At 43.4% G+C, this 144,179-nt stretch overlaps 2 protein-coding genes across 2 annotated transcripts; one reads left to right on the plus strand and one right to left on the minus strand.

Moving 5' to 3' along the window:
• The first annotated feature begins 15,876 nt into the window (after nucleotides 1-15,876).
• On the plus strand, nucleotides 15,877-45,186 carry TMEM179 (transmembrane protein 179). The gene is made up of 4 exons (XM_065404539.1): nucleotides 15,877-16,178; nucleotides 26,303-26,440; nucleotides 28,206-28,284; nucleotides 45,007-45,186. The coding sequence occupies exons 1-4, from the start codon at nucleotides 15,877-15,879 to the stop codon at nucleotides 45,184-45,186; spliced, it is 699 nt and encodes a 232-aa protein (XP_065260611.1).
• Nucleotides 45,187-60,129: 14,943 nt separating this feature from the next.
• Nucleotides 60,130-73,293, minus strand: C4H14orf180 (chromosome 4 C14orf180 homolog). The gene is made up of 4 exons (XM_065402943.1): nucleotides 73,276-73,293; nucleotides 69,268-69,391; nucleotides 67,168-67,194; nucleotides 60,130-60,332 (listed from the first exon to the last, which is right to left on the minus strand). The coding sequence occupies exons 1-4, from the start codon at nucleotides 73,291-73,293 to the stop codon at nucleotides 60,130-60,132; spliced, it is 372 nt and encodes a 123-aa protein (XP_065259015.1).
• Nucleotides 73,294-144,179: the final 70,886 nt, after the last annotated feature.

Here is a 144,179-nt window from a genome sequence, read left to right on the forward strand (position 1 = left end):
ATCGTCCAAAGAATGAGCTCCTGCTGTTCTTTTTTTTTTATCTTTGCCCCTTCGCAAGATGACATCTGCATTGTGGTGCTCAGTACTGTACAGTCTGTGACATTCAAATCCATTCGGTCTCATTATTATGATTGTTGTTGGCAGGAGCGCCGCCAGCTTTTTTGCCGCCCTAGGCGGCGGAAGTTCCCGCCCCCAAAATACTGCCCCTGACAGAGGCGGCGGAAGGTCCCGCCCCCGACATACTGCCGACGACCGGGGCGGCTGAACATCCGGCCGCCGCGGTCGCCGCCTCCCAAATGTTAGTGCCCTACGCAACCGCCTAGGTTGCCTAATGGGTTGCGCTGGCCCTGGTTGTTGGAACTTTACTTTGCACACCAAAGATCTAGAACTCATCTCTAAGCCAAATAAAGTCAAATTTTTAAAGTTTTTGCTTTGATCAGTGCAAAATGGATGTGCCCTTGTCATAAGGCAAACCACCACATGGGAACACACACACTAGTTAATTTTAAGTTCAGGTATGAATGACTGATTTACTGGTGTACTATTATTATTATTTTATTCATCATATGCAACATTTTTTTAAAAAGTCCCCACAAAACTTCTAAGCCTCCTGACACTAGTTAGACTAACAATAACAACAGTCTCTTACAGTAGTTGAGTATCAGGCTTATCTAATTAGGTTGTGCATGTAGCCTAGTCTGTAACTGGTATTGTGTCTGTTTGGTCTCCCAAGGTTAAATATATTTTAGCATGCTGGGGCCTGTCAGGGTTCAGCCCCCAGAGCAGCTACAGTAGAGAAGGTGTCAGTCAAAGTTTTAAGTTTTAAGAACACTTTCACTACAGATTTGACAAAACACAAAGAAGGTACCAATGTGAGATTTCTAAAAATAGCGACAGCACTCAACCCAAGGTTTAAGAATCTGAAGTGCCTTCCAAAATCTGAGAGGGACGAGGTGTGGAGCATGCTTTCAGAAGTCTTAAAAGAGCAACACTCCGATGCAGAAACTACAGAACCCGAAGCATCAAAAAAGAAAATCAACCATCTGCTGGTGGCATCTGACTCAGATGATGAAAATGAATATGTATTGGTCTGCTCTGGATTGTTATCGAGCAGAACCCATCATCAGCATGTCCTCTGGAATGGTGGTTGAAGCATATAGGGACATATGAATCTTTAGCACATCTGGCATGTAAATATCTTATATAATATATGGAGATATACCTATCTCATAGATCTGGAAGGGACCCTGAAAGGTCATAGAGTCCAGCCCCCTGCCTTCACTAGCAGGACCAAGTACTGATTTTGCCCCAGATCCCTAAATGGCCCCCTCAAGGATTGAACTCACAACCCTGGGTTTAGGAGGCCAATGCCCAAACCACTGAGCTATCCCTCCCCTCCTCAATGCTAGCTACAACAGTGCCATGAGAATGCCTGTTCTCACTTTCAGGTGACGCTGTAAATAAGAAGCGGGTAGCATTATCTCCTGCAAATAGTAACCAAATTTGTTTGTCTGAGTGATTGGCTGAACAAGTAGGACTGAGTGGACTTGCAGGCTCTAAAATTTTACATTGTTTTATTTTTAATGCAGTTTTTTGTACATAATTCTACATTTGTAAGTTCAACTTTCATGATAAAGAGATTGCACTACAGTACTTGTATTAGGTGAATTGAAAAATGCAATTTCTTTTGTTTTTTTTTAAAGTGCAAATACTTGTAAATCAAAAATAAATATGAAGTGAGCACGGTACACTTTGTATTCTGTGTTGTAATTGAAATAAATATATTTGAAAATGTAGAAAACATCCAAAAATATTTAAATAAATGGTATTCTATTAACTGTGCGATTAATCACACGATTAATTGCAATTAATCTTTTAATCACGTGATTCATTTTTTAATCTCTTGACAGCCCTAAAAAATACACAAACTCCAGCCTTGCAAAGGAGAGAGAAGTCATACAGAACATCCAGCATTTGCATTACTCACACCACCCTCTGTGGGGATACCTGAGTGCTGATATGTGGTTGTCTTCCAAGTGTGTCCCCCAGCACTTATGTCAGGTAACATCTTTTATAATGTGTTACAGTAACGCCCACCTTATCTTATGTATAATCATAATGGTTTCAACCCGCTTTTCCTTGTCTGCAGTTCCACACTTCACTTCTTTTAGGGTCCCCACTTCTTATAGGTTAATTATCCATTTACTTCATACGCATTAGCAATTACATCAATTATTGCTATAGCATTGTTGCAGTCAATATTTGTGAGTTTTGGTGTTCCTTAAAATACCCTAAAATATCAATAACTAGCATTTGCAGTTTCTTACTTCATACCAGTCAACTGACTTACTGCATTTGTTCATACTTCATCTTGTGACATAAGACCCACTTGTTTGTCATTTGCTTATGTCAGTCTCCAACCTAGGACTTGATTAGTCATGCTAAGCTACTACTTTACAGGCCTTTGGCCTGCTGGTCTTCTACTTGCATTACAGCAATAATCAATATTACCTTACCTATGTGTGTTACCTTACATTGTACAGAGCTTTAAATATGTCATCATTGATATAATATATTAATTGACCTTCCCTACATTGCAAATTAATAATTCTCAGACAAGATGGGGAATACATTGTGAAACACTTCTTTTTCAGAAATGCAATGAGATAGCATTTTGCAAACACCCCGCAACACTGCAAGCGAGGCTAATGATAAGAAAACAATAATGACATGAGACATTTGGGAGTTATCTGACCTTCAGAAAGCCCATGGGCTTATTGATTTCAAAGCCAAATAGGTCTAGGCAATTTTCTGTTGATTACCAATAACTGAATTCAGTGACAGTGGCTGATGCATATCCAATGCCCATAGCTGATGAGCTATTGGATAATTTGGGGCCAGCTAACATGTGTCAGCTATCAAACTCACCAAAGAATACTCGTAGGTACATTTAGCAAAGGATGCAGAAATCAGGCTTTATAATGCAGATGGCTTTATAATTTGCTGGTCTTTGCCATTGGGATGAAAATTGTATCAGCCACATTTCAAAGGATGGTCAGTAAACTATAATCAGGGTTCTTTTTTTTCTTTTATAATGACCTAAAGAGATGATATATCAGGCCAGGTCCTTGGCTGATTTAAATCAGCTTAGCTCCATTGACTTCAGCTGAGGATTTGGCTACATCTTCTGTATTGTTCCACAGCTTGCATACAGCAATGTGACCGATCTGCCAGCAAGGCACGTTGGAAGCCCTGTGATAGGAAATGGGATGCTGAACATTTAGGGGTAGATTGTGGCGTAGCCCTGAATGGGTGTGGAAGGAATGGGGGAGGACACAGAAGTCTTCTCTCTGTTGAGCCCCAACACACAGGCCAGTCAGTCCTAGCCCTTGCGCTCCTTGAGTGCAAGGCCATGAGGGTCAAGTGGGATGGTGCTGTGGCCTGTTCACATGGTGCCCCGGCAAGCTGAGCTGGGCCAGCAGAGGGGGAAGTGCACCCTGCACCCTGTTATAGGTTGTATACATGGTTGTTTCTGCTGTGTCTTCCACAACAGGCCCCAGAGACATCCTGTTTGCTTCAGGTCCAATGGAAGCTTCCACGGGGGTCATTCATCTCTATAATCCCCCACTGTGGTCTGTTGATGGACTGTCCCAGTAAAGCCCATCTTATGGGCTCTCTCTGTGAAATCAGAAGATGTCAGTGCAGGAGGCTGCATCTGGAATATTGATCCCACAATCCTCTAGATGTGCACTTTTAACCCCTCCTGGGCTAGTACCAGAATTTCTCACAGCTCTTATGTGCTCCCCTCCTCACTCTTTTCTCACTCTCCACATTAAGGGCAAAATCCTCTTCCCCTTCCTATTGTAGCTGCAACCTATCCCCAATACACAGGAAAAGACTGAGCTGGGTCTGGTGTTGCTGTTATGGGTTCCTTCTTGCCTACATCCACTCCATAGGCCAGATCCTCAGCTGGGGTAAATTAGCATAATGGAGCAACTCCACTCTACAGGAGCTGAGGATCCTTTCCCGCATCCTGATTTATGCACTTTTAAGTCAGAGTTTAATTTTGCAAACTAGCTCTCTTCTTGTTCTTTGCCTTTATTTTTGGCAGGAAATGTCGCCTACGGCATGAGCAATGAAGACTAGCTCAGTGTTAATAATTGTCAGGGAAAATGAAGAGGCTATTTCTCACATCAGACTTTCACCCTTCATGACAAATGCTATTTTGAGCAGATTAAAAATCAATGCACGGTACAATATGTCACATATAGAGCAAGTACATGGCACAGTAATTGGCACACTATCCTTTAGCTACTGTTAGTGAATGTGCCTCTATAAGTGGAACAGAAACTACTAAAGACAGGCAGGTCAGATCCCCAGGTGGTGTAAATGAGCAAAGCTCCACTGAAGTACATGAAAATATGCTGATTTACACCAGCAGAGGATCTGGCCCAGGATTTTGATGCAAATTTGTTTAAAATATCATTCAGGCTCCATATAATTATAATGAACAGAGCAGGCATCTTTTGATATCCCCCTCCCCCTTGCAGCCTCAAACGTATTTAATAGTGATGATAAATATTTCAGCACTCATTTGAAAATATTACACAGTTTACTTAAGAGAGATTGTCTTTGCTGTTTTTCAGCTCACTTGGTGATGGGCCTTTGATTACTGACCTTGAGAATCTCCTGGGGAAATGATTTGACCTTAAGATACAAATTAGGCAGTGGTTGTGCATGAAGTGGATTAAAGGAGAAAGCCAAAGGGAGTAAAGGCTGAAATTTTTTTTCAAAGTCATATTAGGACTAGAAAGCATCCTACTAATCTTCTGAAAAACACTGGCCCGATTGTTCAAGCCAGCCAATGAGTGTTGTGATTGCTCAACACCTCTGAAAAATCAGGCCTGTGGGCCAGATCCTCAGCTGCTGTAAATCACTCCATTTAAGTCAATGGAGCCATGCAAATTTTACACCGGCTGTAATGCTGGTCCCATATGCCTACAATTAACACATTTCAACATGTTAAAAGTGCAGTATTTTTACCAAGGGTAAATTGCAAATCTGGCTCTTTTGGGATTATTCTTCCATATGGTGAAAACATCTTGTAGCTATAGAAAAGCTCCCATCCCAAAGTGCTTGATAACATTTGTGTGTCACAGGCAACATCCACCATGGAAATGAAGCTACCTGCAAGGTTTGCCATTGACCTGAATAGGGTCAGAATTTCAACCACAATATTTATTGAGACACAACAACACTGTGCTACATTGTCTAGACACTACTACTGTAACTTTACTTTTGCGGGAATTCTGCGCCACTGCACATGTGCAGAATTCATGTCCCCCCCCCCCGATTTCTTTGCTTCCCTGCAGAAAAATAGTTTCTGATGGGGAAGCAAAGGGAAGCCACAAGAATGGTCATGTGCCCCTCCCCAGCAGTATGGGTGTGTCATTTCAGGTGCCTGGAGCAGCTGGCAGAGAGGTAAATCACCATGGGGGTGGGAGGCGGGGCTAGGGACACCTAGCCAGTTGCTCCTACCCTGCACCAGACTCAGCTGCTAGTCTCAGCTGGGCTGGGGGTGGAGGAACATGGGAATTTCTATTCCCCTGCAAGGAGTGGCCGGGGCTGGGGCCAGGTCAGACCCACCCCTCCAGAAATCTCTCTGTGATGGGGTGGACTAGGCCCAAATGCCCCCTGCTGGAGGCCTCAGGATTTTGCCACGCCCATCCCAAGGAAGGAGCAGTGGAGAGGTCCTCCAAGCAGGCTAAAGTGCCTGCCGGGGAAGCAGCCAATCATAGCCCAGGAGGGCCATATAAAAGGAGCTGCAGAGCAAGCTACTAGTCAGTTGCTGCTTGGAGCAGGAGAAGAAAGGACGGTAGGCCTGGCTGCCTGGAAGAGCAGCAGGGCCACAGATGGTTTGCTAGCAGGGACCAGGGAGTATTGAGGGAGCTCCTGACTGGTTGCTAGGACTGAGTAGGGACTGAGCCTGGGGAGGGCTGCAGGAAGATAGTGTCTACAGGGAGGAAGCCCTGGGGATACAGCCCCGTACCGGGGCTGGACTACTTAAAGACCAATGCGAGGGCTAGAAAGAGACACCACCAGCAGGGTATATACCAGAAGGGGTTTGTGCTGGTTAACAGGCAGACAGGGTGACTCGGCTGGAGCACTGTGTCACTGACAAACCCACCTGAGAAACACGGAAAGGGGTCACCAGAACTAAAGAACGCAGACATGCCCAACCAGAAGGGGGCACTCGTGAGAGGCGGGTGCCAACCCAGTTACACTCCCCCAGCTCCAGGAAGCTCCACACACACACCCTTTGCTTCGTGCCCCCAGGGGTCACTGTATGGGTAGCTGCTCTCTCATCTGCCCAATTCCTGTGCATCTAATCTCCATCCATACCCAGACTCCCCTGCCAAGCCTCACCACCCTGCATACAGAACCCCCCGCCACTGAGATCCCTGCACCCAGAACCCCCACCCTGCTGAGCCTCACCCCCCCTGTATCCAGAGCCCCCTGCACCCAGATCCCACTGACGAGCCTTATCCCCTGCACCCATACCCCCCACCAAGTCCCACCACCTGCACTGGGAACCCCCCAAGAACCCCCTGTGCATCCAGATCCCCTTCACCCAGAGCTCCCCAAGAGACACCCACACCCAGATTGCCCACACAGAACCCTCTCATCCCATACTTGGATACTCACACACTAAACCCCTCCACACTTGGATCCTTCTGGGGTGAGCCTGTCTCCCCCACAACTGGGTTGGGTGCCAGGGCTGGGTGTGTGCGCAAAACTCTCCCTCTCACTTGGTGTGCCTGGTGCAGAGGGGCAGGGACCCAGGGTGTTTCTGGGGCAGGCCCAGCCCTTGTGTTGTATGTGTCATGTCGGGGTTGGGTGCAGCCTCACTGCCATGTCTTGGCGGGGGGTGGGGCAGGCTGCAGGGTGATCTCCCACCTCCATGCGGCCGGTGGCCTGCATTCCCCACTGCTGTGCTGGAGCTTCCACATTTATTTATTGACAAATAAAATATGCAGAATTTTGCAGAATTTTAAAATTTGCACAGAATTTTTAATTTTTTTGCACAGAAATCCCTCAGGAGTATAATAATACAAATTGTTTTCAAGAGGGACATGGCAAATAGTTTATCTAATTGAAAGTGCCGGGGAAATTTAGGTAGCCAGAAAATAATTACTTACCTAAGACTTGGAATTTGACTGGAAGGCTGACACTTATGCAAAGGGCCATTAGATGTTTAATGACCATAAGGAGCTAAGACCTTGCATTTAAGTCTCATCTGACAGCACCTTCAGCTGCACAGTAGCCTTTACAGAAATGTTGGAGCATTGATTAGTTCACAGTCAGAACAAAACCTAGGGAATCATCACTAATTTTTGCAGCATCTGTGTTTGCCTTGTCTATCTCCCACACAAGTACTGACCAGATCTAGTGTTGTATTGTTTATGGAATTGAATGAGATTTCATTGGCTGCCTGACCTCAGCCTATCATGCTTTAGTTTGAGCAGCAATAAGTTAAGCTCCAGGTGCAAGAATGGTTGGATAATGTTCCGTTTCCGTCCACAATGGCTTCTTTAATCAAAAGAGATGCAGAATTATGACATCACTCTAGCTCTGGTTTTGCTCAGTTGGACTCAATGATTTCCCATTCTACTGCTCTCTCTTCAATTCTCCTCTCCTTTATGTTATCCCAGTCTTCCACATTACTTTCAGATTGTCTTCAACTCTGTGATGCTGACCTAGCATCTTACCTGATGCCAGGACAACCTCTGGGGTGCATTAAGTACAGTGCCTGGATTTTAGTTCTGTCCACACAACCATTGGAAGAATTTGGCATTGGATACTCAAAAGTGTATTGACCATCCTTGCCACTGGCCCAGTCTCCCTTGAGGCCACATTACAGCAGCATCAACTATGCCATTTTGGCCATGCATGTCATAGGTTCACCATCATTCCCTCCCCTGTTGTTTTTAGGGTACTAAAAATGTTGTTTTCCTTTGTTGCAACCAGACGCTTCAGTTTCATCCTAAGCCTAGTGTGTGCTGTTTGAAGTCTGTCAGTCACTCATAGCTTCTGTTTATGCTGTTTTGAAAAGCAAAAGAAACGACAGCGTTTTTTAAAAGGGTGTTTTCTCTCAGCTGAGTCTTGACTTCAATTCAACTGTGAGTGGAATAGAAAATGTTTGTTTTCTTGGGATATCAAAACACAATGGTCAATGCGTTTGGACATGTTAATGACATTCAGTTGTCTTGTGATAACTGCTCCATTAACATCAATCACCACTGCACCTTCTTGGCTGTAATCTCCTAGAAGACAGGACAGATTTGGTTCCAGAATGGAGGCACTTAAAATGTTTTTTTTCCCTACAAAAAGTGCAAAATGTCAAGATACTCCTAGATGAGATGTGCTGAGAGATTCATCCTGCTGCAGCTAGGTGCAAAGAAAGGCATATCTGACAGGCTGCTGACAGTTAGGGTATTTTGTCTATAGAACCTCTGAACTAGTGGCTGTCACCTTCTTAAATATAGTGATTATCGTAAGAACCCTTTTCCAAAATGTGGTACTTATGGTAATTATGCCAGTGTCAGTACTGAATGCTTGATGCTGGGACACTTGTCATAGTTATCAGAGGACAGCCTTCCTGGGGCAATGCTTGTCAAATTATTATTATTTATTCTTTTAATAATAATTTAATAATATAATATAAAAACAGAATAGAATCTTTATCTGGTTTGTAGCATCTAATAGGAAGATTGAGAATTTGTGAAGTATGCTTGTGAAATCTGTAGCCCTTGTGGCTGCAGATGTTATGAGCTGTTGTGACAGCAGCAATTCTAACTTTTTCTATTTGTCTGGAATGTGGCAATGTTGATCCCATGGCAGACCCTTTCCAGACGTGTCTCTGTGTCTGATTCAAAATATAAACAAAACATTTCTGACACTGAGGTGGTGCTCATCTTTTAAATGTACAGTAATTAGTTTTTTTGGACAACAGCAACCATGTATGGAAGATAAAAAAAATGCTCACAAAAATGTTTTTACCTGATTAATTAATTCATCAGCAACTTTTACTGTAATAAAACATGTCTTAATGAGCTATCTGGAGGAGAGGAAATTAATCACTTATCTTACAAATACCAACTTGAGAGCACTGCTTATGTCAGATAGAATAATTAATGACTTTAGAGGGAGCATGGAGGTGCACAGTCAAAAATGCACTCACCCATCAGTCACACTGTCAATCCGGTTCGTACTCAGTTACTTGCCCCCTAGGGATTTAGACAGGAGAGATATGGGGGAAAGGGGAATACATCCAGATCTGGCATATCTGATCTTGATTTATCCTTGTTGTTTTCTGCTTATCAAAAAGGCTGCAGCAGCAAGGGAGCTCACAGCATCTTTTGTTCATGTGAATTTTCTTTAGGGTAAATAAAAGGGAATTTACAAGCTTTGGACTTATTTCTGCATGATGCTGAACACACCCTCTCCATTCCGCAGCTAAAGTTCCTCTGGAGTTTATTCTCTTCTATAGGCAAAGTTCACGTCATTTTCCTAAAGCCTAAGTATTTTTTCTTGATGTGGTTATAGTACAGAGGAGCTGGCAAGGGACAGCTGGGTTTGGCTACACAGCCGCTGGGAGGTGTAATTCCCAGTATGGGTGCATGTACGCATTCTAGCTCTTCTTGAGCTGGTGCACAAAAATAGCACTGTGGCTGTGGTAGCATGGGTGGTGGTTTGGGCTAGCCACCTGAGTACAATCCTGTCCAGCTCCCTGGCTATGTCCTTGGGCAGCTAGCCTGAGCCACTGCCCATGCCATGATGGCCACACCACTATTTTCAGGTGCTAACTTGAGCTGAGCTACCATGTGTATGTGTAAACAACTGCTGTGTAGAAAAAAGCCTCTGAGCTCAGGGCTGGAGTGCTGAATCCCAGTGGCTACTACTCAGTGCATGGGCTGCAAAAGAAGCCACAACCTCCCTGGGCTACTTGTATGGGCTGTTTCCGCCACTGGAGCTGGACAAACATGCATTCAATGCCCACTTCTCAGGCTGGTTCCCATTGCTTCCCTCTATGTTGACAATGTATGTGAGCTATTGCAGGGTCTTCCCCCATAGTGCACAGGCAGAGTGGAGGCATATTGCATACCTGCTTCAATGGTAGCTCCCTCATGGAGCCCCAGCTTCCTGTTAAAGTATCACAAGGCTCTTGCTAACCCAGGTAAGGGAGCAGTGCAGAGGGAAGCTCGGGCAGAAGTGGTCCATCAACCCACCAAAGCTGGAATATGGAGCACAAGAAAAATACTAGTTTACGAGATTTACAATGGTGTAGGTGACTTTATTCCAATGAAACAGCATTTTTTTATTATCTCATCTTCATGTGGCAAAGTTTCAGACAGACTCTGCTCTTTCCTAGAAGGAAATAATTTACATTAATGAAATTTAGATGTTCATTAAGAATTACATGGGAGAGGTGTATAGGAAAATTCGGACATCCTGCCGAATGAGTGACAACTGAAAATCATGTTTTGTTTTTCTGCACTATATTATGTATGCCTTCCATTGGACCAGGTTCTGTGCCTAAATGTGTGATATGCTCCTGGATCTAGCTGTGTTATTCTTCATTTATGAACACCTTAACATTTCCTCTGCAACTTATAGATATATGTTAGCAAGACCTAGTTCATTAGCAAATGTAATTTTGGATGCAAACTCTAATAGTGATTATCACTTTCTACCTCTTCATTCGCTTTCTTATGAAATGTGCAATTGGTTGGGGTTGGTTGGTATGATCCAGACATTCTACCTGCATGAGGCATAATACCCCCAGAAGCTACTGCAGGGACATACACCTGAAACTAACCCCTATCCTGGGTGCCACTGTAAGCAACAATTGAGCTTGAAGTTGGCATTGATAGCCAAGTTAATTTCAGAAAATGCCATACGGATGTGCAATATCAGGTTTCAAAAAAGGAATTTGCCAGCTCTGTCCATGTTGATAAATTGGAGGGGGTTCAGACAGAGCCATGAAAATGGTTTAAAAGATTGGAAAACACGTCTTATAGTGATAGATTCAAGGAGTTCAAGCTATTTAGCCGATTGAAGAGAAGGTTAAGGGATGACTTGATCACAGTCTATAAGTACCTACATGGAGAACAGAAACATGGGGCTCTTCAGTCTAGCAGACAAAGATCCAGTGGCTGAAGCTAAACAAATGCCGTCTGGAAAGAAAGTGCACATTTTTAACAGTGAGGATAATTAACCATTGGAACATCTTACCAAGGGTTGTGGTGGATTCTCCATCACTGGCAATTTTTAAATCAAGATCACATGTTTTTCTAAAAGATATACTCTAATTTGAATAGAAAATTAATTCAGAGAACTCATATGACCTGTGTTATACAGGAGGTCAGATTAGATGACCACAGTGGTCCCTTCTGGCCTTAGAATCTATGAATCCAGGTCTTATTTCCTTCCAGACAGAGTGAGGAGAAAACTCTGTGAACCTAGCTCTGCTTGAAATAGAGGTTAGCAGCAATAAACTTTCTGGCTCATCCCTACACAGAAATATCAACCAATTCTTGTCTACTAAGAGACCACTTTGGCGACTTCTCTGTTCCCAAATGGCCAGGCCAGGGCTCCATAATTCATCATACAAAATTGAAATAATATATTTGAGGGTCAGAGATCGTTAATAGTCAGAAAAAATGGCCTAACACCTCTCATCAAATAGAGACTTTTTGAACAAAGTTTCTATTCTACAACAAGGGTATTTGCAGCTGTCAAGGCTGATTCCCCACTCTGGCACTTAGAGTGCAGAAGGTGGGGGCCCACAAGGATTTTAAAAATGAATACTTGCCACTCCAGGCTTGTATTAAAATCCCAAGGTTACAGCTTTTTTCTGACCTTGGCTTGGTAAATGCTGCCACCACCCAAATGCAAAACCCCTTTTTTGGAACCCAGGAAGGCGCACTTGGGAATTCCTTCCTGTGGGGTACTCTCAAGCCCTTTCACCCCCCTCCAGGAAAGAGCTGAGAAAGAAAACAAAGGAAATTAGCTGTTGCCATCAGCTAATTAAACAACATGCACAAACCTCTTAGGACACCAAAAACCCAATTCTGTTCTTAAAAAGGTAAATTTTATTAAAACAAAAAGAAAGAAAATACATCTGGAACTTTGGCTTTTGCTAGATTTAAAAAACATCAAGAATACCCTTCTTGAGGTCCAGCTTAAAGGTTACAGCAAAACAAAAGCATTTGGGGTTAGCACAGAGGAGTCCACAAGCCTTACAAAATAAAAGAAATAAACCTAATTGTGTCTTTCTAGACATTCCTCATCTACTTACACATCTGGGGTTTCAGATAAGTAGGTCCGAGGTATGAATTGATGCTTTTTCATACCTGGTTTTAAAGCTGCTTACAGCATTGCTGCTCTGTGTCTCTGCTCTCCGGAAAACAACAACAGACACAAAGGGAAAGTTTTTTCCCAATTTTAAAAAGTTCTAGCCTTCCTATTGGCTCTTTTGGTCAGGTTGCCCACTCCTTTCCTTTTACCTGTGGGCTTGTTAACCTTTTACAGGTAAAGCAAGTAGAGAACAGCTACTAAGAGGAATTTTATAGCTAACTGGCTGGCTGGGTGTCCATAAAAGGGAGCTACCATCCCCCCCTTCATTTTTCACAGGGGCCTATACAAGAAATATTCTTTCCCTACTAGTGCAGAGAAAGACTTTAAGGTAATACTGCATGGATATGATTTACAATATGAATGAATTCATTTATTCAATGGAAACCCAATCAGCATGCACCTCTACCTAAAGCTGATACGGTTATACACACTTGAGTAAGTAGCAGCTATATTTGCTAACAAATTCACCAGTGCTGCTTGAGACAGCGGCTCACATAAGAGTAGAGAAATAACTGTATTTTAGCAAAATGGCTGCTGCATACCTAAATTTGAGGTCCCAGATCCTTCATCTAGTGTAACGAGGCCCACTCTCAGTCTCTTCCTCCACCAAACACAAGTGACATGATGCATGCTTGGTGTTGAGATGTGGGATGAGATGGGAAGGGATTAGAGATGATGTGTGTTGTAGGGATAAACTGGGATTGGTGTGATCTGTGATTTGGGAGGAGATGAGTTTAGGGGTGATCTATGTTGTGGGGATGCGTGGAGATTAGGAGGTGAGTTGAAATGGGGAATGAGTTAGGATTAGGAGTGACGTGATTTAGGATGAGCTGGGCTTGGAGTGATCTGTGTTCTGGGAAGTAGGAATGGGGGATGAGTTGGTGTGAGAAGGGGAGTAGCGTGTGTGCACAGGACAGCAATTTGCTGAAGAAGATGAATGAAATCTTGCTACCTGTGGTGTCTCCTTGCAGCCCTGCTGTGCTGTGCACTGCCCTTACCCTCCCCCTTATGCTGGCACAGACTTGTGCAGATCAGGTTCTCATCTGAAGTCAATGAGAATCCTTCCAAATGGGTTTTGGATGATCCCTATGGGCTCACTGGTGATTAATGGTTGCATGACCACACAAAGGCATAAGGAGGTGTAAGGGAGCCCCTACCTCCTGCATGTGATTTGCTACATTGCCATAGTCTGCAAAGGGGGACTAGGGGAAGGAGGGAGAGCAGCTGCTGCTAGGTTACTACTTTCCTCCTGTGCTGGTGACCGGGGGAGTGGAGGGTCAGTGGAGTTTATGTTTCACCCAGCACAGCGGAGCTGTCCCACAGGGGGCAGTATGCTGTGTAAGGAAAAGGGCTCATGCAGATAGCAAGAGGGAAACAAGGACCAGTCAGAGTCCAGCCCTGCTCCTAAGGCAGCATAGATGTACACTGGGGCTATGCACGGATCCTCCTCAGATGGCATTGCCAGGTTACGATCCAGCTCCACGTGAGCCCCTTCAGATGTTTAAGGTCAGACTGAAGACACTTTCCTCTAATCTTAATTAATCTGTTTTTTAATTTTCCCTTGCCTGTGGTAGGTGATGAGTAGCGTGTACTCAAATCCTGGGTAAGCACCTTTGATCCAACAGAAATTTATTTGGAAATCAATAAGTAATAATGCACACAATATAGTGGGAGTGCAGTTGAAATGCACAGAGCTAGATCCTGTTCTCTCTCACACCAGTGTTGATCTGGCATAACTCCACTAGTGTTGATGAAGCTAGGCCAGTGCAGAATGGATGTAATGAGACCAGCTTCATCCCTACAGGGCCAGATCCTGTACCCTTTTACAGTGTCATTCCGCAGTAACTCCACCAAAGTGATTTTGAGCTGACACATGCAGTATAAGGAATTGCAGAATCAGGCCTGTGATACAGGCCTGTGGCCTCCTCTTTAATCTCTCCCTGTGAGGGGCTCTTTGGGGTTTATCCGGGCACGAAGCTGGCTCTTGTCTGTATGTGAGGCCCACGTGTTCTTCAGTGGCTTGTATGCGGAGCAGCAGAGCTGTCCCTGGTGCTGATGTGAGCTTGTCCTATAGCCGATGCAGTTTTTATCTTTTTCCCCTAGGGCAGCTCCTCCGGCACCAAAACACTTCAGACCCCAGCCCTTCCTGGCAGAACGGCTGGGTCCAGCAGCTGGATCCTGCCAATTTTTGGTCCTAATCTCCCCAATTCCGCTGCCTAGCCAGAAAACAAGTGTAGCTGCTCCTTCTGGGCTAAAATATCTGGACCCTGATGCATCCTGGTGATACTACTGCAACTTCAGTGTGGTACCTGGCTCCTGCTTGGTCCAGTACGTTTTTCTAGCTCACACCCCCAAATTCTACCAGTTAAATAGAGAAAAGCGGCAGCTGCTCCCCATTGCATGTCCCCTTATAAAACAACAAAAGTGGGTTGGAGTTTGTTGGAGTTTTCAAGTGCTTATGTGCCAGGATGTATCAGGGACTGGGTTTTATAGTGGACTAGGAGTGTGTATTTATGCAGTAAAATGTAGTGGTTTATGGCCAAAATATCTGCTCCATCCATCATGGCCCAGGTGTCAGCTCGAGGTATTTGCATTGCTGTTGCTCTTGCAGTGGGATGTGTTGGAGTGCGGATTGTTTCTCGTCCAGGACAAGTGGCAACAGGTGTTGCCTGTTTTGGTGATAGGGTCTGGTTACTAAAGGCCTGAACCTGGTAACCCCCAGCAGGCGGTAGGTGCTGAACATGCGCTCCGGACTGTTACTGAATAGGGAGCTGGATTTTTGCTGTGGAAGTGGAGCAGATGCAATTTCCCTCTATTTAATGGCCAGACCCGTGGGGTTAGGGATTGAAAATAGAGCAGGTCAGCTGCTGGCACCCAAGTCTTCGTGCCGGGGGGCAGGCCTGGTAGGCACGCAAGGAGCGGCTAGACCTGTTCTCCACGTACAGGATTTGGGTGGGTCGGGGCAGCGGTCAGGGCCAACCTTTGGTAGGCGGCAGGTGCTGGGTGTAGGTGGCTCAGCTGGGCTGGGACCAGCAGGGGCTGGGTGTTGGAGGCGCACAAGGCTGGGGCTAGACACCGGCTCCTTTCAGCCAGAGGGATCTGCAGGGCTCAGCGCCCTACGCTGGCTGGGTGCAGACCGGGGGTTGCAGCCCCGTTGCACCGGGCGGAGGCCGGCTCCGGCTGCCAGCGGCGCCAGGGGAGCGGCTACACCTGCTCTGCAGGCCTGGAGTCTCGGGGGTGGGGAGCAGACACGGGCCGGAGGGGCGGCTGCGCCGGAGCCGGGGGGCCTAGGAGAAGAGGCTGGGCTCGCTGCGGAGCTGGGTGGCGCAGCCTGGCCGCGGCTCCCGGCCTCCTGCGCTCAGCCCGGAGGAGGGGTCCCCAGCGCGCATCCTCCCCCCTGCTCCCCGCCTCCCGGCCGGCTGCGGCAGGCTCCCGCCCCAGTGCCCGGCTGCCGCCATGGCGCTGAGCAACCTGCTCTTCGCCCAGTGCGTCGGCTACTTCCTGGCCTTCCTCTGCAGCTTCGTGGTGGTGGTGCCGCTGTCCGAGAACAGCAACGACTGCCACGGCCGCTGCCTGCTCTTCACCGAGGGCATGTGGCTCAGCGCCAACCTGACGGCGGAGCGGCAGCGCTTCACCGTGCAGGAGTGGGGGCCCCCGGCCGCCTGCCGCTTCAGCGTCTTCGCCGGGCTGCTCTCGCTGCTGCTGGCCGCCGCGCAGGCCTGGCGGACGCTCTTCTTCCTCTGCAAGGGCCACGAGGAGTAAGTAAGGGGGTGGGTTGGGGGACCCCCAGAACCTGCCCCCATCCTGCCCCCCGCCAGGACCTGAGCCCCCCAAAACTGCCCTCCCGCCAGAACCTGAGCCCCCCCAAAGCTGCCCCCCAACTAGCCCCCTCAGAACCAACCCCCCCCAAAGCTGCCCCCTGCCAGAACCTGCGCCCCCCAAACCTGCCCGCTGCCAGAACCTGCACCCCCCAACTTGTCCTCTCAGAACGAGCCCCCCAAACCTGCCCCCTGCCAGAACCTTAGCCCCCCCAAACCTGACCCCCACGCCTGAGCCGGCCCCCCCATCTGCCAGCACCCATCCCCAGTCGGCTGAGGCAGCCCTGCAGCTGCAGGGCCAAGGCAGGGAAAGGGGCATAGGGAGAGGGCGGCTATGCTCTGCCTCAGTGCGGGGACAGCCAGCGCCCAGCAGTGCCCCCCACATACCTACATTGTCCTGCCAGGGGTGGTGGTGAACAGGGGGCACCAGGAAACAAGGTGTTAGCTGGGATCTGACACTTCCCCCTGGAGACTTCCATCTGAGCTTTTGCCTTCCCATTAAGGGCGTGGGTGTAAGGTGGGACTCCTTTATTTATGGCATCGACAACTTAACTGGAGCAGGGTCAATCCTTCAAGAAGTTTCGCTTTATACTTGATGCTGCTAGGCAAGGCTGAGAGCTTCCTAGGGATGCTCTAGCCTGCCATCCTTTGACCCCTTTAGGGTCGGTTGGCAAGGGGGTGGGACTAATTCAGGGAGAACAGGGGTTTAAGAAGCTGGCTAAGCCCCCAGAGGAGCAGCAAACAGAATTTGGTGGGGGAGTTTGAAGGGTCCGTGAGAGCCAGGTACACCTGATAAACATTCTCTAAATTTAGGCCAATAATGCTCCCCCCCCCCCAAGAACAAACAAAACCCTGCAAAAGTAAAAAGAATGCAGGCAGAAGTCCAGCAGCAGAGTGGGGCCTACCCAATTTATTGCGCTGAATGCAACATGAACGATTATCTGTCTTGTGGGCAGGTGGTATACGTGTGCATTTGGCTCAAAGAGCTCATGGCCCTCAGAGACCCAATATGGGCTCTTGAAACCAGAGTGACTGAACTAGTGGAGCTAAGGGAGATAGAGAGGTACATAGATGAGACTTCCAGGGACACAGCACAGCGATCCCACCCCCAGTTTGACAGGCTCTGTGCTGCTGAGGAGGATAAACGTCTTGGGGAAGGAGAACATCAAGCTGGAGCAGAGGGAAATGATCCCAGAGCTGGGACCTTCCTTCCAGATGATGTCATGGTATCCTCTCACACTGAGGATATCTCTCCAGGGGAGGGGACCACGGTTATTAGGAAGAGACAGGTAATATTAATGTGGGATTTGATTATTAGAAATATAGATAGTTGGGTTTGTGATGCCCGGGAGAACTGCATGGTGAATTTTCTGCCGGATGCGAAGGTTGCAGACCTCTCGAGACATCTAGACAGACTTGCGTGCAGTGCTGGGGAGGAGCCGGTGGCCGTGATACATGTAGGTATCAGTGACATAGGGAAAGGTAGAAAAGAGGTACTGGAAGCCAAATTTGGACTGCAAGGTAAGAGATTAAGTCCAGCCATGGCAGCATTCTCTGAAATGTGTCCAGTACCATGCGCAGGACCAGTTAGACAGGCAGAACAACAGGGTCTCAATACGAGGATGAGAGAATGAATGGTGTTTGGAAGAAAGATTTAGGTTTATTAGGAATTGGGGGACCTTTTGGGAAAGGAGGAGCCTATACAGAAAGGATGGGCTCCACCTAAACCAAAATGGAACCAGATTGCTGGCATGTAAAATTAAAAAGATCGTAGAGGACTTTTTAAACTGAGGGTAGGGATAAAGCTGACAGATGCAGAGAAGTAAACAGCTGGGATAGACACATCCTGTAGGGGAGGATCTATTAAAGGGATACTCTATATCCCAGTAAAGAGGAGAGGATAGAAGTTGATAAAGTACAGGTAGGAACTGAAGAGAAACAGTCAAACAAAAAAGAGTCCCATTCAATTACATCACATGAAGGCAGACAACTAAATATTGACAAATGTTATAAGTTCTTGTATACAAATGCAAGAAGTCTATATACTAAGATGGGTAAACTTGAGTACCTGGTGTTAAATAAGGATATTGATAAATAGGCATATCAGAAACTTGGTGGAAGAATGATAATCAATGGGACATTGTAATGTCAGGGTACAAAATATATACGATTACAGAGCAGATTGCATTGGTGGGCGAGTGGCACTATATGTGAAAGAAAGCGTGGAATCAAATATAGTAAAAATCTTAAATGAATCAAACTATACCATACAATCTCTATGGATAGAAATTCCATGCTTGAATAAGAATATAGCACTAGGAATATACTATTAACCACCTGACCAGGATGGTGATGGTTATTGTGAAATGCTCAGGGAGATTAGAGAGGCTACAAAAACAGAAAATCTAGTAATAATTATTAATTAATAATTAATAATGGGGGATTTCAACTATCCCCGTATTGACTGGGAACATGTCATCTCATGACGGGATGCAGAGATAAAATTTCTAGATATCAATAATGACTGCTTCTTGGAGCAACTAGTCTAGGAACCCACAAGGGGAGAGTCAATTCTTGATTTATCAAAAGTGATGCACAGAATCTGTTCCAAGAGGTGAATATAGCTGAACCACTTGGTAACAGTGACCATAATGTAATTAAATTTAACATACTTGTAGGGGGGGAAATGCCAAAGAAACCCACCACATTAACATTTAACTTCAAAAAGGGGAACTACACAAAATTAAGGAGACTAGTTAAACAGAAATTAAAAGGAATAGACACAAGAGTGAAATGTCTGCACGTTGCATGGAAACTTTTTAAAAACACCATAATCGAGGCTCAAACTATAAGTATAACCAAATTAAAAAACAAACAACAGTCAGAGGGTCAAAAAAAAAAAGTGAGGGAGATTCCCACATATGAACCATTCTTTTTAGGTGACAAATCTGCGGGAACTATCCCAGATTGAGCTGTCAAGAGAGGAGGTTTGGGAACAAATTGATACATTAAACAGTAACACCAGGACAAGATGGTATTCACCCTAGAGTTCTGAGGGAACTCAAATATGAAATTGCAGAACTACTATTTGTGGTATCTGATCTATTGCTTAAATCAGCCTCTTTACCAGATGACTGGCAGATAGCGAATGGAATGCTGACTTTTTAAAAAAAAAAAGGCTCCGGAGGTGAACTTAGCAATTACAGGCTGGTAAGCCTAATATCAGTACCAGGAAAATTGGTTGAAACTATAGTAAAGAACAGAATTCTCAGACCCGTAGATGATCACGGTATGTTAGGGAAGCGTCAACGTGGCTTTTGTAAAGGGAAATTATGCCTCATCAATCTATTAGAATTCTTTGAGGGGGGTCAACAAACATGTGGACAAGTGTACTTGGACTTTCAGAAAGCCTTTGACAAAGTTCCTCACTAAAGGCTTTTAAGCAAAGAAAAGTGTCATGGGATAACAGGGAAGATCCTCTCATGGATCATGTAAAGTAATGCGTATTGGAAAAAATAACCTCAACTATACATACAATATGATGGGGGCTAATTTAGCTACAACGAATCATGAAAAAGATCTTGGAGTCATCGTGGATAGTTCTCTGAAGACGTCCACGCAGTGTGCAGAGGCGGTCAAAAAAGCAAACAGGATGTTAGGAATCATTAAAAAGGGGATAGAGAATAAGACAGAGAATATATTATTGTGCTTATATAAATCGATGGTATGCCCACATCTTGAATACTGCGTACAGATGTGGTCTCCTCATCTCAAAAAAGATATACTGGCATTAGAAAAGGTTCAGAGAAGGGCAACTAAAATGATTAGGGGTTTGGAACGGGTCCCATATGAGAAGAGAGTAAAGAGGCTAGGACTTTTCAGCTTGGAAAAGAGGAGACTAAGGGGGGATATGATAGAGGTATATAAAATCATGAGTGATAAGGAGAAAGTAGATAAGGAAAAGTTATTTACTTATTCCCATAATATAAGAACTAGGGGCCACCAAATGAAATTAATGGGCAGCAGGTTTAAAACAAATAAAAGGAAGTTCTTCTTCACACAGCGCACAGTCAATTTGTGGAACTCCTTGCCTGAGGAGGTTGTGAAGGCTAGGACTATAACAGTGTTTAAAAGAGAACTGGATACATTCATGGAGGTTAAGTCCATTAATGGCTATTAGCCAGGATGGGTAAGGAATGGTGTCCCTAGCTTCTGTTTGTCAGAGGGTGGAGATGGATGGCAGGAGAGAGATCACTTGATCATTACCTGTTCTGTTCACTCCCTCTGGGGCACCTGGCATTGGCCACTGTCGGTAGACAGAATACTGGGCTAGATGGACCTTTGGTCTGACCCAGTATGGCCATTCTTATGTTCTTATGATCAGTAACTGGTTAAAAGATAGGAAACAAAGGGTAGGAATAAAGGGTCAGTTTTCATAATGGAGGAAGATAAATAGCAGGGTCCAGGAGCGACGGAAGCTCTGTAAAAGTGAGGGGGCCACAGGCACCCAAACCATGGCCCCACCCCCTCCCCGAGAGGCTAAGCCCCTGTGTTGCCCCTTCTCCCCAAGCCACTGTCCTCGCGCTGCCCTTTCTCCCTAAGCCCCTGCCCCTTTGCCGCTTCTTCCCCCGAAGTCCCGCTCCTGCATCACCTCTTCCCCCCCAACACCCCACTCATTCCTCTGCCCCCCGTCACTTGCCCTTATGGCTGGTAAAAAGTGGGAGGGCAGAGCCTTCCCACTTTTAAAAGTAACGGGGCCAGGGCCCCTTGGGATCCGTACTGGAACCAGTCCTGTTCAACATATTCGTAAATGATCTGGAAAAAGGGTAAACAGTGAAGTGGCAAAGTTTGCAGATGATCAAAAATTACTCAAAATAGTTAAATCCAAAGCAGACTGCAGAAAGATACAGAGGGATCTCACAAAACTGGATGACAGGGCCACAAAATGGCAGGTGAAAATCCAATGTTGATAAATGCAAATTAATGCAGATTGGAAAACCTAATCCCAACTATACATACAAAATGATGGGGTCTAAACTAGCTGTTACCACTCAAGAAAGAGATCTTGGAGTCATCCCGGATAGTTCTCTGAAAACATCTGCTCAATAGATAAAAATAGAAATAAATGCTTAAAACCCATAGTCTTGCACAACTGTGAATATTTAAATAGATAACTGAAAAAACACTTAAAAATAAACATCAATATTATCTATCAATCTATAAAGAAATAAAAATCAAATTCTGCCAAGCCTCTTTATACTGTACTTGTGAATCCTTGCAGGCATTTATAAGCATTGCTCTAGATTTACTGGTACACTCCTGCTGCCTTGTGTCACTCTGAAACCAGCCAGTTGAAACGGGTATAAGGATGCTTTGTGCCATCAGGGCAGTGAAAAGCAGCTGGGACATTCCAGTGAATGTGACCATTTGTGTGTTACCACCAAGAATTCCAGGCACTAGAAGAACTCAGTTTAGGTACACACCCCCTCCTCCTCATTCCCTCATCACTAAATAAAATACATTGTGTGGTCAGTACAGCTGGTCAAAAAATTCAGTATTTTGAAACTTTTTGTTGGGGGAACAAAAAGGAATTGATTAAACTGATGAAAAATTTTACCATTTTTTCCCCATTTTTTTGACACGGTACTAGTGGTTACAGTGGTAGTTATTTATGAAAATTGTTATCTCACTATCATTTCAGTCCAAAGCTTAGCATTACCTGCAACAACAAAGTGATCGAGTTGGCACCTGATTATGTGGAATAAGAAATACAGAAAGGGTACTGGAAGCAATATTTAGTTATGGAGTAAACTAAGATGTACGGAGTGAGTGGGAGGCTGTCTGTTCTAGTGGCTAGGGCACTGGATTGGGAGTCAGGAGAGTGGGGTACTGTTCCCAGCTTGCTGGCGACCTGTTGTGTGACCTTGGATAAATAATTTTTTGTGCTTCTATTTTCCCTTCCACCCTTTGTCTTGTCTTTACTTATATTGTAAACTCTCTGGGGCAGGGACTGTCTTGCTATATATTTGTTCAGTGCCTACCACAACGAAGCCCTAATCTTGGAACAGTTTACCAAGGGGCATGGTGGATTCTCCATCACTGACAATTTTTAAATCACAATTGGATATTTTTCTAAAAGATCTGCTCTAGGAAATATTTGGGAGGAGTTCTATGGCCTGTGTTATACAGGTGGGTCAGATTGGATGGTCACAATGGTCCTTGGAATCTATGAATCTTGGTTGAGACCTCAAGGTGATACTGTGATGCAAATAATAATAGGGTTGGATATTATTCTCTGATATTCTGTGGCCACCCTTAGACTATCCAATATTAAAATATGCTCTAACAGATTTACAATAAAACAATAGCTAGCTTTCTCGGGATTGAAGCTTATCCTAAAAGATCTAAATGTAAGAGGAGACTTTTTAATACTCTTCGAAAAAATGTATTTTTAAACAAATATCATAAACCTCAATTAGCTATACATGTTTGGTTGAATCCAGATGCATTTTATTTCCTATAGTTTAAAAACAGCTTATTTGGAAGAAACAGAACGAATAAGATTTTTAATGGTGTATTTTGGACAAGACTTTCATGATTTTTGATCTATTTCCAATTTTGGGAATTTATTTTATTTTGTTGTGCAATTCTTTTGTTGAGATTTGTTCTTTATGAGTAGCTTTTGAAATTCTTCCATTTCAGCTGAGCATTATCCTTTGGGTAACACTATTCATAGTTAATAAAATGCTGATCTGGGTAAGAAAGGATTTGGAAGGCTGCTGGGTGTTTGAAAGCCAAGATTAGGTGTATTGTTATAATAAAATATGCAAGTCTAGTACCACATAAGGTCAAAATATGGATTAAAACAGGACACCATGTAGCCCAGGGGTCGGCAACGTTCGGCACGCGGCTCGCCAGGGTAAGCACCCTGGCGGGCCGGGCCAGTTTTATTTACCTGCTGACGCGGCAGGTTCGGCCGATCGCGGCCCCCACTGGCCGCGGTTCGCCGTCCCGGGCCAATGGGGGCGGCAAGAAACCGCGGCCAGCACATCGCTCGCCCGCGCCGCTTCTCGCCGCCCCCATTGGCCCGGGACGGCGAACCGCGGCCAGTGGGGGCCGCGATCGGCCGAACCTGCCGCGTCAGCAGGTAAATAAAACTGGCCCGGCCCGCCAGGGTGCTTACCCTGGCGAGCCGCGTGCCGAACGTTGCCGACCCCTGATGTAGCCTGTCTAATAAAACACGGGGAAAGGGAAGTTCCACCCCACACCCAGATTTGTCATTGCAAATCTGAAAAGCAAATGTAGCATCCTAAGTGAGTTATGCTGTGTTAACACTGAGCAAAGGTCCATTAACATTTCAAACATGCATGAGTGACTGACCCTGAAAATGGCCCTTTATTTCTGGAGAGACAGAGGAATTTGTGCTCTTTGGGCATCATAAATAATGCACATCTTTACTGTACTGATTGGAGGTTGTTCAGGAGGAAGTTCTGCAGCAACGCTGCTGCACATGCTTGCACTTACTGAGGTTGATGAGAGCATTGCCATTGACGTCACTTGAAGGATGATTGGGCCCATGATGAATAAGAAGTGACTCCTCGTTAAAATATGTGAGGGTATTCACCTTATTAAATAGTTTACAGAGCATCCATTGATTGTCAGTCAGATGCATGGCATATAGCTACAAACTACTATAAACAGAAAACTAGCTGAAAATTAAGAAGAAAGACAACAGAACAGCAATGTAGATTAATGAAAGTGTTGCCTGGAAAGATGAGCCTTGCATCACACTGTTATCATTGTTTATTTGTCAAGTGCAAACGATGTGCTTGATGGCGCGTTTGTAAGATGTGAAGCTTACAGAGTTGAGCTCTGGTAGACCAACCGGAAGGAGCAAATTTTAGAGTTGGGCCGCTCCACTGAGAACACCTTGAGTCCTAACCCCAAGGTTGCACATTTAAAGACTATCAGCATCTTGAATGACACCAGAAAGTAGATGGAAAGTCAGTGCTGAACACCCAGTACGGATGTTCCGTGCTCATGCTAACTGTCTCCACTAAGTGGGTGAGCCACTGCTTTCTGCAGCAGGGGCTTGATCTAAATCAGAGTCCACTGAACTGACTGGAAAGACTCCCATTGGTCTTTGATCAGCCCCCAGCTGAAGCTTGCAGTGTATATTTGATAAGTCAATCATTTAATTTGATAGTTGACAAATAGATTTGTATATTGCCATTTCCTCTCTCCATGCAATATCACTGTAAGAACTGGTAATGTTTAATTTGAGTAAGGGGCATGATTTAGTGATCTAAGCGCAGGCCAGAGAGCAGGGACACCTTACTTCTAAACCTAGCTTTGTCATAGGCTCCTTTTGTGGCTTGGTCAAGTCACTTAAATTCTTTCCCTTATCCCGCTCCTCCCCCCTCCCCGCAGTTTCCCTATCTGTAAGATGGGAATAAATTTGTTTATGTGCTTAACAGGAATGTCCTGGGGATTAATTGACTTGCCCTTTAAATGCTAAGTATTAATCATTTATATTTCATTTTCTCATTATCATGAGTTAAAGCATTTAACATTTACATGTCCAGTGACAGCCGGAGCCTCAATAAGAATAGAAACAGGCCATAAGTGTGAATGCTCCAAGTGACAGATCTTGTGTTTCTGGAAGACTTGCCACACTGTAGTCCTTCTCCTGAAAGACCTAAAACAGCTAGAAAATGTGCTGGGCCTACACTGTCCTTGATCCTCATGGACACCTCGCACTGAAAGCAATAGGAATTGCCTTTGATCTCATTGGGTGAAAATTGTCATTGGGGGCAGGATTTTATCCCTGGTATTATAAAGGGCCCAGAATTTCCCATACTGATTGTTAAGGTTCATCTTCTGTAACAGCAGCAAATAGCTCATAAGGATGAAGAATCCATCATCATTTTTCTCAAGTGTTCCATTAAACTAAACACTGAAATGCTTTTCGAGTCAGTGTTCAAATCCTAACAGGCTGGATAGGTTCTGGCAAGGACAGTCCTAGTTTCTGCAAACACAGTGGGAAATAAGACACGCATGGCCTGAGGCAGACATATGTAAAGCCATGAGAGAGGGAAAGACTGACATTTGGGCATGTCAAGGGTGTTTGGACACAAGTGATTGGGGGTGCGGGTAGATTTTATTACTGAGTGAGGGGAGGGTTAGAAAGTTTTCATCAGCTAGATTCCATCAACTAGTAGGGAGGGATGAACAACTCAAAGGATTCCCCATGGTTCATTTTTAAGAATGATGGGGAGGTCCCAGCACCCATCAGCTTGGAAGGTCCTGGATGCTTACTTGGAGGAAATGTTGATGTACTGGCATCCCCAAAAGTGTAGGATCCTATACAGAGCATATGCCTTGAGCTGGCTGTGGATTCTAAACTGCATGTCATAGCTGGTCGTATTCTAAGCTGCAATGCTAGCCCAGATCCTCAACTGGTGTAAATTGACATAGGTCCATTGAAGTCAACAGAGCTATGCTAGTTTACACTATATGAGGATCTGACCTGCTATGCACACTGCACACACATGCAGAACTGAGTCCTGTCCCATGCTGCTAGCAGTGTAAGTTTAGCTGATTAAAATAATTATAGTTATCAGTAGTATTTTGTTTTATTTTTAGTTTTCTTTTGGTAGGCAATTTTTGTCCCAATTATCACTATAGTCATGAAATAATTTTAGCTCCAGTTACTATATAATTTAAGTCAATGACATTTATTTTAACAATGGTGATTTTCATCATTAGAGCTAATGAAAGCCATGCTGCGTGTGAGCAGTCACACAACTTACTATTTATGATTCAGAGTGGGCCTCCTACATTTAAAAAAAGAAAAATGTGAAAGAGCTTAAGTGATGAGCATAATAAGGACCAACATCATAATCCTTAGTCTGTCAATAGTATTAGGCGTTCTTAATTAAAGCAGATGTGTTTCAAATGGAGACTGGTATCTTTCATATGTGCCCAGTGCATGCTGCTTACAAGACTGCTGATGCTGTGTTTCAGTTGTTTATGTGTTACATTTTTCTTCCCTTTTATTGCAGCTCTTTCCTTTATGCCTTCCTGAATCTGCTGATCAGCGTCTTTGTGGTTTTTGTCATCTTTATTGCTAGCACTATAGTGAGCGTAGGATTTAACATGTGGTGTGATGCTGTTACCGAAAAAGGAAGCATGCCAAATAGGTTAGTATTGAAGGAAAAATTTCCGGTTTCACATATGCACAAATAAATGGAGGTATTACCAAATATAGTTATTAAATGCATGGAAAGAAGACAAGGAAAGGTATTTAAAACCTGAAAGTCTTTTTATAAAGATATGATTTTTAGATTGGGATCAAAACAACGAATAAACCTTTGGCTGCTAGTCCACATGAAACAAAAGCATTGTATAATTATTTCATTGATGTTTCATTGCCTATTAGAGAGTCATAGTTATATGGAAAAGCACAAGAAGGATAGAAAGAAATTAACATAAAACCTTTATAGACTGCTGTGAAAAGAAAACCTAGTTGTGATAACTCTCTAGTGAGGGAGGGAATGTGATTTAGTGATCAGAGCAGGAAACTGGGAGTCAGGGCTCCTGAGTTCCAAATCCTAGTTCGGACACTGACTCACTATAAGAACTTAAGCGAGTTATTTAGCCTCTATGTGCCTCAGTCTGCTATCTACAAAATCGGTATAAAATATTGGCCTCATAGTGATGTTGTTTACACCAAGATTCTCAGATGAAAAGCACTGTATAAGTGCAAAGTACTGATGACCAACATTATCTTAAGAGTTATAGAATATATAGTTAATAAAATAATATTTGGGTTCAGTGTAGGAGGTAGATAATAGCTTGAGATGAATTTTTCATATCAAATAAATATCAATGAAGAGATAGGAAAAAGTGACATTTTATGTCATATGATATTGAGTAACACTATTACTAGAGCATACATTTATGTTTCACATTGTCATATGTTGCAAAATGCCATAGTAAATGTTCTGTTTAGGGCTGCAACGATTAATCGAATTATTCGAATATTCGGTTAAAAATTCTATCTCAATTATCAAAAAAAAGAGCCTAATCGAATATTCGGATAAGAATCCAAGATGGCTGACACCACTGAAAAGGACAGAGAAGAGCCTTCAGAAATCAACCAAGAGATAGAAAGACATCCTCAAAATCCTGGGATTTTTTTCACACCACCAATAAAAGTCCGAGTTATTTGTAAAATCGGTAGGCAGCCTCTCCTTTACCATCACTATATCTTCTCCTTGCTGGTGCTTCCGAAACAAAAACACCCACACAATCCCTTCTCCTGAAGCCTTCCGTGATGATGTCAAAAGGTAATGGAGGCTCGTACACTTTGTTGCATTTAGGGGTGAAACAAACATCTGGGGTGATCCAAATGTCTGTACTTGTGCAGGAGGTCTTGGGGTGGGCGGTAGAAAAGGAGGGTTTTAAGCATATTATTTGCATAATGAAGGTTGTGTTACACATTTCAGAAAATCAATGTTGTTCATTTACATAATTAAATATAGATTTAAAAAATAATGAAATCTCTCTTTTACCTTAATGTGAGAGGAAATTGGCAAGCAGCCCAGTTATGGCAATAATTGAAAGCTTATTTGATAGAATATTCAACTGCTTACTCTTTGAAGCCTTTATTCTGGTATTACTGTTTAGGATAATGGAAACTGATTAGGTCTATTGAACAGTTTGTTCTGGGAGTGGACATAACAAAAGAAGCCTATACTTATTTCAAGGGGAGCAGAATAATCTTTCTGATGGCGACATTGTTATACCTATATTGTTTATAGCTATGATCTTTTGTTTTTATTTAGAAAATCATTCTAGCAAGGGCAGTTCTTAAGTGGCTACTTCATCTTATGCTTGGTCTGTTTATTTGGAATCTCTGAAATAATTTTCTTTTTTACCCCCCCAAATGCTGCCTTCTTGTAGCTGTGAAGAACTACAGGATATAGATCTTGAACTGAATTTAGAAACCTCTGCCTTCTATGATCAGTTTGCTATTGCACAGGTAGGTCAGAACAAGATACAAGAATGTTTCAGTTCATTAGCCATTTGGACATGGACATGATGCCACTGGTACTGAGCCAGCATCCACTGAAATCAATGGACGTGTTTCCATTGACTTCAGTAGGTGCTGGGTTGGATCCATAGTGATGGGCATGTTTTTTTTGTAAAAATTAAAAATAGATAGCTTCAGATGTGGGCTTGTACTTATGCTTTTACTGCTCATTACTGTAATGTAACTGTCTCAGCAAGGCTCAATCCTGCAAAATGCTGAACACTTTGGCCCCTATCCAGCAAAATATTTAGTCTGGGATTTTTCCAAGGAGCCGATGGGAATTAAGTACCCAACTCCCACAGACTTGTGTTGGGATTTGGATGCTTACCTCCTTTATCCCTCCTTCCCCCCTTAAATATATCAGCCTTAAGCAGTGCTTAATTTGAAGAATGTGAACAGTCCCATTGACTTGAGTGGGACTTCTTTAGTACTTAAAGTTAAGCATGTGCTCAAGTGTTGTGGTGGATTGGACCAGAGGACTCGGCACCTTGCAAAGTCAAACCCTCAATAAGTTTTTCATAAGAGCATATAAATGGCCATACTGTGTGTCACACTAATGGTCCATCTAGCCCAGTGTCCTATCTCTGACAGTGGCCGGTGCCAGATGCTTCAGAGGGAATGAACAGCATTGGGCAATTTCAAGTGATCCACCCACTGTCGTCCAGTCCCAGCTTCTGGGACACCCGGAGCATGAAATTGCATCCCTGACCATCTTGACTAATAACCGCTGATGGACCTATCCTCTATGAACTTATCTAATTCTTTTTTCAACCCAGTTATACTTTTCGCCTTCACAACATCTATGGGCAACAACTGGCATAGGTTGACTGTGAATTGTGTGAAGAAGTACTTTTTTTTGTTAGTTTTAAACCTGCTGCCTGTTAATTGAATCAGGTGACCACTAGTTGTTGTGTTATGTGAAGGGGTAAATAATACTTCCCTATTCACTTTCTCCACGCCATTCATGATTTTATAGACTTATATCAAATCCCCCTTCGTCATCTCTTTTCTAAGTTTAGCAGTCCCAGTCTTTTTAATTTATCTTTGTATGAAAGTTGTTCCATACCCCTAATTATTTTTGTTGCCCTTCTCTGTACTTTTTCCAATTCGAATATATCTTTTATGAGATGGGGTGACCAGAACTCTCACAGTATTTAAGGTGTGGACTTACCATAGATTTATACAGTGACATTATGATATTTTCTGTCTTCTTATCTATCCTTTTCCTAATGGTTATGGACAATCCGTTAGCTTTTGACACTGCACATAGGGTGAATGTTTTCAGGGAACTATTCATGATGGACTTCAAGATTTCATTCTTGAGTCGTAACAGCTAATTTAGACCCCATAATTTATATGTATAGGTGGGATTATGTTTTCCAATATCCATTACTTTTCACTTTTCAACACTGAATTTTAAAACAATGTAATTGAAAGATCCCATCACATCTTAATTTCAAGGGAGTCCCTTGGGTATTCCTACTCGAGAGAAAATTTGGATGAACTCCTTTGCTATCATCTTGGACATCATGTTTCTCGGGGGTATGGCTTCTGGGTGATGAGTAGTGTAGTCTAGAATCATGAACATGCATTGATGTCCCTGGGCCAACTTCTCCAGTGGGCTATAAGGTCCATCACTATCCTCTCAAATGGGACTTTAATAATCTGTAGGGGTACTGAGGTTGTGGACCTTGCAATTGGCATTCAGGGCAGGAGGTGCAATAGCGTCAGACCTCCATGTGGACTCTTGACCAAGAGAACCTTCATAGGATTCTGTCTAGGGTTTTACCCACTCCTAAATGTCCCTCAAACAAATGATTCTGGGATAGGTCTAATACTGCCCTTTGGTATCCTCAAGGTACTAGCAGTTGCTCCAGTTCTTGCTCGTATAGTCAGATTATTCTATATAGTAAGTCCTTTTCATCACAAAACATGGCCCTGGGCCTTTGGCTTTCCCTATACTGGGACCCCACTCACTTTGACGACTTCCTTTCTAATATTGTGGTACAGAGCATCATTGACTTGGTCCTGTCCAAAATTCTTGTATGAGGGACTGATATGTCCAAACTAAACTATTTCTGTTTCACTCCCAGTATTGGTCTCAGTTGAATTGGCCCCAGCCTCAAGTTCATTAACTATCTGAGTTGCCTCCCTGCCTGCTGGATGAGACCGCTTACCTACGAACACCACCTTTTGATTCTGGGCCAAGATTTTGGTCCCCATTCTTTTGTCTGCCCTCCTTTCCTGTTTAATCTTCTGGGATTTCCCAGTTGCTGAAAATAAGTGCCGGGATAAAGGGCTAAATAATAGAAAATGAGAAGTGGGCTATTTTATGGGGCCATGATATCAGCTCCACGATTATTGCTTTCCTCCAACCCTTCCATTGGGAGTAGATGTCTGGGAAGCCTTGTCCTCTGAGTGCAGTATATAGAAGATTAGGGATTACTCCTGCTGTCACTTTTGTTGTGTTTCCCTGAACCTCTATTTGTATGGGAATAGCTGGGTAGTAATTAACTGCCCCATGTATGCAGGTTATTCCCATGCATTTGGCTGGAGACAGCTGGTTCCACCCCACCAGTTTCCCAGAGACAAGTGTAACTGCACTTCCTAAGTCTACTAACGCAGTGGACTCTGTACCATTCATTCCAACTGGCCACGTAAATAGTGTATGGTGTATACGTGTATAGTGACTCCTTTTCACTGTCACCCAGACTACACTGCATGGGCCTCTCAATGTTAGGACATTGAGCTGCTATATGCCCTAGTTCCCCACAAGCATAACATCAATACACAGCCTGGGATATCCTCCTATTCTTTGGGCCATTAGGTCTTATCCCGTGGCCTTCTCTTGCCAGTTCCCCAAGTCCCTTCGTGCCCTCAGGCCACTCTTTGGCATCCCTCCTCCCCAACATAATTGTATTTGAACTTCCGGAAGTCTGGGCCTTCGAGACTGGGATTGACCTCTTGGTCCAGCACAGATCTTATCCAGTAGTCCAAGAAAGCTCTCTGGCCATTGAATGCCTCGCTATGAGGGCGACCAAATCATCATAAGAGGAAGGATCATTTTGGCCAACCCACCCTCATAGGTTTTGGTGGTAGTCGTCTCATGAATCTGTCCAAAATCAAGAGTACTTTTCTATACTGTGGGTCTCGTGATACAGCCACTTCTGCATTAGGTGGATCAGGTTGAACAGTTGTGATCTTGATGCTTTGCTCTCCCAGTACCTCCACTCATTGAATCTCTGGGCTCTTACGGCTGTAGTCACTCAGGATCTTGCAAGTATTTTAGTTTTCAACTGGGAGTAGTCTTTAGCAGCTTCCACTGCAGTTTCATAGTAGGCCTTCTGGGCCTTTCCACACAGGAAAGGAGCGAGGATACTGGCTCACTGGTACCGGGGCCAGGCCTCACTTAGGGCTGTTCTTTCAAACATGAGGAGATATGCCTCAATATCCTCTGTCATAATCTTTTGTAGATAACTGCTGGCCTTTAGGGATCGTGTTCCATCATGGCCACCTCCCAGAGTGGCCAGGGCTTTCAGTTGTCTTACTACCTCTTGTAGGGTTGCTCGGTCCTGTGCCTCCTGAATCATCAGTAATTGATTTGTCTCTTGTATTTATACAGATTCCTGCTGAGTGGCCATCTGGACTCTGGTAGCCATTGGTTTTACCACAGTGGCCTGCACCAGTACCCTCATCATGTCATCCATTCTTGGGAATTATCTGTCTTGCCCTGGGGTTAGTCCACTGCATCAAATCCCACTCCTGACACCATGTGTGGCAAGACACCTCCCTTGCCGTGTCAGCCTCAGAGTTTCTCCCTCTGGTGATGGGGGCCTGGAGTATATCAGTCCTGCTCTGGAGGTTATTAATTCTTCACTTTGGTTTATTTTTTCAGTATTTACAAGGTGGGCATTAGGGTAGGCCTCTTAAGCAAAAAACAAACAACACAAAAGAAATACATTTCCTTGCCCCCTCCCTGGGGTGTTGCCTTATTACGCAGACTTCTAGTTGCTACCCCTTCCCCAAGCAGAAGTTAACTTGGTTGTTTCCCGTGTAGGGATGAGAACAGCCTTCCACCTAGGAGAAGCCTTTTCTCCATGCTGCCCTTAACCCTGCTGCAGCTTGTTTTTCATCCCTCCTGCCTCTCACCAGAAGAGGGGGTTTTAAAGGTCACCGGCAGACTCAGGTGTCTCTCATTAACCTGAGATAATCTCTTTTTAGTTCATAGGGAAAGGGGCCTTCACCATTTTAGGGTTGACATACCTGCCTTCCACCACTCTCTTACAGCTGTCAGGTCTGACTTTGGCAGAGACCATAACCTATTTAAGAAAAGTGGTTAAGGAACCTTAATGACATTTTGCCAGCTATTGGCCTGATTCACCATTGCATTACTCCAACATAGGCATTGCCAGACTGAAGCCAACTCAAGATCCATCTTGCCCAGGATCCTGTCTCTGACAGTGGCCAATACCAGATGCTTCAGAGAAAGATGTAAGAACTCCACAGTTACCATAGTGGGGTAAACTGACCCCCACATAAATCTCCTCCTGGTCTCTAATAGAGATTGACTTAAGCCCTGAAGTGCAAGGTTTAATATTTCTTCCAAAATGTCCATTAACATTAACTATGGTAACTCTGGATATTCTTTATCGCCATATAAATGGCCATTCCTTTTTTGAATCTTGTCACGGTTTTGGCCTCGATGGCTTTCTGTGACAATGGTTCCAGTTTAATCATAGAATCGAGAGGTCATCTAGTCCAGTCCCCTGCACTCATGGCAGAACTAAGTATTATCTAGACCATCCTTGACAGGTGTTTGTCTAACCTGCTCTTAAAAACCTCCAATGATGGAGATTCCACAACCTCCCTAGGCAATTTGTTCCAGCGCTTAGCCACCCTGATGGTTAGAAAGATTTTCCTAATGTCCAACCTAAACCTCCCTTGCTGCAATATAAATTGAAGAACATTGCTTCTTGTCTTATCCTCAAGAACAATTTTTCTCCCGCCTTCTTGTAGCAACCTTTTAGAAGCATTTGAAAACTAATATCATGTCCCCTCTCAGTCTACTCTTCCCCAGACTAAACAAATCCATTTTTTTCAGTCTTCCCTCATAGGTCATGTTTTCTAGACCTTTAATCATTTTTGTTGCTCTCCTCTGGGCTTTCTCCAATTTGTCCAAATCTTTCCTGAAATGTGATGCCCAGAACTGGACACAGTACTCCAGTTGAGACCTAATCAGCGCAGAGTAGAGCAGAAAAATTACTTGTCATGTCTTTCTTACAACGCTCCTGCTAATACATCCCAGAATGATGTTCGCTTTTTTTGCTACAGTGTTACACTGTGGACTCATATTTAGCTTGTGATCCACTATGACCCCCAGATCCCTTTCCGCAGTACTCCTTCCTAGGCATTCATTTCCCATTTTGTATGTGTTCAGCTGATTGTTCCTTCCTAAATGGAGTACTTTGCATTTGCCCTTATTGAATTTCATCCTATTTACTTCAGATCATTTCTCCAGTTTGTTCAGATCATGTGTTGTGTGAGAAACTATTTCCTTTTATTGGTTTTGAATTTCCCACCTTTTAATTTCACTGACTGTTCCCTTGTTACTGTGTCACGAGCCAGAGAAACAGAAGTTCCTGATCTACCTTCTGTAGACTATTCATTATTTATCATATCCTCGCTGTCTGGCTCTTTTGTAAGGTAACAATCACAATCTTTTCAATCTCATTCAATGAGTTTTTTCATACCCTTGACCATTCTCATCTCCAGTTTTATGTGGTGTAACCCTGTTGAAATCAATGGAGTTACATGGGCTTAAAACAGGAATAATACAATGGTGAATCAGGCCTTACATTTTTATAATTTTCTTTTCATTGTAATAGCCTCTTGGAAGCTTGTAAAATATTTTCTCCCCCTACCAACTTTATCGTTCCTCTTTGGCAAATATTTTGTTTTGCCAGGGTTCCAGTGCAGGAAAAACAAGTGCGAACTAGCTGCTATTGCAGGGGTCGGCGACGTTTGGCACGCGGCTCGCCAGGGTAAGCATCCTGGCGGGCCGGGCCGGGCCAGTTTATTTACCTGCTGACGCAGCAGGTTCGGCCGATCGTGGCCCCCACTGGCTGTGGTTCACCGTCCCGGGCCAATGGGGGTGGCGGGAAGCCGTGGCCAGCACATCCCTCGCCCGCGCCGCTTCCCCACCCCTGTGCTGTTGTGTCACATCTATTTATCTATTCTGTGCTCATCGCCATAGTATATGACTGGCCACTCGGACAAAAAGTCATAAATCCTGTCTTAGGAAAGTCAGTGGGGGCTCTGACATTCACTTTAAGGTGAGCACAACTCTGGGAACAGTGTTTGTTATTAATTTTTCAGTCAGAGATTAAAAATCATCTGGGTGGTTTATTCCTCTTGGACTACTATGTTAATATAGTACAAATTCTGGTCCTATAAATATAAATTCTGCTGCGTCCGCATTTTCCTTACGTAGGTGTAATTTCATTGTGTTTCCTTTGCTATATATTATTGTCTTCACCAGGGGTCATGTCCAGCCATAATTGTGTGTGTGATGTTCCCTTCACTGTCAGTGGAAGGGTAGTATAGAAGTATATGGTAGGATATGACTGAGTAAACTGGAATTATATATCCAGCTGCTGACACCGGGGGCATTATGGACAAATTATGTGCAGGAGGAAACCTTCTTTTGACTATAATAGGGAACGGTGCAAAAAAAAAATTCTGCCAACATATACAGAGCTCATGTGGGAGGAAAGTTTACTTTGTAGTAGTACATAGGAGAACTAGCCCCAAACAATCTGTTTCTAATTCCCACTGCTGACTTACCAGGGGCAGCCTATGCTGCGTTAACTACTGCACATGCATGAATGAGGAATGAAGGTGCATCTGCCAGATTCTTTTATGCTGACGAAAGAAAACACAGTTTCAGGGCACAGAACTGATAGTTTGTAAGGAAACCCTGAAGTAGATCATGTGAAAAAAGATCCCAGTGGGGAACAAATCCCCGCAGTGCTATCTGTTAGTATCGTAAGGTACATTAAGCAGAGCTTCAGCCAGGGCCAGCTCCAGGTTTTCTGCCGCCCCTCCTTCACTCCCTCTCTTCCTCTTCGGCGGCACTTCGGCGGCAGCTCAAAGAGGAAGAGAGGGACTGAAGGACCCGCTGCCGAATTCCCACCGGAGACCCGGACAGGCCGCCCCTTTGTATTGGCCGCCCCAAGCACCTGCTTCCTTAGCTGGTGCCTGGAGCCGGTCCTGGCTTCAGCAGAGCCAGCTGGTGGGTTTTCCTTTGGCCACCGTGATAATGGTTCTTCAAGGCAAGTAGAGCAAGAATGGCCATCCTTAATGGTCCAGGAAAACAGGTCCTTGTATAGCACACTGATGGCTCAATACAGCTGTCCATACCCAAGCACCACTCTCAGGGAATACATTGGGAATGTTTCCTGAATAAAAATTACAGAGTTGGGCACTGGGTAAACTTTGCAAGGAGAAACTAACCAGTCTGATGACAAAGTTGGATCGCTAGCATTTAAATACCATTCAGCTGGTTCTAGCTTGTCCAGAACTTTTCTTTGATCTTCACTCATTAACTGAATTATGCTCATAGACTCATAGACTTTAAGGTCAGAAGGGACCATTATGATCATCTAGTCTGACCTCCCGCATGATGCAGGCCACAAAAGCTGACCCACCCACTCCTGGAATAATTCTCTCCCTTGACTCAGCAGTTGAAGTCCCCAAATCATGATTTGAAGACTTCAAGTCGCAGAGAATCCTCCAGCAAGCGACCCCTGCCCCATGCTGCGGAGGAAGGCGAAAAACCTCCAGGGCCTCTGCCAATCTACCCTGGAGGAAAATTCCTTCCCGACCCCAAATATGGCGATCAGCAGAACCCCGAGCATGCGGGCAAGATTCTCCAGCCAGACCCACATTGACCATTGATACTAATTACCAGCGATGGCACGTTATTGACCTATTGACTAAAATCACGTTATCCCATCAAACCATCCCTTCCATAAACTTATCAAGCTTAATCTTAAAGCCAGAGAGGTCTTTCGCCTCCACTGTTTCCCTCGGAAGGCTGTTCCAGAACTTCACCCCTCTGACGGTTAGAAACCGTCGTCTAATTTCAAGCCTAAACTTCCCGACGGCCAGTTTATATCCATTTGTTCTCGTGTCCACATTAGTACTGAGCTGAAATAATTCCTCTCCCTCCCTGGTATTTATCCCTCTGATATATTTAAAGAGAGCAATCATATCCCCCCTCAGCCTCCTTTTGGTTAGGGTAAACAAACCGAGCTCCTCGAGTCTCCTTTCATACGACAGGTTTTCCATTCCTCGGATCATCCTAGTGGCCCTTCTCTGTACCCGTTCCAGTTTGAGTTCATCCTTTTTAAACATGGGAGACCAGAACTGCACACAGTACTCCAAATGAGGTCTCACCAGTGCCTTGTATAGTGGAAGCAGCACCTCCTTATCCCTACTAGAAATACCTCGCCTAATGCATCCCAAGACTGCATTAGCTTTTTTCACGGCCACGTCACATTGCCGACTCATAGTCATCCTGCGATCAACCAGGACACCGAGGTCCTTCTCCTCCTCCGTTACTTCCAACCGATGCGTCCCCAGCATATAACTAAAATTCTTGTTAGTTATCCCTAAATGCATCACCTTACACTTCTCACTATTAAATTTCATCCTATTACTATTACTCCAGTTTACAAGGTCATCCAAGTCTCCCTGCAGGATATCCCGATCCTTCTCCGAATTGGCAATACCTCCCAACTTTGTGTCATCCGCAAACTTTATGAGCCCACTTCTACATTCGGTTCCGAGGTCAGTAATAAATAGATTAAATAAAATCGGACCCAAAACCGAACCTTGAGGAACTCCACTGGTAACCTCCCTCCAACCTGACAGTTCTCCTTTCAATACGACCCGCTGCAGTCTCCCCTTTAACCAGTTCTTTATCCACCTCTGGATTTTCATATCGATCCCCATCTTTTCCAATTTAACCAATAATTCCTCATGTGGTACCGTATCAAACGCTTTACTGAAATCGAGGTATATTAGATCCACCGCATTTCCTTTATCTAAAAAATCTGTTACTTTCTCAAAGAAGGAGATCAGGTTGGTTTGGCACGATCTGCCTTTCGTAAAACCATGTTGTAATTTGTCCCAATTGCCATTGACCTCAAGGTCCTTAACTACTTTCTCCTTCAAAATTTTTTCCAAGACCTTGCATATTACAGATGTTAAACTAACAGGCCTGTAGTTACCTGGGTCACTTTTTTCCCCCTTCTTGAAAATAGGAACCACATTAGCTATTCTCCAGTCCAACGGTACCACCCCCGAGTTTACAGATTCATTAAAAATTACCGCTAACGGGCTTGCCATTTCTCGCGCCAGTTCCTTTAATATTCTAGGTTGAAGATCATCCGGTCCGCCCGATTTAGTCCCGTTAAGCTGTTCGAGTTTGGCTTCTACCTCGGATACGGTAATGTCAACCCCCCCTCCTTTATTCCCCTCTGTCACGCTGCCTCTATTCCTAATCCCTTCATTAGCCTTATTAAAGACTGATGCAAAATATTCGTTTAGACATTGTGCCATGCCTAGATTATCCTTAATCCTCCACTCCTTCTACAGTCTTCAGCGGTCCCACTTCTTCTTTCTTTGTTTTCTTCCTATTTATATGGCTATAAAACCTCTTACTATTGGTTTTAATTCCCCTCGCAAGGTCCAACTCTACACGGCTTTTGGCCTTTCTCACTCCATCTCTACATGCTCTGACCTCGATAAGGTAGGTTTCTTTGCTGATCCCTCCCCTCTTCCACTCTTTGTACGCTTTCTGTTTTTTCTTAATCACCCCTCTGAGACGCTCGTTCATCCAGCTCGGTCTAAATCTCCTGCCTACAGACCGTTTTCCCTTTCTCGGGATACAGGCCTCCGACAGCTCCTGCAACTTCAACTTGAAATAATCCCAGGCGCCTTCCGCCTTTAGATCCATAAATATGTTAGTCCAATCCACTTCCCTAATTAGTCGCCTTAATTTATTAAAGTTAGCCCTTTTGAAATCGTAAACCCTAGTCTCTGATTTAATTCTGTTAATCCTTCCATTTAGTTTAAACTGAATTAGCTCATGATCACTCGAGCCAAGGTTGTCTCCTACAACCATTTCCTCAACGAGGTCCTCACTACTCACCAAAACCAAATCTAAAATGGCATCCCCCCTCGTCGGTTCAGCAACTACTTGATGAAGGAATTCATCAGCTATCACGTCTAGGAAAATCTGAGCCCTATTATTGTTACTAGCATTTGTTCCCCAATCTATATCCGGGAAGTTAAAGTCTCCCATGATTACACAGTTCCTATTAGTATTTACTTCCCTAAAAACATTAAAGAGTTCTCTGTCCATATCCAGGGTAGATCCCGGCGGTCTATAGCACACCCCAAGCACTATCCCAGGGGAGGCTCTAGTAGTTTTTTTGCTAGATTTATCTAGAGTCTTTCGTGCTGAGTAAGTCTCAAAAGGCATAGAAAAGCCACTTAATGCAGACTTAAGTCTATGTTGAGACCATTTAAGAGAGTGCTACAATTTTGATGTTGCACTAATGACACGAAAACAGATATGAGATATTACAAATTAGCCCAAATGAGTGAGATTTTAACACCTTCTCATTCCATATCTTTTTATATAACTTATTTCATTGCTATTTTTAAAGACATTTTATATTGGTGGACTGAGATGTAAATGAGGACAAAAACATGTGGGAGATTTTCAAAAGTGTGTTAAGGGTCTAATTATTTGTCAGGGATTAATACAGCATAATACAGAAAGGAAGGTTAATACATTGCCAATGAATCTGGAAGACAGAAGTGCAGCTGGTGAGACTCAAAGATTTTGTGCTTACCCTGCTTGTATTTATATCTGACTCAGAGAAGCTTCACAGTTTTCTCTGTATTACTTTAATCTACCACTCATTTCTTATCTGTCTTCTCTGACACATTTTTTGAAGACACCAAGATGCCAATAATTGACTGTACCTGACTGTACATTTGTAAGTTTTAATGTAGAATACATCTTAAATTCTGATAGGTTTTACACAGCCCCTCCACAAAAACAGGACAGACATTGCAACAGTTTCTTCATTTTGTTTTGATCATAGCGTTCCAAAAGTCAGCAAGACTTTAAAGACATTCTGCACCAGCTATAGCTTGGTACAGAGGGCATGTTAGCTAAGTATCAAGAAAATTGTTTGTCTTGCCCTGTCTCTCTGGAATGTCTCTACCTAACACTGAAATTAGAACACTTCACATCTCCCCTTGATTTAACATAAGTAAAGAGCATTTTGAAAGGAGCTTAACATAAATGCAATTCATACACAAACATATGTGATATATATAGTAATATTGTATATGATATTGGCTAACACTGTAGATCTTACAGACTTTCTCTTATCTGGTTCCATACACACTTTACTAGACACAGAGGGTTGATGGTAGCCAAATACAGCACAAATACCTAAAGGTTTAATGAGTTGAGTGTGTTTCACAAGATATAGTAGTAATCATATTATATAGGCTTATCATTGTTATTGTTATTTTTTTTTACTCTTACTTTTATAGTAAATGTAAAGGGGTTTACCAACCTGAAAAGTCTGAGGGTATGTCTACACTACGAGAGTAGTTCGATTTTACTTAAATCGAATATGTGGAATCGATATTACAAAGTCGAACGTGTGTGTCCACACTAAGGACAGTAATTCGACTTTGTGAGTCCACACTAACGGGGCAAGCGTCGACATTGGAAGCGGTGCACTGTGGAAAGCTATCCCACAGTTCCCGCAGTCCCCGCTGCCCATTGGAATTCTGGGTCGAGCCCCCAATGCCTTCTGGGGAAAAAAATGTGTCGAGGGTGGTTTTGGGTAACTGTCGTCATCCAACCGTCACTCCCGCCCTCCCTCCCTGAAAGCGCCGGCGGGAAATCAGTTCGCGCACTTTTCTGGTCAGTGACAGCGCGGACGCCACAGCACTGCGAGCATGGAGCCCGCTGCGACCATCGCTGCAGTTATGGCCGTTGTCAACACCTCGCAGCTTATCATCCACCTTTCCCAGAGGCAGATGCTGAGAAATCGGGCGAGGAGGCTACGGCAGCGCGGTGAGGACCTGAAGTCTGAGAGTGGCACAGACCTGTCACAAAGCACGGGACCTCGCGCCGAGGACATCATGGTGGCAATGGGTCATGTTGATGTTGTGGAACGGTGATTCTGGGCCCGGGAAACAAGCACGGACTGGTGGGACCGCATAGTGCTGCAGGTCTGGGATGAATCACAGTGGCTGCGAAACTTTCGCATGCGTAAGGGAACTTTCCTTGAACTTTGTGAGTTGCTGTCCCCTGCCCTGAAGCGCAAGGACACCCGGATGCGAGCAGCCCTGACTGTCCAGAAGCGAGTGGCCATAGCCCTCTGGAAGCTTGCAACGCCGGACAGCTACCGGTCAGTCGCGAACCACTTTGGCGTGGGCAAATCTACCATGGGGGTTGTTGTGATGCAAGTAGCCAACGCAATCGTTGAGCTACTGCTCTCAAAGGTAGTGACCCTGGGAAACGTGGAGGTCATCATAGATGGCTTCGCCGCGATGGGATTCCCAAACTGCGGTGGGGCTATAGGTGGAACTCACATCCCTATCCTGGGACTGGACCACCAGGCCAGCCAGTACATTAACCGAAAGGGCTACTTTTCAATGGTGCTGCAAGCACTGGTGGACCATAGGGGACGTTTTACAAACATCAATGTCGGATGGCCGGGCAAGGTTCATGACGCTCGTGTTTTCAGGAACTCTGGTCTGTTTGGATGGCTGCAGGAAGGTATTTACTTCCCGGACCACAAAATAACGCTTGGGGATGTGGAGATGCCTATAGTCATCCTCGGGGACCCAGCCTACCCGCTAATGCCCTGGCTCATGAAGCCCTATACAGGCGCCCTGGACACTGAAAAAGAACTCTTCAACTACTGGCTGAGCAAGTGCAGAATGGTGGTGGAGTGTGCTTTTGGACGTCTCAAGGGGAGATGGAGAACCTTACTGACTCGCTCTGATCTCAGCGAAACCAATATCCCCATTGTTATTGCAGCTTGCTGTGTGCTCCACAATCTGTGTGAGAGCAAGGGGGAGACCTTTATGGCGGGGTGGGAGGTTGAGGCAAATAGCCTGGCTGCTGATTACGCCCAGCCAGACAGCCGGGCGATTAGAAGAGCCCAGCGGGACGCGCTGTGCATCCGGGAGGCTTTGAAAGCTAGGTTCCTGAGTGAGCAGGGTAGCCTGTGACTATTAAGTTTGTTTACAGAGAAGCTGAACCTGCCCCCGTTTCTTTACCCAGTAAATGTTCACTATCCTCTCCAGTTACATACCCCGTTCACCCCGTTCTCCCCCTTCCAACACACGTTTAAAAATAAAATCACTTGAAATTTGTTAATGAACACCGTTTTCTTTATTACTCTTTTCGCGGGAAAGTGTTGAACCTGGGACGCAGACTGTGGTGGGGAGCGGGTGTAGTGTAGTGATGCAAAGGACGCTTCTAAACTCCAGGAATGACAGGCTCCGCACTGGTGGACTGGTTGTTTCAACGGAGCCTACCACCCCTCCTGTTCGGGACTCTGTGTGTGGGGGCTATGTGACTTTGTGGCAGGGGGAGGACGGTTACAGATCCCCTGCTGCGTGGCTCTGTGATCCAGGATAAGGACCGCTGCATAAGATCTCTAACCGCCCTCCCCCGCCACAAAGTCACATAGCCCCCCCCCCCCCCCCAGAACATGAAAACCACCTCCCAGACTGACCAGGGTAACTAGTGACTGCAATGTGTGTGTGCCCTGCTGCTGAACCTGCCCCCGCGTCTGTACCCTGGTAAAGGTGACTGTCCTGTCCAGTTACCAACCCCCTTCCCCCCCTTCAAACAGACTCTCCTCTAAAAGAACATGATGGAAACAGTAATTAACAGAAACGTATTTTTTATTAGCAACTACACATGAAACTGGGGGATGAAACTGGGACGGGGGCTTGGGTGAGGCGGGAAGGAAAGGACTTATCAAATTTTGGGGAATGAGAGCCTTCTGGTACTTGAGCAGTCTGCAGGGGTGGAGTGAGAGTTTTCACGGACTCTGCCGCCCCTCCTTCTTGGGACTTTGGGTGAGGGGGGTATGGGACTTTGTGGCGGGGGAGGGCGGTTACAGATAGACTGCAGCGGGGCTCTGTCCTCCTGCCTCCGGTCCTGCAGAACATCCACAAGGCGCCGGAGCGTGTCCGTTTGCTCCTTCATTAGTCCAAGCAGCGTTTGAGTCGCCTGCTGGTCTTCCTGCCGCCACCTCTCCTCCCGTTCCATGTGTGATCGGTGCATTTGGGACAAGTTCTCCCTCCACTGCGTCTGCTGGGCTGCCTGGGCTCGGGAGCAGCCCATAAGTTCCGAGAACATGTCCTCCCGTGTCCTCTTCTTCCTACGCCTAATCTGCGCTAGCCTCTGGGAGTGTGATGCCAGGGTAGTTCGGGAGACAGTCGCAGCTGTGGGATGGGAAAAAGGGAGTGAATTCCTCAGAAAGATAAATTTTTGGGTGAACAAAGAACATAGTCTTTCTCTGTGAACAAGACCATGCACAGCACCTATCACATGCGCACTCAGGACAAGGTCGAATTTTCGGCCTTCGCATTCAGTGCCTGGGGTCTTGCAGTGCATATCAGACAAGCGGGACAGGACAGCGGAATTTGGGTAACAGGCTGACATGGTAAGCCGTAGACTTGTGGCTGCTTAAAACTTTAATAATAGCACTGGCCTCCTTTCATGTTCAAAGCAATGCCAGTCCCTGCTGCCAGCAATCCGGCAAGCATGAACTCTGCCCCTGTCCCACCCCCTCGCGGCTGTCCCAGGGAAAGATCCCTGTATGCTGCTCCTCTCCCGCCTCCACCGCGTGGCTCTAAACCGCCGGTTACAGTTCTGTAAAGGAACAGGCAAGCAGTCCCAATACTAACATTCCCCTACCTAATTCAAAGCAGGTCACCATGAGCGACATCACTCTGATGAGGATTTCAGAGACGGAGAAAGACCGGATGCTTCGGGAAAGCCTGCAAAGACCAGGGCCGTATGCCGCCATGCTCTGCAAGGCAATGATCCCCGAGTACTTGCTTGTCTCCTGGCGCGGAAACGTTTCCTACCACGGAGGACCCAATAAGGCCGCTCTCCCCAGGAACCTGATGCAAAGGCTTTCCAATTACCTCCAGGAGAGCTTCGTGGAGATGTCCCAGGAGGATTTCTGCTCTATCCCCGGACATATAGACCGGATTTTACTGTAGCTGCACTGGCAGGGACTAAACAGTAGAGCACCTAGGGCAAAACAATCATGCTAAACTGGACATTGTTAGATTTTTTTTCAGTAGTTGCACTGCCAAGGACTGAAACGTTAAGCGCCTAGGGCAAAGTAATCATGAAAAACCCATTGTTAATATTGTTAATATTCCTGTTCTGTTAAAAATAAATGTTTACATGTTTAAAACACTTACTGACTGATCCTTCCCCTGATTCTCTGTCCGGGTTAACGCCTGGGGACGGTTGGTAGGGGATCTCTGTAAGGGTGATGAAGAGATCCTGGCTGTCGGGGAAATCAGCGTTGAAAGCGCTGTCGACTGCCTCGTCCTCCTCATCTCCTTCCTCATCTTCCCCGTCCGCTAACATGTCCGAGGAACCGGCCGTCGACAATATCCCATCCTCAGAGTCCACGGTCAGTGGTGGGGTAGTGGTGGCGGCCGCACCTAGGATGGAATGCAGTGCCTCGTAGAAACGGGATGTCTGGGGCTGGGATCCGGAGCGTCCGTTTGCCTCTTTGGTCTTCTGGTAGCCTTGTCTCAGCTCCTTGATTTTCATGCGGCACTGCATTGCATCCCGGCTGTATCCTCTCTCTGCCATGGCTTTAGAGATCTTCTCGTAGATCTTTGCATTCCGTCTTTTCGATCGCAGTTCGGAAAGCACGGACTCATCGCCCCACACAGCGATCAGATCCAAGACTTCCCGATCAGTCCATGCTGGGGCCCTCTTTCTATTCTGAGATTGCACGGCCATCTCTGCTGGAGAGCTCTGCATCGTTGCCAGTGCTGCTGAGCTCGCCACGATGTCCAAACAGGAAATGAGATTCAAACTGGCCAGACAGGAAAAGGAATTCAAATTTTCCCGGGGCTTTTCCTGTGTGGCTGGTCAGAGCATCTGAGCTCGGACTGCTGTCCAGAGCGTCAACAGAGTGGTGCACTGTGGGATAGCTCCCGGAGCTATTACCGTCGATTTCCATCCACACCTAGCCTAATTCGACATGGCCATGTCGAATTTAGCGCTACTCCCCTCGTTGGGGAGGAGTACAGAAGTCAAATTTAAGAGACCTCTATGTCGAACTAAATAGCTTCGTGGTGTGGACGGGTGCAGAGCTAATTCGATGTAACGTTGCTAAATTCGACAAACTCCTAGTGTAGACCAGGCCTGAGAAACAATGGGCTAGATCATCCGCTGGTGTAAACTGGCACAACTCCATTGAAGTCCATCCAGATGAGGTTCTGGCCTTAAAATGAGGGTTGGCTTTATCTTGACAACACAACATTAATCTCTCTGCCATCTTTTTTCCTGCCTAGTTTGGTCTCTGGGCTGCCTGGCTGACTTGGCTGGGAATTACCATTTTGGCCTTCCTGAAGGTTTATCACAACTACAGGCAGGAAGATCTGCTAGACAGCCTGATCCATGAGAAGGAGCTGCTGCTAGGACGATCCTCTTCACGAACCTTTTTGCAGGATGAGAAAAGTGGCATGATCTAATGTGTAAGCCACTCGACGGTGCAGGTTGTAAATTTTATAATTCATTATCACAAGCTGAAATCAAGAGAATTGGTGAGTGTGTGAAATCATTGCTTTCCTGAACTGAAATTTAATTTAGAATTACAGTCCTTTAATGAGAAATTGTCAGAAGCCATATTTCTGTTAGGATATAGACAATGAACTGTATGATACAGTAGACTTACTTTCCTGTACATACTGGGAGCAGAACTAACTATGCCTGTGTATGAAGATGGCTGTCGCTGTCAGGGTTCTAGCATGCTTTTCCTGATAATTGAGGGAAGGATGTTTTCTGAGAACTGTGGTAGCAAAACCTCGCTAAAGACCACCCCTATAATGTAGTTTGTAGCATGATTTTAACATTGTTCTAGCTAGCACTGTTCTGACCTACATATGAACAGGGCCTTTGCTACCCCAAAATTTGTTGTATACATACAAAATATTGACAACAATTTTATAATCCCTGCTCCCATTGATTTGATCACTTTAGAACATATGGAGCTGTGTACCTGACTATATACTTAATGTTAGATAGAGTGAAATTCATACAATGACAGGTTATTACAGCATCTTAAACGTACTGTATATTTTTGGAGGGATCGTAGAGCCTATTTATGTTTGTTTCATCTTAGACTTTGGCATGGCAAGCATTTATTACTGCTTTGTAAAATGTAGTCTAGCAGGCAGCTTGCATAATCAGAGATTAATCTTAATATATTATATTAATGCTTGCTCATTCATATATGTAATTTGATCCCTAGTACTATATACTATTCAACTTCAAGTATTAGAGTTTACTTGTGCTATTTATCTCAAACAGGATATGTTAAATTATTATAAATAGCTGCATAGTAGATGTGTGAATGTCTCTATCAGTATAGTAAACTGTAAAAACTGCTCAGTAATCATATAGCTGGTTCTTTTATGAACTGGGCTATTTTCCCCCACATTGGCCAGGGGCCTTTAATAGCTGCTCCAATACTCAGTATTGCTACCATGAAAAGGGAAAAGAGCCATTTACTTTATGAAGTCCATTAGGGACTTTGCTATTGCTCTTGATTTTACACAGAAAGTGCTCAGATGCTAGGATAATGGGTGAGATTATAAAACCCTACAATATATCAAACAATTAGGAACATAGATAACTCAAAGGGCAGTGGAATTATTATGCTTAAGAATGAATGCCTTGCTAGTATATAGAGAGACAAGATGGACGAGGTAATATCTTTTATTGGACCAACTTCTGTGGGTGAAGAGACAAGCTTTTGAGTTTACACAGAGCTCTTCTTCAGGTCTGAAAAAGCCTGAAGAAGAGCTCTGTGTAAGCTTGAAAGCTTGTCTCTCTCTCTTACCCACCTTGTCTCTCTATTATCCTGAGACCAGCATGGCTACAATAACACTGCAAACAATAATTGCTAGTATATAGGACTATAGTCATCAGGTACAATAGGAATCTGAGGCCCCAGTTTAGCAAAGTGCTTAAGCAAATGCTTAATTTTAAGCATATGACTAATCCCACTGGCTTCTGAAAACTGCTGAATCAATCTGAAGGCACAAATATCACCCAGTTACAATAGTTCTGTTGCACAGATTTTGCTGTGTTTTTGAGAATCTAAGATTTTATGTATGGACTAACAGCCAAACGGTTCCCATATGTGGGAAAAACCTATGTAGGGGATGTGAAACTCTGTGAATTGTTCAATCAGGGGAGCTGGCTCTTGGAACCTGCACATCATAGAGTTCCAGATGATTTCCAGAGGCCAGATCTGTCTGCAAAGGGTTTCTAGAAACAAGGTCCATCTACATAGAGGCCCTGTTTCCATGCACTGGTTCCTACCCACAAAGGAGCAAAATTCCTGCAAGAGCCATACTGCCATGGCATTCTCCAGCTGTGAATTCACATCAGGGGAGGGTTTTAAGAAGATGGAGATGGAGACCAAGTTAGTTAATGCCAGTTTAAGGTTCAGCATTAAGGCCCCCATCCAGCAAGTTACTTAAGCACATGCCTAATTTTAAGCATGTGATAATATCACTGACTTCCATGGTGCTGTTCACATGCTCAAAGTTAACTTAAATAATTTGCTTCTTGCTGTTGATGTAGAAAGTAGATGTCTGCCCATCACTTCCCATCCTAGGCAACAGAGGCTGTCCTGTTGGAAATGCTTCCACTGGTTCTGGAGAAGAGTATGATGCTGTAAAGATGAGGCTGTCCTTCCCTCCACTTTCACACTGCCTGCCTCCCCGCAGGTTCCTGGCTGTCTTGCTCCAATCCACTGTCCCCCCAAAAAGAAGGGAATATTTGGCCCAAAGTTTCTAGTCTGTTTGGTTTTGCAGATAACTTTTATTCTAGGAATTAAAGCCCTTTCACTATCCTGTTTGTTCTTCAGCTCAATAGACTAAATCTGGGATTTTCAAAAGAGACTAAGGGAGTCAGGAACCCAATAGGAGTTGGGCACCTAACTCCCTTAAATTCCTTTGAAAACCCCAGCCCAAATTAATACAATACAAACAGGTGAGAGAACGTATCTATTCATCTGAAGCATCCTATCTTCAAAACTTAGTTTTTGGTATATAATTTCTCCAGAATCTTATTCTACCCTCAGTTGCCTGTTGACAAGAGTTCATTGAGTGCAATAAAAGACAGAATTTGGCTCCTAAACTTTTAAGCTAGCTTGTTAATGTGAAAAGATTCAGAAGACTACTCTGCAGCCAGCAGGCAAAGGGTTAATTCGCTTCTAATCTACTCTGGTTCCCACACTGGACCAGGTGGAATGAGTTGAGGTAGCTAGTTAGGATGGTTCATTAGGGGCTTAAAAGCAAGGACCTTTTCAAGGAAAGTTCCCTAGTGGTTAGAAGGAAGAGGACAGAGATTAGTAGCTATGAAGCTAGTTTAGGAGAAGGTACTTCTGAGCTAGATTGTCAGAAGTAGGTTAGTTTTAACCTAGCTGGGCCTTTTTGTTTGAGAACAGTTTTGCTCTAGTTTTCAGTCTGTGAGAAAGCTCTCTGCCAGCTCATATTCTAAAGCTGAAACACCCGGGCCAAACTACTTGTGCCAAAGTGAGGGCTAGGGCAGAAAATATGGCCAGGGATGAGAATGTGAACTTGTTCTTTTATATTTTGCAGCATACAGGTTAGACTTTCTAGCTGTAAATTACCAGGCCATTGTTGAGTTAGGCGCTGTTATTTATGCATCACTATTCTTTGACCTTTCAGACTCTTCTTTAATTTGCATCCTCCAAAACCATGCCTAAGACCCTAGTAGTTTAACAAGGTTGTGCATTTAATGTAACAAAACTCATCTTATTTTTTTTTTTTTTTTAAGGATTGTAAGGGGGAAGTGTTTATTTTGTTAATGGGCATATTGATGTTTAAATCAGACTCAGAAGACCACCTTTTTGGCCTACGTAAAATGGCTGATAGTAATGAAGGTAGAGTTTACATGGTGCCTTATTTATTAAAATGCAAATAGATGCTGTTCTGTTGAATTGCTACAACACCAACAAGGTATTGACCCACAAATAACCTGCTATGTGAGATACATTCCAGATGCCCTGGCTTCTACCAGTGCCCTTTTCCTGTTAGCAAAACCACTTGAATTAAGGAGTTATGGCCATTGCTGACAGGACATAGTGTTAGAAAAACCTGATCCAGCTGAGAAACTGTAAAAATCTGGTTTTGTTTTTTAAAACCAAAACTTTTTTTAAGAGAACTCCAGTAAAACAATAGTTTGGAGCAAAGTGTTTTTAAAATGGCAGAAAAGCTTGTAAAGTCCTGTCCCTTAAATATTCAAAGCAACATAGTGTTTCATCCCTGAATCTCCCACAGGCATCACGTTGGCAGTTTTGCTTTGGGAATTTAGGGGATTGTGCTTGTTGATGCTGCTGCTGAGAGAAATGTGTATTATAACAAATGAAAACTCAGATAAGCATGATTTGTTGATGGTGTTCAGTATTAGAGAGGTGTGTGTGTGTGTGTGTGTGTGTGTGTGTGTGTGTATATACACATATATGTACACACACACATATGCCATGTTAACAGGATTGTTAGGATAATCCCCATTATTAAACCATGATTTTGATGTAAAATCCCCTGTAGACAGTCAGAGAATATGTCAGAATAGCTTAAATTTCTACACGGCTTTCCCCCCCCCCCTTTCTTACTTATCTGCATGATGCCACTTAGGATATGGATGCCTCTATGTGTTATCAAACAATTTCACTGTTAGGAAGTAGTAATCAGTCACACTATCCCTCAAGGTTTATCCTCATGTACACAGAGTATTAGGGATTACTGTTTATACTTTGTATAATCTCCTACCTTCATCTAACTATGCTGTCTTTTATTGAAGTGTTACATTTTGTAGACTGAAATACATTGGAATCCTACATGACTGGAGGATGACATTCCCTTTTAACAAAGTTCCTAATGTAACATAAATGTGCATTGACTCTTTGATGCATATTAACTCTTTGATGGAAGTATTACTATTAATTAGGACATAGTAATTAATGCTTATTCAAAATAGGTGACAAATACCTTAAAGTATATTTTCTTAAAAGCCTTAATCCTTCAATTGTCAAAACTGATTCTTCTTCTGCAACAGCCTAGCAAATGATGTAAGACCCAAAACAATTAGCATGTTAAAAACAACAATGATCCACTGATTGGAGAAGAAAAGTAAATGCAAGGAAGGGAAGAAAGATTTATATAAACTGCGATTACACACTGGTAAGACTGTAGAGGGGAAAATTAATTTTAAAACCCATTGGTTTTATTCAATTAGATGAGAGACTCAGAAGCCAGGTCCCCAGCTGGTGTAAATTAGTGTTGCTCCATTGAAGTCAATAGAGCTATGTTGATTTACACCAGCTGAGAATCTGACAACTTATATTTAAAAGCATTTGAACACTTGTTTCCCCCTTCAGAGCCATATATGCAACTATCTGGTTAAATTGACAAGGGCTTTGGTACGAAGTCACTGAAATGGATGAGAAAGCTGGTCAGTCTCTGGTGGCCAATTACATGGTATCTGAGATATCAGGACCTTTCTGACTGTATTTGTTTTTCTTAGAGTACTCATTTAGGGCCTGATCCAAAACAGAAATCCACTGGAGTGTTTTCTACTGCCTTCGTTGGGCTTTGGATCAGAGCCTGATCCTACAGTCTCGATGCACTCAAAACTCTCATTGATAGAGAAAGATAATTGAGTGCACAAGGAGGGCAGGATTGGACTCTGTTACACTGAGCCTCTATTGAATTTCTAGTCACAGAACTTCTTGCTTCTTTATACAGATTTACCATACTCATTTCCCAGTGCTGCTGCTAGGAGTTAGCCTCTACTGATTTTTGAGATGCAAGAAATCAATGACAGACTGACATTGTGTGAAATATTGATTTTCTGCATTGTCTTTAAACACATCAATCCACATAACAGTTTTGTAAAATACAGTTTAAAATGAGAAACCTCCAAACCAGAATGATCTGCAGACTATTTAATACAAATCGCGTGCATTTTGGTGTATATGGTGGTATGCTGTATACAAACACCTTGTTTATAATTCCTCTCCTAGAATGTTTGCATCCCAAACATTCTATGTAAATCACTCACAGCTGCTTGAATGGGTTCTCCTTTATGTATAACAAGAGACAATTTGGCTGATCATACAAATGGGTCAGAATTACATTCTCTTATGAAGATTTAGTTTGGGGTTTGATTAAACTTTTGTCTCTACTTCCAAATCAGAGCCCTGGGAGTGAACACGCTTGAACTCAGAGGAAAGTTTATATTTGGATGAAGATCTGAAATCTGCAGCTAGGGCTGCCCAATCACTAATCTTTGCTGATGGAAATGTTCTATTTTGTCTAATTAGGCTGTTTATTCTACAGGCAAAAACCCTAGAGACTGCAGTGCCCTTTTTAAAGTTTGTCCTAAGAGGAATACCAGTTCATGCACATTCAGTTTCTACTTTGCACACAATGAGAAAAGGCACATGTACCTAACAATGTTGGAAATCTTGTTTTAAAATGATTTTATCTCTGATTTCCTCAAGGCCAAAATGCACTGCATTCCCATTCTTTTCCTCCTTTAGGCCTGGTCTACACTAACCCCCAAATTCGAACTAAGGTACGCAACTTCAGCTACGTGAATAACGTAGCTGAAGTCGACATACCTTAGTTCGAACTTACCGCGGTTCAGACGCGGTCCACACGCGGCAGGCAGGCTCCCCGTCGACTCCGCGGTACTCCTCTCGCCGAGCTGGAGTACCGCAGTCGACGGCGAGCGCTTCCGGGATCGATATATCGCGTCCAGACCAGACGCGATAAATCGAACCTGGAAGTTCGATTGCCAGCTGTCGAACTACCGCGGTAGTGTAGACCTGGCCTTAGAAAGAGTAAACTTCTTCTGCATCATATTTCAGCCTTCACAGACAGACACAGCTCATAAACACTTGTATTTTTTTTAGAGTGACCAAACCCTGATAAATTATTTTGATCCTAATGCTTTATGGAGAAGGACAACCCTCTGATTTATTCCAGGCACAAAAGGATCAAGCAATCATTTCAGTCACTCAAAAATCCTAATCATGGTGTCTGAAATGCATAACCTGCAATGTACATTCACCTAATTTATTGCACAATGTATGTATTGCAATGTAGCCATAAAGCTGGCTGATTGATAATGCCTCTTTATCAGTGTTGCAAGTGGAATCCATTTCTTACTGGTATGGGGGGAGGGGGTACCACAGGGGGCACGTGACCTCCTCACGTGACTCCTCCCTGCCCCGCCCCCAGTCTGGGGCCCCCATCCCCTCCCCATGATCCACCCCCCTTACCACAGGAGAAGCCGATGGTGGGGCCGCCCAGTGGCCCCATGCCCACAGCTCCTCCGGTGCGGCTGTACTGCCCCAGCCCTTCCATGCAGGGTCTCATCCGTCTGTTCAGCAGCCAGCCCTGCTGGAGGACAGGACTGGGGTTGGCGGGGTTGGGGGCAGTACAGCAGCTGCTCCGGAGGAGGTGCTGGCATGGGGCCGCCCTGTGGCCCCACGTTCTGTCCTTTCCCCACTGCGGTTCCCAGGAGAGCCTGGCAATTCAGGGCTCTCCCAGGAACTGCAGCGGGGAAAGGAGCAGAATGACGGCAGCTCATCCGGCGGCTGTACTGCTTCCAGCCTCACCCCCCACAGCCCTGTCCTCCAGCATGGCTGCTACTGGGAGCCGGAGGGGACACAGTTCCACGGAAGGGCAGGGGGCAGAGGTGGGGGCTTTGCTCCTTTCCCCGCTGCGGTTCCCGGGAGAGCCTTGAACCGCAGGGCTCTCCTCGGAACCACAGCAGGGAAAGGAGCAGAATGTGGGGCCACCGGGTGGCCCCACACCAGCAGCTCCTCTGGCGCAGCTGTACCGCCCCCAGGCCCGCCTCCAGCCCTGTCCTCCGGCGGGGCTGCTCTACGGACCGAGGAGACCCTGCGTGGAAGGGCTGGGGGCAGTACAGCTGCACTGGAGGTGCTGCAGGCGTGGGCCACTGCATGTTCTGCTCCTCCTCTGTCCGGTACACTGTACCAGCTATAAATATCTTGCTAGTACAGCGGACCGGACCGGGCCGCCCTACTTGCACTGCTGCTCTTTATTCTAATATTGGGAGAAGTATTTGTACAATAGTGCTTTCTCATGGAATTCTGTTAAATGAAGCTCTTGAGTATCTTATGTTTGGACAAAAGATTGTGTTTAAAGTGATATTGCATTAGTGTGAATGTAAATACCCCAACTCTTAAATATTTCTATCTCTAATAGCTACTATAACTGTTTCAAGCATCATGGCTCCAGTTTTCAAAAAGATCCAACTAAGTCCTATTTTCCAAGATGACTTAAGCACGTAGGAGTTAAATCTCATTGACATCCAGTGAAACTTTGGCTCCTAAGCCAAAGTCACTTTTGAAAATGAGGCTTAGGCTCTTTTGAAAAATTCCCCAGTTCTTTCATAAAAGCCCCAAAGCTGTTCTTATTGAAGTTAACTGTAAAAAGCACATTCATAGATCCATTGGGGCCAAATTCTCTGCTGGCATACCTCCAATGAAGTCAAAGGAGTTAGGCTAGTGGAATAGTTGACCCATCTATTTTGGCTATGTCTACACTATGAGCTAGGGGTCTGATTCCCCTGCTTGTGTACACATACTCACACTAGCCCTCATTGAGCTAGCAAGAGTATTTAGTGTAGCTACAGTAGCATGGGTAGTAGCAGCGGAGGCTGGGTATGTACTCGGCATGGCTAAGTCATGCCTATGCTGCCACTGCTGCTACCTGTACTACCATGGCTACACTGCTCTTAATACGCTCACTAGCTCAATGAGCAGGGGAGCCACACCCCTAGCTTGTAGTGTAAACCTAGCCTTAAAGGTTCATCTAGCATGATCTCCTTCATCATGAAGTCCATAGAATTTCACCCTGTAATTCCAGCAGGAGAAGCAATTATTCTTCCCTACTAAGTACATGAACGCTATCAAGTCCAATAACTTGTCCACGAACAAAAGCGTATCTTTTAGGAAGATATCTGGACTTGATTTAAAGACTCCAAGTGATGATGAATTAGCCACTTCCCTTGGTGAAGTGTTCCAATGGTTTTAACTCTCACTGTTAAACATTGACTTCCCTGGTGCATGATCAAGCCCCTCGGAGCTGAATATACTCTTCTGGTTATACCATGGTCATCAAAATCCTCTTGCAAATGACTTTGAACAGCTCCTGCTGAATAGCATCCCTATGGGGAGAAAAGACCACATTGGAGCTCATAACCACTGCAGAATGATGGTATTGCAAAGGAAACCCATTTCAATAGGGCAGGAAAACAAAAGGGGTTTGGCTGTTGATCCTGAGGATACCTCATGGGTGTTAAGCTGCAAAGAAGATTTGGCTCTACTGCCATCTAATTGATGTTACTCTAATCAGTGAACCAAACTTGTACTCTGTTTCCCAACTGAAACTGTGCAATTTAGAAATCAATAGTGTGATCTACAGCACAGGGCTAAAAGGTTTCTGCAGGTTTATAAAAAAACAACAACACAATACCACTGACCTCTTCTCCCTGGCTCATTTCATCCTCAAGACATCCCTGCAAACTTTAGAGTGCACAACAGACCATAAAGAGTTGTACTAACATTATAGAACCACTCAATCCTTATTCCTTTGTGTCTATTTGAGACAGGGACCGCTCATGGGAACTGGAGAATGCAGCATCCACATAAATCAGAATGCAAGTGGATAGCAAAGAAAGTTGTTAATGTATTTCACATGAGGAATTTAAACATTCATGTTCAAAGCATGAAGGTCCCAGTTCTTCAGTCCCTAAGTAGCCAAAACTAGCAGTCACTTTAGTCTTAGCGTTGCCCATGTGGTCAGTGTTGGTTATAGCTTTACATACTGCAGGTGAAACAAGTCTTTTTGAGAAATGTGCTGGTCTATTCTCAGCTTTTGTAGGGCTTTAACTATATCAGTATGACCCCCTAGTATAGACACAGTTATACTGGTGTAAAAGTGCTTAGGTCGATATAACACCCAATTTTTTTCTGAGTGAGCAAACTGAAATATCTCTCTGATTGATTCTGAAAGCTGTGCCTTTAACTTTGGCATTTCAAAGTATAAGAAATAATGTACGACTGGGCCTTTCCCCTGTGTAGCTGGTGATTTGTGAGGTAAAACAGAGTGAGTGTTCCAAAATCACTGTAAATTTGCCATTATTAAAAGGAGAACATTAACAAGGTCATTGTAGATTTAAAGGGTGTGTCTTTAGTATGTTACTGCCTGCAGAGATTGAAAGTGTACCTTTACTTCTCGTTTAATGCAGAGCCTGAATGCATCTGAACCTCTTCTAAATAGATGTCCTGTGATTTACATATTTGTGAACTACTGTCTCTTCTTTTCTTGTATCCACTTGGAAAAAGCTTTATGAGAGCCTAGATGAACATTATTTTTTCCTGCTAAAGAGGTCTGTGCAATAGATTCTTTAGGACACAATTTTAACAGTTTTCATAATTCTTTTAATCTCTAAAACCAAGAGTGGGCCAGATCCTTAACTAGGGTATGTGGCATAGCTCCATTTACATCATTGGAGCCATGCCTGTTTACACCAACTGAGGATATGGCCCAGTGTATTTTAAATATTAGCACTCATGCGTTATGCTATCTATTGCTGTGTTTATTAACTGCTGATTTGGGGGATAAACTGCATGCAATTTCACAGAACCGCAGAGTCTGAGTAATGTTTATTATTGTTTTTATACAGTAGTGAAAGGGATGCAGTTTACTTACATATGGAAAATCAGTTACTAGCATTTTAATAGAATACTTTATAAACATTTGGCAAAATGGAAAAAATGAGCCTGATCCTTCTGCCAGCGAAACCACTGGCAAAATTTGCACTGGCTTTGAGGGGAGCAGGCTTGGGTTCAGTGTAACTAATGTGCCCCAGTATTATTGATATTGAATGAACGTGTTTTTATATTGAATGCTTTTTTCTGGACAGTGCATTGCGCTTTTATGATTTAGTGCTATACACAAATAAATTATTTGAAAATTCAGTGTTTTCATGCCTGTCTTTTGAACTTCTACTGGAATAATTTTACTGTAGGGCCTTATTCTCAGCTAGTGAGCTCCAAGAGTCAAAAGAGAGATCCTAGTTTATAGTAGCTGAGATTCTGGCCTGCAGTGTTTGCAGCCTATCTGTGTAATCTGCCTGTCTCATAAGGACAAAATGATCCTCGCTAGCAGTACATGTTTTAGATTCCTATTGCTAATATTGTACTCATTCTGTATGTGGCATTTCCACTGTCTGGCTCCCTGTCCTCATTGCGAAGCTTCAATATTATGAACATGCTGGTGACTCCTGTTAGCCTTCCTGACCTATGAGAGTATTTTCATTCCCCCTACAAACTGTTGGAAGCCTTTGCAAACTGCATTACCTGATCTTTCACTGGGACCCATTTCAGCTGAGAAAAACTTGCATCCCAGTCATATAGCTGAGGTAGAAATGCCACGTCCAATGGTGGGGGGGCTATCATTAAAAAACAGCAGCATCCAGGATTCAGTCCACCAACCGTGGGTCCTTTCGGTTCCAATCCAGTCATGGGTGCCTTGTAAGTGTAGCTGATGAGGAAAGGATGCTGTGATTTCTATATACCATGGAGGACCAACCAGTTACCAAGTATCATAGTGGTATCACCTTCCTGCTTGAGGCAGGCCCAGAATCTGAACCATGACAAGTTGATTTTCTCTTTGCTGCATAAATAAAGTAAATAAATGGGTATGCTGCCCTGCATGGTGTGTTCAATGGTTGCTGAGAGCCAGGGCTATTCTGGGATAGTGAATTAGTAAGGAACTAGTCCATTTAAAGAATGCTTGTTATTTACCTCAGAGGTTCCTCAACTGTTATTCACAGAACACTTGATAATTCTTCTGAGAGAGCTGTCCTCTCGCATGGTGCTGGCATCTCTTTCCAAGTGCTAACATGGCATTAAATGACAACTAAAATGACTGTAATGGGCTGCCTGTCCCCCATTAGCTGGGCTGCAAGTGGATGTGGTTTGAAAGAGAAAGCTGAGAGAATAGGATTAAAACTAAATGTTTGTTTGGTGGGTGGGGTTGCCTGTTACCGGCTCTACAGGGGGCAGGCATTGCTGTGTTACGGCTTGTGATGCATCAAAAGTTTGTTGGATTTTTAGACGATGTGGTCTCATCTCATTCCTTTAGATACTCCCGAGGTCACAATCCATAGGTGTTCTCCTAGTATTATGTTTCCAGGTAAGCAACTGCTATAGTTGTGACATAAGGGATATGCACTCATCAAGGGGAGATGAGACAGTTCATACAGTTGCAGACAGAAAGCCTGCTACCCAATCTGTCTACTAACGTGGTCCTAACTGTGAAAAATATTGGGAACCCCTGATTTATCTCGCGAACCATATTGGTCTATTGCTGAGATTGCATGAAGTCAGCAATGTAACCAAGTTCTGAGAAGGAATTAAATTAATATGAAAAGTTTTGACAATTTCTGATAAATCACGTATTTTGTTACAATCCTCAAGAGGAATACAACCCATCATGACCTTTGTCCTGTGACTGCCTGGCACCTTTTTAGCTTTTCTGATTTTATGTCCTATTACTCTTCACCTTTTGACACCAATCCATCTAACATTAACAACGAAGATTCCAGTCCAGTTAACAATGGTGCAAGTACATCTGGTGATGAATAAAGAATAGTAAGAGAATAAACAAGTGAGAGAACGTCTGAGTGAATGGATGGATTGGGCATCAGCTTATGTGTGAGGAGAAAATAGAAGGGATAACAGCAGAGGGGAAGTATGGTCTAGTGGTTAACCAAGAGATTTGGGTGCCCAAGTTAATGACCTGTCTAACTTTCAGAGGTTCAAATATTCCAGGAGATTTGTGGTCAGGAGATTTGGGAGCAAGGAGTTGTGGGATCAGAGATTCCTGGCTCTGTTACTGACTTGCTGTCTTAACTTAGGCTGGTCATTAGATTTATCTGAGACTTCTGCTGTAAAATGAGGATAATACCACTTCCCTCACAGGAAGTGGATTAGATTTAAATAATTTCAAAGGCCTAAAATACATACTGAATACAATTTGTTTGAGACTGAGATAATCTGTTATGTATAACTGACCTCAAACAGTTTTAGACCAGTTTTAAAGGCGGTTTCCTTCTTGTAAATAAATAGCATGCTATTAAATGTGGATTTCATCCCTGCTTCTTGTCCTTTCCAATCCTCATTCTGGAGTTGCCATTTTATCTTCTTAACATTTGTTTAAAGTGTAAAGCATTACATTAGCATATCAGGGTGGTACAAGCTAGCACGTCCCCTCCCAGACCATTGAAGTTGCTGTATGTATTACCTGCAGTACTACGCCATGGCTCTTGCTGAACAAACTGCCCTTTCAAAACAAGCTCCCTGTTTTCAATGTGCCTCTTCCAGAAATTACAATTCAGCTCCAGAAAAGGTGAGCTAAACAGGGATCAGTCACATCTATGTAGACAGAGGGAGGGGTTGAAGGTTAGTGCTCATCTCACTAATATACCATTTCCTAACCTTTCTCAAGAAATGTTTTAATGAGTCACTCACATAAAAGTTATAAATCTCTCACCTTATTACTTAAAAAAAGGAAACAGGGGAGCAAGGCGATGGTACAGCTTACCCCCATTAGACTGAACCACACAATTGGTTTGTGTAAAAAGTCACAGGGATGAATACACCTATGTGAACATCCTTTGACCCCCAAATTGGCAGCTTGTCTGATGCAATTGCCCATGGGCCTGTCACAGCCTATGGTGAGCATCAGATTAGCTGCTGAAGTCCCCTCTTTCTGCTTTTGAGGCTCAATACCGTAGTTGGTTTCATCCATTTTCAATTGAGACAAGGCATACACTCCTTAGGAGAAAAGGTTGCTTCTCCCTGTTCCTATTTAATTCTTTGCCTACTTTAAGTTGCCTGGAAGATGATGTGCTGTTGCCCCTCAATACCATATGGAATATTCTTTATCAGTCAACAATAATATGCACAGTGGTTTGTTGGTTGTCACGACAGGGGACTTTGGGATCTTGCAAGCATTGTCTTCCATCTTCTTCACAGGGTTTTTTCTGCTGTTGCAGATTCTCAGGTAGTCTTTATCTTTCTGAATACAGTAGGGCACTTGTCAAAATATTTTCTTTTAATTTTACTTGAAAAGAAGGCCAGGCAAAAAAGGATGTTGCTATTTATGCCTATGGAGAAAATAAAGTCCAGGAAGCTAGTACTCACAGGCCAGATGAATTTGTTGGCCCTCTCTGAGACACACTTGGATAGACATATTGGGGTCCACTTTGACACATACAAGAGGCATTCAGCATTTATTGCACTATCATTGTTAAAATGATCCCCTTCAGAAATATCTTTACTGTAGGATATTAATGGGGGGGCCTCCCAAAACAATGGAGCTTTATCCTTGCCACCTTCATAAACACTCAATTGTAGCATTATGCAAAGCCTTAAACTATAGTTGAGCATGCATGGAATGAATACATGGCCCCCTGACTGAATACAAGCTATAAGTAAATTGAAAAAGTTTGTTGATGTCACAAACCATGTAAACTTGGCTCATGAGGTTTACGGACTGAATCAAACTCATAGGATTAAACTACTGACTTGATAATTAACCTGGGATTCAATTCTGTTATTTGTGATATTAAGCAAATAACCATAGCCTGTTTAAATGAGTTTCCATGCTCTCTTCCATGCCTGGGAGCCCGGTGAAACATTTCCAAGAGCTATCTTTTGCCCACATAGGAGAAAGCTTGAGGGGAAATGAGAACACCATCTGTCAAGGTTTTACTCACAATCATTTCACATATGTGTAAAGTACAGCATTGCAGAGCCCTCGAACACAAGAAGTAATGCTTGCACACATTGCAGTAGCAAAACCAGAGCGGAATGATGGTCTTGTGATTAAGCTACTGACCTGAGACTTGATTGACCTGGGTTTAGTTCCTGGTATTATCTACCTATGTGACCTTGATTGAATCAATTAATCTCTGTGTTTCTGTCCCTTTGCTTTTTCTTGTTTCTTCAGTTTATAAGCTCTCTGAGGCAGAGACTATCTCTTATCAGATATTTATGTATTGCCTAGGACAATAGAGCTCTGATTTTGGTTGCAACCTCTAGGTGTTAGTGTAATATATACAATAATAATAAAAGAAATGGAAAACAAGTGGCTACAGGAAAAGGTAAATGTACAACAGGATCAGCTCTATTAGTCTTCAAAGGGAAGGCTGGCGCATTCTCTGGTGTTTGGTTTGAGTGGGCTGTGAGCCTTGTGCTGCAATATACATTTAGATGTTATCTGCTAAGATCTTTGTCTTGGGCCATGCACAATTCCACACGTGTGACACTGTTATTGCCTCATAAACCAAGTCCAGCATTTCAAAGCAACGCGTCTTATCTGAAGAAAGAAGATAACGAGCTGGGATTGAAATTCTTCCAAGACTTTGAAATTCTGCTTCACGCTGCTGTAGTACAGACTCACAGCCAGGATCAGCACTAAACAAAGCGAAATCCACAGGAGCAAAGGCAATCCAGCTGATGGCCTGTCATGTGCTGGGAGAGGTTGGGGAGAGAAAAGAAACAAGCATTATTTTAGTGTTGTCTGAAACAGCTCCCAAATTTGACCCCCACTGCTGCCTTTGTCCTGGTTTTCTGGAAACAGCAGGTTAGGCAGTGCTCTGGTTGTGAGTGCTTCTATATGCATCAGTTAAATGGCAGCGAGTCACACCTCCCTACAGAGGCTATTGAATATAAAAGATGTAATCTAATGGAGCATTACAAGGGTTTAATTATATACAATAAGAACAGGATTACCATAGTTAATGCATGTTCTCAAATTTCCTCACAGCAATTATTTTTTATACATTTAAGCAAAACACTAGGTTAAATTCTAGAGAATATTAAGCAACCACGACTAATTATTTAATGCTCACAAATGTTCCATAAAGAGAGAGGAAGTAGATTACTTGCCTTTTCCCTGTAACATTAACTTGTTACAGGTCCTGCTAATTAAACTAAGAAGGAGATGTGGATGTGTCAACTGAGCAGCACATTTACAATGCTTTCACAGGGCCAGTCTGCCTCTCAATGTTAAGGCTTATCACACTGGAATGTCCACTGTGCTTAATCATAAAAAGGAGTATATTGTAAACATTTCTTCTTGCTTGTAAAAATAATCTGAGGAATTTCAGATCACTGTGGTTCAGGCGTACTACGAAATCATTGGGCTACATTTTACAGCTTGGGTGCCATTCTGCTGTCTATTATAGCCGGGCTATGCCATTGCAATGTTCTCAAAGGGTCTGGTCAGGCATAACAGGGGCAAATAGAGATTTAGATATGAGAATGCACCTTTAGTGAATCTTTCTGTTACCCCATCATGATGCGAGAAGTTAGCCAGTTTTCAGGGTCCTGCCGATCGTTTCCACTAAGAGGAGAAATTGATATGGAGCCAGATATTTCTTTGGGGCAATCCAGTTTATTTAAGAATATACAAAGTCCAGTTTCCCTGAACACAGCAGGAGACAATTTCTTTGCTCATAGTTCTAAGCCTCTTTTCTACAGCACTCTGCCCAAAAAGCTCTCTCACCCCTTTTTCAGGGCCACATCCCTAGTGCTTGTTCTGCTGTCCCCTTGGGTTTCTTCTCCTTCTCTATGTCTGGTATGTGGTGTTGTTTCTCTCTTACACAGGCACACAATCCACCAATCACTGCCCCAGCACCTGCATTTGCTATATCAGTCCCCAGGCAAACTCCTTGGGTCACATAGTTAAACTTCTACTGAAGCCTTGCCATGTGCCTGTGTTCTGGGTGATTCTGTTGTTTCTGGTTCCATAAAGGAGCTCATTTGTTTTTTACACTTATCCTGAGTGACAAGCGCCTGGTACACCCACCAGTTTAACCTCACCCATAACTTTTCCATGGTATATCCTATCACTACCATGATGACAGCCCAGGGACTAATGGGGGCATAACCCCCTTATGTCCAACCAGTTGGGGGCCATTGGGCATAATCTCCTTCCTTCCAACCAATTGGGGGCTAATAAGGGAGAGGTGGCATTACAACATCCCTATCCCACTGGAAGATACACTCAGATAGGAGGAATGCTCCACTGGCCAGTTAAGCTGGCACTACAGCAACTTTGCGCCACTAGTCTAAGGGCTAGGATCTGGCATCAAGTGTCTAGGGTTCCCAGACTTCTGAGGACAGGTGCTTCTCATTGCTTAAGAGACCTGTGCAATAGGTTTGTACTGTGCTCCTGTGCCTTATCCCAACTGGAGGAATAGGCTGCCATAAAAAAGATGGAGAAAAGTTGTTTTCTCTTGCCACAGAGGGCAGGACAAGAGGCAATGGGTTCAAACTACAGCATAGCAGATTTAGGTTAAATCTCAGGAAAAACTGCCCAGTTGTAAGAAGAGTAGGACAATGGAACAAACTAGCTAGAGGAGAAGAAGCTTCTTCATTGGAGTCTTTCAAAAGGAGGCTAGATAACCATCTGTCTGGGGTGGTTTAGACACAACGAATCCTGCATTTTGGTATTACGATCCTTGCAAGTCCTTTCTAACCATATGGCTCTATGATTCTAGAGAGCAGCACAACAAAGTGGGAAGGAATTGTACATGCTCCCTGCTGCAGCATGGGTCAGTGCAGTGTATGCAGGTCATGCTGTGTATGGGGGAAGGTTATCAGACGTAAAAGGAAGCTGGGAACACAGACATGGGCAGTGATTAAAGTAGATCAAAACAAGAGGGGGGATCTGGCCAGTTCTGTTGGGTGGTGTCACAGGTGTTGACATTAGGTGCAAGATCCTCAGCTGGTGTAATTTGGTGCAGCTACCTTGAATGCAAGGATTGTTACTATTCTACGTGTCGGCATTTCTGTGGTGGGCATCTGAGTAAACTCTGCCTGCCTGACAAGCTGAGACTTGCAACGCCCCAGTGGATCAGAGAAGGGTCAGCCTCATGATACAGGCAAAGAAACAGGCACACCAGGATTAGAGCTAGACTCTAACTATAGAGTCTCCTTTGAGTAAGGGGCAATGCGTAGGGTACTTCCCGGCTCCTCCCCATTGCTCTGGGGTAGGAGTAAGTTACTTCACACCCTCTCCTGGAACAGCTCATTACTCCCTGTGTGCCTGGTCATCTACTGTGGATGGCAGGTTGTGGGGGCTACTTGCTACTTCCCATCCCTTTCCCTGACTCCCCATATCATTTGCCAACGACAGGGAGTATGGGGCTCTCCTCATTGCAGCTGGAGTCGTAGTCTGAGCAACGGAGTAAGGCAGAGGGCACGTTATTCCTATTTTGTTCTCTGCACTGAAGTAACCAAAAGCTTATATGTAGCAACTAAATTAGGTTTATTTAAAGATTACAGCACTCTAATGACAGAAATCAGGGCCTGGTGTCCACTACAGCCTGCCGCTCACCTGGTTGTATTCCTGCAGCCCAGAGCCCCATCCTTCACTATCGAAGGTGACCCCTTTCGGCCTCTGCAGCCGCACTCCATATCCTACCACAGCAGCTGCTGCACCAGACTCCCTCTCCTTTGCCCAGCCGAGTAAGGATTGGGGCAATCTAGTCACACAGGAAGCCTGTGATATATCTCCACTCTCTTAATTCCCAGGCTTGTGTTTAGCCACAAACCATCCTTCTTTTACCCCTAAACAGCATGTGTGAGCTATTTCTGAGAGCGTAATGGCTGCTCTGTTGGTCTGCATGGTCATTGCACAGTCAGTATTATTTTATAAAGCACTCTGAGTATTAAATGTGCTCTCAAACCAAATTCATGCCTGAATAAAAAGCGAGAGTGTGCAACTATTTGCCTGGCATATGCACATAATCAATAAGATAAAAATGTGGTGTGTATTGTTATGGGTAAAGGACTGACATTAGCTGTAGCGTATTTAAATTAGCTTCTATTACCAACCCTGGAATACATAGCAGTCAATTAAGCTGTCATACAGATGTACATAAAGGAAGGTAAAAGTCATAAAATCAAGCAACAAGCACATAATAATGTATCAAAAAGTGTGTGGGGAGAAGGTAGAATGTTAATAGCAATCATTTGAAAGCTCACCAGAAGCCAAATCGATGCTCTATAATAGAGTTGGGTGAATTATTTGCAGCAAATAATTTCTTCATTTGAATGTAGCCCTTCTTTCTGCTTGTAGATTATCTGTGAATAGGCTTCGATTTTTATAAATTTGTCTGTTATTTGGAATTATTCTACAAAAGGTTTATGTGAACATATTTTAGCCTGTGGATTGCTCACCAGCTCTTTCCAGTGAAACTATGTGCTGTTCGATATTTCCAATGTGTGATTTGTCTCTCGAATCACCTGATACTGTTCCTCGTTCTCAACTGGGTGACAGACTTCAATAAAAAGGTCACAGTTAGTCTTATAGTAGTGAAAATGATTTGGGAACTGATTGTGTGAATTGAGAATCACATTTTGATTCAGGCCTTTTTATTCCCTCTCCTTTGACGTTCTTGCAGGGGGTTTATAAATCACACAAATGTTGCTCTCTGCCTGGTTTAAAAGGGATTCACACTTCAGATATAAATGTAGATATTCATTAGTCCCCAGTCATGGGGGAAATGCTCACTCCCTGCTTATAAAGTTTCAATGAGGGAACAGAAAAAATTACATGTGCGGATATGTCTGTACTTTGAGCTGGGGGAGTAATTCCCTGCTCAAGGAGGCATACCCATGTGCTTGAACTAGTGTGCTAAAGATAAAGCGTTGCAACAAGGACATGTGAAGTGGGAAGGGCTATGCCCCGAGATGCTAGGCATGTACTCAGGTCAGCTAGCCTTTCCTCCTGTTCACTCTATTTGTAGCATGCTAGCTCAATTAGAGCTAGCGCTGGTATGTCTTCTGTAGCTGGGAATAAACACCACCATCTTGAAGTAGAGCCAGACCCTGAGCTCAACAATCAGATCCTATGAATAATGAACAGTGCACAGGTATAGTGGAAGTGAATTCTGATAATTGAAAACAACCTTCAGGCTTAACTATGTTTGTTGTACAATTGCAAATAAATTCTTTAAAAAAATCAGTCTGCTCATGTCTAATTTGGAAACAGAAAAAAGGGCTAAATTCTTGAACTGGTTGGTGAAACTTCAAAGGAATTGTTTTCCCTCAGAATATGTAGTTCAGTTTAAATCAAAAAGCTTGGTGAAAATGGGTACATTTTTCCAGAATTTTGTTGTTAAAAATGAAAAAAAGAAAGTTCTTTTTGGAATGAAATGTTTCAATTTTTTGTTTTGAAATTAAATTCTCATTTCAAAACATTTTATTTTGTATTATTATCATCTAGTGTAGTACAACAGAAAAAGAATTTTAAAGTGGAATTTGACAACTAGACATTCTGAGTTTGTTAAAACACAACATTTCGAACAACTCAAAATGAATTTTTTTTTCTGAAATTTTCCATCATGGAGAATTATGTAATTTTCAGTTTTCACTGCAATTTGTAACCAAACCAGATTTCAAAATTGAAAAATCCTTTGTGAAATGGAACTTCCATCCTCCACACAGCTCCATTAAACCCATTAGCTGAACTGTTTGTTACAAATAGCATACTCAGCTCCAGGGCCTTTAATAATAAAGAGGCAGTTGGTCTGTGACAGAGGTACAAGACTGGCTTACAAGAGCTCAGGGTTCAATTCCTGGCTTTGACACAGATGTTCTGCGTGACTGGGGGCAAATCACTCCTAACCAGCTCAGCTGATTTAGACCAGCTGAGGATCTGATGCAGCATGTCTGAGTCTCAGGTCCTCATCTGTAAAATGGGGATAATAATACTTTCTTTCTTCTCCCTTTTTTCTAACTTATCTATTTAGACCGTGGGCTCTTCAGAACAGGAAGATCTCTAACTATGTATGTGTACAGCACCTGGCACAATGGGTCCCAGTTAGGGTTGCCAACTTTCTAATTTCACAAAACTGAACATCCTTGCCCTGCCCCCTTCCCAACCCCCTGCCCCCTCCCTTCTCTGAGGCCCCGCCCCTACTCGCTCCATCCCCCCTCCTTCTGTTGCTGGCTCTCCCCCACCCTCACTCGCTCATTTTCACCAGACTGGGACAGGGGTCTTGGGCTGCGGGAGGGGGTGTGGGCTCTGGGGTGGGGCCAGAAATGAGGGGTTCAGAGTGTGGGAGGGGGGATTGGGGTGCAGGAGGGGTCTCAGGCCTGGGGCAGGGGGGTGGGATGTGTGAGGGGGTGCGGGCTCTGGCTGGGGGTGCGGGCTCTGGGGTGGGACCAGGGATGAAGGGATGTGGGTGTGGGCTCCGAGAGGGAGTTTGGGTATGGGAGGGAGCTCAGGGCTGGGGCAGGAGCTTGGGATGTGTGAGGGGGGTGCAGGCTCCAGCTGGGGTGCAGGCTCTGGAGTGGAACCAGGGATGAGGGGTTTGGGGTACAGGAGGGGGTTCAGGCCTGGAGCAAGGGGTTGGAGTCTGGGAGGGGGTGCAGGCTCTGGGTGGCGCTTACCTTGGGGGGCTTCCTGGAAGCGGCGACATGTCCCTCCAGCTCCTAGGTGGAGGCGTGGCCAGGCGGCTCTGTATAGTGCGTGCTCACTGTCTCCGCCCACAGGCGCAACCCCCGCAGCTCCCATTGGCTGCGGTTCCTGGCCAATGGAAGCTGCGGAGCTTGCGCTCGGGAGCACAAGCCTAGGAGCCGAGGGACATGTCACCGCTTCCGGGGAGCTGCACGGAGCTGGGTAGGGAGCCTGCCAGCCCTGCCAATGAGACTTTTAATGGCCCGGTCTGCAGTGCTGACTGGAGCCACCAGGGTCCCTTTTTGACCAGGCGTTCCGACTGAAAACCAGACTCCTGGCAACCCTAGTCCCAGTCTTGGTTTTGGGAGGGCCTCCAGATCTTCCTGTAATATAGTCAATAACACTTGCACACAGATTTGTTGGAGTGTTTCTGCAACTTTTGTTTGCCTTGAATATTCTTGCACACACAAGAAGAGAAAACAGACTATTTTAATTATTTCCTCCACATCACCACTGTGTTAATGAACTGCATATTCACCACGGGTAGAAGTCAGCCGAGAGAACTACAGCTTAGCTTACGGGGGCTTCACTTCCCTATCTCAGTGAAAAACCTGGACCCATTTTATTGCCATGAAATGTATTAATTATGTTTAAATTAAACAGGGCTCCAGGGACTGAATTCTTGTTTCCTCTATTTGTCTTACCTTCTGTTGGTTTAAAATACTGGAGCAGAACTGATCACCTATTGTGCTTCATGCACACACAAAAACACTGACAGCATGAAACAATTCCTATTCATGGAGTATCGCTGCACAATTAATCGCAGCAGCAGGTAGGCAATCTCAGGTTCGTGCCAGGGACGGCCCACAGTTATAATGTAAAACTTCAACTTACCAACTTTGTAGTCCCAGCAGGAAATGTCTAGAAAAGAGAATGAAAATGTTCTTACACGCTAACAAAGGCTGCCTCAGGGTAGCAGAGTGAAATAGGAGCTAGGAGGCCTGATGAGAATCTGGGCCCTCTGGCCCACTAAGTGAAAGTTGCTACCTAAAAATGGCAAGTGTGAAAAGGTAGAAGCATTTCAGGAAGAAATGGAAAACAGACAGTGATGGAGCAGGAATGTAAGATCCAGAGACTGCTGCTGTTGTGATTGGGATGAGAGGTTTCGTAGCTGTTGCCAAGAAGGAACGCCTCATCTGAATCATTTCCAGCATGAGAATGAGACAGACCAGCAGGCTGAGGTAGGAAGTTAAGTTTAAAACAAACACTATTGTAACATGGATTCCTCATCTAACAATATCCCGGAACGGTGCCTATTTGGCAAGGACAGCTCGAGTACAACCCAGCATGAAAATACAGAGAATGGAAAAATCTCAGTGGCGCCAACAAGCTTTCTCTTACCAGCCTCTAACTGAATTGTATTAATAGCACTGTATGGACAAACAGCAAGGGAGGCTTAATCACAGGCTGTTTGCAATAAAGAAAATTAGTTATGGCTCTTGAAATGAAAGACTGGGGCTGATTCTCCTCTCAGTTACACTTCATTGTGAGTCAGGAGTAATACGATGGGTTAGTTTGCAGCAAGGGAGATTTAGGTTAGATATCAGGGAAAACCTTCCAACAATAGAGATAGTTAAGCCCTGGACCAGGTTACCTAGGAGGTTGTGGAATCCCTGACAGAACAGAATAAACAAACACCTGTCGGGGATGGGCTAGGTATACTTAATCCTGTCTCAGAGCAGGGAGGATAGACTAGAATCAGTGGTTCTCAAACTTTTGTACTGGTGACCCCTTTCACGTAGCAAGCCTCTGAGTGCGACCCCCCTTTATAAATTAAAAACACTTTAAATATATTTAACACCATTCTAAATGCTGGAGGCAAAGCGGGGTTTGGGGTGGAGGCCAACAGCTCGCGACCCTCCATGTAATAATCTTGCGACACCCCTGAGGGATCCCGACCCCCAGTTTGAGAACCCCTGGACTAGATAACCTCTTGAGGTTCCTTCTAGTCCTACATTTCTAGGATTCAGTGGAAACCAGCATAAGCAATAATATTTACAAATTCATGGATGACAGGAGAGGTCCTGGAAGATTGGAGAAGGGCTAATGTAGTGTCCATCTTTAAAAAGGAGGGAAAGGAGGTTTTCACTGGAGGTTTTCAAAAGGAGGTTGGAGAGCCATCTGTCTTTAGACACAACAAACCCTGCATTTTGGCAGGGGGTTAGACTTTCTGGTCCCTTCTAACCATGTGGTTCTATGGTTCTAAATGAGAGGAGAATCAGATCCTTTAGAATTCCATTCCACACCTCCCAACTTGCACTAGAGAGAGATACTTGTCACTGTTGTTATGGACATAAATGCTGAGAGTGAGATGGGGAAGAATAATTTCTCCTCAGACATGTGGTGTTAAGCATGAAAGTGGACATCCACAGAACTTAGGGTCAACTTACTGGATCCTTTCATGTGCCAAATTCTGAATGACTAGAAAGCCCTACAGATAACGTGATCCTGGCCAAAGCCCATTGAAGTCCCAGGCTAAATCCCTTTTGCTTCAGAGTGACATAAACAGCACATAAATCTGTCCTAAAGGGCCATCACCTCCATCCCTGGTCCACAGAGGGGGTATTCTGGGATGGGATGAGATGGGTAAAAAGGGACATGACCAGAACCTACTCCTCTGTCAATCATGAGCTGTTAGAATGCTCCTTTAGGGGACTGTTCCAGGAGGTCAGTGAAAATAGCTCTGTGATTGTTTTAACGTGTGCCAGGGCCTATTTTGCCACTAGGGAAGGCAGAAAGGTGGATCACAGCCACCTGTGCTGAAGGCTGAGCTGAAGGACTGTGCCCCAAGAAACTGGCCTGATTTACACAGATAACACAATGAATAATGGTAACATACATTGGTGAGGAGGGGGGTCTGAAAAGATGTGGAAACACTGGAAAGAGAATGCCACTCTTGGGAGAATATAAATAGTTTTAATATCTTAAACATACCATATCCAGTGATCTCTGGCTCACAAAATCGAACCCTTCTCTCTGCTTTTCGCTTTTCACTCACAGCTTGGTTCACGGGTGGCCTTTTTCTCAGTATCGAAGGCGGACATTTACTACAATTCGTCTAGATAATTGATCAAAGCACAAAATGCCATCGTTCAAACTGGAGCAATGCCTTTTGAATGAAGCTTTGAACTTTCTTTGGCTATTTAGTATTTATATGGTGTCCTTCAAAAGACATGATCTGAAACACACTTGTTGCGACATTGTTTACACTCAGATCATTGCAGTATTTACACTGACATAACGCTGCACTTCCTTTCAGAGTCATAGATCAAGAGTTCACTATAAAACTTGTCATCACCAGAAGGAATGACAGAACAGAACTTGGTTAAAACATAAAAATGCAAGAATTGCTATTTTTGGAACAAACTAATTTAATTCAAAAAGGGATTTTTCTTAATCTGAAAGTACAAGGTGCTTAAAAAAGCCGCAGAGTCCTAATAGGATAGAAAAACACAAACACGATATCAAATATATGCATCTTATTATAGGGGTGTCTTTCAAACTATTCTTCCAAGTTAAGCAGCTGCATGGTGGATGAGCACATATCATTGTAGCAACTGATATGACACACTAGTCTCATGTTTGTGCATCATCTTGATGTGTATGTTATGGTAACTCATATGCTTCTTAAAACTTAGATATACTTATATTGTCTTTCTCGCTTTTGCTTGAAAACAACATTCAATCTTAGATCATAGAATCAGATTATTGTGGATCCTGTGGGCAAACGACAAACAAACAAAATAAAATAAAAATCCCAGTTTCCTCTTAAAAATGCACTTTATCACGATGTGGTCAAAGTCTATAAGTGAGTCCCAGGCAGATGAGTTAAGAACTGTGCACTGCACACATGCACCCAGCGAAAGTGGGCAAAGCAGACGTACCAGTCTATATTTTGACAAGGCCTAACTGTGGTGATGGGAGTTTTCCGTGCTACATTATTACTTTGTGATCGAAATCCAGTGATGAGGATAAATATATTTGCTCACAGGTGTCCATCCTTCCTCCCTTGAGAACCTGCTGGGCACGGTGAAGGTAGCGCCTACCACAATGGGCTCCTGGTCTATGACTAGGGCTCTTAGGGTCTATGGTAACACTAATAAAAATAATATTGGTTGATGCTGTTTCCACTGTTGTAGCCTCCCTTTCCTGTTTCATCACTTTGGCCCCTCCATTTTATGTTCCTTTCATCCCCATCAACCAACTCTGTTCTATGCCCTCTTCTTTCCCTAGTTTAATCTTTCTACCCCTCACTGCCTGTTCCTTCTGCCCATTCACACAGATCAAATGCCTCTCACCCCCCCAACCACACACACATATCAGGTTGCAGACACTGGGTTAAGACATACTACATCATGTGCAGGGCTGTGTCCCAGCTAACTCTGTCTCCCAAAGTAGAGAGGACATGTATCACACCAGGCTTCACTGGCTTCCACTTCAATCAAAATCCCATATCAACAAATGGAAAAACTCACATACAGAGTTTGTCAACATATATGGGTAGAGTTCAGCATCCCTGTCCAAACTGCACAAGTCAGGGGAACAATGTTCGTGTGGAATGATTCTTTTTGGGGTTAGAAAGGAGGAAAAAAGGGCTATAAACTTGCCACCAAATCTTGCCACCAAGTCTTTAATCAGGCCTAACTCAGGTCTTTAAGCATTTAAGCGCATATTTAATTCCCTGTGATGTCAGGAGGACTTGTGCGGAAGGGCTTCAGTCAAGGGGATTAATACTTGAGTAAGGTCTATGATTGGACACCAGGGTGCTCATTTATAATTCCGGACATGAATCTACCCTTGGATCATACCAGGATCTAGGGAAAAGTCCTATTCACATCATTGGGAGGGAATAATAAAATAAGGGGTCATGATCTGAAAGGGCTAAAGATAAAATGTAGAAGTGTTACCTAGAGAAGATCCTTCTCATAGGCTCATAGGAATCACCATATCAGATCAGACTAGTGGTCCATCTAGTTCAATAGCCTGACTGTGACAGTGGCCACTACCGGATGCTTCTGAGGAAGATGCAAGAAATCCAGCAGTAGGAATAATCTTCACATAGGGGAAAATCTCACAGATTCATAAGTGTTAAGACCAGAAGGAACAAGCATGATATGCAGGAAGTCAGACTGGATGATCATAATGGTCTCCCTCCTGCATAACACAGGCCATAGAGCCTCACCTAGCAATTCCTGCATAAAGCCCATAACTTCTGTTTGAGCTACAGCCTCTCTTTCAGAAAAGTATCAAGACTTGATTTAAAGACTTCAAATGATCTAGACTCCACATCATCTCTAGGTAAGTTGTTCCAATAGTTTTCTTTCCACCCTTCATTTGTCAGACTGACTTAAGTCTTGAAGCACGAAGGTTCATATGTATTTTCCAAAATTCTTGAGGTTTCCCCCCCACAATCTTTTCTATTATAACCGTGCATGTTCTTGGTGACTATATAAATGTCCAGTCCTTTCTCTGGAATCTTGCTGAGCAAATGGCCTCAGAGATATATCACAGCAATGAGTTCCACTGACTAGATATGAATATGAAAAAGTATTTCCTTTTATCAGTTTTAAACTCGCTGCCCTTACGCTTCATTGCATGCTCTCCAAGAGAACCACCAGCAAGTGAATAGACATGCAGGAAAAGTGGCTGGAGTAGGTAATAAGTGATTTTAAGATAAGTATGGACGTATCCAACAATTCTACTTAGTGCTATTATTGGATAGGCAACTGAAAAGTGAGGCTTTTCTGCTAAGGGGAAAGGAGTTAGATGGATTAGATCACAGACAAATGTCTCTACATCCATGCATGTAAATAAGGCTGTGTTTTTCATAATGATTGTTGCATTTCTATGATTATTTTGGGCTTTCTTTTTAGAAACCATTCCCAATCTCAAACTCTTTCAAATAGCTCAGCTCTTAATCTTCCTTCTGTTGATAATATGAGGGCGAAAGTCATCAGGAAATGATATAGCTGTAGTGGGATCACATCTATCTCTCTTCAATACAGTTATGCCCTCACGTTACACGTTTCACAAATTAGATCCATTATTATAGTAATAAAGTGGGATTTTAACATTAGAATTTTCTACAGATATTATAATAAAATCATTGATAGAATTTTAGTTGGGAAGAGATGTGATTCACTCTCAAAGGGGCTTTCATAGCCCCTTGTCAAACAGTGAAGGCCAGTCATCATTAAATATACATTTTTCCATCAAAAACCCCAGTGCTGATCATTGAAATATGATATTTTATTGTTTTACTGCATAAATAGCACAAGCAAAGCTTATTGTTTTGTTTTCCCGGGGCTATTTATCCATGATGGCATGCCTACCTATTCTGCTTTTCTGCTCTTTCATAGGACTTGGTGAAATCCCCACAAAGCAATGCTCCTTAGACCTGGGGCAAATTTATTACTGAGTGGGATGAGTGGGCTTAGTTCTGCTCTGTTACACTGTTTTGATAACGAATCTCAGCAGGGAAGAATGGGGCATATGTTGTCCTCTTGTTACCCACCTCACCAACTGGGAGAAGAAGAGCAGCCTCTGTGGAGCTGCTATTCGCCTTCCTGCACATTGTAGCAGGCAAGGGTGGGAAATGGACAGAGTCTTGGCCCTCTCCATCCAATGCACTGGCCAGCATGAATGAGCTGACATACCAGGGGAAGAAATCTGTGCTGGGGCTACGGGTGGTGTTCACATTTTTCACTGAAGATAAAGCTCTGTTGACGTACACCAGCTGAGGACCTGCCAAATGTCTGCACCATTTATATAACTATAAACTGTGGGCTAAAAGCATGATGGTGTAATGAACTTTGCTTTTCACTTGCAGACAGGAAAGCAGCATTCAGATTAAGACAGCAGCTAGTTTTTGATGAGCTGGGATTCTCCACTGAAAGCTGATGTAAATAGAGCAGTTTGAAGTCACTCAGATACTCGCCTTACCTTCTCTTTCCTGTACATTGGAGAGACCGAAGACTCTTCCTCATGCTGCAGCAGGCTAACAGCTGCCGGGCTTCTAAAACTCTGCCAATCCACTCTCTGATGCCTCTTGCAAGGATTTCACTGTGTCTGGAAGTCCTCAATTGCACTGTGTCAACACATTCTTTAGGGGGGGAAATTTCGTTCTTAAAACTGTTCATATAAGACCCTATGCAGGCAGGTTGCTGAGGGCTTCCTGGTTCAAGGGGCCTCAATTACCAGGGACTTCCTTGGGAGATGAAGTTACCCAGGAGCTCCCCGGAGACCCTCAGCACATCTAAGGGTCTAGTTTGTAGGATTTTTACATGGAATTTTAACAGATGCCCAAATCAGTATGAAGCCATATGGCTAGGCTCTGACTTGAGGCACAGCCCTGAACAAGGAAGGGTGCATAAGCTGCATTGTCCCAGAAGTACTAAGTCACAATTTCTCCCTCGGTTCCTCCTTGCCCCAAACGGGTAGTAATTTGCTGCTGGTCTATACCAGCACCCATATGCTGACGAAGCTACTTTGGCCAGCAAGTACAGAGGTGGAGCCAAATATCCACCCATTCCCCACCCACCTGCCCCAGGACAGTAATAAGCAGGGGAATATCCTCTCTTACCTCTATACCCCTATACTAATGTAGCCTATGTAGATGTGTAAGGGGGGGGGTATCTTTTATTCCAGCTTATTCTCGTGCACAGATGCATAGGTCAAGCCGCAATCTAGCCCTAGACATTAGAACTGTGGGTAATGATTTCTTTCCCCATAAAAAAATTCAGTGAAAACAAAATTATTTTCATTATTTACAAAATTTGTTGTTGTTTTTGGGGAGAGAGTCTTCAAAAAAGTTAAAACTAAACATTTTTTGGTTTTCAGTAAATGAAAACTGACAGTTTTAGGTTGGGGGAAAAAAGGTTTTAATGTTCTCAAAAAATGAAAAAGCAATAACCAGTTTGACACCCTCCCCCCACCCAAATTTTAACAAAAAGAAATTTTATTGGCAACAACAAAACAACAATTTACTTGAAAAGCCATTGTTCATTAAAAAAATAGTATGGTTGCAAAATTGCCAATCAGCTCTAAGAAAGGATTATTTAAAATTGCCACTCTAACTATTCACCTTTAGATGCTTATAACATTGACAGCAATAGTTGTAAATGTTTGAATAGGCAGGGGTTACCTTAGCCCTCGCATTCCAGCATGAAAAAATGCTATAAGCTCAAACTTCATAACAGCGACTGATCCATTCCTGCTAAGTGTTTCTGATTGCAGATTAGTCACCTAAAATTGCATATACATTAAGAATCAAACAGAGTTTAATTTATGATATGAAGGATTTCATGAAAATAACTGCAGTGAACGTTTAAGGTGGTGCTAAGAGAAGAAGTGAGTGCTACCATAGTGGGATAGATTACTTTGTAAAGGTCTGGAGTGTCTTCTCCAACCTCATCATCCTATTTTAAGTTATTTCCTATCAAAGTGGTGATCTCATTTCACTCAACATATGTCAGAAGTAAAGCTGGACAAATAATTACTAATGAATAATTTGTCTGATGAATTTCACCTCTTTTTCACTTTGCTAATTGTCCATGAACAGAGAGTGATTTTTGTAAACATATTCATTATTCAGATGTAAACAGTGGATAATTTCTGGGACTAATTCTATGTCTGTAGATTGCTGCAAGTCGTTTGTTGCAAGTATTCAAGAGTCAAAAAAGAACCATGTTTTTAAAACCAAACAAAAATATTGTTAGCCAGTGGTTGAGGACTTAGGCCAATTTCTATAGTGAAGTTTGAATCATTAAAGCCAACACATCCTCCACAAGTTACCATGACTATTTTCTATCTTAAACAGAAGGGAAAACTATGGCACCACAGAGAGCACTGTGTTGGCAAATGCTGGTTTTAAGGGCTTGCATTGTGTATGCAACTATGTGTCTTTGCAAGAAAAGGGAGCTTAGGTGTCTGCTCAGCAGAAAAAAATGAAAAACAAAAACAAAAACCCAAACCCTCATGATTGACTTCTCAGTGAATAAACATGAACAGCCTACACAAAAGGACTGACTGCACATACAATACTTTCCTGCAATACCCCAATGGAAGATGTCTAGGAAATAAACATAACACGATAAAACAATTTTACGCTCAGAGGATAGCAGTGTAACTGTATGAACTCTTTTTCCATTTCCTCCAGCAGGAATAAATATTTTAGACAAGCAAAGTACTTTGTAAATGATGCCTTTGTGGGGATTCATCTGGCCTGGTTCAATTATTTCGAAACCTAGCAATTTTCTCATATCATTGAATCTGGTTTTATTGCAAATAGGGTCATAGAAATAGTCACACATTGCGATAATGGACTTAGTTTATCTTAACTATTAACACTTCCAATAGGTTTACACACACGTACATATACAATATTTATGTACATGCACAGTGCATATATATTAATAATGAAGTAACTTTATCTTGAACAATCTGAAAACAAAATCACGTAATAGCATACAGCAAGGGGTGCGGTTGTAACTGGAAGCTGCGGATCAGTATAACAAAACAGAAAGGTGATTAATTAGAAGGGAGTCTTCCATATCTCCTCCAACTTCCTGAGTGTCAACCGATCCTTCATTCAGTATTCCACCGTTAGTGGTTCTGTGTACACGCCATTAATAATTTAGCCATGCAGCTGTAGGCAGCGAGATGAGTTTTCGTGATGGTCAAGTGTGATTTTCCACCGTCACGTAATACATCAGAAAAATATTAATTGCCCCAGAGCACTTAATTAACACTGAAAGGTGTACTATCCCTTTTTTGCCTCTGGAGAAACAAATTCACTGCTGAAAGATATCCACACAGCAGGACACCCACACAATGGAATACAGCCTAGCTCTTACTTGTAATATCTATCAGAAGGGAAGTCCTGCAAAAATCATGTTCTCTGGGAAGAATATGCAACAGGATCATGCATTGTGGGTAGGCCGCCTACACTGCAGATCAGAATGGAGAATTTGCCCTGTAACAGGGTATTACCAACTCTATACTGGGGAGGCAAGGGTTAAACAGCTGTTCTGGGCCCAAGGGGCCACACCCCTCACCTCTGCTGAGTATGGTCCCAGTGAAGGGAGCATTTAAAAGGGTGTGACTCAGATCAGTCTGGGCTGACTGCAGAGGAAAGCGGTTGGGTGCAGCAGCCTCCTGCCGGGAAGCCGCCAAGGCTCCATGCCACCAGGACCGAACCTCATAGCAAAGCCTCTGGGAGCTGGCCAACCCTGAGAGTCAAGGGTGATGACTCGCCAAGGCCAGCGGGAGAGATGCCGGGGACAGATCAGAGGGGAATACACGAGGATCCCATGTCTGTTCCATGATGATGCCAGAGGCACTGGAACAAGGGTAGGAAGTGACCCAGGGAGAGAGCCTGAGTCCTGGATGATGGCTACTGTTTCTAAGGGCCCTGGGTTGGAACATGGTGGAGTAGGGTAGGTTCAGGTTCCCCTGCTCACCCCCATTCTCACAAGTAGACGATGCTACTCCTGAACCGAAGCCGTTAGGTGGAGTGGCCTCTGGATTCTCACCATAGGCAGTGCTACCTTGAGCTGTAATGGCCAGAGAAATTGACCCTTGGACTCTTGCCATTAGGCATTACACCTTGGATTACCACCATTAGGTGGTACTGCAGGCCTGGAGCACAGTCAAGCCCTGACATGCCCCTTTAGGACCTGGCAGAAAATAATTTTAATTTTTTAGATGAGACTGGGCCAAATTCATCCATAGTGTAACTCAATTGACATATAAAGGGGTTTGATCTGACTCCATTTCTTACCACTACCCCTTCTCACTCATGCTTCTTTCTGGGTAGATAGTAAAACTGTGTATTCAGGATGATGTATAGTACATATATATTAGAATATCTGTGCCACTGAAACAAACTTTCTTAGCCACAAAATGTTTGGCACATCTATTTGATAATTAAACTCTTGGAATCACAGTCAAGCTCTCATTTGTGACCCCCAGTGAATTTTGAGATAAAAATGTCCCATAAACCATTAGATTTATTTCACTTGATGTTTTCCCTTCCATTCAGTTTATCCTGCCACTGGGATCTAAAATGTAAAGTATGTATTGATTAAATAAGAGTTACCAAGTAACCAAATGCTAATATCTGCTCTCTGCTCATTGCTTCCACATCGGTCAGTCCTACTGACCTGAATGTTGCAGCTGAACAGAGCTTAAACCTGGCTGGAGAGGGCATTCAGAGTGACCTTTCATCTCTCAGTTGGCATACATTAGGGGTTATTTTAGTGCTAAAGCAATGTCTCTTTAAAGAATCCTGGATTGTTGTTAACTGCAGTAGTACTATCAGCAATCTTACTAAACAGAATGATCTCGCTGCCAGCAGGTAGATGGCTGACTTGAGATAAAATAAGAGGAGACAAAGAGCATGAAAAGAAAAACCTTGGAAATAGCAAATATACTTGTCATAGAAATGTAGGGATGGAAGGGATTTGAGAGGTCACCAAATCCAACTCTCTGCGCTGTGGCAGGACCAAGTAAACCTAGACCATCCCTGACAGGTAACTGTCTAATCTGTTCTTAAAAACCTCCAATGAAGGGGATTCCACAACCTCTCTTGGAAGCCTATTCCAGAGTTTAACTACCCTTATTTTCCCCCTAATATCTAACCTAAAATCTCCCTTGCTGCAGATTAAGCCCATTACTTCTTGCCCTACCTTCACTGTATACTGTCCTCTTTATAAACAGCCCTTACCATACTTGAAGACTATTATCAGGTCCCTGCCCTTAGTCTTCTTTTCTCAAGACTAAACATGCCCAGTTTTTTAACCTTTCCACACAGGTCAGGTTTTGTTGCTCTCCTCTGGACTCTCGCCAATTTGTCCACATCTTTCCTAAAGTGTGGCACCCGCAACTGGACGCAGCGCTCCAGCTGAGGTCTCCCCAGCACCAAGTAGAGTGGGACAATTACCTCCTGTGCCTTAAATATGACACTCCTGTTTAATACACACTAGAATGGATGGAGTGTATTATTTTAAGGGAGTTCAAGTTGAGTGGCAATTGCTTTTTATTCTTTGTTTTATAAAATTAATTTCCTCACAGAAATTCAGTTTAATTAAAATGCACATTAATATCTCTGCAGGAAATAATCTGAAACAAAGGGATTAAGGTCTTGAGCTAAATCCTGTGGAAATCAAAGGACTCCTATTGACTTCCAAGGACCTTGGATCAGGCCCTAAATGGATCTGAGAAACGTGGAAACCATTAATGCCCAAACTGATTCTACAGATGATAGAGGACAACCAATTGGACATGAGATTTGCAAAGTGCTATGGAAATAAAAAAGGCCAATGGCATTTTCAGCTGTATAGTCAAAGACATCACAGCATGGGCTGAGTTGATGCTACAACTCTCTATATGGCACTGATGCTGAAACGTGGCATTCAGGTTTGAGCACCTCGTGGAAGAGAGGTTAGAGAAGAGTAAGACAATGATTAGGGCAATGGAGGGATTGATGTCTGAGAAAGATGGAATGAGTGAAATACATATAACCTGCATAAGAGTGAGGTGCATGTTAACAATCTACAGGTATCTGAATGCTGTACAGACCATGAGTCAAGTTCTGCCCTCACTCAGGGCTGATTTACACTCCTGTGATTCCATTAAAGTCAAGAGTTTTTCTGCATTTACACTGTGGTAACTGAGATGAGAATCTTACCCCCCACAATGGAGAGGGACGACCAGAGTGGCACAGAGGGGTATAACTAGGAGTAATGGGTAGCATTTTCAAAATCGCCCATGTGGTTTAGGAGCATGAGTCCCATTCACTTTTCATTTTACCCAACAAGAATAAATGAAGAAAGGGCAATTTTAGGAGCCACATTCAGGAACACTTTCTGGCAGTGAGATGTATAAAACTCTTGAGCAGTCTCCTCTAGGGAATGGTGGAAGCCACGCTGCTAATGGCCTTTAAAACTAGACTGGACTAAACACCAGCAATGCACTGCGTTGGGTGTGTGATGGAGAGGATGAGCTAATATGGCTAGAGGGGTTTTTTGGACAGAATCTCAGATGTTCTCTGACCCCGTGGCAGCACTCTGGCTACCTCGGAATTCCTTGGCAAGGGGAAATGTGTAGGTGACCTCGTTGCAGTCTATCACCCTCAGTTACACCCCATCATGCACGGGGCATTTCTGAGAGAAATGAGGTGAGGCTGTAGCACTGCAGTGTTCCACCTACTCACAGCTGTTGGAATGGCCCCTTGGGGCAGGGGGCAGCCAGGGAAAAACTGGAGTACCATTTGTGCTGCTCTAACTTACGCTAAGGGCCAAAGAAACCCAACAGAGCTTCCAAAATCAGGGAGCTGTAGAGGTGGGGTAAACCACTTTTTTAGGGTGACCAGACAGCAAATGTGAAAAATTGGGACGGGGATGGGGGGTAATAGGAGCCTATATAAGAAAAAGACCCAAAAATCGGGACTGTCCCTATAAAATCGGGACATCTGGTCACCCTACACTTTTTCCACCAAACCCTGCTCCTGTGCCAAGCACAGCTTTGCCAGAACTGTGAATCTGGGCCTCTCTAACATCTGTGTTGTTCTGTTCCCACCTAGACAGTCACTAGCATTGGAAAGTGAAAACATGTATTTTTCTTGTGCTACTTTATCATCTGCCATATGGCTGATGTCAATGCTGGGAAATAAGACATCGCTTTTCAGTGATAAGAAGTCATGTTAGCTTTCCTGACGGACACCTGCTGTTCCAAAGCAAAGAGCTGTTCCTGTGGGATCCTGCGTGACTGATTTCCAGGAGAGTTACCTTATGTTTGACTGAGATAAATTTCTACCAAGAAACCCTTTTGGGCTATGTTTTCAAGAGATCAAATTAATGGTATGCACTGAGGGTCCGATTCTGCGAGGGCTCCACAGGAAGGGAGTTGTGTGTGTAACACTGGCAGGATCGGGCCCCTGCTATGTTAGTCGATGTAACTGGTTCGATCTGCTTAATTTGGCAATAAACTGATTTGCACACATGGGTTGGGCCAAATGCTGTTCTTAGTTACACCCAGGCAATTCTCCTGAAGCCAGTGGAAATTTGTGAGGGCGTGAGAGCAGAATTTGGCTCTCTACATTCAAGTGAACTCCTGAAGCTTCATGCAACATATTTTCATGGACAAAATATGATCAGTTCCAAAAGTGAGGTGGAAAGTTACTTTCCAGACAAGGGGCACAATCCCTCATTATCTTTTCTTTAAAATCTTCTGCAATATGATGGAAACTGACTGATTGCAATGCTGAAACCCTGCTCGGGGTGCACTCTTGTGCCAAGTGGCTAAAGGGTGTCTCTGCTGTTTCATTTGCTATACTATGGAGCCTCCCAAAAGTAGTTGTCCCTGCTCCTTTCCTCTCACGTGGTTATTATCACTGATCAACTACCAGCATTTTAAGAATGGGCTATCTCAAAAGCTTTCTATCTCAGCAATACACATAACATTCCCTGGATGAGATACCCCTTCCCCCCGACACTCAAAATATCCATCAGTTCCACACTCTCCTATTTCCTCCTTAAATCTATGAATTCCATACTCTTTCCCTCCCAAATCCAGCTGCCCCTCTAGATGGACATGTACCCCCACCTTCAAGCCCAGTACCTCTTCACTCATCCTATTTCCCCTCCCCAGCATCACTGATGCTCTTCTAGGTGACTCCCTAACTTGACAGCTGTTTCTCACAGCAGCAGTAGTGGTGGCAGGTGACTTGTCTGCAGACTCTGTTGGCAGTGGTAAGGGCACACAAGTTGTTCGGCTGTCTCTGGCTGTGGGGTGTAGGTCTGTGCTGGCTGTGGGCTAAGTGGTCAATTGGGGACTGACCCCACTTTGGGTTCTTGAGGTGGGCAAGTCTCCCTTGACTGCTGGATGTCTCCATTAGCTAGGGTGGGGGAAGAGCTCTCAGCAGGCTGGTGGGGCAGTGAAACTAGTGAGTAGGAGGAACAGGACTCCCAGATCCAATACTGTACCAGCTCTTCAGACAGTGAGAAGGCAGTGACGAGTATGGGGCAGCCTCAGTGGTTGAATGGAGGACTTAGCAATTGCCAGGCCAGTGAAAGGCAAGATGCTCAAAGGACTGTGGGGCCCCAGTGCTCCTTACTGTTGCACCAAAAAGGAGCAGCATTCATTCCTCCCAACACTTATTTCTGACTGGATCATATGTACAGCCTCAAAAAGGATGACCATACCCTGTTGGCCATGCCCATGCTCTCAAGAGAGCACTGGGGGCCAACTCGTTGGCTCTGATATCATTCCTTTGTGCCATGGAGTGGTGCAAAGGGACCTTAAATGAGACCGAAAAAGGCTGATGAGGGTTCTCCCAGTATAAAGGGCACATCTGGCTTTATTCCACATGCTTCTGTTTGCCAGGAGTTGGGGTAGGAAGGCATTGTGGCAGGAGCAGGAGAGGGCAGGGTAAGACCAGAAAGGGGTGGAGCCAGAGTGCATGGCATTTTGGCCAATCCTCAGCCAGCAAAAGGAACTACTCCAACTGGGATACTATAAAGCAGCCCTTTGGTTGCTCTTAGTTACAAGAGCTCATGTTGACCTCTGGTGGCCCCAAGATCAGTGGAGTGGAAAGGTATCTGAGGACCAAGTTCCCTTCCACCTCTCAGCTGCACCCAGCACAAGATCTCCATAGCTAAGCTTATGCCCCTAGGAGTATATCCTACTGCCCGAGTGTTTTGGTAATAAGTAACTATCTATTAGAAGACAAACTAGAGAAAAACCCACATGTAAACAACCCCCCCACCACTGAAATCTTTGCTTTAGTTACGCCAAAAATATACCAAGTAAATCATCTGAGATGCATTTAAAAATAATATTCCTGTATTTATGAGCCCTCACAACCCCCTTTATTCCAAAATATTAGCATTTGAGTAAGAATAGCAATTGGACGGTGGGGCACTCTGATTACAGGCAAACGGAGGATAGTTATTGTATCTGGAAATGGCACCGTGATCATGACAGGCAACTTTCCAACAACACACGTTGCTAAACTGCTCAGACTTTTTTTCTGTACAAAGTGTGACACTGGGGGTCTGAAATATTATTAACCCTATTGCTAACATCAACACTTTGCAAATTGCGATTTAAAGGATGGATTTTACACATTATTTCAGACAGATTAATAAACCCTCGAAACAGTTTTTTTACAAGGAAAACAATAATATGTTAGTGTCCATAAGCCCTGATAGAGATTGAGACCCTATAGCACTGGCTGCCGTATAAACACAAATAAAGACAGTTCCTTCCCTGGAGAATCTATAAACTAAAGGAGCTATTCTGATTGACACCAACTGAGGAGGTGGCCTTTGGTGTTAATAGAAGACTGAGTAATACTGAATAATAAACTAAGAAGCTACAGCATTTTGCAGATCCAAGTTAAGCAGCTTTAAGAGCAAGATGTTCATTGCAATGACCTATGCAGGCAAGAACACAAAATCTGTTTAGACATACCTGTTGCTCATGATGAAAAGTGTAGGCAGCATCTCATAGTGGCACGTCTAGCTTGGGAGGCCTGCTCAGAAAAATCCTTCATCAGAACAGCAGCTGTCTCCTTCCTTTGTGCAAATTCCTTTAAAGCTGTCAAAGATCCTGTAATCAGACTAGGTCATCAAACCCAGGCCTTATGAGGACTGGAAATAAGATCCAGAGATGAGCATTCAGCTGCATGGGCAAGGTCTAAAACACAACAGTTTCCATTGAAATTAAAGGAAGGGACTTTAATTGCTGTGAGAGAAAAGCGAAGCCATAATTGGAAGAGCCCGAAATCTTTCAAAATGCCTCCTGAAATGATGCTAGCTGCAAGGCAGGAATCTATGTGCCACCTAACAGAATCTGATAGCAGACCAAAACACTTACTGCAAATCCAACGTAGTTAACTACTGGAGCATTTATCTGTGCGATTTCAGGAAGTAAAGGCAAATTGTAATCTAGATTTCACCATACAGTTGAGTAGTTTTATTACTTGATTAAATAAAAGGGTAATAAGGTAATAAAAACAGATTCTTTTTCTTTTCAGTCTAAAAGCCTGAAACTGCAGTCAATATGTTTAATAATTTGTAGAATAGATTGGAAATAAAGCAATATAATTTGCTTATTTGCCACTGGGAAGTGAAAGTATGATTTTAGTGCCACATTTGTGTATAGGCCTGTGCTAGCGCTTCTGCAGTTTGAATAAACCATTTGGTATAAAGAAAGAGAAAATGGGCCAAATTCCTCCCTGGGGTAATATTTATTGACTTCCTAGGAGTCAGGAGTTACACCTGGGATGAAAGTGATCTGGTGTGAATAAAGCCCTTCTTGAATAAAATTAAAGGGACCAGGGCCAGTTTATATCAACTGCGAATCTTGCCTAAAGTATCTGAGCTTTAGTGACAGGGATGAATCTCCGTTGAGTAACCGTGGTTCAGCGAATGGGCCAAAATGCATCCTTGTTGCAATTCCATTGTTATAGATGGAGATCCAGCAGTGTTTGATTTCACTCTATTTCTGCTCTGTAGGATTTTAAAACCAAACCATCCTAATCTGTGGTTCAGATCCTTGGTTTGTGATAGAAAAATGAAGTACAGCACAGGCACAGCTGGCAAAACCCTTGTCTAGTTTCATTGCCACATAATGCCCTAACTTTCAGCCTTGTGTCTTGTATAGCTGGGTTTACAGCTAGGTAGGGCAAACCACACAGCTCCCCGGACATCGGAAAATGGACTTTCTAAAAGGACAGATGCTGATTACACCGTAATGACTTCGAGTGAAATGATTCTGAAGGCGCTAGGCTTCTCCTGTGGGCATTGGGCAGTGGTGCTGCAGCCTGCATAAGAATAACGCAACTGCTAGTATTTAAACATTGGGAGCTGCAGAGGGCTTGGGAAAAAAGGAACGATTAGGTAAAATATCCACCATGAACTTCTAAATAGGATAGGCAGGAGGAGAGGCTGCCAAGGCAGGTAAGCAAGTGGAGCCATGTGTCCCACGGTGGCTATGGAATGCCTGAAGCAATTAGAGAGATTCCTGTAAAGAATGACCAGGGGACTGTGGGTGCTGGCAGGTATGATGAGATAACAGGAGGCACAAGAATGCTCGCGGAGGATGACTCATGAGAAGATTGCCAGTAGCGTTAACAATAACAATAACAATGAATAATTATTAATAACAATTAATAATTTCCACTTATCTGGCCGCCTTTATCTAAAGCTCTTGTGTGCTTTACCATGCTGGATACAAGCTGTTCCTTCCATTTTACAGAAGAAAGACAGAGGCACTAGGCTGTTTAAGTGACTTCCCAAGGCCACACAGCAAATCAGTAGCTGAGCAGGGAACGGAACCCACGTCACCTCTTACAAATACACCCAGCTCTCGCTGCGGAGGATTGGTTATATCTACCACTCCTCATGTGAGCACAAGGCAAATCAAAGTTTTACATACTGTGTAGCTCAATGATATCTGGGGAGAGAATATTATGCCTGATCTAAGCTTAAAACTGAGGACCATGTTGCCATAAATCCTCAAGCACACAGAGATGGCATGTGGACACCTTTGCGGTCAGGGATAGCAAAGCGCAGAGGCGGTAACAGAGAGGTGGATCTGAGCATATATAAAGTCATGTACTTGCCTGAGCCCTCCTGCACAGCAACACCCGTCAGAGGCACTGCACGCAAATGAGCCGCAGCGCTTTCTCATCTGTTTATACTGGTGAAGGATGTTTAACAGTCCTGTCAATTGTCTGAAGATCAAGTGGAAAACTGCAGTGCCAGAAAACTAAAAAGGCAGAGCCAATGCAATAAACACAGGGCTCTCTTGACTTTTTCAGGTGTCTAATTATATACATTCAAAATGGCCAGACTACTAAAACCTTGAAGTTGCTTTTTCCTTCCTCCCAGGGTTCAGTCTTCAGCTGATAAAAATATCTCCATTCTCTAGTTCAACAGCCCCTGTGCCACAGGAAGATTTAGTTATTCATTCCTGAATTGAAGTTGGCAGCATCCAACATTTCCAAAGCTATAATTATAGCATCTCACAGTAATAGAAATAGCAATGACCCTCACCACAGTACTGACCCGCCTGCTTTACAACTCTCCTAATCTGTCATGCACACCAGCTCTTCACAGAAACAAAACAACTGCGCAGTGGGGAGAGACTGAAGCTGACATTTTGCATTCTGGCTCTGCGCTCCTGGTCTATAGCTAGTGTCTGATGTATACACCGCTCTTCTGTAGCCCCTCTGGTTACCACACGTCTTGCCTTCTTCTGTACAGTGCCAGCAGTGTTCGAATTCAGCTGCCAAAGCGGTGGAGGGGGAAAGAGCACTTTCATTTATTCTGACAGTCCATCATCCTTCAACTAGCAGGGCTCAGCCCTGGCATGGTTCCATGCCCGACTGGGAGAATAGCTGTACTATATGAACTGTATAGCGCACGAGGGGGAGGGGAAAGGGGGGGAGAGGAATGTGTGAAACTTGTCTCTTGTGTCAATGTTTTATTGAGTTTTGATTAAGGTGGATTTCTAACCAGATCATGAACTATGGCGCAGCTCGGTTGTCAGGGGAGAGTCGAGACCCCAGCATCAATTAGAGCAGCCAGGAGGGTTGCTCTAATTTATGTGATTGTCTATGGACCCAAGGGGCCATTTCAGCAGCCAGGGATCACTGGGCATAAGAAAACCCTGGTCACATCCCATTGTCCCCACCCCTCTGCACCCCGACCCAGACTCTATGCTGGCAGCATAGAGCCATAAGAGACACTCCAGTGCTAGTCTACCAAGCAAGGATTCCCACATGCTGGAGGATTCCTGGAGTGGTTGGCTAAAGTAGTTTTTAGGCAACTTTGAGCTGATGGAATAGTTCAAAGCTGTCCCAAATGTACTGGAGAATGGGACTCTCTGAGTTTCATTTAGAGAAACCTAAACCACAAAGTAAATCTCAGCCCAAACATCAAGCTTTCACCAAAGCATTTTTCACACAGTTTCAGCCAAACCATAGATTTCACACACAACCTGGCCCAACTGATATATCATAAAGCTGGCTGACAAATTTTGAACTGTGAAATTTCAACAAATATAAACCAAAACAAGATTTTCACCAAAATATTCATGAAATGTTATTTGTTTTGGATTTTTTGTTGTTGTTGCTAGATCCATCATTTATTTCTTGTATGGACAAAACCCAAACCACCCTTGGCTTCAGTGGCTTAACTCCTGATTTACATTGGTTGTAGGTGAGAGTAGACTGAGGCCTAGAGGGAAGAAATGATCCCCACCTTTGTTAGAAAATCACCTGAACAAACAGATTTTACCAGTTGTTGCTTAAGCCAGGTTTTGTTCTTTGTAAAGTGATTAGCAAGTTGGAAAGCTGGAAAATCAAATAATGTTAATTTCCATTAATTGGCAAAAATCAGATTAGCAATGGATCTGCAGCCATCTGAATTGAATACACCTAAAATACAACTTAAAAAAAATAAAAAGCAGCTTGATGAAAGTAAGTAAAATATGCAGCGATTCTGCCCCATGTGAGACTGATTGTTACTACCAATAATACAGTTCATTCCACAGAAATTTTGTAAGATTAGATTGGTCATCATTTCTTCAAGAAAGGTCAGATCGGTCAAAGCACTTGGGGCAAGAGGAAAAGTAGAACGGTGTTTTTAAAAGAGTACTTGCAAAAGGAGTGATTTTATAGTACTCTCTTAAGACGGAAGGATCTGTGGGTAAAACTCATTGCTGGCGAAACAGGCACAGGAAACCCCCAATAGTTAGGCAAGCAGAGAACTCGGCATACTGTTTTGCTGCTCAACTCTGTGTTCTTTGGAACTTGTTCTCCTAACCTACTCCTCTCCCCTTTGTCCCCCTGTCACACTCTGTCTGACATCTAGACGGTAAGTTCTCTGGGGCAGAGGTGCTCGTCTTTGTCTAAACAGTCCTCAGCCTTGATGGAGACACCTAATGTAGTAGTAGTAATGACGACGATGGTGATGATGCCAGTTTCTGAACTCTGATATGCATTTGCATAAATCCATTGAAGCCATCTTTATATTTTTCACTGTTATCTCAAAGAGTTTGTTTTGAATATAAAAGAATCTGTTTCACCCCTTTCCAGGTTTTCTCTTTATTTACCAAAATGTACTGTAGGTTTTCTTCTATGTGTGTCAAAGCTTTCACGTTTTCCAGCAGTGTCTTGTATTTAGCCCTAGTTAAGAATAGGTTGCCAAGTGGGTAAAGCGGATTTCTGATTTATGGGGGGAGAGTGCATTATCGGTAAATTCAAGAGACTAAATCTGCCATGGGGAGGACTTCTTTTGTTTCCATCATCAAGTCAGCTATTATGTCCTGTCAAACATTCCAAGGGGTGCTTTTGCTCCAGGCACCCGAAGTAATAACTCAGTTCAGAAATTCCCTGAATGCTAAAGTCTTCATCTCGAAATGCTTTCAGCTCATGTTCCAAACTCAGCATGCAGCAGAGGGAGAGAGAGATTTCGAGTTAAATCTTTGTCCCTGCTTGTCAACTGGGGTCCCCGTTCTGCAACAGGCTATGAGGTATTGCCATGGAGGTCTCATTGGAGGGCGTTCTCCCAACACTAGTGATGGTGGTTACTGGCTGATTCTGTGTCATCTTAGCTCAGCATTTTCCTCTAGTGACATATTGTCACATATAAACATAACTTTGCAATGTCACAGCATTCTTAGGACTATTTTGTGACTTTCCAAGACATATCCCCTGTCCTATGGCATCAGAAGGGAGTTTGAAAGGGTGTTTCTCCTTTCTCCATTTTCTCCCTACCCTTTCCTGGATGATGGGATGGAGAGGTGGATTCTCTCTATCTCCCTCCCTCCCCTTCCTAGCTGCCATGATGTATCTTGTTGGTGTCCTCGGTCCATTTGCTCAGTGTTACCCACACTGCCTTCTCAAACATCCCAAGAAGCACGAGGAGTCCCTCTGTGATTAGAGCTCCTGAAATCAGGTGAGTGATCTGTGCTTCATCCAAACCCATCAGCTCCTACAGAGCCAAATGTGATGCCCCAAAGAACCACAATATGTCACTAGAGTTACACATCACTGTTATACAGAGCTATTGGATTGTGGGCCAGATTCTATGGAGCTATGTCAATTTATATCAACTGTGGATTTGGCCCTGTGTTTTTAATGGTCCATTTGTTGACAGTTTCATTATTTTATGAAGTCAGTGGGAGTTAATGTGGCAGGAGAATAGGGAAGAAAAATGTCTCTAATCAGTAGATTAGAATATCTCCCTTCAGGACATTTCTTGGTACCCAATTATTGCTTCTGTGTTGTGCATATTTTGCTTCTATTACATTGGCCGGTGACAACCAACATCCAGTCCCCAAATGCATGTTAATGCCTGGTTAAAATGTGCATTGGTTATCTGGATTAATCCAGATAGACTGATCAAGACTGCCAAGATCTCTCAGGCTGGAGAAGAGTTCAGGGGGAAAACATAAGGACGTTACCCAGGATCTCTTCTAGCTTATAGTAGGGTTCAATGACCAAATGGACTTCAACATTTCAGAATGATTTCTAAAACGTGTGCAGGAGTTATAGATCAATAGTGACCCACTCTTCATATCTCTGACTGAGGCTGGCTGTCTAGAGCATACACAGAATAAACCGGCTACAGAATATGCTCTCTAATGATTCCCACAGAGCTGCCAGCAATTTGTGAATAAATATGTCTGTTGAGTGTGGGAATAAAATAAAACAATGGGCTGGCAATGGATGACAATTTAAAATACAACAGACTATTGCTTACATTTATAACATCAGAGGCTCATCACTCGAATAGCACGATCAACCCAAGCCAGGGTTTTGGGATTACTGAACCATCCATAGAGCTTGCCTTGCTTTCTGGGAAACTCGTTCACTGTATCGGTTTTCATTATTTAAATAAACTTGATAACGTCAGGTGTGTCTGGTTTCCTCTAATCAATGCGTTTTCCATCCCCATGAAAAAAATATGCAGGCTACGCTTCATCTTATGTACTTCGCAAGTGGGGCAGGTACATTATAAGGTAATAATGTCCAACCGCCCACTACCTTGGACGGAGTGTAATTTATTTCATTATTTTGCCCATTTGTTTTCAGTTGTGGTGTATTGCTGATTCTTTTCCCCATTGAGTTTGGAATTAAAATATGTTTATTCCCTATAAATAGGGCCCTACCGAATTCACGGCCATGACAAATGTGTCAGGGGCCGTGAAATCTGGTCTCCCCCTGTGAAATCTGGTCTTTTGTGTGCTTTTACCCTATACTATACAGATTTCACGGGGGAGACCAGCGTTTCTCAAATTGGGGTCCTGACCCAAAAGAGAGTTGCAGGGGGGTTGCCAGGTTACTTATGCACTGTCTTCAGAGCTGGGCGGCTGGAGCGTGGCGGCTGTGGGCCGGGCGCCCAGCTCTGAAGGCAGCGCCCCACCAGCAGCCGTGCAGAAGTAAGCGTGACAATATTATACCATGCCGCCCTTTTACTTCTGCGCTGCTGCCTTCAGAGCTGGGCAGCCGGAGCATGGTGGCTGCTGAATGAGAGCCCAGCTCTGCAGGCAGCAGTTCTGCCTTCAGAGCTGGGGTTCCAGCCAGCAGCCACCACTCTCCAGCCGCCCAGGTCTGAAGGCAGCGCAGAAGTAAGGGCGACCCCCCTGCAACTCTCTTTTGGGTTAGGACCCCCAGTTTGAGAAACGCTGGTCTCCCCCGTGAAATCTGTATAGTATAGGGTAAAAGCACACAAAAGACCAGATTGTCCTTCTTTGTACAGTAATGTCAGTGTGGTATTGTTATTTATTGCTGTTATTGTTATCATAATGCCTAGAAGCTCCAGTCATGGACCAGGATCCCATTGTGCAGGGTACTGTACAAATACAGAACAAAGGGATAGTCCCAGCCTCAAAGAGCTTGCAGTCTAAATATAAGACCATACAACAGATGGATTCAGACAGACTGATGCGGGAGTACAAGGAAACAATATTGGTCAGTATAGTGGGCAGTGGTCTCAGCACACTGGCAACTTAACAGTTGTCAAGTTATTTTGCAGGTCTCACAGCAAAGAAGAGATCTGAAGGGGGACAATATGGTAGCTTTGGAAATGATTATGGGGAGCTCCTACCAAGCATGGGGGTGGCATGGGAGAAAGTGCTTGTTTGAAAATGTAATGAATGGGTAATGGAAGCTAGCATCGGCTGTTCAGAAATGGGAGTGGACCTTTTTGATATTGAATGAGAGATGATAGGTAGGGTGTGGGGGGGTAGGTCATGAAGGGCCTTCAAAGTGAAGATAAGTATCTTATGTTTGATATGATAGAGAAGGGGGAGCCAGTGGAGGGATGCAACGAGAGGGGTGATATGGTCAGAATGATGGGCTAGGAAAATGGTCTTTGTAGCAGCATTGTGAATGGATATGGGTGGGGCAAGACTGCATTCATCAAGACTGGAGAAAAGGCCTTGTTTTAAAACCTAGTGCTGGTTTTATACTAGTGCAGCTGCAATGTCTTTAATGGAATTACTCCCAACATACCTCTTATACGTCCCTCCTTTGGAGGGGCAGCGTTCATTTTCATCCCAAAATTACCTATGTTCCACACACATTTGGGGCGGCCTGATTTTTTTAAATTATGCACATCAGAAATAAAGAAGCATGAAGTTGAGCTTTGTAGCCCATAGGGCAAGCTTGCCTATTATATTCACTGGCTTGCTATTTAGCTGCTTTCATTATATTTAGCCATAACACAAGAAACCAACAGGCCTGTATTCTGTAAGATAATACCTGAAACATAAATTAGCATAAGTGCCATTAAGTAGGCCATAACCTTTGGCATAGATTAACGGCTACCTTTAGATTTTGGGAACTAAGAAGAGTTTGTTCAATGGTAGGAGTTAGAATGTGCTACCGTAAGGAACATGGAAGTAATAACCACTTAAGCAAGGGGTGATGGATATGATAATGAGCTGAAATGGTAGTTACACGTATTAATACACTAACCTATAGAAGAAGGACCTCAACTTTAGTAGGATGAGGAAATACAAATAAGGAAAGGAGGAAAACCCCTACTAAATATGCATTAGATATAGTGGCATTAGCAGATTATAATAGTTGCATCCCTGTGGGCAGTAGGAGAGAGAGATGTAGCCCTTGGAAGGTGCCAGAATGATGGCCACTGGTGATGAGGAGAAAAGTGATGGTGATGAGGAAGATAATGGCTAACTTTTCAGGTTGTTCTGCAAGGGATGATGTCCAGATTTACATTCTGTAGTCTCTATATTCACCTTACTGAGTTAGGGTGTTTGTGATTTTCTTAAATGTATTGATAAACTGTATGTAAATATAGAAGAGTTCCTATAGTGTGAGTGTTGCAACCGTGCACATCGAGGTTCTCAACTACATAGTAATTTTAATAATACTGGGCCTGATCTTGGGACAAGAACCTGTCAACCCTCAAAGTGATAACTGGGTATTCTTCAGTAATCAATATAATTAATATATAATCAGGCTACAGCTTATAGAAAGATACACTAAAGGAACAGATTCCCCAGAATTTTAATTTTCCTGTATGAATGATTTTTCTGGTGCTCCCCTTTCTGAGTCTTTGTCACCCAGTGCCATATTTGGGCCTTTGCAGGTTGTTGAGAGGTATGACTCCCAAATTACACTGGTGGAAGTGAGAACAGACTCATGCCCTCTGTTCAGGGGCGGCTCTAGGCACCAGCTAAGCAAGCACGTTCTTGGGGCAGCCCATTTGCAGGGGCGGCAGGGATCCAGCATGGGAGCTGAGAACCAGCAGGGGGCCCTGGGAACTGTAGTTCCTTGGTTAGCTCCCTGCCTATAGAGCCAGCCCTGGAGCAGGAAAAGAACTACATTTCCCAGCATTCCCTTGGCCACTACCAACAGGAAAGAGGGGGAGGGAGTGAGGAAGCTGAGACCTCATGCTGCAGCCTGCTGTGAATGGAGAGCTGCGCTGGGAAGGGCAGGGATACCATATTTTAACATTCAAAAAATAGGACACTCCACGGGGAGGGAGGGTAGCCCCACCCTGCCACCATCCACTCCCTCCGACTGCCCCCACAGAAACCCCAACCCATCCAACCCTCCTGTCCCCTGATCACCCCCTCCTGGGACCCCTGCCCCAACTGCCCCCCAGGACTCCACCCCCTATCTAAGCCTCACTGGTCCTTGTCCCCTGATTGCCCCCTTCCGGGACCCCACCCCCTATCTAAGCCTCCCTTCTCCTTGTCCCCAACTGCCCCCTCCTGAGACCCCCCCCCAACTTCCCCCCAGGACCCCACCCCCTACCTGTCCCCTGACAAACCCCTGGGACTCCCATGCCTATCCAACTGCTGTCTGTCCCCTGACTGCCCCCCCTTCTCCCTGCCCCTGACTGCCCCCCCGAACCTCCGCCCCATCCAACCCCCCCCTGTTCCCTGTCCCTTGACTGCCCCCCCCCGGAACCTCCTACCCCTTCTCCAACCCCCCAGACCCCTTACCGTGCCACTCAGATCAGCGTGTCTGGCTTCGCGCAGCGCCAGACACGCTGCTGCATACATGCTACCGTGCTCCCCTGCGGAGCCACAGCGCCCCCCCCCCCTCAGCACCTGCCTTCCAGATTTAAACACCTCAAAATTCAGGAGTGCTCAAGCTCAGTTTGGGCAGCTGTTACTTTATTTCTCCCAAATCAAATATACTGATCCACTGTAACTTGCTGTAGAAAAAGTAGGATAAAATTGAGCAAGAAATGCTTCCCAGTGGTTATTAGGACTGGAATTGCTATTTTCAACAGCCATTGCCTTTTTTTTGTTTGTCTGTTTGTTTAAAAGGAAGACAGTGATATTGCATTGGCAAATTCCCCATAGAAAGAAAGAGTGGAACAAAAGAACAATAAAGGCACCTCAACTTTTCCTCATTTATGGAGGACAGTCTTATAATATGCATCCAGATATCCTCCAATCACACAAGCTGAAAATTGTTCCACTTTACTGCAGTTCTGTAACCATATGGGAACCAAACCTGTCTGTGTTCTGTGCACATCTAAAATTCCTGCTGAATGACCTGCCCTGGGAGCAAGTTACCAGTGAGCCAGGGCTGCGGCGGAAGGAGGGTGCAGGTGGGGAGGGGAGAGCCCAGGGCTGGGGCAGCAGGGGGGTGCGGGTGGTGGGGGACAGCCCAGGGCTGGGGCAGCAGGAGGTGTGTGGGGGGGGCAATGGTGAGGGAGTAGGGGGGAGCCCAGAGCTGGGGCGGCAGGATGTGTGTGTGTGTGGGGGGGAGAGCCCAGGGCTGGGGCGGCAGGGGAGTGCGGGTGGTGGGGGAGAACCCAGGGTTTGGGCGGCACGGGGGTGCAGCTAGGAGCCCAGGGCTGGGACGGGGGGCAGCCAAAATTTTTTTTGCTTGGGGCGGCAAAAAACCTAGAGCCGGCCCTGCCTCTGTTTGACGCATTATGGATTCACCAGTATGTTCCAGCTGCTTTACTCCACTTCACTGGTGCAAAGCAGCTGTAAATCCCGCTTCACTAGCCAGTTACACTGGGCCTATGGCTGTGTTGCACCAATGCAGCATAAAAGCTGCTAGAACCTACTGATGACTCTAGTCCTGCACACAAATATATATGTGAGGGGTCTGATTCTGATCTCACACTGGTGTAATTCTATCGACTGCACTGGACTTATTCCTGATTTACGCTAGGGTACATGAGATGAGATTCTGGCCCCAAATGCTTCTAGTTTTTTCTTTTGTGTTTTTTCTTATTTCATATCAGCACAAATCCTTTTTCTTCAGGCACAAGTTTTCTCTCTCTCTCTTCCTCCCCCACCCTTTTAGGAGGTGATAATTACTCTCCTTCAATTATGAATAAACATTGAAAGGGATCAGATATTCAGGAACTAGATCTCTTGCATGTTCTGATGGTAGGGGAAAGGTCCGGTCTTTTACGTGCCTGTAAAGCACCCACGCATCCCTCTAGCACCATAGACATAAGAATGAATAGATATTAAATTAAAATAATTTTAAAAAAAACCCCACAGCCTGAAGCATCATCCTGTGCTGAATTATCAGGGTTTTCAGTGCTGTTACTGTGCTGTGAGGAAAAAGGGGTGTTCAGATGGAATGTACAATGCTATTATTTGTTGGGATCTATCAGTGGGCTTGGCCCTGTACAGATACCAAGGAAGACACAGTCTCTGCCTCAAGAAGCTGGTAATATAAATAATTCCTCGGACCCAGTTCTATCAGGGAACCTTCAAGTAGTCAAAATATATGTGGGCTTGGAAGAGACCAATTTGAAAGGATAGTGCCTATGGTCCTTCTGCTTTAACCAATCTTGAACTATTACTCAGGATGCAACGTAAAGTGTGGAGAAAAATTATTCTAGACCCTCCTATTGTAGTGTTCTTACAGTTCTCCCTTAAGCATCTGGTACTGCCCATGTCAGAGACATGACGGTGGACTAGATGGACATTGGATTTGATCCAGTATGGCAATTCCTGTGTTCTTATCTGATTGCATGAGTGTGTAGCAGGGAGAGAAACAGTCCAGAAGGAATGAGAGGAGAGACAAGAATAGGAGAATTACAAACAAACATAACAGTGAAAGGTTAGGGGGGGGTGTTTTTTTTTAGTTGGTGAATTTATTGTGGCCACTTTTGAAAGAGAAATTGTAACTATTTCAATAGGAACTTTCATTTCCCGAAGTCATAGGTTCAGAATTCCTTTCTTTCCTAACTTCCAGAATTACAGCTGGTTGAAACTTGGAATTTCTGACATTTCATAATTTCCTGTGGCATAGATAGCCTGATGCCACCTGCAATGCTCGTGCTAGGATGTCTCATGCTGATGATCATGGATACTTCATGGTCCTTTCCAGAGGCTCAGATAGAAGTTGAGTTTATTGCTTGTTTGATATGGTGGTTTGCATTTGACCTCTGTATCCATAAAAACACGACAAGGCTCAGGATATGTTCACTTCATTTATTCTTTATGTGAGTTGTGATTGGCTATTTGGGGGGCTTGGCATTTAAAATATCTCTGTGACCCAGAAATTCTCTCATCAACCCTTTTATTGCACATCAGGCAACTGCAATTAAAGATCCCTCCATTTTGTTTTACTCTGTAAACAAATGTTTAGAAGTTTAATTAGGAAACAAACCATACAATCAACCTTCTGCAGGCAAGGAGTAACTAGATTTCAGTTTCTTTGCATGCCATTGGTACAGTGGCAGCGGCTGACTTTGTCAGCATGTTGCAGCTCTGCTGGCAATTAGCCTGTAGTTTTCTCAGTTAATAAATATGAAACAGCAGGCAATCAGCCCGACGCGACTAGTGATACTGCACATATAACATGGTGGCTGTCACTATACTTATGTCTGTAAACCTACACACAAATAAATCATGCCTAAATGAAAATGGCTATGCGAAGAAAGCACCTGTCTCTGATTTATGTTTGATTTTCATGCCTTTTATTTCAAAATTCCCATTAAACGCTTTTGCATGCTGTGTGAATTACACCAAACCCATCAATACAGAATTCTCGAAGAGCAATCTGGAGCCCATCTGGTAGAAAGGTGGGGTGGTACATGAGCATCAGGCACTACAGGTCTCAAGGCTAGGCCTGGGGGATTGTTGAGTAGGAGGCTTACTCTTTGCACCACCACACTATGGGGCCAGGATAGCTGATACCCTGCAAACAGGGGTTACACTCACTGACTCAGCAGGATCAGGTGACTAGCAGCCAACTGTTGATTGGTCACCTCCTAGCATAAAGCCTCTTGTTCCTGCCACACCCTTGTGTGAGCAGCTAGTTGCGCTGCTGACTACATCCCTAAGACCAAATTCCTGCCTCCTTACCACTCCTTGTTCCTTCTCCCTCATCCTGACCCCAGTTATTGACTCCAGCTTTGATTCATGGTATGACTTCTGGCACCGACTGTGGCTTAACCCTTGGCATGGGTTCTACCTCTGACCCCAGCTGTGACCCTGGGTGTGACTCCCAATCCTGACTCTAATCTGGGCTTTGACCATTAGGTCAGTCTGTCCCAGTACGGGCCCTGACAATAAGCAGGATAGTGGTTTAAACCATGTATCATTATAGATATGCAATGAAAACTGAGGCACAAATGTCAAACATAGGAAATTGCCTAAAAACCCAAAAGCCAGATCCTGGTCCAATAATCTGATCCACTCAATGCGCAGTGGCAGTAATCATTAGGAAAGGGATAGATAATAAGACAGAAAATATCATGTTGCCTCTATATAAATCCATGGTACGCCCACATCTTGAATACTGCATGCAGATGTGGTCGCCACATCTCAAAAAAGATATATTGTAATTAGAAAAGGTACAGAAAAGGGCAACAAAAATGATTAGGGGTATGGAACAGCTTCCATATGAGGAGAGATTAATAGGACTGGGACTTTTCAGCTTGGAAAAGAGATGACTAAGGTGGGATATGATAGAGGTCTATAAAATCATGACTGGTGTGTGGAGAAAGTAAATAAGGAAGTGTTATTTACTCCTTCTCATAACACACAAACTATGGGTCACCAAATGAAATTAATAGGCAGCAGGTTTAAAACAAACAAAAGGAAGTATTTTTTCACACAACACAGTAATCCTATGGAACTCCTAGCTAGGGGATGTTGTGAAGGCCAAGACTGTAACAGGGTTAAAAAAAGAACTAGATAAGTTCATGGAGGATAGATCCATGAATGGCTATTAGCCAGAATTGCCAGGGATGGTGTCCCTAGCCTTTTTTTGCCAGAAGCAGGGAATGGGTGACAGGGGATGGATCACTTGATGATTACCTGTTTTGTTCATTCCCTTTGAAGCACCTGACATTGGTCACTGTTGGAAGACAGGATACTGGGCTAGATGGATCTTTGGTCTAACCCAGGATGGCCGTTCTTATGTTCTTATCCTTTTACAGAGACGTGGAAGAGGATACTGGCCATATCTTCCTTTCTGGGGATTTCTTCAGCATTGGGAAAACTCCCAGCAGGTATAATGCTGGCACAGGAAGCTCTTAGATCAAAGTGTGGCACGACAAATGCAAATAGCACTCTAGATAGGGGATGGCTGGGGTCTGTGTTACTAGATACATGAAGCCCCTCACTCATGTGCAAAGTGGGAAATGGTTTTCCCCTCTGATGACACTTTTTTAGATTTTGGAAATGTTTCTGTAATGCCGACAGACCCCCTGTCGTCAGCAGATGGGATCGAACCTGGGGCCTCTGGAGCTTAGTGCATGAGCCTCTACTGCATGATGTAAAAGCCAACTGGCTGTTAGCTAAGGCTGTAGAGCAAACTCATTAATCTCTCTCTCTCTAAGTGGTCTCGGTGCCACTAGATAGGACAGAACACCACACCCAGGAGGTGTGTGGGTTACATACTTACCCTGTCCGAGGAAGCGCTTCAGAGACTTCCCAGTTGAAATCCTGGACAAGCCCCCACTTGTAACACCGACAGACCCCAGTCGACAGCGGGAAGGATTGAACTGGGGACCTCTGGAGCTTAGTATATGAGCTAAAAGCCAATGGGCTGTTAGCTAAGGCTGTAGAGCAGATTCATTTTATCTCTCTTTCTAAGTAGTGTGTGGTGTGTGGGTTACATTTCTGGTTCCACTTTGGGACTACCGTGAGACCTTTCAACGTTTTTTGCAAAAAACAGAGTGCAAGAGCCCACATACCTCAGAACCGCCAATAGCCCAGTGGTTAGGACACTGTCATGGGAAATGTGGGTAAAAGTCTCTGTTCCAAATTAGATAGAGCAGGAACTGGAATGTAGTTCTCTCACATTCGAGGTGAGTGCCCTGACCATTCACTCTCTCTAGTTTTGACCTGAAATTACATCCTTGACCTGAGAACGTTTTGCTGAAACATACTCTTTCCCTCAGAAACGTCTCAGTTTCGACAAGTCAGCATTTTCCAACCAAAAATGGTTTCTTTGAAAAATTCCCAACCTAGCCTAGCCCTTGACCAGGAGTACATATGCAGCCTTTAGATCTGTGACAGGCTGCCTATGATTTCACGGATGTTTCACAATGCTGCCAACCAGCGGTACGTTCAACACCATGCAAACTGAGGCTAGTCAATGCAAGAGAACATTCTCTTTGTAACATGTTGTTAATGCTGAGCTGTACTGTTGCCCAAGCTGAGCATCAGAAGTGCCTTCAGAGATACTTACTTGTTAGCTTGATTTTGACAAACTCGGTCCTCTAATGCTGTTCCGCAGACAGTTCAATAGCTCCACACACTAATTCTTCCTGACACTTGGCTTTCCTCGGGGAATTCAAACTGCAATGAAACTTGAAGGGAGCTTCTATAGCTTTGTTGTACCGATTTGGAAATTATCATTTTATAAACTGGAACAGAAAGGATATAAACCTGAATGGGGACCTTTATCTTTACCTAGTGCAGCCAGGCGAAACGATAACCAGGCACAGATTGGTTTGTGACGTGCAGCACAGGAAGATCATTGTAGTTCACTCTCTCACCTGAGAGGTTTTGCTTCAAGATAAGTAAAAACAGGCATTAGACAAAACTAATACAGTTCTGCATGTAGTTTTGGATTGAAGAAGGATAAGCTAAGGCTACATGATCCATGCAAGACAATTGCAAAGATACTAACATGATTACTGATCCGGAAGGAAGGGAAACTATACAGTGAAAAGTTGCATGAGCTTACTTATACAGAAAAATGTCTGTGTTCCTGGCAACTCAGATTAGGTCAAGGCACTAGCGAAAAGACAATCAAATTGTGGACTAAACCACTTCAAATTATTTGCTTTCTGGGGATAGGAAACATTCATAGTTTTATGGATTCATCGATTTTAAGGCCAGACAGGAACATTACATCAGCCAGTCTGAATTCTTGTGTAACACAGGCCATAGAATTTCACCCAGTTTCTGTGTTTGATTAAAACATAGTTTCCAGAAAGGCATCTGAACCTCATTCACAACAGAGGATAATTGAAAAGTCTGAGGCCTGGTCTACACTGGAGGGGGTGATCGATCTAAGTTACGCAACTTCAGCTATGTGAATAATGTAGCTGAAATGGATGTACTTAGATCTACTCACCGCGGTATCTTCACTGCGGTGAGTCGACTGCTGATGCTCCCCCGTCGACTCCGCCTGTGCCTCTTGCTGAGATGGAGTACCGGAGTCGACGGGAGAGCGCTCGAGGGTCATTGACCCCTGTGTAATGCACAACTGGCTTTCTCGAGCTTTGCACAGGTGCTACTGACTACACAAAACGTGACACAGTGGAGAAAAAGGCCCGAAGTCCATAAGGGTCAATCACAGTCCCACAGGCCATTAATTCTCTGGCCATTTATCTCACATCCAGCGTAATGTTCATTTACAAAGTAAGCGCCCAATATACTCCATACAGCTGAATGTCTACCATTACTGCGTAAACTTCCCCACAACGCTCTGCCAGTTCACCTTATTTTTGACCAGCTGCACCTGGCTCTTTCAGTCCTTGACCTTCCTTGAGCAGAGACTGGGGATTTTGCGGAGGTGGTTTTTGTGAGCTGGACAAACGGTGTCTCTCAGGAGACCTCCAGACTCATTTTCATTTGCAACCTTAGCCATAAAGTAGAATGAATACATAGAAATGGAACATAGTTACCCCTCACTTAGTTGTCACTGAGGAAAAACTAGACCAAACAGTATCGCTGCTTTATCCATAGCTTACTGCTGGCTGTTCCCCTTTCTCTGACAATTCCCCCCCCACCTGCAATACCTGGAACTGCTATATCCAGTATGGTGATCCCTTCTGACGGCCACAGTTGCAACAGCAAACACCTGGCAGATGTTCTAGAGAGCAGGAACGCAGTGAATCTTCTGTTCTGCGCAGGCCTTTTATGGATCCCGATGGGCCTTTCAATCAATGTTCACTTTTAATGAGCCTAATTATGTATATCTCTCCAGTGCAGGATTATGAGGATTTGAAAAGAGGGTCAATTAGTAATGATTCTACCAGTGGTCGCTGCTACCTGCAACTTTAATGAAGATTTATTGAATTAGCAGCACAGGGTTTTGTAATAATCCAAAATTCATACACACAGTTAATTGGAGTTGGTGGCCATAAATTCAACAACTGGTGGAGTTTCTGATGTCTTATGCAAACAATAGTGATCAGCTATATAGGCCCAGAATATTTAGCCAGAACTTTGCTGTCTGTATCCTCACGCTGTGGAAAAGTTTTATGTTTGATATGCTGTTTTTAAGCTCTTTTCAGTGAGGTGCTGCTTGTATTTAACAAGGGCCTCCCACAAAATGTTTTTCTTTAGCCTGTTATAAACCCTTCACAGTATGGGTGCATGTGCATGCAGAGAGTATTTGGGAACTGATTTGGGAATTGATTCAATTTTTTCAAACTAGTACAATAAATTAATGCAAAGACAAAAGCCAAGTCATCTTATCTACTCTAATGAAGTCACTCAAGCGTTAAGAGGAAAATGTCATCCCACTACTTACGGGAAGAATATTCATATAACAAATCGGCCCATTAAGTACACCTGTTCTGCACATTTCATCATCTTAAACAATATAGATCAATCAAGGAGCCCAAATCTTCTTATGCTATTCAAGACAATATTAAAATAAAATGCTTGGAACAGACTCTCAACTGGTGTGAATTTTCACCAGCTAAGAATTTGGCCCCAAATATCAAGGAAAAATACAAGCACCTACCATTATTTCATGCATTTTATCCGATTTTAGACTCCATCAGGAATGTACATTAAGGGCTAGTTTCTCTGCTCCTAGTGAGCTGTACTCAGCAAAAGTCTTGATAGGAGAGTCAGAGAAAAAGGTGGAGTCATGTCCTGCCCCTGGGGTTGGACCAGAGTTTTGGAAAATCCTTGGCATAATTTATCCTGGGTGCTCATGGCTGCAAGGAACTATTCTGCATCTGAAGATTGCTAGGATAGAGAGAGGAAGGATTTTCCCCATGATTACGGTGCTAATCTGGTGTTGGAAGATTCAGATTTAGTTCCCTGCTGTGCCAGAGACTTTATGACCTTGTGCAAGTTACTCGTCTGTCTGTGCCTCCGTACTCATCTGTCAAATGGGCATAAGAGCATAGTCCTACCTCACAGGGATCTTATGAGGATAAACACATTAATGATTATGAGGTGCTCAGATACTACTGTAAAAGGGTTCACATAAGTACCTAAAGATAGAGGTAGTGACGCCCCTGCCTTGGCTTCAGTGGCTAAAAAAGGGGCTATGACAGCTCTGCATCATTGCAGGATTCCTCTAGGCGGGAATTATGGCTGTTTTACTTTGCAGGTCTGAGGATCTGGCCACCCAGACCTACCACCAGTTCCATTTTTGCAGAAAATATCGGTTTTCTGCTCTGGATCATTTGTTTTACCTCTGAACCCAAATGTTCTCATAAGTGTAACATAGGAATGAGGCAACACTACTTGTGGAACAAACTCATATTAAGTGCACTTACAGTAGGCATGTTTATACCTGAGGTTCCTTTATATGGCACTGTGCATTTTGATAGTATATGTTAAGGGCACTGATCTAGCACAGAGTTCAACTAGTACAGTGTGAGGTAGGGAGGTGGGGTGAGGACTTTGAAGGGAATTCCAGGAGGATCCTCTCTGGGACATTGTTTGAAAACACTAGCTGTGTTGGTGCAATCTGGTCCATTGCTAAGGCAAAAGAATTTGCACTCCTGATGGTGTTCTTGGGCTTGATCCTGTGAGGTGCTGTGGGAGCTGAGTTCCTCATCGGATTGGACCCTTTATGAACTCCAAAGATAATCATCTTTCACAGGGATGATGTAGCAGCATCCAGAGAGGGTGGTGAACTCTACCAGGGGCAGGGAAATCACTCTGATCACAGCAGAATTATAGCCAGGGACACCCAGGAGGCCCCTACCTCACTTCGCAGTCACTCTTGTTTCCACAGTATCCTCTCATTTTTCTTCTGACCTCTCACTAGCTCCACCTTTGTGCCTGCCATTTAAAAAGGGCTTCATCTGAGTAGGTTTAGATTTCCTCAGGTTCACATGTTCCCAAGTAGAGCTTGACACTGGAGAGAACGATTCTACAAAAAGCAAGAACAGGCCTTGTAAAATAATGGTGATAATTGGTAATAATCCCCCTGCGTATTATGTCCTCAGATGACTTGTCCATTTCAACTGGGAACAGTTGCTGGGGGATAAGAGACATTGTAATTGGAATCACAGAGGGCCAGATTCTGCTACCCTTGATTTCTACTTAAGCTAGGGAGGATGGTCTAGTGGTTAAGGCAATGGCCTGACAATTGGGACTGGGGGTCAACTGCCAGCTCTGACACAGACTTCATATGTGACTTTGAGCCAGTTACTTAGCCTCTCTGTTCCTCTGTTCTCTGGGGGAATAATAGCATTGCCCTACCTCACGGGGGTGTTGTGAGAATACGTCCATTAAAGATTGTGAGCTGTTCTGATATTACAGAGATGAAGGCTATACAAGTGCACAGATGTATAGATGTGGTGCTACTTGACATGGGCAAAGAGAGCGGAATCTGGCCCTGATCGACTGCCTTTTGTCTTGCAATATGGTACATTATTTGTGATGTTCAAATAGTAGAGAAGACAAAGCCTGCCATGGTGTTAGATATTTTCCAATTTAATTTTGATGAGAGAGGAAGGATGATTCAGTGAGTAGGACACTCATTTAGGGTGTAGGGAGACCCAGGTTCAAGTCCCTGCTCTGCCACATAACTTCCTGTGTAACCTGGGGCAACTCACTTAACCTCTGTCTGCCTCAGTTCCCAGCTGTAAAATGGGGATAAGAGCATTTCCCTGCCTCACAGGGGTGTTGTGAGAATAAATACATCAAGGTGCTCAGATGCTATGGAAATGGAAGCCATATAAGTATCTTACAGAGATAGCACATCAAAAGCTGGGTTGTTACTTCTAGCACAATGATGTCTGGATTATACAGTGCAAAGAGTATGAGCTGTGACCAGTCTTAGTGCATAAGCGATAGCTGCCCATTAGAAATGTTAATCTATGCTCTTTTTATCAATTTCTTTCAGTGCTAAACAGGGATTGCTCCAGCTTTCTTGCCGCCCCAAGCGGCGAAGAAAAAAAAAAAAAGATAAAGCCGCGATCGGCAGCACTTCGGCGGCAGCTCTACCGCGCCGCTTCATTCTTTGGCGGCAATTCGGCAGCGGGTTCGTCCCTCCGAGAGGGAATGAGGGACCCGCCGCCGAATTGCCGCCGAAGATCCGGACATGCCGCCCCTTTGTATTGGCCGCCCCAAGCACCTGCTTCCTTTGCTGGTGCCTGGAGCCGGCCCTGGCGCTAACGAGAGGACTTGCTATTATCTTCAGGTGACATGGTTCTCTGACCTAACGTGCTGGGGCTTAAGCTCTCTCATGGGTCTGTGAGATCTGTAGTACTTACCAGCACAGTAGAAACCACTGACAGGTTGCAAGGGCTTTTTTTTTTTTTTTAGACATTCATAGGTTCATAGAGTTTAAGGCCAGAACAGGCCATTAGATGCTAGTCTAACTCCCTGTATAACACAGACCCTTAAATTTCACCCACTACACTGAGCCCAATAATGTGTGTTTGGCTAAAGCATATCTCCCAGAAAGGCAACCAGTCTTGATCTGAAGACTGAGAGAGATGGAGACTACCACTTCCCTTGGTTGGTTGTTTCACTGGTTAATTGCCCTCATTATTAAAAATATATGTGTTATTTCCAATTTGAATTTGTCTGTCTTCAGCTTCTACGTTCCATGTATATTCTATGTTCAGGCTTGTAAGGCTTTGGGATCACATATATCACTGTTACAAGTGGGAGGATCTAGGTTTAAGTTTACATTTGATGTTCATCTAGCTGTAGTCTTAGAGTCACTAGTAATCCATGGAGCACTTCCTGGTCACTTGGTGCTGGTTCCTCCTAGTTTCTAGCTGCCAACTTGAGTTAAAAGAAGCTAAAAGTACATCAAATGCTTTCCTAATGTTGCTTTTCCCTGGAGGAAGTTGTAGCTGCCACAGGGATGTTACTCAATGATGGGAAAGGAAATGGCCATAACACAGTATCTCTATTAAAAAGTGGTGCATGCTATGGAAAGTGTGTGAGAACTCTTCACTTAGTACATTTGCTATGCTCAGAAAAGAGAACCATGACCCCATGACCATGGAAGAGAAAACCTTTCCCATTGCTCAGTAGCTATGATTAAGATGCTACTTGAATGTGTGTGCAGGAGGGTGTCTTTGTGTACGTAGCATTTTTTTGTTCTTTTAAAGGAAACCAGACAAACAAAAAAACTGACCTCGTCAGAAAGTGGATAGAAGCCTGCAAGACAGTACTTCAGAGTGGCCTCAACTCCCCTCCCTGGTGATTGGCTGCTACTGCAATTCCTTACTTATTTCCATGGTCAGGATTTGGGGCTGTAGCTGAGTTACAGGTCTACATTATTTTCAGTTGGATATTACTGGAAAAAATATTGGACTTTTTTGTGTGCAAATGTATAAAACTAAAAATAAAGCTACTTCTTGTGGTGAATGAGGTTTAGCTAAATATAATGATGCATTTCTGTTAAGATCTCTATTCTTAACTAGCACTAATATTAAACCCTTCCACAATGAAAGAGTTATTTTTATTGCTTCCAATGCAGATACAGTAGCCACATGCAGAAAAGAACTGTTATTTAAGCAAGTTTAATAAAAACTAGCAGAAAAAATGAAATTACTATAGCATAATCAATAAGTTGTTGGGCTGTCGATTAATCGCAGTTAACTCACGTGATTAACTCAAGAAAATTAATCACGATTAAAAAAATCAATCATGATTAATCACACTTTTAAACAAAAGAATACCAATTGAAATTTATTAAATATTTTTGGATGTTTTTCTACATTTTCAAATATATTGATTTCTATTACAACACAGAATACAAAGTGTACAGTGCTCACTTTATATTATTATTTTTGATTACAAATATTTGTACTGTAAAAATGATAAACAAAAGAAATAGTATTTTTCAATTCACCTCATACAAGTACTGTAGTGCAATTTCTTTGTTGTGAAAGTGTAACTTACACATGTAGATTTTTTTTTTGTTACATAACTGCGCTCAAAAACAAAACAATGTAAAACTTTAGCGCCTACAAGTCCACTCAGTCCTACTTCTTGTTTAGCCAATCGCTAAGACAAATAAGTTTATTTACATTTATGGGAGATAATGCTGCCTGCTTCTTATTTACAATGTTACCAGAAAGTGAGAACAGAGATTCGCATGGCACATTTGTAGCCGGTGTTCCAAAGTATTTACGTGCCAGATATGCTAAACATTCATATGCACCTTCATGCTTCAGCCACCATTCCAGAGGACATGCTTCCATGCTGATGATCCTAGTTAAAAAAATAATGCTTTAAATTTTGACTGAACTCCTTGGGGGACAATTGTATGTCTCCTGTTCTGTTTTACCCACATTCTGCCATATATTTCATGTTATAGCAGTCTCAGATGATGACCCAGCACATGTTCGTTTTAAGAACACTTTCACAGTATATTTAACAAAATGCAAAGAAGGTACCAATGTGAGATTTCTAAAAATAGCTACAGGACTCGACCCAAGGTTTAAGAATCTGAAGTGCCATCCAAAATCTGAGAGGGATGAGGTGTGGAGCATGCTTTCAGAAGTCTTAAAAGAGCAACACTCCGATGCAGAAACTACAGAACCCGAACCACCAAAAAAGAAAATCAACCTTGTACTGGTGGCATCTGACTCAGATGATGAAAATGAACATGCCTCGGTCCACTCTGCTTTTGTCCGTTATTGAGCAGCACCTGTCATAAGCATGGAAACATGTTCCCTGGAATAGTGGTTGAAGCATGAAAGGACATATGAATCTTTATCGCATCTGGCAAGTAAATATCTTGCGACGCCGGCTACAACAGTGCCATGCGAATGCCTGTTCTCACTTTCAGGTGACATTGTAAACAAGAAGCGGGCAACATTATCTCCTGCAAATTGTAACCAAACTTGTTTGTCTGAGCTATTGGTTGAAGTAGGACTGAGTGGACTTGTAGACTCTAATATTTAACATTGTTTTATTTTTGAATGCAGTTATTTTTTTGTACATAATTCTATATTTGTAAGTTCAACTTTCATGATAAAGAGATTGCACTACAGTACTTATATTAGGTGAATTGAAAAATACTATTTCTTTTGTTTTTACAGTGCAAATATTTGTAATAAAAATAAATATAAAGTGAGCACTGTACACTTTGTATTCTGTATTGTAATATAAATCAATATATTTTAAAATGTAGAAAACATCCAAAATATTTAAATAAATGGTATTCTATTATTGTTTAACAGCACGATTAATAGTGATTTTTTTAATCACTTGACAGCCCTAATAAATTGCTAATGTAATTACACATGAAGGCCCCAATCTTTATCTAGGGCATAGCTCAGAAGTGTAGGTACAAAGCATGCCTTTGTGTCCCCCTTGATCTGAGGCTGACGGGGTATCAGGCTGGTCCCTAGAACCCTTAGAGCAACCTGAAGGTCACTCTAACTTGCTACAGCTGCCAACAGCCTCATGGGGCTGATATCACAGCTGGGAATAGCCAGAGCACAAGGAAGCCCTGGCCATGCCCCTTTTACCCTAGCCACACTTACTCCATTGAGGAGTTTCCTACACTGGGGAATGCTCCCGTGGCTGACTAAGCCAGCTTTTTACCCAGAATCCACCAGTGCTGCGGAGCAAAATGGCCACATTAAAGCAGATAATCAGGCCCAAAATGTGTAGGTTAGACTCAGCACTAAATCTATTAGACTATCACTTGCCTATTAGCTATCATTAATTTGATGGGTAATTTAATGAATAATAAATTATGCTACGGGAGTTTAGGAAAATATCTACCAGGAAGGCACATTCCCTTTAAAGAAAACAACATGTAACCCGAGACTAAATTAAAGTCAGGGAAGAAATGAAATTATGAAGTTAATTAAGGGTAATATGCATTTGGGGTCCTTTTAATGCCCCAAATCTGCTCCCACTGACTACATTTGTCCAGGCTTGTCCCCAGGACAAGAGTGAGATACATTAGGGAAGCTTGCAATGTGGGTGCCTTATCTGTACTTGCTCTGGGAATTAATAGAGGACTTCAGCCTCCAAGGTTATCAGTCCATTACCCTTCCCTATAATTAAGATCAAAATTAGGAAAGCACATTTTTAAGTCTGTCTCTATTCAGGGCAGTGCTTAAGCAAGCACATAACTTTAAGCATGTGCTTAAGTGCTGTCCTTAATAGGGACACTTCCCTGAGTCAGGTGCTAAGTTAACACAAACACATGAAAAAAGATACTTTATTTGAAAGACCTGAATTTAAACATTTTAGTGCCCTATACAGAAAACAAGGCCTGAAGAATCCAGGAGACCGTAGTGCCATTCACTACCAATGCAAGGAATAAAATATATGAAGGTAGAGAAACCACAGCAAAACATTAAGAGGAAGGGATCAAAGACCTATCTACCTTAGCAGCAGAACATATTCAAAGGAGTGAGCCTAATAGGTAGAGAGCAGATAGGTTGGAGAGGATTGATTGCCAGTGGGTCTTGTGAACATCTCACTCCAGTTTCTATAAAACTTGGTAATGAATTGGATAATTGTTCCAATTACATTTTAATCCAATATTTGAGTGTAGTCTAGTTCCTATATTAAACTAGCTGATAAAAGGCAATCACTGTGACTCTTCTCTATCATCATAAAGATTATGCACCAGATCCTTAGCTGGTGTAAATGGGCGTCACACCATTGGCTTCCACAGAACCACACTCGTTTACATCCGCTGGGGATCTGGCCCTGTTATTTACTAAACACTTTGCCTCTTCATTGCAATTATTTCCTGGTGGTAATGGGCACAACACACCGTACCCTTTCACTTTGTGTTGAATTATTTTTCTGTTTCCTATTTGGGAACAAGGAAAAGAATGTACTATAGTAGATTGTATATGGAGTGGAAGGTTGATCTTGTAGTTTTGTCTCTGAATTGGGACATGGGAAACCTGGGTTCAATTCCCAGCTCTGCCATGATTTCCTGTGTGATCTTGGACATATCACTTAATCGGTCTATGCCTCCATTATTAAAACAGGAATAATAATCCTTCCTTTCTCCCACCTTTTGTCTGTTTTGTCTATTTGGATTGTAAACTCTTGGGAGCATGGATTTTAAGTGTGTGTTTGTATAGTGCCTACCACAATGGGGCTCCAATCTTAGTTGGGGCAGCTAGGTGCAATGGTGAAATAAAGAAGAAGAACAACAACAACAACAGCAAAGCACCTCTAAGTGGGTATCTTGCCTTGGCATAATTTAATGCTAATTGTGCTGCATTTGACAATGTCAGTCTGTTTTCTTCTAACACACCATTTTCTTGATACCACAATTTAAACCTGACATCTACTTCTGCATAAGTGGCTGCTCAAGCACTTCCCTGCTTCCTAGAAAAACGAATGTAGTTATGACAAGTCTAATGATTTCACGAGGGCACTTTTTTTTTTTTAAACCATTTGAAGGTAATTTTTGCATGGTTACAAGTGTAAGTGGTGGAACCACCTGCCATCCACTCAGCAAGCCTTGGATCCAGAAGTCCGTTTCTTTAGTATTTATTTTCAGGATTGGTCTTTCAAGGCGTCTGAGCAGAGGACCTATGCACCTCTTAACCCTGGGCACTTAAGTGGGGGGCTTGGATGGGTGTCTGCTAGGAGTGGATTTCACCCCCAAATGAAGGTGACTAAGGCCATGTCTACACTACGGCTTATGTTGGCAAAATACCCCCCTGAGCGACATAAGTTTCACTGGACAGTGCTATGTCGGTGGGAGAGCTTCTCGTTGGAGGTGGTTTAATTATGTCAACAGGACAGCCCTCTCCCCTGGCATAGAACGGCGACACAAGAGATCTTACAGTGGCGCAGCTGCATCGGTACAGCTGGAAGGTCTCTAAGGGAGGCAGCCTTAGAAATAGATTTTTCATAAAGCTCAGTGGCATTGTTCTTTCAGTAAAAGCCACCTGTCCCTTAAAGAAGTGCAAAGTACGAGCTAACTCATGGCTTTGTCCCAAGCAAGGGGTAGGTGGCATTGTGCTGCCTTGGAGTGGTTACTCAGAAGGGAACTATCCTGCACCAGGTCTATTCTCGGCACAGTGTACATCCCCCATACTGCTGGTGCTCCTGTTCTAGCTTATGCATTTGGAGAGGAACTAAGACTCTGCCTGTTCCCACATCATATACATGTTGTGAGGATCTAATGTCCCCCCAAAGTTGCTTTCCCTGCAGTAGTATAGGCCGCTCAGGCAGGGAATAAAGGCATGTAAGTTAAGCACATGCTTAAGTGCTATGCTGGATCAGGGCCAGAGTGCTCAGCACCTTTCTGTGTTGTTGATATAATGGATGTACACAGATTCCAAAGCTCATTCCCAGATCTATCTATCTATATCTGTGAATAAACTTTGAAAGCTGCTTATGTCATCCCCTGCCCCCCATTTATCTGTTAATAATCTTTGGAAACTAACGTCTTTGCCAATAAATTATGTCTTGGCATTAGATCCATGCTTCTGGTGCTAGTGGTTAAAGAGCCATGGCTAGAGATTTACTGCCATGTTTTACTTTAACCTGCTGTTCAAGGCTACGGTGATTGAACATTGGCTTGTAAACCCACTGCCTATATTTCTTATACCATTATAGCTTTTGCTGGTGGTATTTCCCTAATGTCCTGAGAACATACATCACTTCCCCCAAGAAATAACCACCTGTTTACATATCTATACTGAGAAATGGTATGATCTGACATTGCATTTAATCCCTAAAAGGGTGTTTAGTTATCTGATGTATAGGTAAAAGGAAAGGATCATGCATCGCAATTCACAATAGAGGGCCATTTACCAGTCAAAGAAACATTCATACTGAAAAATCAGCAGGATAGAAACAACAGCATTTTCATTTCTCTCTCACACACCCCCTTTATGGTAGTTACACAAATGAAAATGTCTCTCCGCTCTGCAAAATAAACTCCCTAAATCAGCAAATCAAACTGAAATGTATTTCTATCTCTAGCTATAAATAAAAATAATGTCTGTGCTATCTGGGCTCATGAAGACGCGAAAGAGCCAGGAAGTAACTGCACGCTTGGCCTATTTCCTGGGAGGTATTGAGCTTCCACAGCACCTGCTGACGTTAACAAGAGTTGAAGGCACTTAGCACCATGCAGGATTGGGTCCTTACAATATGATCCAGTGTCGACTCTGGTTTATGGAAGGATTTCCTTTCACTTCTGTAGGTGCAGGATCAGGCCCAGAGAGCACACTCTCAGTGGAAATTGCATGGTTTTGCTATTTTATTAAGGGTGCGTAACAGGAAAGTGAAACTGGCATTTTATGCCTGAAAGCCACAAGCATAGTGTCATCCTGCAAAATACCCATTATTGCTTGACACAGCTTTTATGCATGGTGGGAGGTTTCTGGTTTCTTCCTTAGGCAGTCACTCCCACATTCTCCAAAGGCATTATCTTATAGCACCTCCCTCTGAACCAGGATATATCTCCAACTAGAGCCTCAGAATGGCCACAAACCTCCAGGCTGGCTCTGGAGACACAGTTTTCTAACTATGTGGCCTATGGTTCCATCTCCATAAACTTTTAAACCTAGAACACAGAGCTAGTACAGATGCTGACATCTTCCCGTTGAAAGAAACCCTCACGGTGACACATTTTTCTGAGTTTAAAATGATATTTTCATGTCTTTTATCAAAGGGGCTGAGCTGACAAAGGGATAGGTCAGTGGTTTGAGCATTGGCCTACTAAATCCAGGGTTGGGAGTTCAATCCTTGAGGGGACCACTTAGGGCTCTGGGGCAAAAATCAGTACTTGGTCCTGCTAGTAAAAGCAGGGGGCTGGACCCGATGAACTTTCAGGGTCCCTTCCAGTTCTATGAGATAGGTGTATATCTCCATATATATATATATATAACAAAATCAACTGGCTTTTCTTCCTAGGACTCTAGATTAGACTGGGAAAGTTTTCTTAAAAAACGTATTTATTAACTTGGGCTGGTCAAAATTTTTCTGTCCAAACTAGTTTTTGACAGAAAATGGAGTTTTTGACTAAAAATGTTTGTGGAATGTGGTATGCCGTTGCCCCATATTCATTAATAAATTATTCTTCCATTGAAATCAATAGAAGTTAGGTGCCTAAATACCTTTCCGAAGCTGAGTCTCAGTTCCAAAGAGGACTGTGCTCTTCACTCGGCTCCATCCTCATTATGGACCTTACCCAAAACCTATTGACATCAAGGTTCGTCTTCCCAGTGGGCTTTGGGTCGGGCTCTACACCACCAGTCCTGGGACTCAGCCGTAGTGATAATGAATGTGATTGTAATGCAGTTAACTGTAGCCAAGGTATGAACGTATATCCTAATACTAGGGGGAACATGTTGTAACACAGAGTTAATAATGATCATGCAGTGAACTTGTTTTGACTGTAGGCAAATAAAGCTATACAGTGCTGACATGAGTTTAGTAAATTCCCATCTTAAAATCTTATGAGAGGTTCATGCCTTGAAAAAAATGTCTCCTGTAACCAAGCTGAAGTATGTTAATTGTATCATATTATCACCTGATGATGGAGCAGTTTGTGAGTGTGACTATAGTTTGTGGGCCTTTCTGTTTTGCAAGAGACTGCATTAAAATGGTCCTTTATGTAGGAAGTAGGATTCTTCCCTGTCACATTCTATTTCCATTTTTTATTAACAACAGAACTGATTGGATGTGCCGGGAGCTTTCCATCTGTATTTATGTTACAAATTTCAGTAGTTTCTTAGGCTTTTCTGCCTCTTTAAGGACTAAACTGTCGTGTAGAAAATAGAGAAAAAGTAAATAAGGGGGAGGAGAAGGAATTCCATTAAAAATTAAACTTACACAAGAATTTCCTTCCCTACCATTTAGTCTTATCAATGATTGCATTTATTTTCATAGTTCATTTAAAACAAACAAACAAAACCTCTCTTTATATGGCTCTGAAGCAATTACTAGGACATAACTGAAAATATTCTCTCATCACAAGTTTATATGACCTTATGTGTCCTGCAGTCTTTACTCACACAAAAGTCCCAGTGAAGTAATAAAGTGAGACCAAGGGCAGTTTGGTTGAGCCCACAGTGTACGTATTTATATATATATATAAAACCAAGTTGTAGCATGTTAATACAATCGTATTATTACCTAATAATATGTATGTGTGTGTAGATAAACACACACAAAATTATTTCAAAAGAAAATTAGTAAGATTGTGTGGGCCCCTCCTTGTGTGGGTACACATTATGGGTCCCCCTTGTGTGGGTACACATTATGAAAAAGGCTTTAATTACATAAATCACACACTATTTTTACCACAGGACTCCTGCCTCATTTAGCGTGTACTAAGGGATCAGCCATTCAATATTATTTTTTCTCTTCATTATTCACTTTGTGGTCCCAGGCCTTACTCACTGCACACTATTCAGACCCTGCTCTGAAGACAGAATTATTGATTTCCTCATGGGCTTTTCTATGGATCTCATCGCTATAGTATCTGAGCGCTTCACAAACACTGAGTTTATTTTCATAACACCCATCTGAGGTGAAGGGGGTGATATTATTCCTATTTGACAAATGGCGAACCAAGGCGCAGAGAGATTAAGGACAAAAGTATCCACTAATTTTGAATGTCCAGTTTATGATACCTAGGACTTGATTTTTCCGAGTGTTTAGCATTATATAGCACTTTCTATGTTCCTAGCAGAGCTCCCGCTGATTTCAGTGGCAACTATGAGTGTTCAGCACTTCTGTACATCAGACTTCACACTTTCAAGTTGGGCACCCAGAAAATGAAAGAAACACAGCTGGGGACCACTTCTGAAAAGTTTGGTTTAAGACAAAGTGATTAGGGTGGAACTCTGTGACAGAGGCAGGGACAGAATCCAGTTCTCATTGAAAGAGACAATCCCGTCTCTTCCTGTAGTTCCTTCAATGACTACACACTTTCCACCTAATGCAACAAACCAAGGAGGGGGCCTACAGATAAGACCTCCCTTTAGTACACAACCCTGATTCATCCCCAGGGCAGGACCATCCTGTGCACTGAATGAGGGAGGGGCCCTGTAGCAAAAATAGTATGGGATCATGTAATTAAAGACTGGCTCCTCATCAGATAAGTTTCCCCACTCCATCACCTCTGCCCCAGAGCCCCCTGGTTTTCAGTCCCCTTGCCCAGCCAGCTCCAGTCTCCCCCTGGCTCCCAATCCCAGTTTTCCTCTCCCACCCCCACCAAATTCCATTTCCAGTTACCCCGCCCCACCCCCATGCTCCTTGTCTCCTTGCTGGAGAGAATCTAGGCCTGTGAATTTCAGCTAATAGTTCCCTATTCAATTCAGCCTTCTGTAGGCGGGAGCAGGGGGGAGAGGATTTGCATCTCCAAGGAAGAGGATAGGGATTCAGCCTCCGACATAACGAATGTGCTTTGATCTGTGTGGCTTGCTGTGGATTGACTGGAGGCAAGAGGCTTCTGCACAGAGGCCCCTGTGCTCTGCTGCGTTGCCCTTGAGCACCACTGGCAAGATCCTTGCTACCAGGAGCTGCCCTGACTATGGCTGCCCTGAGAAGACCTTATGACGTAGACCTGCACACATGTTATGGCAGACTTTTCTGCAGTAAATTTCACTAATATGGGTTTGGGGGTTGGGGAAAAACTTGTGTAGGATTGCCAGCTCCTCCCACTTCCACCTTCCTTCTCTAAACCCTCCCCGCTCAACCACTGGGCTCTCCATGGAACTTATTCCCCATGGTGGCAGGAAGCCTGCTGTGGGGCTGATTTTCCCCACATTTGCTCCTTTCCTAGCCCACAATCATAGACTTTGTCTTGCCCTCAGCATAGGGCAGAGGAGGGGACACAGTGCTCAAACTGAGTTAGAGTTAGGTTGCCATTCAGTCCTTGATTCATTCTGCTCTTCCTAGCTTTCTCCTAATGTAGTAAAGGAAGTCAAATAGTCACATGGCACACAAAACGGATACTTTATAACTTCTGTTTATGATAAAATTATTCTTTGATTCGTTAAAAATAAGACAAAAACAGTTTGGCAGAGAAAAATTCTTATTGTTTCCTGTATCATTCCTGATATTTCTTTCGATGTGTTGTATTTAGTGCTTTTATTAAAATATTTCTGTTACAAGACTATTTTTAAAATTATATTGTTTTTATTACACTATGATTTTTATAGTAACATCACTTCACATTCAATGTCCATTTCCCTTATGAGTGAGTTGCTACTAAAATAGAATTGCTGTTACAATAGATATAATACCCTTGTAAGAAGTTTTTAGAGCCATTCCTACTGCATAATCATTAAGGAAAAATCAGTAAATGGCATGGGAAAGTAACAAATCTGATCAAGAATGAGAAACATCTGCGATAAAAATGCAGAAGAGCAAGTAACCAAAGGGTCCCTCTACCTGGTACCCAGAGGGCAAGAGGAATTCCAAGAGGCAGGAAATAGGATAGGTAGATGGCAACATAGACCATGAATATTGATCTAGTTCTTCTTGATGTTTTGAATAAGTTACAGAGGAGTAGGAGAGAGTAAGGATTCATACACCCCTTGCTAGTCAATTAAGGCCCACTTACATTACCATTCTGGACACTTACGGGATATTCATGGTCTCCATTGGAGCAAGTGTGCAGCGAGGGGTAGGGAGCAGGTGAAGTTATGGTTCTGCTTACCATCTCTCCATTTTTTGGCTGGGGAGGAGACATAAACTGGACCCTTCAGAAGGGGTTGCAGATTACTTCAGTCCCATGGCAACAGGGGACCCCTGGGAAGCACCATGTCAACAGCACAATCTGCTTCTGTTCAGTTAAAACTAGGGCCTTCTTTCTAACACACAAGATCAACTAAAAGATTGCAAAGACAAAGTCCTTTGTCCGCTTCCTTCCTATGTTGATGAGAGCCAGAGGTGGTAGCCTTGCAGTCATGGAGTCTATACTATTGTCTTTGCAAAACTCCCATTGCCTTCAATGGGCTAAAATGTCATCCACTAACTTCATCCATGCTGGTGCTATGCCATGTGCACAAGTACCTGCTGGGATCTCCTCATTTCTTGCTGGACTGTGGGGTCTGGTCACTCAGGTGCTGAGCTGTGGGTGCTCAGCGCGACTGAAAATCAGACCATTTTTATTTAGGTGTCTGTATATGGATTTAGGCACCTAAGTTTAGGCACCCAGGTATTAAAGTCCTTGCCTAGCTTCTGCCATCACTCTGCACCAATTTTTTATTTTAAAAAAAATCTGTTACCTTAAAAGTTCTAAAAATGGATTGGAGAAAATTTTCCTCTGACATTCCTAGTGGGGAAAAAAAATGGTAACGTTCACATAGCTCTCCTCTGTCTCTGGGTCATGAAATATATGCTAATCAACTACTTTATGGCAATTTATCTGCAGATTTGTATACACACGGTTGCAGCTTAAATATACATGTAAAGTGTAGCTAGTTCCTCTTCACTATAGCTGAGATTTATCTGAGGGTGGATCTACAATTTCCAGAGTGTGAATTATAGTTTGAATTCTGAATCACAGACTTTGCTGGGTTGATTAGCTCCCATATCCAAGGATAATACATTTTAATCTCAGCAGTACTCAGGTGGGGGGTATGAATTTGAAAAAAAAAGCCATTTTGATGAATTCCTGTGATCTTATCTGTGTAAAGCATTTTCTCGTTGGCAGAGGGAGAGTGTTTTTGCTTCAGAGGATAATATGGGAATTCAATCATTGTTTTCCAAACTACATATTATTTGCGAGAGTGTGGTCTGGGCGATTGCCTTTCTCAGGGAACAGAACAATATTTCAGCTAACAGGATGGAAATCAATAGTAAAAGATTAAAGCTCAAAGGCTGAACAAGTGCACACCTTTAGGTGACAGCAGCTGCTCTTTGAGCCAAAGGGAAGAGGAATGAAGAGAGATGCTACACTTAGTTCATTCCCTTTATTCCAGGGGGACAATGCTTTGTTCTTAGATTAGAAGGTCTTTGTCCTTACTCCCTTAAAAGTGTAAGATTTGGGGCTAAGACCCAGGGTCTGATCAAGCTCCACTCAGGGCAGGACCCTGGCAGACGCAGGGACAAAGGGAGCTGTAAGCCACCCTTCTACTAACTCACTACTAGGCTGGCTGAGAGCCACTTTGGGCCCCAGCATTATTTAGAGCAGCTTACTGCCTGCTCTAAATTGCTGCCAGGAACACTCCCATAGGGGAAGACAGGAATACAAGGCACTTTAGCCATACCACTTCCCACCCCTGCAACCCTTGGCCCGCCACAACCTCCCTGCCTTGACCTCTGCACTAGGATGGGCCAGGAGCAGATGGTGCAGAGCCAGCACAACCTGCATCAAGGAAATCCACAGCTGCTCTGTTAGGTCTCCTTTGGAATGACAGGATGGTGGAAAGGGAAAGACCCAGATCTGGCCATTGGCTTTCTTTTATACAGAGATATGGATGTGAGGACTGTGACGTGGGTTCCCATGCCTCAACTGAACACTGACTCCACAGCTGGAGTCAGTGTGGCTCACCTGTGTGTTAGTATCGCTAAAATAGGTATTAGAGCTATAAGAATGTGTTTCATTTTTAGACTTTATTGAATGCTTGGGAGTTGCTGCCTGCATTCAATAAGGACAAATGCAAAGTACTCCACTTAGGAAGGCACAATCAGTTGCACACATACAAACAGGGGCGGCTCTATGCTTTTTGCCGCCACAAGCACGGCAGTCAGGCGGCCTTCGGCGGCACGCCTGCGGGCAGTCCGTGGGTCACGCGGATTCAGCGGCGTTTCTGCGGGTGATCTGCCAGTTCCGCGCCTTCAGCCTGCCCGCTGCCGAATTGCCGCCAAAGCCGCAGGACTGGTGGACCTCCCGCAGGCATGCCGCCGAAGGCTGCCTGACTGCCCTCACAGCGACCGGCATGCCGCCCCCCGCGGCTTGCCAACCCCAGGCACGCGCTTGCTGTGCTGGTGCCTGGAGCCGCCCCTGCATACAAAATGGGAAATGACTGCCTATGTATCATTCCAGTACTGCGGAAAGGGATCTGGGGTCATAGTGGTCCATAAGCTAAATATGAGTCAACAGTGTAACACTGTTCCAAAAAAAAAGCGAACATCATTCTGGGATGTATTCGCAGGAGTGTTGTAAGCAAGACACGAGAAGTAATTCTTCCGCTCTACTCTGCACTGATTAGGCCTCAACTGGAGTATTGCATCCAGTTCTGGGTGCCACATTTCAGGAAAGATGTGGACAAAATGGAGAAAATCCAGAGAAGAGCAACAAAAATGATTAAAGATCTAGAAAACATGACCTATGAGGGAAGATTGAAAAAATTTGGCTTGTTTAGTTTGGAGAAGAGAAGACGGAGAGGGGACATGATAACAGTGTTCAAGTACATGAAAGGTTGTTACAAGGAGGAAGGAGAAGAATTGTTCTTCTTAACCTCTGAGGATAGGGCAAGAAGCAATGGGCTTAAATTGCAGCCAGGGAGGTTTAGGTTGGACATTAGGAAAAACTTCATAACTGTCAGGGTGGTTAAGCACTGGAATAAATTGCCTAGGGAGGTAGAGGAATTTCCATCATTGGAGATTTTTAAGAGCAGGTTAAACAAACCTGTCAGGAATGGTCTAATACTTAGTCCTGCCACGAGTGCAGGAGACTGGACTCAGTGATCTCTCGAGGTCCCTTCCAGTCTTCTGATTCTCTGATTAATTTCACTCATAACCTCTGTATCCCATATTGTAAGGTAATATTTGAGAAGTTGTATTTGTGAGCCTCTGTGACTATGTAAATTGCCATACAGGAGAGAGACATTAACTAGTGTGAAGTGCTGATCTCCCCAGAAGATATTACATCCTGCCCAACACCAAATGGACTATTGTGGGGTGATAAAAAGGGCAAAATAAGTTTGTTGTTTTGCCTGGCCCGCCGTGAAGGTGAGTCATTCAAGTGGAGTGCTTATAATGCCTTTAACTCTGAAAGGTCCCAAAGTGTTTTACAAACCTTAGACTCAGTCACACAAAACACCCAGACTAGGCCCGGATACTAACTTTTAACTTCCATTGAAATCAATGCGAGTTAGGAGCCTAGATTCCTTTGAGGATCTAGGTCTTAGTATACATTAGATATCATGGTGACAGGATGAAAGTGGAACTCAGCCCTTTCCTATGACACAGCCTTTGAGCAGAGAACAACTACCTGACTATGACAATTTACATCAGCTGAGGTTCTGCCTCTGTGTGTGTGTGTGTGTGTGTGTGTGTGTGTGTGTGTGAATTTTGGCCAAGATCCTAACTCTATTAAATGTGCCATGGAATCCCAAGAGCTAGTTTCTTAAAAAAACAAAAAATTGGCAAGGCATTTATGAGAGCAATTACCATGTTTGCCTGCCCAAATCAGATAAATGTGGCTACAACCAGCAGTTTATGAGCCTTACACAGTTTTGGCATGTCCATTATCTATGCAATTTGCAGGCAAATTCGTAATAAGTGAATACAGAAATATGCACTGAATACAGTCTTGTCAACCCCAAGCATTCAGAAATCAAGAGTCAGACCTCCACCCTCAAAAAGCATGAGATTATTTAAAAAAATATTTTTTAGGTTCTTTTCTTTGCCTTCTGTTTTTTGAGCCTGTAGAGTTCACTTGTGTCATGTTTTACAGCTTCTCTCTGCACCAATCAGTGCTCGAAACTTATTTTCAATTTAAAATGAAAGTTGACATTCTTATGTAGTCTCAGGAAACCAGGATCCGGGGCTTTAAGAAAAAAACATTAAGGGGGGGAAATTCTGGCCCCACTGAAGTCAATGAGAGTTTTGCCTTTGACTTCAATGGAACAGGGTTTCACCTCAGATAGTAACTCCTGGGGGCATTCTGAACCAAAATTTCTGCACCAAAAAATTTAAAATTCTGCGCACAATATTTTAAAATTCTGCAAATGTTATTTGTCAAATAAATGTGGAGGTCCATCATGGCATTGGAGAGCACAGGCCATTGGCTGCACAGAGGTGGGAGATCAATTTGAAGCCTCTCCCCCACCCCACTCCATCTGGATGCAATGGTAATTGGACTCTGCAGGTGGGTCCAGGTGAAGATGGTTGGGGCTCAGTGGGGGCAGGTCTGGGTGTGGGGAGAATAGACCTCAGCAGGGGGGTCTGGGTGTGGGGGGATCAGTGGGGGGTCCAGATGCTGGAGGAGTGGGGCTCAGTGGGGTGGGGATCAAGGTGCAGCTGGTTGGGGCTCGGTGGGGTGGGGATCCAGGTGTGGGTGGCTCATCGGGGTGGTCCAGGTGCAGTGAGAGTGAGGCTCATGGGGGGGGGGTTGGGTGTGTGGGGGGGGATGAGGCTTCATGGGAGAGTTTGGTATGAAGGGGTCTGGATGTACAGGGGTTGGGCGGATGGGGGAGCAGCTCCCTGTACAGGGATACCCCCCCCCCAGCTGAGGAGTGATGGGTGCAGGAAGCAGGGAGAAGGGAGTTTGCAGAGCTTCCTGCAACCGGGGGAGAAATCTGGGGGTGGGTGTGACCCAGCCCTGGATGCCATGCAGGGGAAGAGGAAGTCCTGTGCTCCCCAGTCCAGCCTGGACTAGCAGCTGAGCCAGGCACAGGATAGGAGCCACCATCCAGGTCTTTCCCAGTCCTGCCTCTTGCCCCACAGTGATTTACCTCTCTGCCGGCTGCCCTGCGCACCCAAAACATACTGCTGGGGAGAGTCACAGGACCACTCTTGTGGCTTCCCTTTGCTTCCCTGTCAGAAAGTCATTTTTCTGCAGGGAAGCAAAGAAATCTGCAGGGGACATAAATTCTGTGCATGCGCAGTGGCACAGAATTCCCTCAGAAGTAGACAGTGTGAAACTCATGACAAAATCATGAGAGTTGGTAATATTGTGAAGATGAAACAAAAAGTCCAGCTCATTGTTGAAAAGTTAGAGTGAAACACCGTGGAGAATTGTTCTTCAGCAAAGGACACATCCATCTCCCAGCGGAGATGTTCAGAGAGCTACAGACAAGCAGGTATTTTCTGTTCCAAAACCTCCTCTTGTGACAGCTCAATCTGGGACACTTCCTCAGATTTGTCACGTAAAAAGAATGACGCAGGTGTGGGAATCTCTGTCACATCCTCTGCAGTAAAGACAGATGAAAAGAATTCATGTAGCTTCTCCTCAATGGCCTTGTCTTCCTGGAGTGCTCCTTTAGCACACTGATTGTCCAGTGGTCCCACCAGAGGTGAAAGTAAGCTGTTCCGGTCTGGTGTACCAGTAAGAGCCAGTACACAGCTGACCGTACTGGCAGGGCCTCTAATGCAGGGGCCAAAAGGGGCAGCTTCCCCGGGGCCCAGCAATTTAAAAGGGCCCAGGGCTCCTGGCAGCGGCCAGAGACCCTGGCCCTTTAAATCGCCGCCAGAGCCCCAGGGCTTCCGGCCGCCGCTACTGCTACCATAGGGCTCTGGCGGTGATTTAAAGGGCCCGGGGCTCCCCGCTGTCACTACTGCTACCGTGCCAGCAGCCGGAGCTCCGGGCCCTTTAAATCACTGCCGGAGCCCTGGGATAGCAGCGGCGGCTGGGAGCCCCGGGGCTCTGGCGGCGATTTAAAGGGCCCGGAGCTCCGGCCCTTTAAATCACCGCTGGAGACCCGGGGTAGCGCTAGCGGTGGCCGGGAGCCCTGGGTCTTTAAATTGCCTCTGGAGCCCCGGGCGGCACGGGCCAGGCAGCACTGAAGTGCTGGCTGGGGGAGTCTGGCCCTGCCCCGCCCCTTCTGCCCGAGGCCCTGCCACTTCCTGGGGCCCAGAGCCGCCCCCCCCCCACCTTGCTCAGGACCCCAGCTGCCCTGCGTACCGGTAAGTCCCTTAAGTTACTTTCACCCCTGGGTTCCACTGATTGCTTCTGATGTATTTAAAAATATTTGCTGTTACTTTTTGCGTCTACTGATAGTTGTTCTTCAAATTCATTTTTTGGCCTGCCTAATTATACTTTGACACTTGGCTTACCAGAGTATGCTCCATTCTATTTTCCTCAGTAGAATTTGGCTTCCAATTTTTAAATTATGCCTTTTTTATCTCTAACCACCTCTGTTGTTTAACCATGGTGATATTTTTTTGGTCTTCTTGCTGTTTTTTTGAGGGGGGTTATTTTAGTTTGAGCCTCTATTATGGTATTTTAAAAAAGTTTTCATGCAGCTTGCAGTCATTTCACTCTTCTGAGTGTTTCTTTTAATTTCCATTTAACTAGCTTCCTCATATTTGTGTAGTTCCCCTTTTTGGAGTTAAATGCTACTATGGTGAGTTTCTTTGGAATTACCTCTGCCCCTGGATGTTAAATTTAATTACATTATGGTCACTATTACCAAGCAGTTCAGCTATATTCACATCTATCTATCTATCACGAGTAATGCCACTAAGCTGAGAAAAACATAGATCGTCAGTGTAAATATTTTCAAAAGTGTCCAAGTGCCATAGGACCCTGTCCCATTTTTCAGAAATGATTTAGGCACTTAGGGCTAGATTGTCAAAGGTTTTTAGGCACCTAACAATACAATTAGGTACCTAGTGCCATTTTCAAAAGCACTAGGTGCCTATCTCCCATTGAAGTTCACACAAAACTTGTAATCCTTGACAAACAAAAGCCATTCAAGATTCAGTTGCATAAAAAAAGTATGTAAAAAAACAATTCATTAAAATACGCATTGTGCTGGAAAAAACGTATAAAATCTATGGAAATGTTGCGCTATTGAGATGCCTGATACTAACAAACTTGGGAATATTGGCGGAGGGTACCTATGACTTTCTGGATATATGTGTGCTAACAACTGTAGGGGAAATGTATGAGATCCCTACATCATATGACACAAATAACATCTGTAGCACAGCACAGTTAAATGCACTTTCATGCAGTTTCCTTTTAGCTAAATAATACCTATATTTAGTAACTGAGCAACAGTGGCTGAATTCACCACCTTTCATGGGCAACAGCCCAGGAGCTATTGAGGGATACATACAGCAACTCAAAGAACAAAACATGCCACTAGTATTTATTAACATAACACTGTAAATCAAAAGAGTCTGCATGTCTGATGTCTTGTCTTAAAATTATTGGTTCATTCATCTCAGCCATATTAAACTGGACACATTTATCAAGGTCACATAAATAGAAATACATATGCACTTTGGTTAGCCATTGGTTACATATAGGTAGCATGCCTCTGGCAATCCTTCCTTTCATATTAATACACACTCTCTTGGCATCACCCTGAGCACCTTAAAAGAATATTGCAGCAATTCTGATTCCTCAGAGGCAGACATAAAGTGATACAAAAAGAGAGATAAAATAAGACATAAATGTGCTTAGAGACACAGGTTCAAAAAGAAAAGAAGGTGGGTCGGGGGACAGGCTGAAATATAAGAACATATGGTGTGCTCACAAATTTTCAGCACAAGAGCCATCTTTTGGTTATGTGTGTATGTAATAATGTAGACTGCGAGAGAAAAATTCTCATTTAAAAGCCAATAAGAACATACTGTATATGTAGACACATATATGGTATAGATGTTGTTATTAGAGGCAGTTGGCTCTGATGAAATATTTTTCAGACTTTACCGATTCATTGAAATCTAAACATTCTCCACAGATGGTTTGATTTTGATGACGTTCTGTCAGAACACGGGCACAGGTCTGTTGGAAACCTATCTGGTTTCCTGCTAGCTTGCCTGTCTAGCTCCTTGGCATCCTGCCTACTAAATTGCCTCAGAGTTGGAGACTCCACGGTCTATGGCTCTGGGGCAGCCCCTCCAGGCGGATGGTTCTAAAGCCAGGGCTCCATTCCTTTTTGGAGAGAATTCTGAAAATTTTAATCAGACCAAAACCAAATTTCAGAACGTCCCTCTTTTCTCTTCCCTTCCCATGACAAATGTTATAAGGAAAAAGGAACTCACAATGGCCTCCTTACACTTCTTCTTCTTCTTGATTGAAATTTCAATTTGAGTTGATTCAGAATTTCTAAATTTCCTTTGTTTCAAAATAGAAATGTCCATATTTCCCCCTCTAAACAGTTTTCAGTGCAAAACTGTCTGACCTTTTTCATTTCATGGGAAATTTCAAATTTCCCACCAAATTGATATTCCATTTTTTGACCCTCTCTGCTCACAAGCAGTGAATTACACAGGGTGCACTAAAGAAAAGTAAATGAAAATGTTGCACCTCAGTCCCATCCCCATCCTATATAGTGATGGGCACTGTATAAAGACCCACCAGAAAGAAATAGACAAACAAATCTAGTGCCACACATCATTAGGTATTGTATAGATAATATTTTGGAAACATTTCCCTTGGCATTTTAGGACACATTTTCATCAGAGCTATGTTTCAAATACATCCATCTGTGAACCTGGTTTGACTTACCGTCTATAATCCTTGGATGACAAAAAAGTTAGAATAAATGTTAAAAGCCTTTATAAGTTGTCAGAGATAGATTTTCCATAAATCAGTTCGTAGCTTTAAGGTCTGAGAACTAGTGAACCTCTAGAGCCTTCTAGAAATATCATTAGACATCTTGGTTTCCTAGCTCCTCAGTGGGATAAGACAGGTGTTTCTAGCTCTGATGGGTCAAGATACTGAACCTTAAACTACTCACTGGTCCCTGGCTGGGTATTGCCAGTCCCAGGCCTTAGGCCAGGGTAACTTTGGAGACAAAAATTGAACATTTGCTTATATACACTTGGTCACAAACACATAGTGAGATGGTCACTTGGGAAATCTCCCCGGCCACTTGCTGCAAGGATCCAGTGCCTGAAGGAATGCAGTATCTCCTGCTAGCAGTGGGACCACATGGCCACACACAGGAACTTTTGAATGCATTGTTTATATGTACTTTCATGTACAGTTCAGAGAGAGTCATTGGAAATCCACATGAAGGTCTTGAAGCAGAGTACCTGTCAGAGCATTTAGATTCAAGAAGCAAATTGTGCGTGTATGGGGTGGGAGACAAGGGAAATTCGTAGGCTTATCCCTTACAAATAAATCACTGTACATATAATACGGAGTGGGAAAGAGTGCACCATGCTGGAATATTGTGTATTAGTGTAGCTGGAGAGCTGGACTTTAGATCCCTGTTATAAAGATTAGGGTGATGGATGAGCAATGCATTCAAAGTTCCACTGGGATGAGAACACTGTCTAAGACCTGTGTGTGGCCATGCGGTCCCACTGCTAGAAGGGGATATTGCATTCCTTCGGGCATTGGCTCCTTGCATCAAACTGTAGGGGGGGGATTGGTGGCATTACCCACGTGACCATGTCAGGATATCCACAGACCACGATTCATCATGCTGGTGCCTATTTTCAGTTTCCTTTTGCTTTTCTATGACAAGTGAAATTAAAAGAGCAATTCTGTGCTATGCTGGGACTCCCCAGTGTAGCTGTGAGTAAATGACAAGTACAGATTGTAGCCCCTGCACACAGTAAGCAGGCCTATGGGAATAAGAAATATTACAACTTGAAGATGCAAGTCTACTGCGGTCCCACGAACGTGGAACAATCCCATACTGTGTTATCAGATATGTAGTATCTAGCCAAATTACAGCCAATTCCCAGCTGTCTCAAATCAGACAGCTGCTCACTGTACCTAGAACACTGTCACCTGCTAGTAGATGGGATGGTAACTGGATGTGACAGAGACCTAGAATCCTTTTGAGATTTGTGTTCTCTGTTCACTGGCTGTCAACCAATAGTGACTCTCTCCTTATTATTCTGTCTTTCTAAAGCTCTGGATCTTCTTCAAAGCCTAACTGTAGATCTGGATGGAAATAAGAGGTGAGTTCTGATATTTCTACATTTGTTTTCACCCCAAACTGAGACAAAAATTCAAAACATCAAATGTTTTGCAAAATGAAAGGGCAATACATTTTTTTCACTGATTTTCACCAGTGTTTTTACTAGGGCTGATTGAAAAACTTCAACAAAAAAGGACAAATATTTCACAATGACTTTTCTGCAAAATTTATCCCATTTTTTCAGCCTGGTACAGATCTCTGGAAAAAAATCTGAATTTCAAAAATTTCCTATGAAAAAAAGAACAAAAATGTCATGAAAATGTTTGCAAAAAAAGTTCCTTCTCTTCCAAACAGCTCTAAGGGCATAATTTTCATATGTCCCTAAGGGACAAGGAGCCGAAATTCAATTTTCAAAAGTGACTTAGGCTTTTTGGAACCTAATTCTCATGGGAGTTAGGTGCCTAGGCACTTGTGAATAGCCCATTAGGTGCCTATTTGCATCTTTAGGCACCTTCATACCTTTAAAAATCATCCCTAAATGACTTAGATGGCTAAATCCCCCTTTCAAAAGTGATTTAACGCCAGATTTTAAAGGTATTTAGGCACCTAAATATGCAGATAGGCAGCAAGTGGGATTTTCTAAAGTCCCTAGGCACCTAACTCCTATTGTAATCAGTAGGCTTGTCCACACATGGAGTGATTCCACAGTAGATATTCAGGAGTAGCTATTCTGGAATCACTCCATGTGAGGACAGTCTTATTCTGGAATAAGAACACACATGGAGTTATTCAAGAACAGTTATTGCTCTTTAAATTCACCCCATTGTATTCTGCATTAAATTTCAAATGTAGACAAGCCCTTGGTTCTCTAAGTGCCTAGGTTACTTTTGAAAAAGGTGACTTAGGATCCTAAATCATTCAGGCTCTTTTGAAAATGTTACCCCTAGTCTTCAATACTAAGAAGAAGAAAAAGAACACTTTGCAAGGGACAGGTGGACAACAGGACGGTGTGCAGCCATCCTGGAGCCAAGACATGAGAGGTCACTCTAAGATTGGATAGGCTTCTGAAGTTGACAGGCCAGGGACAATTGGAGATGCTTCATATCAGCACTCCAGACACCGCTGTGACACTACACCCCATATTCTTCATACAGTTATTGTTATGATATGAATATGGCATAACTAAGATATGTTTTATGCAAGATGAGTCGTGTGAGATATCATTGGAAAGGTTATGTTTTATTGTATGTGATTATCCTATTTGTATGTATGTATCATTTCTGTATCTGAAGTTAGGAATATTGACTATGTATCAATTGCAAAAGTGTTTGCACTTGGGGAATGCCCAACAGACAAAATGCAATCAGTCTGGCTGGATAGTCAATAAACCATTAGGGAGAACAATAGGCCTTTGAAGATGTTAATCTCCCATCTTCCTGAGAAGCTTCCTGGGATGCTGCTTTGACACGGCAGGGTCATGTGATCATGTCACCTGGTACTGGACACCATCTTGGACTGCTAGTATTTTTCCACTACTAGGAGGTGGGGATCAAAGTGGGAAACAAAGGAGTCTCGCCATATGTAAATCCTATTTAAGGCTGGGGAGTGAGTTAATCAGGGTTGGTTCTTCACTGAATCCCCACCCAAGATGACTGCTAAAAACACCTAAGATTGAACTGGGGAAGAACTGGACCCAGGCTAGAAGATGTCTGGCCTGTGAAAGGAATATCTGGAATTCTAAGCTGCAAGCAAAAGAAGTTTGTCTTCAAGAATCTCTGCAACCTGCTTAAAACAACATTTAGGGTGAGAAATTACTACTTGTAGCCAGTTTCTTTGGTGTATTAAGTTTAGTTTGCGTGTTTGCTTTATTTGCTCAATAATCTACTTTGATCTGTTTGCTGTCTCTTATAATCACTTAAAATCAACCTTTTGTAGTTAATAAACTTGTTTTGTTTTGTAAAACCCAGTTTGTGGAATTCATAGCTGGGGGTGGGGGGCAAAAAGCTGCACATCATCCTCCACATTGAGGGAGGGGGCGATTTTCATGAGCTTACACTGTACAGAATTCTGTGCAGCGCAAGACAATACAATTTTGGGTTTGCACCCCAGAGGGAGTATGCACTTGAGTGCTGGGCAATCCGCAAGCTGATTCTTCCCATGCAGAGCTGATTTCAGTGTGTGTCTTTCTGCAGCTGGGCGTGTCCCTACCTGTGTGTGTGCTAGAGGAGGCTTAAGGCCCTGGCACAGCAGGACAGGGTGAGAGAGCCCAGGCTGGTGGAACAGGCAGGCTCAGTGGAACCCCAGTACATCAGGTGACACCCCAGAGTTGGGGGGTAACCTGTCACAACCGCATCTCAGGATATCTTGCAGATAGTAGATGTCTTCAGGGACCTCTGAAGTGTGCTGAAAAAGAATGAAGAAGAAATTCTTTAATTGCATATATGCTAGGAGACTGGGTGAAAAACAAGAGGCATTGGAATTGCTAATTTATGAGCACACATTTGATCTAGTTGGTATTAAGGAAACATGCTGGGCTGATTCACACAACTGGAATATTAAAATCAATTAAAATCAAACCTATTTAGGAAGGATCGAATGGGCAAAAGGGGAGAGGGAATGGTGCTATACATCAAAAATGGCATTACCTGTTTCTGAGTCACTGATAACTTGGAAGAAAATTATCTTGAATGCTTATGGATCAATGTCCTAACAGCTAATATTAGGGGAGGGATAGCTCAGTGGTTTGAGCATTGGCCTGCTAAACCCAGGGTTGTGCGTTCAGTCCTTGAGGGGGGCATTTAGGGGTCTGGGGCAAAATCAGTACTTAGCTCTCCTAGTGAAGGCAGGGGACTAGACTCAATGACCTTTCAAGGTCCCTTCCAGTTCTATGAGAGAGGTATATCTTTATATTATTATTATTATAAGATGGGGTATTAGTTGGTATCTGCTACAGACCACCAAATCACACTAGGAATTGGATGAATGGCTCAGATGCACCTATCTATAAAGTACAGGAAAACAAACTGCATGATCGTGCGGAGACTTCAGGTTGAATGACACATGCTGAAAGGCTCATGATGCCAGTACTTTAAAACATCTGTGGAATTTCAAAATTTCCTAACTCAAAGAAATGTTGCATCTAGCATGGGGGAATTCTTTATTAGAACTTGTCTTAACAGATAAAAAGGAACTGATCACAGAACAAAAAATCAATGGTAGTTTAGGTACAAGTGATCATGACTTGATCACATTTAGTATGTGGAAGCAGAATAAAGTCCAGACCAGTAATGTATATACTTAGTGCTTTAATAAGGCCAGTTCCACAAAGCTGAAAACAGTTATGAGCCAGTTCAGCTGGGATGAAAAATTTGAACGGAAAACTGAAGGATAATCAGGAATAATGTAAGCACACTTTACTAGATGACCAAAAGCCATCATCCTGCAACTGAGGAAGAAGGTCATACTGGTTAAATTTTTTTTTTCTGGTTTAGAGGGAAGATGAAGGCAGCTATAATATATATATGAAAGGGGAATGAATATAAATCAGAAATTAGGAAATATAGAAAATTGATAAAAGAAGCAAAGGGGATACAAGGAAAACTCTATGGCCAGAAGAGTCAAGGGCAATAAGGAGGAGTTTTTTAAATATATTAGGAACAAAAAGACTCCTGTAATGGTATTGGTCCATTACTAGATGGAAATGGCAGAATAATCAATAATAATGAAGAAAAGGCAGAACTTTGTTCAATAAATATTTTTGTTCTATATTTGGGGAAAACAGATATCTCATCATTTGGTGATGAGAATACTCTTTGCATTTCACTAGTATATTTGAGCTTTGTTAAACAGAAGCTACTAAAGTTAGAAATTTTAAAATTAAGAGGTTCAGATAACTTTCATCCCAGAGTTTTAAAAGAGCTGGCTGAGGAGCTCACTTGACCGTTAATGTTGATTTTCAAAAGGGCTTGAAGAACTGGGGAAGTTCCGGAAGACTGGCAGACTGCTAATGTTGTGCCTATTTTTAAAAAGGGTAAATGTGATAACCCAGGTAATTATAGGCCTGTCAGCCCAGGCAAGATAATAAAGCAGCTGTTATGGGATTTGATTAATAAAGCATTTAAGAAGTATAATGTAATTAATGGAAATCAGCCTGGATTTATGAAAAATAGATTGTCAGACTAGATAGATATCCTTTATGATGAGATTACAAGTTTGGTTGATAAAGGTACTAGTGTTGATATAATATACTTAGACTTCTCCAAGAATTTGACTTGATACCACATGAAATTTTGATTACAAAACTAGAACAATATAAAATTACCAAGACACATATCTACTGGCTTAAAAACTGGCTAAATGTTAAGTCTCAAAATGTAAATGCAAAAGGTGAATCATCAGCGAATTGGTATGTTTCTACTGGGATCCCCCAGGGATCGGTTTTGGGTTCTAGCATATTTATTATTTGTATAAATGACCAGGAAGAAAACATAAAATCATTGCTGATAAAGTTTGCATATGACACAAAAATTGTGGGAGGTGTGACAAAGTTTCTCCTCTATCTTGGTGGGTCCTGCGCTTATTGGCGGATTTTCTTGCCTCAGAGATTCACCATGTTGGTTGGGGAACAGCCCAGAGACCTTCCCCTCTGGAAGAACCCACAGTCCAGGTCAATTGGGAGGTTTGGGGGCAACCCGGGCCCGCCCTCTACTCCGGGTTCCAGCCCAGGGCCCTGTGGACTGCAGCTGTCTATAGTGCCTCCTGTAACAGCTGCATGACAGCTACAACTCCCTGGGCTACTTCCCCATGGCCTCCTCCAAACACCTTCCTTAGTCTCACCACAGGACCTTCCTCCTGTTGTCTGATAACGCTTGTGCTCCTCAGTCCTCCAGCAGCACACCCTCTCCCTCTCACTCTCAGCTCCTTGCGCCTCTTGCTCCCAGCTCCTCACACTCGCACCACAAACTGAAGTGAGCTCCTTTTTAAAACCCAGGTGCCCTGGTTAGCCTGCCTTAATTGATTCTAGAAGCTTCTTCTTAATTGGCTCCAGGTGTCCTAATTAGCCTGCCTGCCTTAACTGGTTCTAGCAGGTTCCTGATTACTCTAGTGCAGCCCCTGCTCTGGTCACTCAGGGAACAGAAAACTACTCATCCAGTGACCAGTATATTTGCCCTCTACCAGACTCCTGTACCCCACTGGTCTGGGTCTGTCACAGAGGATAGTCACTGATTCAGAGTGATCTCTTGGTAAACTGGGTGCAAGCGAACAATATGCATTTTTATATGGCTAAATGTAAATGTATTCACCCATGCACACAGAATGTAGGCCATATTTACAGGTGGCCTGGGAAGCAGTGATTCTGAGAACTATTTGGGGGTCATGGTGGTTAATCAGCTAAACATGAGCTCCCAGTGTGATGCTGTGGCCGAAAGAACTAATGTGATCCTGGGATGCATAAACAGGGGAAACTCGAGTAGGGGTCGAGGTTATTTTGCATCTATATTTTGCACTGGTGCGACTGCTGCTGGTTCTGGTGCCCACAGTTCAAGAAGGATGTTGATAAATTGGGGAGGGTCGAGAGAAGAGCCACGAGAATGATTAAAGGATTAGAACACGTGCCGTATCGTGATAGACTCAAAGAGCACAAGCTATTTAGTTTAACAAAGGAGAATGAGAAAGGGTGTCTTGATTACAGTCTATAAGTATCTACATGGGGAATAAATATTTAATAATGGGCTTTTCAATCTGGCAGAGAAAAGGTATAACACGATCCAGTGGCTGGGAGTTGAAGCTAGACAGATTCAGACTGGAATCAGGTGTAAATTTTTAACACTGAGAGTAATTAACCACTGGAACAATTTCCCAAGGGTCCCGGTGAATTCTCCATCATTGACAATTTTAAAATCAAGATGTTTTTCCATAAGATCTGCTGTAGGGATTATTTTTGGGAAGTTCTCTGGCCTGCGTTATACAGAAGGTCTGACTAGATGATCACAAGTGGTCCCTGCTGGCCTTAGAATCTGTGAATGTCATTCATTTTACCCTCTCCTTGTAAGACACCTTCTCATAAGCTGCTGAACAGTAGATTCTGCAACAGAATCCCTCTTCAGATCACATATGTCTGAGATCCTCGGGTTTTTTTTCATAGCTGAGTGAATGATACTGTTTTCTCTCTTCTTTTGCCAAGTGTGGGCTATGGCATTCGTTTAATTGCCTAGGATTCCTACACCGAGGAGCAGATTGTGCTGTGCCCAGGTATACTATGCTGGAATATACTTCTGACAAGCATTTTTAAAATATGTACAATGCAGTTGGCTGGATGGGCTGTCCCCTCTCAAGTTATCACCCTTCTCTCTCCCCCTCTGCTCAAATTATACGCAGGATGAGAGAGAGAGTGCCCTAGTCATTCCTTGGGAATAATGATAAGAATTTGCAGTTCTTCCTTATTCCCACTCTAGATTTTCTGAGCAGCTCAGCTGTGGCTCCTTTCTCACTAATCACAACCTGAAGAAAATGAATCTGCTAGTGTGTGCTATGTTCTATCTTCCACACAGGCACATTTCAGAATCCTGCACGACACCTTGTGCTTTCTGCCCCCATGCTTTTCTCTCCCACCCCCACCCAGGATGACATTGAACAGCAGTGGCTGTAGGAGTTGAAGATGAAGCACAAACAACAGACTCCCACGTCTAATTTTCCCTCCATGACTGCATAGAAAGGCTTATTCTGAGAGAGACATCTCCCAATGCTGGCATACTCCTCTGACTTCCACTGATGCAATCAAATGACCTGTGGGCTTCGGATCAGGCTCTTAGTTCGATTCCTGGAGCTGTGAGGAGAAAGGTCATTCCGTCGTGTGAAGGATTTTGCTATTTTGAAATGTGGGTTTGTTCCAGTTTAGAACACAACCCCCACAAATTTTGAAATTCTCTGTGAAAAGGAATGGAGCCGTGGCCTTGGAACAGTCCATCTGGCAGAGTGTCTCAGAGCCATGGACCCTGGAAGCCCTACGGTCTCCGGCTCAGAGGCAGTCCAGCTGGTGGGCTGCCCCAGAGTCATAAACCCTCAAAGCGCATGGATCCCCAGGCCCCCGAGTTTCAGATCCTGGAAGTCCAGACTCTCCAGTAGCCCACCAGGCAGGCTGCTGAGGAGGCTGAATGGGCAAGCTGGCATGAAACCAGCCAGGAATTTCATCAGACAGTCTCCGTGAAATGATTTGATTTAGAGGAATCATCAAATTCCAATGAAAAACTGCATTGTAGGAGCTTCTCCAACCAGCTCTTCAGTTCCTAAATGGATCAAAATAATCTCCTTTTCGATTGTTTGTAGTTGGTGCAGTGATGCCAAGCTGCCATTTTCTGATATTTTGAGCTGTAACCTCATGGGACTCCACATGACATTTTTGGGGCCATTATTAATTAACTAATTCATTAATTATTACTATTTATTTGACTAGTGGGCTCAGGTTTCATACTGGGTGCCTAAAGTTAGGCTCCACAGATGTAGCGTGCACTGACACAGCACTATGCTATGTATGCTGGCCTATGGTAGGAGGGAGTGCATAAGTCACACCCCTACCCACCTGCTTGCTTTGGGGCATCAAAAGATACAGGCATTGCTGGCTAGCTTCACCCTTTTGAACAGCCGGGGTTGGGGGAGACTCCCATAGATTTTAACCGAGTGTATATCTTTTCTTTAGAATAACATTTAGAGGAGAAGAGGGAGGCGGAGAACCTCATGGTAAGGATCTCTGTTAAGAACTGTCAGAGGCAGCCATTTGCAATGCACAACTGGTTTTATTTGACCTACAAAACCCAGTATCTATGATGCTGTAACCCACAGAGAACAAACTGGGGAAATCCACAGTTAAACGCACAAGGTACTGCAGCCTGAGCTAAAGCTCTCTAATTAGGGATAGAGCAGACTCGTATCCCCTGTGGATCAGACACAGGTGAGGAGAGGTAACACACTCACCCTTTATATTCCTGAGCACAATCTACTGGCATTTTATGTATTAACTAACTATTAACATGCTGTATGTCTACACTACAAGGAACTACAGCAGCTAAGTTTTTGGTGTAGACTAGGCCATATATATAGAGACAGAACATTTCTGTAACAATCTCATTCTTTCTGAAATTATATGTGTGTTTTAGTAGAGCTGGGCAGGCACTGGATTTTCCATTTTGGGGGAAATTCCATGATTCTGAATTTCCTGTCCCCCCAAACACAAAAACCCTAGAAATTTCTTGTGAAATGAATTTTTTAAAAAAAGGCTCTGGGTCATGAACATTTTTGTTTTGATAAAGATCAAAACATTTCATTCTGATTTTGACCATTTAAAACTTTTTTTTATATATAAAACACAATGAAATTCATTTCAACAAGTCCTTTGAAACAAACAGTTGAAAGGTTCCATTCTGAAAATGTCAAAATAGGGTATTTCAACATTGCTGAACTGTCTCTTTTCATTTTGTCTAGACAAAATTTTGTCAAAATCAACACATTTTTGAAATGTGTTGATTTAGGTGAAAATGGCCTATATATATATATATATAAGGTCAATGAAAAACTTCCAACCAGCTCTAGTTTTTAGAGTAATATCTCTAGAGATGTATGTTTCAGAGTTGCAGCCGTGTTAGTTTGTATTCGCAAAAAGAACAGGAGTACTTGTGGCACCTTAGAGACTAACAAATTTATTTGAGCATAAGCTTTCGTGGGCTACAGCCCACTTCATCGGATGCATGCAGTGGAAAATACAATAGGAAGATATATATACACACAGCGAACATGAAACAATGGGTGTTACCATACACACTATAAGGAGAGTGATCAGTTAAGGTGAGCTATTATCAGCAGGAGAGAAAAAGAACTGTTTGTAGTGGTAATGAAAATGACCCATTTCCAGCAATTGACAAGAAGATGTGAGGAACTGTAGTGGGGGGGGGGGGGGGGAGGGGGAGGGGGAGGAAGCATGGGGAAATAGTTTGGGCCATTGGATGGGCCATTACCCAAAGTAAAACTATTTCCCCATGCTGGTAATAGATTGTGGTAAAGATCCATAAATCTTTAGTGTCTTTATTGAGTCTGTGATTTTTAGTGTCTAACAAGGTTATACGTATAAGCTCCTAGGCTCATCTTTTGAAGGTGTTGTGCAGGTTTCCTTTGTGCGTGAGGACTGAGAGGTCAGCTATAGAGTGATCATTTTGTGAAAAGTGTTCTCCCATGGATCATGGGATGTTTTGGTCTTTCGTCATTTTTCTGTGATGTCAGTTTTAAATCTTAACCACACAAAAGGAAAAAATCCCCACCCTGCCCTAGTGGATGCAACTTGCTGATTGTTATCGAGGTTGATTTAGTTGTAATTTGTAATTAAAATTAAAGTCATTTGGTATAAAACATGTAGGATTCAATTCCTTTCATTTGGTATCTTAGGCTAATTGTCACATCCTGGGGTGAGCAAATGGCATTGTAATCACTTGGCATCTCATGCTGGTTTGATTAGAAGCTGATTGGAATTAGAAGGAAGAGAAGAAACTTTGAAGATTTCCCCCCTTATCTTTAACTTCTTTTTGGTGCCAAATGGCTCTAACATAATATTCAGTTTCCTCTTGTAGCATGGAATTTCCAGTGTCATTGCAATGAATAGATGATGGTATTTGAGGGGCCAAAGTGCAGTGCTTGTAGATCCTAGCTGGCACTGAGAAGTGCTGGGCAGCTCAGATTGTGCTGCTTAGCTTGGAATGTGCTCATGGGTCACCCAGGTTTAGCAAATGAGTCGTGGTATTATTCTCTCCATCTTACTGCTGGGGAAACGGAGTACAGGGTGGTGAAGTGGCTTGTCCCAGGTCACACAGGAAGTCTGTCACAGGGCCAGTAATAGGACCCTAGGGGCTTGATTCTCCTCTTACAGCAGTGTAAATTGGGAGTAGCTCCAGTGAAGTCACACAAGTTACACAGGGGTGAAAAGGTTGTGAGTCTGAGGGAAACAAACCCTTTTCTATTCTTTAGCCACAGCTTTTCTATCCCTTTTCCCTCCCTGCGGGGCTAAGTAGTGCTGGCAGATGAAGAGGGTGGTAGTATCTGGAGTAGGCTCTGTGGCCTCTTAGATGGCATGGAACTATCCAGCAGTGAATCCCTGGCCCCTATGTTGTCTGTGCCCTGCCTGCCACCTAGCTTCTGCACTTGTGTGTTCCAATTCCAGGGATCGCTCACAGCTGTGCAGAGCAGCCAGTGGCAACCTCTGCACTTATAAGAACTCACTGTGCCAGTTTAGCTGCTCAGACTGTGACTCAGAAATCTCAGCACTGTGTCTTGGAGAGCTTGCAGCAAATAAAGAAAGACATAAGGTAGAAAAAAGAGATCAAGAGACAAGACAGGGATGAAAGACAGAAAGAGAGGTGACAAAAAAAGGGAAAAGGGCAAAAATGAGGGTCCGAGAAAAGAATTAACATCGATAGATGGATGGCTGGGTAGGACACTCCTGGCCTCAGAGATGTATGCACAATTCACGGCAGTTTGTGAAAATTAGGGTGAGTGGTGAGGCTGAGGGAGTTTGGCCCTTGAGTATAGATTTGGATCCTAACTGTGAAAGTAATCTCTCTCTGACAGAAATAAAGTTAAGGAAATTGAGACCAGGGCTGCATGTCTGTGAGTGACTGTATGAGAGACATGCAGAACTTGAAAGATATAATGAAACAGCTTTAAAATAGAATGTGATCTACACTGACTATTTGCTTTCTCTCAGTCTCCTTTTCCTTTAGCGTAAATGTATTTTTTTTTTACATTTTTCACTTTCCTCTTGCTCAGTATTCACTATATTATTCAGTCTCTTCTCCCCTCAGCTTAAGTGGTGCTTATTGTAAATGTGTATATAACCCGTCTTCCTCTCCCACAAAGTGTTGTCTCATATGTATGCTAACTCCCCAGTTCTGCCCAAGCCCTGAGTTGTCATATTTCAGTTTCATTGCTGGTGCTGTCTACTCTCATGCAGCACTGAATCTCTGTCGGGCTGCCTTGGAGAGTTCAGATCAGGTGACCAATCATTTCCACACTGCTCCCTTTTGCCAGTCCATCTGTTTTTTCTCTCCCCCTCTTCGGTTTCCCCATATTGCCCCTTCTCCCTTTGTTCTTTGCTGTGAATGAGATGAGCAATGTAGGAAGTGCCTCAGTTTTCTAGCAGTGACTCTTAATAAAAGAGCCAGACCTTCGTATGGGTGTACAGGTAGGAACATAAGAGTACAAGCTTCAGTTCATGTGTCTAACTTCCTTAGGTACTTATATGGCCCCCATCTCCATAATACCTGAGCACCTCACAATCTTTAATATATTGATCCTCACAACACCCCTGTGAAGTAGGGCAATACCATTATCTCCACTTTACAGATAGGAAACTGAGGCACAAAGTCACTAAGGCCCAGCTATTTAATGGTATTTAGGCACCTAGCTCTCAATGATATATAGATTTCCTTAAAAAATCTGGCCATAAGCAGTTTGCCCAAAATCACACAGGAATACTATGGTGGAATAGAGGAGTGAACCTAGGGTCCCCCAAGTCCCAGATTAGCAGCCTAACCACTAGATCAGTGAATGCATGCTCCCTAGAGGGTGGGGTGCTCTGGAATGCATCCTGCATTGCTTCCCAGAGCACCTCTCCCCCAATGCAATGTGGCTCTTCCAGTGTTAACTGGCCTTCCTTAGGCTCCCCAGGAGATCTGAATCTAATTGGGAGTTCTGCTCTGCCTTTTAAACAAAATGCAGACATCAATTAATAATCAGCTTAAAAGAAGAAACACTGAGCATGGAGAGCCCATCTAGAAGTTGGCAGGGAAGGGGTTAACCCTCTATGGCTGGCTGGAGGAAAGACCACAGGTGTGTTGATTTGTAAGGCAGAAAAGCTGGGACAGCTGTGAGGAATTAATTACCCCCCCCCCCACCCGCCTCTTCCCTTAGCACAGTATATGAAGGGAATGCATGGAGCTGAGAGTGGTAATGAGAGCTATGGAGGGAGGGCTGGTGGAAGCAGATAAAGGCATGTTGTGGGAATGAGAGCTATGAAGAGTGTTTTTTTTTTTTTTTTTTTTTGTCTGTCTTCAGAAGGAAACCCAGAATTAGGAGAAGAACAAGTACTTGGGGTAGTTTCCTCTTCCTCCGCAGACTGTGGCTGAATTGAGCCACGCTTTAGGTCTTTCCTTTGGGCTTGGCTGATGCAAGCTGTTTCTAGGGGGCTTTGTGTGAGGGAAGTAGGGTGACCAGATGTCCCGATTTTATAGGGACAGTCCCGATTTTGGGGTCTTTTTCTCACATAGGCACCTATTACCCCCCACCTCCTGTCCCAATTTTTGGCACTTGCTATCTGGTCAGCCTAGAGGGAAGCCGCCTTCTATTCGCCTTTGGGAATTAAAGGGGCAGGATATTCTCTGCTTCTCCTTTCTGTTGTGTGATAAAGTCTGTGTCCAAGTTATTTCAGCCCCACCCTTCACTGCTCCCAATGGCCTGTGGTAGTAATGTTCCTTTAACAGTAACTCACTTCCTGTGCAGGCTGCCTGCTGGCACGAACTGTCTGGTCATAGAGCGCAATGGTGTTGCTGGTGCCAGGAGCACTCTGCCATGCCGCTACACGCCTGCTCCAAAGACACTAACTGACCAGACAGTCACAAGTTGGTGACTGTTGCCTGTAACATTGCTGAGATGACCTTTGTCACCATCACAGCTAATTTTGGCTCAAAATGATGTAGTCACAGCTGAGCCCGAGGAAGCTGATTTTATGTATATAGTGAAAAGGCTCCAAACTAGTCAGTGCTCTCCCACCACTATTTAAACTCCGCAAAAACATAACCCAAGGCCTGATTGCCTAAATGGAGTTTGCAGAGAGATATAGGCTGGACTGTAACTCTTCTGCTGGGAGAAAGGGGTGATGCGTAGCTGCACTGCCCTACGAGCAGACCAGAGAATTCACTGACTCTGAGAGTCAAAATTCTTCGCCCGCTACTCTATTGTTCTGGGGAAGGAGTAAGCTGCTTCACCCCTTTTGATGGAGCAGCTAATTCCTCCCAAGCCACCTCCTCTTTCTGATGAGTAGCAGAAGCAGAGCCAGGATAACCTTCCACTTCCCTGCTCTCCTCTGTACATCCACCTGCTCACAAGGAAGCGGGGGGGGGGGGGGAGGCGTGTGTGTTCAGATGTGTTCTGGTCAAAATCCCAGTCTGAGAAGGCAAGAAAAGGGGGCCTTTACATCCTCATATTTCAATGTGTTGCCACATATAGACCCTAAAAATTTAGCCCAATGTGAGGAGCATAAAAGGGTCACGCTAAGTTCTCTCAAAGTGTGTGAGGTAATATAACCTTATAACTCAATACAGTACAATGCAATGCTTAAATCAAGTCCAAAGGGCTTTTTTTTAATAATACCAAGCAATATTAATCATGACTAGCGGAATACCTTTTGGACAATGGGTACTTCCTGTTTATCCCTGAAACCATAACTCCTCTCATTTTTTTACTGATCCACACATACAGCTATATTCTCCCCCTGATGCATGTGATAAATCTCATATATAGGAATTTTGCAACACGGATAGAGGCAATAATATATCTCAAAGTCACAGATTGTTGGCTATACTCACTTTCCCTAAGCAAGCTTCTATGTGGTTGAGGGGGGAAAAAGTGTGATTCCAATTGCTAAATGTAAATTTATTTTAGATACCTCACTTAGTGCATTAGGGATTTTTAACATTTTACATGAATAAATGCATCTTTCTTTGTTTACTGCATAATTTAAAGGAAGAGTTCTGTGGCTCTTTTGCTACTTAATTGAATTTTTATAGGAGAGTAATAAAGAATACATCAAATGTGACAATAATTGTTCTACTATGGATTTCTATATTATTTCAGTCTGAGAGAAATATGAGAAAATTTTAAGAATAACTCAGGAGATATATTCTGAAATGATTTTCATGATTTAATATTTCCTAAAAATAGTAAAATACTTGGAAGTCACCTGTACCTCTGCAAGGCAATTCTGAGTTTACAGACAGAGTAGATGTATTTTAACATTTATAAATTAGTGGCCAATCCTGCAGTCCTTTTATTGGCAAAAATTCAATTTGGATTCTGGGAGTTTTGTCAGGGTAGGGGAGATGGCAGCATCACGATGCAGAAATGTATATAAAAATATGTCAGTTCCAATGTGTCCTTTGTCTGAGTGCTGAAAGCAGCAGTTTCCTTCCACGTCCTAAAGAACAAGGCAGTAAATCATTTGAAAAATGGGGTTGGAGTTAAAGAAAAATGCATTGGACCCTTTGCGCTTGATCCTGCCATCTTACTCATGTTGAGTAGTACCTTACTGTCTGAGTAGCCCCACTGCTTTCTATGGAACTTATTATAGAATACAGCTGCAGAATCTGGCCTTTTTTATCCATTGATGGAATAACAGTCTAACTCGCTACATGTCACCTTTTCACCTTCTAAAATATAAGCTGTTGGAAGTTAAGAAAAATATTTCCTAGACTTTTTTTTTTTTAAATGACACATCTGGTGTTAGATTTATTTGGGGCTATCCATTAGTTGCAGCGTTTCCTAATACAAATATATATTGTTCTTTAAAGGAGGAATTCTGTTATTTTGAGAACCAGCAAAATTATAATTTGAATACGAGTTCTGTTAATGGAACCACTTTGTTTCTGTTAATGAAGAGTAATTTGCTGGCTACCTACCAAGGAATTAATCTCCGGGATTATATAATGCATCTGCGAAAGCCTATCTGATTGCCCAGTAATTTTGACCTCATCATGGCTGTGCAATTAACCACAGTGCCAAATAGCAGCTTAATTGTGTTTTACTTTTCTGGTATGCTTGTTGACAATACAGAATAAAATTACTAATAACATCACTGGGGTGGGAGGGACCTCACCATATAAGCACAGTCCTTAAATAACACCACAGGTGTCCCTCTTCAGCATAGAGTACATAATTAAGCAGCCAACCAGCTAATGGAAAGGGAGAGAATGACATATTGAGTGTGAAGGCTTTTAAGGCCTAGCACCACAAAGTCCTTTGGGTTGAAATGACTGTGTCATGCAGAAATAAGCCGATAAATCCACTGTTACCTATTAGTTTTTTCAGAGGAAATATGCAGATGTTTTGCAAGTATATTTTCCTTAGTGGTTGTATTGCATCATATTACAGCTTCCAGGTACAAATTATAGTTTGGAATGAAGCCAAGTGGCATCATTAATTAAGGACACACTCAGGTAATTTAGATCTGAAATTTAGACGTTTGTAGATCAAACAGGTTTTCCAAAAAAACTGAATATTTATGTGAAGTTTTAACTATTGAAACATTCCCCTGGAGAGTTTGCAAACTGAACATTGCAGCCTATGCTAGCTATGAGAACCAGAATATGAACTTGACTAGAAAGAAGAGTGAAATTGACTTGGCTTTTTTAGTTGTTCATGCTAAATGAAGCAGGGCAATATAAACAAACATGACAGCTTTTAATAATGTAAGGTGATCATAGTAGTAATGGGTTTTAATTGTGGCATATTCATCATACCACAATTAAACTTATTTGCTCTAGACTGGCTCCTCTGTGGATTCTGCCATCTTTTATGTAGTACATCAGCAGCACATCCTTTTCTGAGGTGATGTATTACACTAATATATCTTTAGAGTGAGCTTTCTTTCTAATGATCTATTAGCGAAATGCATCATGTGAGTGAGGATGATGATGATGATATACTGCTCCATGGATGGTGCCATCCACAGGAAAGAAAAGGTCAGACAACAAATTCAGTAGAGTTATTGGATAAAAGTCAGGCAACACATCATCTCTGAAGCTGCTTTCCTAATGCCAAGGAGGAGAGCTGTGCTTTCCTGGGACAATTTCTTTCACCAGAGTGCTAGATCTGGACCATGAGCTTCAGCAGAATACAGTATTGTGCATCATTTGGACCAAGAGAATATTACAATATTTTTGTGTTTCGGAACTATGCATTTTACAGATAGGGTGTGCGATTCATTGAAAGCATGGAGTTTCCCCTCTGTTTTAGCCATGTTTCTGTTGCCTGGGTAAAAAATCTCTCTCTCTGTATGGATGCATTTCTCTGTCTTTCTCTCTGTCTATGGTTTTAAACTATGTACATCACCATGGTATCTGAACACCCCATTCATTGCAAATGCTTTGTTGGGAAAGTTTGGAAATGCATTTTAAAATGATTGCACACACTGCCTCATTTCCATAGCATTCAAAAGCTGCCTAGCTTAGGGAAATTGTGCAGTGTCTTTTCAGAGTGCATCTCTCAAATAATCTTGTACATAGTTATTCGTTTCCTCTCTGATTTATTATTTATTTATTATGGTCATGTTTCAAGGCCCCAATCAGGGATCTGGGCCTCATTGTGCTAGGCACAGGAGACGCACATGAATAATGTAAAGACGGTCCTTGCCTCAAATTGCTTACTGCCTACTCACATGTTTACCGAGACCAGAAGAGCACTGATGGATTTATATATCCAGCCAAGGTAGATAAATTGAGTAACATACAATTTGCAGCATGGAGGTCTCTCAGAGGAGACTCTTTAGTCTCTGACAAGGCTTCAGATTGGCATCTGATTTGGTGCCCTCATTTTTGCATTGGCAAATAATTGTGTGTGCAGTTCTGCAGCGCTGAGATGTAACACTTAGGAAATTTGATGGCCTGACTTTGCCTGGTATGGTGGAAATGTTATTAAATGCACCTGCTGTTATTTGTGGTCACAAATTAGAAGTTCACCTTAGAAAACCAGGGAGGAGAACTTAAACATCACGATCCATTCTGTTCTGCAAGGACAGGAAAAGATTCCAGGAAAGGGTTTACACCATAGTGCTTTCTCCTTTGCTCTAGTTTTGTGCTGTTTGCTAGCTGAGTGCTGCCTTGTATCGCAGAGCTGGCCATATGTCTCTCCGCTGCGGCATGTGTATATGTACAGATAGTTTGTGAAGCACTTTGGTATCTGTTGATGAAACACACCATATCAATGTTTACAGATAGCCTTGTATTCTGTTGGGGTTTTAAGTTTTCTCCATATTGTTTAGTGCTAATTGTTTAGCAACTACCACAATTAATTTTGCTGGAACCTTAACTCCATATGATTCTCTGCCTACGGTAACGTTATTCTTCATGATGAAGTGAGCAATTTCTTTTGGAGAGAGGCTTGAAGAGGCTTTGTCCTGTAGTGAGTTGGTTCCCCAAAAATTGAGCCTATTAATAGCTGGGAGCATTATTGGTGGGAAGTGACTATTCTGAAACCTTCAGTTACTCCAGCAGTCGCCTTCTAGTCAGGAGATACTGCCCAGAGCATTGAGTGGCAGTTATATCACTGAAGATTTACTGGAATAAAAATATCAAACAGTAAAGTCACAGATATGTACCAAGCATTAAATAATCCCCGTTGATAATACAGTAGAACATTTGGAGTTCCTTCCAGTTCTCTTGCTGAATTCCAAACTCCACTTTCTTTCATTTCAAGAGAAGGCTATTGAGGAACGTTGTGACTTCATAATTTGAAGCCACTGCATTGGATTTAAATGAGGTGCTTCTGTATTTTTTGAGCTGCCTAGCAGGGAAGGTTTTTCTGGGTTGAAGTAGGGGAAATAACAGAGCAGAAAAGGTGTCCATGGAGTTAAAGGTCGAGAAATGAAAGAGCTGTGGGTTTGATTGTGTTATTTTACCTTGAGCAAATTCACAGTAATGATGCATCAAATGTAGATTCATAAAATACATAATAATATGGCATTGCTTCATGAAACCACTTTTCAATTATTCCAGGCTTGAGTCTAGCTGAAATAAAGTTGATGATCATTTTTCAACATATCCTGGCTTGCAAGTCCATGAATCATACTGTTAGCCCATAGAGAACTGATCTAAGAGCCCCCTGCTGCTAAACCAAGTTGTCACAACTGTAACTTTAAAAGTGGTATAAATTAATGTAGCTATTTTGAAGACAATGGAGTGACACCATTTTATGCCAGTTGAGGATCTGGCCCATTTATGTCTGCATTTAGCTGCTGGTGAAAGGAAGGGGGGGGGGGGATTTACAGTAGTCCTTCTCCCCTGAGGTCACAGCATACATTTTACAATGCCAGGACTAACACAGAATGCATAATTGTAAAGACACAAACAGACATGCTCCATTACCATAGCTCCATAAAGATTTCCCTGGGCATGTTGAAACAAAGACTACTACTGACCAAGGGAACATTATTTGATTAATAATAACATTTCTGCAGAAAATGCAGCCTTTTATACAATTTTTCTCCTTCTGACATATATTTTCACTCTCAGCATGAAAGGCAAATCTGAAAATAACTTGAACATGATCCCATTGACTGCTACTTTCTCCACTGCATCCAAATAATACTGAATTGGCTTCAATAACTGATGTCAAATCTTTTCTATCCTGCCTACTTTCTCATGTGTTCCCTCCAACCCCTTCTCTCCCCAAAAGCTCTGGCACTGAATTTCTATTTAACTGAGGCCTGGACTGTCATGTTTAATAGTGGCCTAACAAAGCACTGATTCACTGCAAAGTGCCGTTGTATCGTCTTCTCCCAGGCCTGGGTTCATGATCTGCAAAATTAACAAGTTGCACCTGCAGCCTGATTGTGTAATATGATGATCTTTTAAAAAAAAATCATCTTCTCAGTAATGGCATTTGCGTCATTTTGCAGCTGTGTTTGCTTTGAAGTGAACAGTCAGTGATTTTCGAGTTAGCTAGGTGAAGTGGAAAAATAATGATGGAGTCCGTAGTCTTTTGTCACTTTCAGGCCTGATCTTTCCTTGTGTCTGTGTGAGTTCTGGCAATGCATTGTCTGCTGGTGGGGAAAAGGAGATTCTGTCGCTATCCAGGCCTGAAGAAAATCTGGCCTGCTTACTTTCTCATCATTTTTTTTTTGGTGAATATTAATAAATAACTTTAGGAAACAGCACTCATGATCTTTTATTACTTAAATGTACAACAAAGGAACTC

This window comes from Emys orbicularis, chromosome 4, assembly GCF_028017835.1.
Source record: "Emys orbicularis isolate rEmyOrb1 chromosome 4, rEmyOrb1.hap1, whole genome shotgun sequence".
Taxonomy (NCBI): Eukaryota; Metazoa; Chordata; order Testudines; family Emydidae; genus Emys; species Emys orbicularis.

Bases quoted from the DNA above. Each gene is read 5' to 3' on its own strand.
- TMEM179 (XM_065404539.1), top strand. From the start codon at position 15,877: ATGGCGCTGAGCAACCTGCTCTTCGCCCAGTGCGTCGGCTACTTCCTG. The intron at 16,179-26,302 runs GTAAGTAAGGGG...CTTTTATTGCAG, and splicing joins CTCTGCAAGGGCCACGAGGA to CTCTTTCCTTTATGCCTTCC. The intron at 28,285-45,006 runs GTAGGTCAGAAC...TTTCCTGCCTAG, and splicing joins ATCAGTTTGCTATTGCACAG to TTTGGTCTCTGGGCTGCCTG.
- C4H14orf180 (XM_065402943.1), bottom strand. The intron at 67,195-69,267 runs GTATGTTTAAGA...TCTCTTTTCTAG, and splicing joins GCCAGAGATCACTGGATATG to ACATTTCCTGCTGGGACTAC. The intron at 60,333-67,167 runs GTAAGTTGAAGT...AACCTCTCCCAG, and splicing joins CTGCTGGGACTACAAAGTTG to CACATGACAGGCCATCAGCT.